This window comes from Thunnus albacares, chromosome 4, assembly GCF_914725855.1.
Source record: "Thunnus albacares chromosome 4, fThuAlb1.1, whole genome shotgun sequence".
Taxonomy (NCBI): domain Eukaryota; kingdom Metazoa; phylum Chordata; class Actinopteri; order Scombriformes; family Scombridae; genus Thunnus; species Thunnus albacares.
Window position 1 is genome coordinate 22888217 of NC_058109.1, and position 106434 is coordinate 22994650.

The 106434-nt window shown below is 38.9% G+C and overlaps 12 protein-coding genes and 1 long non-coding RNA gene across 22 annotated transcripts; 7 read left to right on the forward strand and 6 right to left on the reverse strand.

The window, feature by feature from the left end:
* Window positions 1-2624: 2624 nt before the first annotated feature.
* LOC122981028 (probable nuclear hormone receptor HR38) lies at window positions 2625-9117 on the forward strand. The gene is made up of 7 exons (XM_044349520.1): window positions 2625-2789; window positions 4617-5449; window positions 5870-5999; window positions 6267-6430; window positions 6540-6742; window positions 6848-7026; window positions 7113-9117. Exons 2-7 carry the CDS (start codon window positions 4619-4621, stop codon window positions 7373-7375), a joined length of 1770 nt encoding a protein of 589 aa, XP_044205455.1. The 5' UTR covers window positions 2625-2789; window positions 4617-4618; the 3' UTR covers window positions 7376-9117.
* A 9531-nt stretch (window positions 9118-18648) lies between these two features.
* Window positions 18649-23206, forward strand: zgc:113184 (uncharacterized protein LOC553745 homolog). 3 transcript variants are annotated; one of them, XM_044349717.1, is made up of 5 exons: window positions 18649-18757; window positions 20274-20372; window positions 21013-21147; window positions 21233-21513; window positions 21609-23206. In XM_044349717.1, the coding sequence occupies exons 3-5, from the start codon at window positions 21036-21038 to the stop codon at window positions 21783-21785; spliced, it is 570 nt and encodes a 189-aa protein (XP_044205652.1). In that variant the 5' UTR covers window positions 18649-18757; window positions 20274-20372; window positions 21013-21035; the 3' UTR covers window positions 21786-23206. The 3 variants fall into 3 exon arrangements, with proteins under 3 accessions (XP_044205652.1, XP_044205651.1, XP_044205653.1); XM_044349716.1 differs by lacking the exon at window positions 18649-18757 and adding an exon at window positions 18768-19128; XM_044349718.1 differs by lacking the exon at window positions 18649-18757 and adding an exon at window positions 19141-20155.
* Window positions 23207-24065: 859 nt separating this feature from the next.
* On the reverse strand, window positions 24066-31863 carry nab2 (NGFI-A binding protein 2 (EGR1 binding protein 2)). 4 transcript variants are annotated; one of them, XM_044349719.1, is made up of 8 exons: window positions 31527-31863; window positions 31170-31251; window positions 29988-30898; window positions 29693-29826; window positions 28720-28771; window positions 28497-28611; window positions 28141-28326; window positions 24066-25887 (listed from the first exon to the last, which is right to left on the reverse strand). In XM_044349719.1, exons 1-8 carry the CDS (start codon window positions 31638-31640, stop codon window positions 25790-25792), a joined length of 1692 nt encoding a protein of 563 aa, XP_044205654.1. In that variant the 5' UTR covers window positions 31641-31863; the 3' UTR covers window positions 24066-25789. The 4 variants fall into 4 exon arrangements, with proteins under 4 accessions (XP_044205654.1, XP_044205658.1, XP_044205656.1 ...); XM_044349723.1 differs by having other exon boundaries at window positions 31459-31611; XM_044349721.1 differs by having other exon boundaries at window positions 29988-30935; window positions 31459-31611.
* A 1787-nt stretch (window positions 31864-33650) lies between these two features.
* dnajc14 (DnaJ (Hsp40) homolog, subfamily C, member 14) lies at window positions 33651-40164 on the forward strand. Of its 2 annotated transcripts, none has more exons than XM_044348164.1 (7): window positions 33651-33769; window positions 35557-37016; window positions 37150-37256; window positions 37748-37867; window positions 38038-38198; window positions 38383-38485; window positions 39299-40164. In XM_044348164.1, the coding sequence occupies exons 2-7, from the start codon at window positions 35772-35774 to the stop codon at window positions 39591-39593; spliced, it is 2031 nt and encodes a 676-aa protein (XP_044204099.1). In that variant the 5' UTR covers window positions 33651-33769; window positions 35557-35771; the 3' UTR covers window positions 39594-40164. The 2 variants fall into 2 exon arrangements, with proteins under 2 accessions (XP_044204099.1, XP_044204100.1); XM_044348165.1 differs by lacking the exon at window positions 33651-33769 and adding an exon at window positions 33848-34240.
* Window positions 40165-42555: 2391 nt separating this feature from the next.
* Window positions 42556-50285, reverse strand: inpp1 (inositol polyphosphate-1-phosphatase). The gene is made up of 6 exons (XM_044348170.1): window positions 49984-50285; window positions 48854-49059; window positions 48701-48761; window positions 47165-47365; window positions 46879-47053; window positions 42556-45156 (listed from the first exon to the last, which is right to left on the reverse strand). Exons 2-6 carry the CDS (start codon window positions 49055-49057, stop codon window positions 44658-44660), a joined length of 1140 nt encoding a protein of 379 aa, XP_044204105.1. The 5' UTR covers window positions 49058-49059; window positions 49984-50285; the 3' UTR covers window positions 42556-44657.
* A 9408-nt stretch (window positions 50286-59693) lies between these two features.
* LOC122980299 (protein S100-B-like) lies at window positions 59694-62283 on the forward strand. Its single transcript, XM_044348171.1, has 3 exons — window positions 59694-61174; window positions 61356-61499; window positions 62131-62283. The coding sequence occupies exons 1-3, from the start codon at window positions 61169-61171 to the stop codon at window positions 62281-62283; spliced, it is 303 nt and encodes a 100-aa protein (XP_044204106.1). The 5' UTR covers window positions 59694-61168.
* A 59-nt stretch (window positions 62284-62342) lies between these two features.
* LOC122980296 (bile acid-CoA:amino acid N-acyltransferase-like) lies at window positions 62343-69573 on the reverse strand. 4 transcript variants are annotated; one of them, XM_044348168.1, is made up of 12 exons: window positions 69495-69573; window positions 68165-68292; window positions 66366-66575; window positions 65810-65909; window positions 65265-65455; window positions 64996-65171; window positions 64419-64535; window positions 64155-64240; window positions 63741-63834; window positions 63517-63597; window positions 63188-63323; window positions 62343-63032 (listed from the first exon to the last, which is right to left on the reverse strand). In XM_044348168.1, exons 2-12 carry the CDS (start codon window positions 68271-68273, stop codon window positions 62932-62934), a joined length of 1401 nt encoding a protein of 466 aa, XP_044204103.1. In that variant the 5' UTR covers window positions 68274-68292; window positions 69495-69573; the 3' UTR covers window positions 62343-62931. The 4 variants fall into 4 exon arrangements, with proteins under 4 accessions (XP_044204103.1, XP_044204102.1, XP_044204104.1 ...); XM_044348167.1 differs by having other exon boundaries at window positions 69466-69557; XM_044348169.1 differs by having other exon boundaries at window positions 69490-69549.
* A 1359-nt stretch (window positions 69574-70932) lies between these two features.
* On the forward strand, window positions 70933-78351 carry sys1 (SYS1 golgi trafficking protein). Its single transcript, XM_044349677.1, has 4 exons — window positions 70933-71072; window positions 75247-75482; window positions 75582-75649; window positions 75989-78351. Exons 2-4 carry the CDS (start codon window positions 75321-75323, stop codon window positions 76227-76229), a joined length of 471 nt encoding a protein of 156 aa, XP_044205612.1. The 5' UTR covers window positions 70933-71072; window positions 75247-75320; the 3' UTR covers window positions 76230-78351.
* Window positions 77698-83745, reverse strand: LOC122981124 (neuritin-like). Its single transcript, XM_044349676.1, has 3 exons — window positions 83474-83745; window positions 82454-82610; window positions 77698-81704 (listed from the first exon to the last, which is right to left on the reverse strand). The coding sequence occupies exons 1-3, from the start codon at window positions 83562-83564 to the stop codon at window positions 81470-81472; spliced, it is 483 nt and encodes a 160-aa protein (XP_044205611.1). The 5' UTR covers window positions 83565-83745; the 3' UTR covers window positions 77698-81469.
* A 1276-nt stretch (window positions 83746-85021) lies between these two features.
* LOC122981297 (translocon-associated protein subunit alpha-like) lies at window positions 85022-90394 on the reverse strand. Its single transcript, XM_044349954.1, has 9 exons — window positions 90235-90394; window positions 88948-89060; window positions 88766-88856; window positions 88385-88512; window positions 87823-87957; window positions 87309-87385; window positions 86448-86526; window positions 86177-86270; window positions 85022-86000 (listed from the first exon to the last, which is right to left on the reverse strand). Exons 1-9 carry the CDS (start codon window positions 90302-90304, stop codon window positions 85936-85938), a joined length of 852 nt encoding a protein of 283 aa, XP_044205889.1. The 5' UTR covers window positions 90305-90394; the 3' UTR covers window positions 85022-85935.
* Window positions 90395-90476: 82 nt separating this feature from the next.
* LOC122981298 lies at window positions 90477-91443 on the forward strand. Its single transcript, XR_006403207.1, has 2 exons — window positions 90477-91146; window positions 91235-91443. It is a non-coding gene; the product is annotated as an uncharacterized LOC122981298 (long non-coding RNA).
* Window positions 91444-94491: 3048 nt separating this feature from the next.
* On the forward strand, window positions 94492-99894 carry LOC122980002 (signaling threshold-regulating transmembrane adapter 1-like). Its single transcript, XM_044347669.1, has 6 exons — window positions 94492-94659; window positions 98125-98241; window positions 98333-98363; window positions 98483-98541; window positions 98629-98711; window positions 99271-99894. Exons 1-6 carry the CDS (start codon window positions 94626-94628, stop codon window positions 99508-99510), a joined length of 564 nt encoding a protein of 187 aa, XP_044203604.1. The 5' UTR covers window positions 94492-94625; the 3' UTR covers window positions 99511-99894.
* A 3015-nt stretch (window positions 99895-102909) lies between these two features.
* rh50 (Rh50-like protein) lies at window positions 102910-105044 on the reverse strand. The gene has a single exon (XM_044349613.1). It carries the CDS (start codon window positions 104643-104645, stop codon window positions 103200-103202), a length of 1446 nt encoding a protein of 481 aa, XP_044205548.1. The 5' UTR covers window positions 104646-105044; the 3' UTR covers window positions 102910-103199.
* Between the last annotated feature and the right edge of the window lie 1390 nt (window positions 105045-106434).

A 106434-nucleotide genomic window follows, 5' to 3' on the forward strand; every position in this document is an offset into this window, starting at 1 on the left:
TTGGTAGGGTGTGAACTTTTCTGACGCTGACAGTTTGGCATCATTTCATAGAGGTGTGTGCTGCCATACCGCAACGATGAGAGTTTATCACCACAAATGTTGCCAAAAAAAATATATTGTGTTGAAGTTTCAAATTGCTGTCTTACATTTTTCAGTAAACCTATTAACAGTGATTAGTAAAACATTCCAGAGGCTTAAATTGAAATGAACCGTATGACATTCAGTAACTTAATGTTCGATTTTTTAGCTATTTAACCGGACAGATGTGCTTAATTGATGTTGTATGTGTGCTCTTTTGCTCTTTTTACTGTGTGCTGTGTGAAAGAGACAGAAAGAGTATGTCCAGTCTATCTGTTTGTCATTTTATATGTCTCACACACAACCCAACATGATGCTCTGACCCCTTTAAATAACTCCTTTAACTCCAGGCTGGTCTAGGCAGTCGCATTGTCTTCCCTCTTCCGGGGAAATTCTCAACTTCCTCCCACGCTAAGTGATCCCTCTCACTTTCTTCATACTTAAAAAAGAAACTAGATCACACCCAGGGGTCCCCTGAGAGGGTTCAAGTGTGTGTTAGTTTTCCTAGTTGTTGGGGAGAGGTTATGACATAAGGGGTATTAGATGATGCTTAAATTGTTGCTGACAAATGGACGTTTGCAGCTGTGACTGGGACACCCATAGTGCAAATGATTCGAAGATGACGTGACGATATGAAGTGGTCTGTCGTTTCACATCTCTTGAATTCAAAGTGTGAGTTATATTGTAATTGTCATATTTCCAGGGTCAGAAGAAAGATCTTTGTTCCTGCGGCTCAGGGGATTAATTATGTTGAAAGACAGAAAGTAGACAGTCTGTCTGGATTGGGAGGACTTCAGTGTGGAAGGGATTTTCTCTTGTGATAATCATCCATTGTGCATTTTAGGCAATATAATTGAAGTGTTTAATCCATAATCATTCAAAAAGTGCAAACTATTTTAATAAAATACAGAACAGAAACACAGGATCAAACACAAGCACTTGAAGACAACATATAAATACAAATTTGAATACAAAACTTGGAGCAATGTTTAATGTTAATGTTTTAATGAAGTTTATTTTTGGTTTTGGAAACAGTAGTTGACTAAACAATCTCACCTCAAGCTCCATTTAGCAGCTGTTCTGGACCTTTCAATCAAAGCTCATGACGTAGATGTTCAAATTTACATGTTTTTTAGATCATGTATTATGATTTAATGCTTCGCAATGGCTCCTAAATTGACTGATGTGTTTCCAAGGTCAAAAACAAAATCTCAATCTCAAAATCTCTTTTAAGCTAACGTAGATGAGAAGTCCTTTACTCTTCAATGGTTTTCTCCCTTTGAGGTCAGATTTGCTTAAAAAAATTAGTTGTACTTAACCTTGTTGAATCATCTCTAGCACTCGACTAGAGTATGTTAGGACACTGTGTTTTTCAGAACCAGACTGTTTAGATGGTCTCCTTCCAGGAAGTTAGCAACAGGAAAGTCTGTCTTGCCATGTGGCATGTGGAGTTTTCAAAGGTAATCTTTGTTTTTTTTAGTTGTTTTTATTATTAGTTTAGTTTCGGGGGGCTTACTCAACAGAATGAATACAAATAACCTCCCAAAAAAGTCAGATGATTGTAATATTTTTCTAAAATCATGCTCAAGTAGTCGATTGAAATGTCTTTCTAAACTGCTGTTTTATGTCGATGATTAGTAGGGTGATACTAGAAACAACTTTTGCCCAATGGATGTGTCTACATTGAGGTGTATAGGAAATACTTACAGTAAGTAAGAAGACCACAAGATGATCCATCTCTCCAGTTAAAATGTGCTCTTGTACCATTACACAGATGAGCAGGCTAGATCAGTTCAGCAAATACTGCACTGCATTATATAACTTTTATTTGACCAACCTTTTATTTTGTTTATTAGTCTTTACAAATGTTTCATGTTGTTATATGTAAAACATTTTAGTTTAGACATTGCTTTTGTCCATAAAAAGTGACATGTAATTAAAAAAAACATCTTTTTGTTTAATGGAGACACATCTATTTCAACTGTTTAGGGGAGGCTCATTATAAAAAATAATATGTGCTCAGTTGGAAGATAATAAATCATGAAGATCATGTGATTAGAAGCTTGCATAAAAATATGAAATCATAAAAGTGTTTTAAATGTAGATGGTGAATGGATATGTGTGTTATTATCCTCCCAGAGTTTAGCTGGGAAATGCCAGATGGTTCATGTTTTGTTTCTTGTTATTTTTGTCTACATCTACTATGAAAACAAAAATCGCCTGTTTCTTTTTCCTGGTCTGTCACACCTGCCTGTTGTAAACGTCTGTAATATCTACATTTCCAGTCATAAACACCTCTGCACCTCCAAACTGCGGCTATTTTTAGCACTTTTCATCCAGTAATAGCCCCACGTGAGAGCCGCTGTCGGCTTATATTTAGAACGCACGCTCCCCCGGCTCTTGCGTCAATGGAATCCCGTGCGTGCGTCACACGGAAGAACGTCTGCGTCGAACCCGTCGCTGATTGGCCCGCGCTCCGGAACGTTCCACCGCCCTTTCACCATATATGGGCATCGGCCCGCCTTGTTGTCGACGCAGCCAAAATAAAAAGTGTGTGCAGCCGTCTGCGCGGATCTGACCCAGTGTGTGTATGTGTGAGTGTGTTTGAATGAGTGTGTATGCCGGCAGCTGCTGGCAGAGGTGACATGCATCTGTTTCATTCGTTTGGAATAAATGAAAAGCTTCAAAATCCGGATATTTACATGAACCAGGTGAGTGAAAGTGATGTTCTTTTGCATGTTTTTTGTGTTTTATTACTCAGTTTGCCATATTCATGCTTATATTAGGTATGTATGCTCCATAATAACTATTTCTATAGTAGTAGGTAATGACTGATAGGACTGCCGAGACAGCAATTCCATATTTGCAACCTTATACTGAAATTAATTTGATAGTTTAATGAAAAATAATGTTTAGAAACGCCTCTGTAGGTAGAAGTCAATGCTATACACTCAGTTACACGTGTATTAATCACACCTAGCTGAAACTAATGCAGGCTAATACAACAGCCCTGCAAATAAAACAATACTTTCATGATCAGTTTTTGTAAAAAGTGTTTCAGTGAGATGTTGATCCAACTCGTCTACCCTCACTGATATAGCCTACTGATATATGAGTTTTGGAAAAAAAATATTAGAAACACACCACAACACCATGGAAAACAGCCTCTGAGAAGACCATGAAACCATATCAACACCTCTCTAAAACAGTGTAAACAGAAACTGAATATTTATGAAGGTGTGATTTATTGCAGGGACGTTGTATCAGACTGCTTTAGGTTTGGCTAGATGTACCTAATAAACTGAGGGAAACTGTAGTTCTTGTTATGTGATGATTAAGTGTTGAAGTACATTATGTTCTGTGATTAGAGGAAATTTGCCAGTGTAATCTTTAGAGTGACTTTTGATATTAATGATATCACTGATGCAACTGTGCTATGAGTACTTTGCTGAAAATTTCACAATTACTTTACAATAAAATATGAGATTTAGGGCTAATGTCAGCAGGTTTTCACCTTTAGCACTTTAAATGTTGTGTGTTTTATGTGTAAATTCACCTTTGCTATATGAGCAAACATATACAATACAGTAGAGTATATTTATAGGACATAAAACTCCTGTTGGACACCTCAGCAGTGTTTTCCGCCCATAAATTTAAGAGAATAGTTTAACAATTTGCTGATGATCAGATATTCTCATTTTTGTAATGAAAAACCCAATAAAGAGAGGAAGTTAGCGCTTGTGGATACACGCCCCATTCACCCAGCCATACACACACACACACACACACAAACACACACACACACACACACACATGCACGCACACACATAAACAGGCTTTGCCACCTTTCCCATTTCAGCTGGCGTTCAGCCCTGCCTGAAATACAATCTGCAACACTCCCTGGTACCGTCCCTGTGAAAGATGGTTGTCCTCCACCTCCTCTAAAGGAGGTTTTCAGAGCATTAACAGCCAGTAACACAATATCTGACAGCATCTGACTGCTGCACCAGACCGGCCTCTGCGTTTTCTAAAGACGACTGATAGGACCTGAAGCTAGAGAAATGGCACGTAGAGGAAATGAGACTGTAACATCCAAGGTGTCAATGTAGGCTACTGTTTTGGATGATTACAGGGAGGATTAAAAAAATCTGACCTAAATGACTTGAGCAATATCTAATTAACCAGGACACGTGTACTTTATTGCCATGACTATAAACACTCAATTACTTATCAGCCTCAGTTATCGTCAGTGATTTAACTCACTTCTTTTTTGAAATAGTTACCATAAAAATCACACTTGTAGCTCTTAGCTATATAAAAGTGACTGTTAGGTTATATTGATTACGATACGTTATATTGATTTTAAAATACAAAATTTGTAAGTGTGACAGTAGTTTGCATACAATTTGCATATATTTAACCTTTTTTTTTGAATAATTAAGACATTTTCTTTGCTTATTTAGTACATAATGTTCATCTTACTACAAATACTGGGATTTAGTTTCACCAGATGTAATTGTTCCTGTTGTCTGTCCTAGCAATGCCCTGTGTACAAACCCAGTATGCATCCCTGCCCCATGACACCTACTTCAGCTCTGAGTTCTTGAATCCTGACCTCAGTGCCAAACTGGTGATGGACATCAGTGGCCAAAATGACCAGCTGTCTACATCTTCATTGCCCAGCATCAACACCTTGGTGGGAAATGGCTACATGGGAGAGTTTGATGCTTATTCCTGCAAGATTACCACCTCTCCTCCGGCCTCTACGGTTTCATTCAGCCATGCTGCGGTAGCCGAAAGCTCTCAGATGCAGAACCAAGCCTTCAAGCTGGATGACCTCCAGGTGTATGGCTGTTACCCGGGCTCCTTCGCTCTCAGCTGCCTTGATGAGACGCTGTCGTCATGTGGCTCTGACTACTATGGCAGCCCAGTGTATGCCACTGCTTCTCCACCAACGCCAGGCTTTCAGGCCCAGCCTGCACCTGTGTGGGATTCCCCTTTCAGCCCTTACACCTCAGCCCCCCCACCATCTGTGGCCGATAAAGCCGCTATGGCACAGCAGCTCTCTTTTTTCACCTTCAGCCCCACACCGGAGCAGCACTCTCCCCTGGGGCAGCATCAGGATGCTCAGCCAGGCCAGGACGACCCTTTCTTCCTGTCTCCTCAGCAGCACGTCTCTTCACTTCACTGTCCCCCCATGTCCCTGGAGCAAGGGCCTCTGGAGAGCCCCAGGATAGTGGATGGGGCTATGACGTCTCCTAAAACTCACAACCCGGGATCCAGTGAGGGTCGCTGTGCAGTTTGTGGTGACAACGCATCCTGCCAGCACTATGGAGTCCGCACCTGTGAGGGCTGCAAAGGTTTCTTCAAGGTAACGAGCTGAAGAGCATTTTGCAGGTTAAATCTGTGTGAGTGGAGACCGACAAATAAATCAGTGACATATAGGTTGATTTAGCACATATATATTGGTATCATAATTGGGTTTTTTAAACTCTCAAATATCAGTTTCAGCCTCAAAAATCCAGTATCGATTGGGCTATTTTACATAAGTTATTCATATTAAATAGGACATTCATATTGAGTATTTGCCTGTAATGCACTAGTGGTTATTGGCTATTGATGGATATTGATGTGTGTTTTTCTTCTGGAGAGGCCTGATAGAAACGCATGTGCAGAACAGGAGAAGCCTCATGTAAAAAAGATTATAACTGTCATATTTCTATCATTTACAAAGTCACATGTGTATGGCATTATAAAGCCATAGTAATTTAATTTTTTCCCTGTTTGACAGCGAACTGTACAGAAAAATGCAAAGTATGTGTGCCTCGCCAATAAAGACTGTCCAGTGGACAAGAGGAGGAGAAACCGGTGCCAGTTCTGTCGTTTCCAGAAATGTCTTGCAGTGGGAATGGTCAAAGAAGGTAATGCAATGTCAGACTCTCTTAAAGCTTTCAGTGACTAATATACGATGACGGGAAAACAGGGTTTGTAATGACAAACCAAAGCTAGGAATGACAGACATACAGTATGTAACCAGAGATTTACAGTGCCAGCTGCAGAAAACGGGAAACTGAAATGGATACAGCAGTTGTTTTTTAAAGTCTGGGGTGCAGCGACAGCCATGTGAGAGTCACAAACGTGTGCTTTAAGTCTTCCTCTCCCCTTTCTCTCCTCTCTCCCTGTCTTAGTTGTACGCACAGACAGCCTCAAAGGTCGCCGCGGCCGTCTGCCCTCCAAACCCAAGACTGTGGCCGAAGCCTCGTCCACAACCCCCAGCGTCAACATCATAGCCTCTCTTGTCAGGGCGCATTTAGACTCAAACCCAACAATTGAAAAGCTTGACTACTCCAAGGTAAATAGAGGCTCATTTGCACTTTGATTGGATTTGTTACACAACAGAGGATGTAAAACGAAAGCAACAGAGTCTTTCCTGTAGTGTTGACCCTCCTCTTCCTCCTTAGTATCAGGAGACGGTGGACAACCTGTCAGAGAAGGAGGATGTTGGTGATATTCAGCAGTTCTATGACCTGCTGACTGGCTCTTTAGACGTGATAAAAATCTGGGCCGAAGCCATCCCAGGATTCACAGACTTCTGCACAGAGGACCAGGAGCTGCTCCTTGAATCTGCCTTCGTTGAGCTCTTCATCCTCCGACTGGCGTACAGGTTGGCTTACTTTATGGTTAAAACATGCCATGTCAACTGTTATTTCATGAGACTTACGTGCATGTTCTAGTATGTTTATTGTACTCATGGCTTGAAACTCTGCAGGTCAAATCCAGAGAAGAGCAAGCTGATCTTCTGCAACGGCGTAGTCCTCCACCGAAAGCAGTGTGTTCGCAGTTTTGGTGACTGGATTGACTCCATTATGGATTTCTCTCAGAGCCTTCACCGCATGAAGTTAGACATCTCCTTGTTTGCCTGCCTTGCAGCGCTCGTCATCATCACCGGTGAGACCTTGTGTTTGCTGTTTACATTTGATTTTTACAGTTATTTGTAAGACAGCGTTTCTCATGGTAACACTTTTTGCACCTAGATCGCCACGGCCTCAAAGAGCCCAAACGTGTCGAGGACTTCCAGAGCCACCTCATCACTTGTTTAAGGGAACATGTGAGTGGAAACAGATCAGAACCAAGCCGGACCCAGCCCAGCTATCTTTCTCGTCTTCTGGGTAAACTCCCCGAACTGAGGACTCTCTGCACACAAGGCCTACAACGTATCTTCTACCTGAAACTGGAGGACCTGGTCCCCCCTCCACCGATTGTGGAGAAAATCTTTATGGATACCCTCCCATTCTGAAAAGAAATGAACACAAATGTGTTATTGTAAAAATGATAGACACAAAAGGAGGTGCAAAGCACCTAACGTGAGGTTTTCATCGTTGAACTCTACTGCTGAACTTGTCTGCCTCACCTCCTCCTTCTATCACATGACCTGCGTGCTGACAAATGTCTGACTGTTCAAAAGACCAGCTGACCATTATTTTTCTAACATTAAGTTTAAAAATGGAATATGGTACCTAAATGGAATATGGTACCATAAAGATTCACTTCAGCTCATTGAAACTTGTCATAGACAAAGCTGAAGTGGTATTAAAAGTTCAGGACATAGTTTATATATATTTTTTGTGTGCATTTGTAAAATGACTTTATTGCTGTGCTAGATGTGTGAATGTTGTCCTGCTATGCAACTGAAAAGACACAGAACGTTGGCTAGATCCGACGCAGTGTTACATACTCAGCTAAAATGAAAGAAACACACTAATCTCTTAAAAAGCACATTCAAAATTGCTTTTTGATCCCACTAAGAAGCTGAGATGGTAGAATAATTAGTACGCGATGACAGACAGCCTCACCTTTCCTGTTTGTTCAAAAGAACTGTGGAATCATAGTTTTCAAAAGGGAAATATTTACTGATTTCTTTATATCACAAAATGATAGTTGTAGTCCTAATCGTGCTCCTGTGGAAGGTCTTGGACCAAATTTTACTCTTGATTTTGATACTATCACTTACAAACCTTATTGCCTTAAGCTAAACAAAATGTTCTGCCATAACTCTTGTGCTGCCATTTTCAACACCTTAAAAAAAACTGATTCTGGCAGCGTTTCTGTTGACACAACTTCTAAGAACAAAAAGAGACTTGCTGAATGAAAAGTGAAATGAAGTGAAAGTGCCTTTTATCAAACCTCAATCCTTGAACCATATTAAGTGACACTAAGTGAATTTTCATTCCAAATATCACGTACAGCGAGCCCAATTTCTTACAGACATGAGGAAAAAAAAAATCAAATTCACTGTCACCATGATTTCAGGTCTGTGCCAGCTTTTGATATGAAGTGCCTGAGGCATGCGAGTGTCAGTACAGTTTGACAAAGAGCACACAATACTTGGACACACACTTCATACGGCTAAACTGAAAGGGCATCAAGTGATGACAGGTGGCCTGTTCACATGTTACTGAGGCAGGGAAATTAATACCTGCAGTACGGCCGTCCCGTTTAAGGTTAAATTAAGTCAAAACAGATTTCAGAGTCTCCTTGTATCCACAATTAGATGCTACAGTCTATACCCATTCAACAATTTGCATGAAAAATCCCAAAATGCTTGAAAAGTCACACGCATAAGCAGACATTTCATGTTTGACATGCACTCATTTCTCGCCTTCGGCTGTTACATATTCAAATACATCACCCTTCATGCGTTTTGAAGCTGTGTGCTTGTAAAAGACTCTGCTACTGTCTTCCACATTCTTCTGAACTGTGCAGTTTTTTATATGTGATTTTTTTCTTTTTTTTGTATTTTCATCTCAAAATGAACTACAGAAATATCTTAAGAAATCACAGTGGGATGTGATGACAAGATGAGCAGCTAAGAGCACTTCAGACAGTGTTCAAACCGTATGAGGAATCCTTCTTTCTCCTAGTGTACGCGTTTTGTTTGGGACGTCTGTGTGGACTTTGAACATACCGCCAGGGCTTTCGTAACATGGTGCAGAAGTATTCAAAGACAGAGAATATTTGATAATAAATTTTTTGAAAATACACCTCTGGCTGCTTTCATTTACATGTGAGGAAATGGAGTGTATATTTTCTGTAGGTTAGGAAACCATCGTCAGGAGAGTTTCCCTGTTTTTTTTTCACCCTTGCTTTGCCGTTATTACTTTTTAAAATTAACATCAAATAATGTGAGATGAAATATAACATCACATCTTTATTTCTTGGAGTCCTGGTGCAAAACCCAAATATTTTGTATTCTGTGCTTGAAACAATTGACTTACAAAAATCTTTAAAGGAAAAGTCTGGAGATAATCTATATTTTTTGTTATTTTCAACAAATCCCATGAAGGCTAATTCCTACAATAGCTGGGCACTTTAGTTACACAAACAGGAGTAAATGGTGAATCTCGTGGGGACTATTTTCAGCAGTGGATTTATTGTGCTAGTGAGTACTCAGTGCAACAGTGTGGCTCTTTGATGTGTCTGCAGGCCAGAGGCTTTAATCGGCTCTTATGATAGCAATGTTGGTCTGTCGGTCAGTTGGTTGGTAGGTCCAGACTAAAATATCTCAACAACAATTTCATGGATTGCCTCGACATTTGATACAGACACACATGATGAACTGTAATAACTTTGGTGATCCCCTGACTTTCCATGTTTTTGCCTCAAAACACCGCTGTGTGTAAACACAGCCTCACAGAACCTGATATAGAAGCGTGTTGAATCAGTTCTTTGTTGTTTTCAGATTTGTTGAAAAATATAGAATTACTTTCAAGAGATAGATAGATAGATAGATAGATAGATAGATAGATAGATAGATAGATAGATAGATAGATAGATAGATAGATAGATTTCACAAAATTTAAAACATACATGACAGGCTGCTCACAAAGAAAGACTCCATATAAGATTTTTAAAATTGTCGAGGATTAAAATACTCAAAAAAGCTCTAGGGCTTATTTTCATTGTGGTCCTCTATTGCAGTACAAGATGGCAGACTGAATTAGAGAGTGTCAAGCAAGAATGACATTAGACTTAAATAGCCCAAACAGACATCAAGCATTTGTACATCTACAAATTATTTAACAACCATCTCTTGAGATCTGATTTAAAACCTCTCTCAACTGGGTTTAGCTTGAGCGAGTTAGGCAGCTTGTTCCACTGACATGAAACTGTAGATAAAAATGTATTTTTCCCAAAACATGTTTTAAATCCATAGAAATAATATTTGTTAGACTGCTTCTAGTGTGGTGGGAGTGGTTGTTTTTTTTTACTAGAATTAAAATGGTTGAAAAGGTAGGGAGGTGCAGATTTGTACACAGTCTTGTGGGAAATACTCATCGTAATTTGCACCACCCTTTTATCCACTGGGAGAAGGTTCAATTTTATAAAGTGAACTGCATTGAGAGCTTGTTACATATTAATGATGTGATGAGTCAAGTCAATTTTATTGGTATAGCCCAAGATCACAAATCACAAATTTGCCTCAGGGGACTTTACAATCTGTACAGCAACACAACATCCTCTGTCCTTGGAGCCTTGATTCGAATATAGAAAAACTCCCTAAAAAACCCTTTAATGGGGGGGGTGAGGGAGGGTAGAAGAAACCCCAGGAAGAGCAACAGAGGAGGGATTCCTCGCCCAGGACAGACAGACGTACACTAGATGTTGTGTGTACAGAACAGAAGACAAATGACAGAATACAGCATTGAAACAGGACAACAAAAGTCCTTCGTCTCCTTTTCACTGAGTCCCTGTTGTTTTGTCACACATGGCGTTAACGCTGGCAACAACCCCCTGACCAGAGGAAGACGACACCGTGCCACTCTCAGCCACAGCAGACTGCAGCAGCGACTGCATTCAACTGCTCGACACCTGATCCTACTGTACACCACGTTCCGGTCATCTGGATTTTGGTGTTGGCACACAGAGTGGAAAAAAGGGACAAGGGTAGAAAAGAGGAGGAGGCAATACGAAAACAAGCTTGCATTGAGATGTTCATTATGTTACAAAATGGCAAGCGTGCTGCCCAAGTCAGATGTAATGTGAAAAGCAGACGAGTACCATTGCATAAGCAGGAATTAAGTGAATGCAGCAGCTCAGAGTTCCAGTGTTTGTTACTGAATGTTTTTTAATCTGATCAAAGCTGTTTCTACTGTGATAATCACTCATGACTTTCATTGTGATTTTCAGTCTTTATAGTCACATACCCACGTCAGGTCAGACACTTTGCCCTTTCACACTGCTCCAATCCAAACTCAAAATACATTCCCCCTGTCAATATATGTCATGTTTGCACTGGCGGTGTTTCCTGGCACCTTCTTTTTCCAAAAGTGGAAATGTACCATCTGGACTCGCCATTGGCCTCTTAACTTTTGACCTCGGCATTGACATGCAACACTCTGCATTCAAGAACAAACTGTAGCCTTACACCCCGAACACATGATACATTATGTTCTGACCAAGTAATATGTGGCTCATTTGTCATAATGATTTGTAGCCCAAACATGCTGATCTTCATGTTTTACACTTTGAACTACGGAACATATAGCACAGTGATATATTTGCTATGTCATTACAGTACAGCAAATTAACTCTCTCACATAAAGTGTTTCAAGATTATTGCATCTTGAGGTTATTTCGAGGTTACTTTTCTACTTTACTCCCATTGAGAGGCACATTTTGTACTTTTTTATTTTATTTATTTGACAGCTATAGTTTTTAGTTGATTTGCAGAATAACATTTTACACAAAAACAAGTGATGAGCTTTCTAAAATAAAATGCATATATAGATCAAATAGACAGGATAAGACAGCTGCAGGGAACATGAAACATACAAAAGAATAATGAAACATAGAGTAATAAAGACAGAAAAAACATACACTGATGTTAAATAGATAGAAACCTCTAGTACAGAAAAATGTACAGAAAGGTACTACAACTGGAAAACAGTCAATCATGAATAGATAAGTTAAAAAAAAATAAAGCTCTGTTGGTTTTTATACCAATTCCATCCTTATCTCATGTGCCACCATTTATAATTTTTATTGAAGTAGGGATAAAAGAGTTTTTCAATCTATTCAATCAACAGCGAGGTGCTCTAAACCTCCTCCCTGATGGCAGTAGCTGGAGCTCAGTGTAGCACCTGGGTGGGTCGGTTATTATCTTGTTGGTTTGCCTCAGAACAGCCTGGGTAGACTGCAGGGATGGATGCTGTCTTACACCTGTTCAATGCAGCATGCATGAGTCGGACTAGTTTGGACTTCAATTTCACAGAGAGTTTACCAAACTGAGCTGTGACGCCATATCTAATTAGGCTCTCAAAGACCACCTGATAAAAGACTTCCATGAACTTCTGATCAACACGTTGAACTCTGAGTCGCTGCAAGAAGTGTAGTCAGCGAACTATCAATAAAAACACCAAGGTATTTGTACGAGGGGATCTGTGAGATGGTTTCATCGGGGATGACCACCCACATGCCCGTGGTCTCCTCTAGGGTCAAACACCATCTCCTCTGTCTTTTTAACATTCAAGACCAGGTGGTTATCATTACACCATGCTCCACCATCTTTGTATTTCTAAATAATACTCTGAAATGTTGCTGGTCTTCTTCATTAAACCTAAGATGAAAGTATCATCTGAGAATTTAATGAGTTATTAGGGTTATGTCTAATAACCTAATCCTACTAACTCATAATTACAGCTACAGGGGCTTTTGTCTGCATAATGACTATTTAACTTTGGATACTTTAAGTATATTTTACTGTTTATACATGCAAACAAGTAATATTTTGAATCCAAGACTTACGCTGTGGTAATGCTACTTATACTTCAATAAAGAATCTGAGTGTATATAGTGTTGCCAGAGTGTAAGTGTGTTGCTGAAAACTGAGGCGCAACAGAGGGCGAGAGCAGCTGATTGCTGGAGAGAATATTGTTCCTAGTGAGAGGAAAGCTAATAGGTTTGTTTGTGAGGATGCTGCACCTGTCTATTATTGATGGACCGAGCTGTAAATAACTTTATGAAGCTGTTTTGTTTTGCGGGGGCTTCTGTGTTTCTTCCCCCACTCTTCCTGCTCCTCTATACCATGTTATACACACACACACACCTACACACAGGTGCACAGATATTCATCTTCTTTATTTTCCAGAGCATCTCAACACAGTGATGAATTGCTCCCTGTGCTTCAGATAAAGACAAAAGGAAGTTGGCACTATAATTTCAGGTAGAAATGATGACGTGATGAACACAGCGTATCCCATTCTCATCCAAACACACATTCATTTGTACACATAGTGTGTATCTGTACAACTGTCCCAGTGTGTGTGTGGGTGTGTTGTTGAGTGTTGAGTGTGGAAAACCCTCTGTGAGTGTATTTATAGCAGGCCATTGTTGAGCCCATAGAAACCTCTGTAATTGGATCTGGTCTCCCTCGCTAAGAGAGTCTGGTGATAAATGAGTTGGCAGACGTCACTGCCATCTCCGTGATAACTGTACGCTCCACATCACTGTCTTAAGCTCTTTTAAGTCCCCGCAGGATTAAATTCATAAGTGAATTATCATTCTCAAGTGTGTGAGAGGAAGGGACGCTAGGAACCTGTTTGCACCGTGTGGACATTAAATGGCTGTTGTTGTTGTGTCCTTGGGTAGAAACTTAATTGACTGGCCACTCAGGGCTGCATTTGAAACACTGATGTCTTGCTACAGCTGATAACCCTAAAATCATGATTATAGTCTTTTGGAAGAGAGACGTAACATAAACAGGAAAGTTTGTAATTTGGCTCTTAGTCTAATATGCTTGAACTACTCGAAAAAAAATGTATATTTTGTTATATTTTATGCAAAATAGGTGTTAAGAGTTTGGGACATTCCTAGAAGCAGCACTTCTTTTGCTTATATTTGTGCTTATCAGCCATAAAAAGAGAAAACACTGCAGTGAAAAAGAGCCCTCACAATGTACTAATACAGTTTTAATTAGAGCATGTTTGATATATTCACATTGTGCCTGTTGAATTATGATGAACATCACTTCTGCTAACCTGTTAGATATACAAAAACATGTATGGAGCAACACAGGTAAGGCAAAAAGGCTGAATCTGTGAATATAAACAGAATTGCATTTAAAAAAATATTACGAACTGTAAAAGGTGTACTATAACGCTAAAGCTTTAAAGAATTGAAGATGCTGCAAAGACAGAATCACAGTGAGCAATGAAAAAATTACATTCTGTGTTTCCGTGTGTGTCCGTCTGTCTCACTATGTTGGAAACTTCTCTCTGCTCAGCCGGAGAACATGAGAATGTTACAATTATAAAACAAGATTGACAGGACGGATAGTGTTGCACTGGCAGATGACAGTTCCTGGCTGCATGTCTGGAAGTTATTCACAGCAAAGCCCACACACACACACACACACACACACACACACACACACACACACACACACACACACACACATGCACGCACGCACACACTTCAGAAAGCCCCAACACAGGGATCAAGTGTAAAGTGATGGCCGGGAGTTGGTGGGCAGGGTGTGTGCGTGTATGTGTGTGTGTGTGTGTGTGTGTGTGTGTGTGCGTGAGGAGGGAGGGGTTCAAGGTCAGAGAAAACACATGGTGCAAACCAGCAAACACACTAGCGAAGGCGGCTGCTCAAAGGGAAAACACACATGCAAATAACTACATCAATCAAAAATTAACCCACTCAGCTAAAAATACACATGATGCAGATCTTTAACTGTTAATGTTTATTGTGTTTCCACCAGATTTGTACACCATTACAAGAAATAAAATTCTTTGAACATATGTAACATCTTAAGGGAGCTTTGGAAGTGATAAAGCATCACACGTCCTTGGAAACATGAGGAGCTGTTAAAAATAGGAATTAACGTAGAGGCTTTCACACAGTGCAGAGAAGGAGTATGAGGAGGGTTTTGAACATTTATTGATGTTTTCTGTTGTTGTCAGCTTATTTTAGCCAGAAAAAAGATGTGAGTCTGTATTATCTTAATTAGCGTCTTCCTCTTATTCTCACTCCTGGGTTGTTTTATCATTAATACAGCACACTGTACAAGAGCTAATAAAGCTAATAAATATACAGTAATGATCAACAGTGAGTGAGTATCACTAATTAAAGGTCACATTGGGCACATTTACAGGTCTTTTATTTTTGTTCTGTGGCTCTGCTGGAATATTTTTTGCATGATTTACTGTTAAAAAAAACTCCTTATTTAATTCATACTGACCCTTTACACAGCCGCTCAGTTCAAACAGGCCTTTTTAGCTCCTGTCTCTTTAAGACCCCTCCTGAGGAGCTCTCTCTGTTCTGATTGGTCAGCTTTCGGATGCTGCCCCTCAGCAGACATCTGCTAGATGCAGAGGCTACGTCTATAAATCATGAAACTATAGTAGTAGGATTTCACTACTTTTTCTCATTCTTTACTCGAAATGTCAACTTCTAAATTACATACACAATACAGTATATAAATAACAGAAAACTAGAAAAAGCATATGTCCCCTTTAAAGGAATAGTGTAACATTTTGGGAAACAAGCTAATTTGTTTTCTAGCTAAGAGTTAAATTAGAAAACGGACACCACTCTAACATCTGTATTGTAAATATAAAGCTAGAGTTAGCAGCTAGTTAGCTTAGCTTAACATAAAGACCGGAAGCAGGGGGGAATCGCCTACCAGCCGACCTCAGTATTTTACTATTTAACAAGTTATATTTTGTTTTTTTAATCTGTACACAAAATGTTAAAATTAAGTTGTGTTTTTACAAGTGTAAGGTTGCCAGGCAACCAGCAGAGACTTAAAAGTTCCTAAAATGCCAAACTATTCCGTTAATCTGCCACATAAATAGACCTTAGTTGACACGTAGAAAGATACCGCAAATATATATGGTGAAAATCTTTGCAGCTCAAACTTGACGTAACCAGGTCAGCAAGCAGACAACACAACGAAATAACAAAGCAAATATACATTAACTGCTGTTTTTCATCCATAAGACAAGGCAACAACATAAATAGATCCTCTTGGAGGGGCAACATGACAAAGACATGAGTCCCGAAGGATCAGAGAGTTGAAGGCTGCCCATATCCCTCACGCAGGGTTACATAACTTGTCTGAAGTAGAGGCCACTGGCACCCTGCTAGGATCACAAGGTGCTGGCTGTGAAGTCAGCTGTCAGGGGTTGACATGGAGGGCAAAGTATGCAGCTCCTTGTAAGTGGATGGATGGCATGGAAGGTAGTCTCCAAAACCACAGGACTCTGCTGCCTTAATGTAGGCCTATTTTTAAATCAATATCAGCCACATTCAACACATGACTGAACACCCAAAAGGCCACACACACACACACACACACACACACACACACAAACCTTAAAGTAGCTATAAACAATATTTATTATCTCCGCCAGGCGTAAGCCAGGGGGAGATCATACATTTGGTCATGTGTGTGTGCATGTGTCTGTGTGTGCATCTGTCCGCACCTAATCTCTCATACTACTGGACCCATCAGCCTAACATTTTTTGTGCACATTTATGACTGCATGCACAAGGACCTCTCATAGTTGCAGTGATTCACTATTTAAAAAAATATATATACATTTTTTTTTACCTATTTCTATTGTAAAGTTTACACGTTCGTCTTTTCAGCAGTCCTTGTCATTTTACAAAATTCATTACGCCAAAGCAAAAGGCATTTCTGGCGATCAGCTAGGCTAAAAACAAAGCTTTCCTAGTCTGTTGCAGGCCACATTTTGGCCTTTGTTGAGGCTCAAAAACTGACAGCCATAGAAAACTAATCTCATTTTGAACTGGAGCATCTACAGATTAATTCCATACCGGATATATTATAATCCATTATAGTTAGGCATGATACAAGATAAAAAAAATCCCTGTTTTTGTCATCATCGCCACCATCTTGACTGTATAGACATGGTGGAGAGCTGCACTCTTCTAGTTATTATTATTTTTTATTACATAACAATGGATCAAATATGGGAAGGAGGTCACACTTGGTAAAGAACCAACAGAGAATGACTCGGCTCTATGGAGCATTTTAGTGTCTTTCAGCTCATTGTTTCAGTTTTCCAGACCGCAGTTTTACTGTTTTGGTTCACTCTCATCAACTTCGTTTTCAGAGGCAGCAGGCAGCTGTCTTCAATAAAAAAGCTCCAAAGACCCACTGTACACTTCCTGCTAAAGACCAAACAGCAGACAGATAAAGTTAGCGATTTGATACACAGTGGAGCTTTTAGCAGCTAAAGAGACTAAAGATATTTTTTCAAGATGTGGTGAAGGACACAACAAAAGCTAAAAGGAGAGAGAATATTGAAATCCAAATACTAATTGCTAATGTTGCTCCGTATACTTGATATGACAACTGTTTAAAATGCTCACCATATTAACTTTATAATGTGATTATATGTTGATGATTGCAGCTTGTTGTGCTGCAGTTTTAACACCAAAATCCAAAAACAAGAGATTGCTTTGTCCAAAGAAAGCTGGATTCTCCAGCCATGACTGCACCACCACTCATCACAAAGACGAGGTTTAGGTGAACACAGTTTACTGATGTCTTGTTACTGTATAGATACATGAAGTTTGAGCACTGAAATCCTCTGAAATCAGCTTTTGCTGTCTGCTGGGGATGCATAATATGTAAAACATCTTAATTATTGCATAAATTGGTGCACACATGTGGCCTGTAGCTGTGCAGTTAACAGAGTCATGTGCTGCTATCTGTATATATGCATATTTCTCTGTATTTGACAGCATGACAGGCCTTACATGATAAACCAGAAGGGTTACACAGTTAATATGTCTTCAGATAGACATATATCAAACTTTATATAATAATCATTGATATAGTTTTTAATGACTATGATTGACATGGTTGCTGTATTACACATTTCTGAAAAATGCCTGCTTTTAAGCATGATAATGTTGGTAAGGAAAACTGAAGATAATTTACTTTCACTCTTAACTTTGAAATTTGTTTCATAATCTTTTATTTAATATATAATTTTTGCCTGTTTTACTGCAGTGACCAAACTGAGGTTAACACTCTACAATTGAAACTTACACATGGATTTTACAGGATGATTCCTGTATTTTTAGGTACAATATATTAAAAATTGTGAGCCATTTGGCTACACAAATAATCAAATCAAATAAAGAGTTCAGTATTTTTCAAACAGATCTTTTTCCTACCATTGTGTGTGAAAAGACATTCATACCTTCATAAAGAGAAATAACATTTCCTGAAGAGTCAATTGTATGAATAAAATTGTAAAAATCCAAATTATTAAGCAGACTTTCTTTCCAATGTCTGGCATCTTACCATTAAAAACAAACAAAAAGGCTAACTGATAATTAATTAAACAGTTTCTGGTTGTGGTGATTTATCCAGCTGTCCATACCGTACATTGTTCCGTTCGCTTAAGGTCTCTTTGAACACTTTATAAGACTTTGTGCATGTCTCAGCAAAACAGAGCCATTACTTTGAAGACAGCCCTGTTAAACAGGAAGTTTGATTTACTTGTTTGACGCAGGTGAACTCAACAGCTTGGGAGAATGACATCATGATAGTAAAAAGTGGATCTGTCCTGCCAGGAAAGGTTTCATTACACATCCGTCTGCACTTCCTGCTGGGAATGATCGATACACTTGAAATGTAAGTAAACTTAATTTGACTGTATTCACAGGAGAGAAAGTATTCTCACAAAATGCTGCCTCACAGTGGGGAAACAATGACAGAAAACCAGATGAGTTTCAGTTTGAGTTTTGCAAGTTAAAGTGACTTCATTTCCTCATTACAGAGCAGATTACACAACTGTGATCCATGTTAGGTTGGAGGAAGGCTAGTAAAGCTCAGCTTTTAGAAGCTGAAATAAAAGTCTGTTGTAGTCTTAGTGTTGTTGAAGAAGAAGCAGTTTAACACAGATCGGACAGAGATTATCCGGGATTTGATGGATGCCTTCTGGAGACATGAAATCATTTCTGTGACATGAGACTGAAAACAATCACTGCAAATTGTATCAAAATGTAAGTATTTATATGTATGTAAGTATGTATTTTGTTGCAAATCTGTTACTTTACACGGGTAGGACGGAGTTGAAGAACTCAGCATATTATGATAAACAGTCCTGTGAGGTAATCAAGTAAATTTACTCAAGTACTGTAGGCGACTTAAATATGATTTTAAGATACTTTTGCTCTACTTTTCTTTATATTTCAATTGTGTGTGACTTCAGTCTTGTACAGCACTGCATTTCAGACGGAAATAAAAGAATACAATTGAATATTAAGTAGTTAAAAATAGCTCCTCTTCAACGGACTTCTACATTAAATGCTTTGTACACAACAATGCATGAGTAATAATGAATGCAATAGTATGATGCATATTGATAAAACACTGACTGATTTCTTTCTTTTGAATGCAAGAATTTCACTTGTGTTTTTCATTATTGCTACCTCAAACACGCCTTCTGCCACTGATGATGACGCATTGGATTAATTTATCATATAACCGCCAACCCTAACAGGGTCGACATGTTAGTGCACTTCCACAGAGAACCACAGACATCCACACACAACACAGAGAGTTTGTCTTTGTCATCTCTGAATACCTTTGACACAGTTCACGGCTAATCTGAAGGCAGTAACTTCTATAGCTTTCCCGTCTGACACAGTCAGGGTCAAATGTGTTGAAGACAAATGTGTGAGCGCTCCTGCAGACACTCCTCTGGATTAATTTGGATCTATCAGAGTTGACCAAACAACAATCACCACCAGAGACGGTGGCTTAGCTGTTTTATCACGTTAAAGTCTGGCTCTTTCCTCTTTTGAGTTGATGATATTCTGCAGACTCTCTGTACTCAGACTCAGACTGTAACAGTCAAACTGAGAGATTGCGAGCTTCCCTTTTGTACTGAAGGGGTTTCACTTCCCTGTTTTTAAGAGCAACTTCCTTATCTTTAACATTTCCAAACACAGTTACTGATTTACATGAGTTAGACATAATTTCCAGTGGCACATCCGGGAAGAAACAGACTTATCATGGCTTTAGATGGTAAGGTCTCACCTGAAGAATGGACCATCACAGTCACAAATTTGTTGTTGTGGTTGTGAAGAGGCTTTGAGTCTGGATGTAAATGCTGAGACAGCCTCTGATTCCTTAACAATAACAGGAAGCCCATTTGAGATGGAGGAGGCTCGGCAGGAGAAGACCTTGAACCCAACTGATAGGAAACTAATTCTTGGAGCAGCAACGGACAAGTTTATGAGGGGTAAGTAAAACAATACTGATATACATGAAAATGTCCTGTATGTTAGAGGAAGGTATTATTTTACCACAGAGATCCAGAACAAAGAAATCAAGACCAAGAGACGACTTCTCTGCACGTATTTCCCCTTACAAGTAAAGAAATTGTAGTGTTTTGCTGCCAAAATCCCCTCTTGCAGAGACCACGCTGACACTGAGGTCATGTGGATTTATTTTTTGTTAGCAACCTTTTCCTTCTATAATAAAAAACTTACACAAACTTGCATGAATTGTATTCCAGGCAGCACTTAACCTTGCCATAAAAAAGCAATTTGCCATTTTTACACTTTAGTGTTTGAAAAAAATAAACAAAAAAGATGTAAAGTGTTCATTTGTGAGCTTTAGAGGTACCAGTTTTAGACAGACAGAGCTATGTTAGCTGTTTGCCCCTGTTTCTGGTCTTTATGTTAAGCTAAGATAATCGGCTGCTGGTCATAGCCTCATATTTAGCCAACATAAACGAGAGTGGTATCGTTCTTCTCATCTAACTCTCAGCAAGACAGCAAATAAGTGTATTTACACAAACTTCTCCTTTAAATGTGTCCCTCCTCTGTTTGGGTATATTTAAAAATGTACTGTGTAATCTCCCCTGTGATATTTACCAGCTGCAGGTCAGTGAGTTGGTGAGATGGAGGAAGCGTACAGTGAACTGTACCAGGAGTTTCTTCGCCTGAGGGCACTTTGCCTGAGACAGGCAGCCCTGTTGCATCAACTCACAAAAGCCCTGCAGAAACAGCAAGGTGCACATAAAACCTCAAACCTACTCTCATAAATAGGTGTCACTCATGATTCACCTTCAACACATTTAAAACTGTCTGTCTGCAGGTGCCACTGTTCCTAATGGAGAGTTGAGCGACTTGATGTCCATCCCTGTCCAGTGCACCCAGAAAATCCCCGTATATCCCCATGAAAAGCCAAAGATGGCACACAACCCTGCAGCAAATGTGGGGACTTTCTCTGATCTCCTCACTGAAGATATGTCCAAGCTCTGCATGAATGTGGCCCATCAGAGAAATGATGATGGGAAAGTTGAGCAAAAACACTTATCATCAAATCCAAGGCAAGCAGGGCAACCTGGTAGAAACAGGACTCTGCACTCAGCGGGGGTAGGCGCCTTAACTGGCTAAAAATCACAGTTCTCAAGTTCTTCTCTATGTTTTTTTAATGTTCTTCCTGACAAACTCCTCTCTCTTTGTGTTAGCTGCCCGTGACAGACAGTCTCTCCCTGGATGAAGCACATCAGCAGCTGTCTGGCGGGGTGCTGATGTCAGATGTGGCGCTGCAGTCTCATGTTTGTGACTTCTGCCAGGCAGTTTTTCCCGGAGACACAACCACCGGAGGAGAGTTCCTACGACATCTCTACACCCACGTCGCCTAGACTGAACTGACTCTTCTTTTTCTCCTGACACACGGGTTAATATGATGTACTGATTCAGTTCAACTAATCTCTGGAAACAGAACTGAAACGGGCCTGTTCTTCATATGGTTAACTGTTTGTCGATGGATTAACTGTGCAAATGCTGATGCTGATGCTACATCATCTTCTATGGAAACCGCAGGCTGGAAATAGACTAGAACAGACTTCCTCTGCATCCACTGTATATAAAAGCATTAAGATAGCGATTACAAAAAAAAGAATCTCTACTGCAGAAGTATCAAGCAATGCAGATAGTTTTGGTTTTATTAGATTAAGTTTTGAGATATCCGTCTCTTTTTATGCCTCGATCCTAATACGATGGACGTGAAAAGAATTTCACAGCATACTCACAGGACTGAAACATTTTCTTTGCAGAAACAGCGTCCCTGTTTCTTTAGATCATCAACCTAACATGACCCTAATCTAATGGGAAAATGAAAGCAAAGCTAGTAACTACCACTATGTTTGAAATTCAAACATTTTTTTACCAACACGTACAATAAATCTTCAAAGTGCACAGGAAAAATCTAAAATACCACCTACCAGTAATATACTGTATTTATCCATTTAATTATCTATATAATCTCTGGTTTCAATTTGGAACCACCTCATATTCCCTCATATGTTATAATCCATCCTTAATCCAAAGGCATCCTAACTTTATGGTTGTCCTCACCAGATGCTTTCAGCACTGGAAGCTTTTCTTTTCTAAAAATTGAATTTGTGATTAACTTTGTGATGAGGTAAAATTGTGCAGGTATTATACCTTTTAATCTGAAACTCAATGAATCAAAAGACTTCCATCTGTCTGTCTGTCTGTACAATCGACACCCTCTGTCCTTAGACACTAGAGTTAATGTTTGTTTGATTACCTGCAATACCAGTTAAAGAAAAAAAATTCTGTTCATGATCTTAAATTACTGTGCAAAAGCATAATGCCAAAGACAAACTGAAATCGATAATCGATAGCCCTCAGTCTGTCTCCTCCTCTTACCTTGTTGTTGTTGTTGTAATCCTGCTATAAAATGGTAGAAATCGGCTCAGTAGTGACTAATGGTGAATATTAAACCTTTATCTGATGTTACTTCAACTTCGTCTTCGTTGGATTTAGGTATAGATTTCAACATTTTTATTCTTAGTGCCCATGTGTTATAAAGAACACCATCATTAGAAGCAGAAATAAAATATGTTTGATATCTGATTTAATATACATACTGTATACAATAATATCAGTAGTAGAGTACGGAAGTAGGGGTCTTGGCTGATCTTTGCCTTTCACTGTGAGCTTAATCTGCTTTAATTATGGCACCATTTAAATTGTGTTTTTCAAGCTGACACATTAATTGAATCTGAGTCACTTTTCCTTAAGAATCTTTTTGAAATTTGCACAAATAAATATCGTCAAATATAGTGTATGTGATGTAGATATTTGAACACCCATGTGGCTAATCCTTAGAAAAACTATTTAAAATATTCAAACCCAGATAATAAGACTTCCTAATTTCATGAATGGCTGTTCGGCTGCTTTCTAAATGTTTGCAATCAAGCATTAAACCGATCAGCTGTCTGTTGCTCAGCTCTGTTACTGTGAAGAGAGCACGGGCTAAGAATAGACTTGAAGATTTAACTCCCTAATTAGTGGTGCTGACAGCTGATTGATGATGCTGTCTCCCTTCATCTGTTGCCACGCCGACTGTTGCTCTCACCGTAAGGAAAACCAAGTTGGATATAATTGCTCTTGTGTAATCAAAAAGATAATGGCATTTTTTTCACATAAACATCACCATTAACATCTCTGGAACTGCTCCAATGGTGTAACTCAATACATGATATCATGTTAATTTGAACCTTTATTTATTTATACTAACCTTTATGATTTTGTGTTGACTGTACAGTAACTGCAGTGAAATAAACTAACTACCATGTGTGTTTTTTGATTTATAAAACTGAATTCATTGAAGTTATCTGTGTCTGTCTTCATTTTCTCTGGTGTCTGTGTGTGTGTGTGTGAGTATGTGTGTGTGTGTGTGGATGAGCTCTGCTAATGACATCACTGGTACAGGTGAGTCATGCTGGCAGCGAGGCTCAGTGCAGAGCGTCAGCGCAACAAACAAGACGACAGCAGAGGTGTTGCTGGCTGTGTGACGCAGCTCCTCGTCCACACATCAGAACTGCCAAGAGAAGAAGAAGAAGAAGAAAAAAGGGGAGTCTTCATGGAAACACAATGCAACACGCTGCGGCTTTAAGCAATAAAATAACATTTATTGAGATGTAACAAAATAAATAATCTGTTTTGCAACATAATAAACTGAGGAGATTACTAATGCTCAAGAGACAGGCAGGTGTAACTGATGCACAGCAAGCTACCTCACTGACATACTCTGTGATTAAGTATACAAAAAAATCATTATCAACATGAGCCTTGTCGTTATATAAAGTCAGTTCCTCACGTCACTTGTAGGAGCTGCTGTGTCAGAGGTCAAGCACCATGAAATTTCTTTCTGTAAACCTCTGCTTGTGTTTCTTTTTTTTAAATCTGTCTAAAGCTTAGAAAGTAAAGTGACCTATTTTACTATAAAGCTTCAAAGGACAAAACACCTGTTTTCAAAATGGGAAACTGACAAACTGTAGAGTTCACCTTGTTGATATCTAAGACTACAGAATACATCCCAAAAACACACCGTCCTACTGTAGGTTTCTGCTAAAACCTAAAAAAATCATCAAAAATCTACACTAATCACCACATTTTCTGAAAATACCATTGTAAATGATTGTTTTAAACTTTTTTTTCTCAAAAAAATCTGGTTTCTTTAAATGTAATTTTGATGCAGGTTCATCAGAGGCTGTACAACGGCACCCATTAAGACACAAGACACTGAACCCTGCTGCTCTGTAGCTGACCCTGAAACCTGATTTCATGTTGAGAGAGGAGAGTAAAAAGTCATGTTTTCACTGGAAATAAATAAAACATCAGTTTTCTTATTTCATGCCACTGACTTTAGCAAATGTGCTGAGTATATTTTCACATACTGTCATTAAATTAAAGTTAGAATGACAACATAAGCCTAAAGTATCAGCCATTTGTGCAAAATATTATGTAAAAGATGTGAGAGAGAGAGGGGATGAGCCAAACCATGACTTGTTATGTAGTTAAGGACAAAAGGCCTCTGAACTTGATGGTTGAACATGCTCAAGGAAATCTGAATCAACATATGCCATACATGCTCATTTTCTTCACTAATCCATCTTCAAGGACTTTATATCTTTGGATGTTAAAGAATATCACACACCGTCTTCAAAAACCAGCACATCTGTTTGTTTCCTGAGGGTGATGAGCTGCAGAGAAAGTTACCAAACTGTTGTACTATCTTGGAGCTTGCTGAAAATGTTAATGAAAGTCTCCCTATACTTGAAACCACATTTCCTCTACACATAACTACAGCGTGTTACTCAGTCTGTAGTAAGTTAAGAGTCAATTTCCAAAGTTGCAGTGCCCCCTGCTGTGTCGAGCCTGTTTCAAATGAAACAGGTGGTATGTCTGACACACAACATTGCTCACAAAAAACGCATTAATTCAACAAAATTAAAGGTTTTTCCCGATGAAATCACTTACTTTTTACCACTATCAGCTAAAATCTGCAGGACATAAAGTCCATGTATTTTAAAAATCAAACTAAAAAGGTTGTTTCCCCTACATATTTACTGAATAAAGAACATTTTGAACTTGATTCATGACTTCGATGTTTAGAAGTCACTGCAGGTTTATGATATCAGTCGCTGGTAAATTCTGACATTTACGATATAGACTTTGATGTTGATAAGAGCGTTCTCCCCGCTGGATGCTCTTGATGTCAGTGATGCAAGCACACGTGGAAAAACCTGCTCAGTAGCAGCCTGTACAGCAGACTCTGAGCGGAGTTCAGTGGCAAGCCTGAGCACAAGTTCCCTGATACCGCTAAGCGTTCTCATTTCCCCCTCTGGTTGGAGTCTTCTTTGGTGATGCAAGGGCTACCGCTCCTGCACGCTGTTATGGAGCTCCGCCTCTCTACTTTGCTGTCATGGTCTGTGGAGAGATGGGAAAAGATGAAGATGAGACCTGGAACACAAATTTTCCTTACAGGTAGGAGTCACCAAAAGTCCCCTTAGAGTCACTTAAGAATAAATGTTAAAAAAAAAAGCACTGACTAGTTTCTCAGGAGCACTTAAGAGTAACTTGTAATACAACAATAATTGCAGTCTGACGCAAGTGGTTCTTGAAATTATGAGTGGCAACTTATAAATCTTTAACGTCCTAAAATCAAAACTGTTAATCACTGTAAGTCAGTTGGCATATTAAAGGAAAACAAGCTTTATTTTTAAAACCTCTGCTATTTTAACTCACAAATATGTAGCTTTACAATGACTGGACAGGCAGTTACGCTGAAATAAAGGCTTAATGTTTTGTTTTGAGTCACAGTAATCAGGATGCAACCAGTTTTTTAAGACCTCTGAAAAAACAGTTTGGGGAATTCGGCAAGAAACTCTCCCACATGGAGTGAAGTCATCATAGTTCATATGATCAACCCGAGCTGTTGAGTAACAGAAAGTCTTATTGCAAGGATGAGGACTTCTGGGCTGGTAATAAGGCAGTCACGAAGTCAAGATATTGAGTGAAGAGGATGGCTAAATAAATCAAATAAAAGTTGATGTTCATCGTGTATTGCAACAATCACTTGTGAGCTGCATTTATTAGCTTGCAAAGACGATTTGTGAATAAACACAACTTATAAATGACTTTTTGTATACCTGTCACCTCTGCAACATTCACTTTACAACATGATCTCAATGTTCGATGTCTAAATAACACGTGAAGTGTTTCTCCTGTGTTCATGAGTCAAGTATTATTCATTTATTAACTTATTCCTTCATTTATTTGCTCTTTTAGAGTCCCTCAGTGTCCATGTGTTTTAACAACATGCAGTAATATAATAATATATGAACAATGTTCTTTGTAACACAAGAATTTAATAGCAGATATTCAGTAAAATACATGGAAAAATACAAAGGGTTAGATTTATCAGATTGATGATTGTGTATTATATTAAAACAATGTGTGAGAGATGATATCCTGACTAGATAAACAATGGAAGATAAGTAATGTGACGTTGACAGGAAGTGAAAGAAAGAAAGCGATGATTAATGAGAGACACATAAGTAGGAAACTTGGATGAGTGAGATAGGAGACAAAGTGAGGGAGATCGACGTCAGAGATGAAACATATGTCATTTTTTGTTATTTCCGCAGTCCTTTTGGTAGAGGGAGAAGATGTATAAAAAAGACTGTGCCATTTTGCAGCCCACAGGTTTTATTTTTGTACACTGTCGCTTGGTGAGTCAATGCAACGCCCCTCCAATTACCTCCCACTCCTTCGCCCCCACGCCCCATCCATCCCGCCCTTCAGCCCACGCACCTAACACACTCTGACGTCAGTCGCTGCTGAGGGGAGGGAGAGGGGGGGGGGTCCGATTCAGCCGCCCACAGAGTACTTCCTATCTCCCCCCCCCCCCCCCCCCTCCCTCCCTCCCTCCCTCCCCGCCCCCTCATGTCTTTGCTGGCTTCCTCCTCTCCTTGCTTCATCTCTTCAACTGGCTATCACAGCCCAGAACGACTAACTTTCCCAGATCACTTGCTTTTTTTTTTTTTTTTTTTTTTTTGCTCTTTCTTGTGAGGAGCTGTGATGCATCAGGATAAAAAATGCTCCAGTAACAGGGTATAAAGGAAGTGCGATAACAGTGTAACACTCTTCTCCCCTCCTTTTCTCGCTCTTTTCCTCTCAGCATATCTCTCTCCACCCTCCTTCTGTTTCCCCTTCTAACTTCTATCCTCTCTAATTTACAGTCTGGTGAAGTTCAGCTGTGCATGGTGGGAGGCGTCACCTCAGAGAGATTGTGACTCACTAGAGTTCAAGCTGTAGAGCTATAAAATATTAATTGTCAGGAGAGTTTAGGGAATCTCTGTCTGCCATTTTCAATTCAACCCCAACATCATCTCATCTTTTATTTCTTTAAATCTCCCTTTTATTCCAACTTAAAGCAGTACTTTGACATTTTGGGCAATATGTTTATTTGCTTTCTTGCTGAGAGTTAGATGAGAAGATTGATACCGCTCTCGATTTGAGAGTGGTTATTGATCTTCTATCTCATCACTGGAAAGTGAATGAGCATATATTTCCCGAATGTTGAACTTTTCCTTTAACCTGCATAGCGATGGGCGAACACTTTAAAATTTTTATTCTGTGTCCATTATTAAGCGCATAATATTGTATCTGAAAAGTCACCTGTGGAGTGAGTTCCCTCTGACCCTAAGCTGAGCTTGCCAGCCCGATCGTGTGACACCATCCGAGCCAGTCGCAGCCCTTCGTCCATTAGCGTTTGCTGTATGAGATGGCGACTCCAGTTGGCTGGGTTGGAAGTGTCGGTGGGAGGACGGGGAGATGGAGACTGGTTGCACTGTGAGCCGATGTCTAACAGGACAGACAAATTAGGGTGTAAATGCCATCTTCAAACATGGGTAACCCTAAAGGTTCTTACAGAAACAGGAAGAATGTCTTTTAGGGTAAAAGACGTTGATCAACTGCAGACAAATTCAGAGTAAAAAAAAGTATTTTTTATTACAGAAGATTTAAGTCTTTACCATGTGATACACTATCCAGGCTTTCTGTGGATAAGCTGTCATCATCTGCCCTCTGAATTAAGCCGTCTGAGCCCTCCACTCCGAGAAGTGACGACACACTCTCGGGCACAATAACCTAAAAAACATTATACACTGTCGAGTCAGTCCAGGTGAGTCACTTCAAACATCTGACAAATGACCTGAATTTTGAATCCACACACACTGCAGGAGAGCCTGAACTCACCTCATGTCTCGCTCTCTTCTGGGACAGAACGCTGTTCTCATCTGCATTTGACCTGCAGGGAGAGAACAGTCAAGAAAATGTTCTTGTACAAGTTGCAGCAACAAGCAAAAAGTCATACTGAATACAACGTTTATTCAACTTGTCAAATTTTGCATTAAAACCATTTATTTTTTAAGAATGGGATTATCCATCAGAGTACCTTTGCACAACTTTCTTTGACTCAGCATTCACATATTTGTGAATTAGTCATTGTTTTGTACTTTCCAGTTACCTTGTAGGACTTCAGGATTAAGAAATATTTAATAACTCTGGGATTGAGACAATTTGAAATTATATTTGCCAGCAAAGGGACTTTTTAAATTAACTATACTATAGTAATGACAGTATAATAATATAATTTCAAGAGTACTTTTAAAATAATTTCCGTGCTCTTGCTGAGGGGCATTGTGTCCAGAAACACTGCTGATGTTTACGTTCATAAAAATGTATTAAAATGTTTTTTGCACATTAACAAACAGGTAGGGGATTTGTGTATTCCTGTTGGACCCCAAAGTTAAGCTCATTACACTGCCAAGGTGGAAGTTTAATTCCCACTGTGATATGAACCAAGGTCTGTCTGAAAATGAATGCGCTGGTGGGCAGATGACTAATATAAACCACCTGGTACATGTAGAATATGCTAAACACAAGGTGGTTTTTTTTAAAGATTTCATTCACAATTATTCACATGTGGCTTTTTATAACATGATGCTACTCTGCATTGAACGGCATTGAACGGCATTGCCATCATGTGCGCTGTGGAGGGTCCAGACTTTGCTTTTCTATAAAATAATGGAATATTATTTTAACAGAGATAACGCATTTTTTTCCCCTTGAGATTGAGGCATTATCAAGACTCAGCAGGTGTGACGTGTGTTGGTCATCAGTTGCTGGTTGACAAATAAACCATATTCTCTACAGGCAGCGCCCTTACCTTGCATGCTTTAGTGTGGAGGTGTAGGCACATTTTCTCGCCACCTGCCGAGCCAAAGAAAAGAGTTCCACCCGTCTCAGTAAAAGGGCATTGTCACGCATGCAGAACTGAGCTGCAGCCTCATTGATGATCAGCTGAGGAGGGAAAGCATTGAATGAAGGACAGATGGAAACTGTGAAAATGGCATGAAGACAAGAAATTGCTTATCTTTGCTTCACATGTATATTTATTTCTGATCAATGCTCCCTTCCCTTCACAAACAGGTGATTGTAGGTAGGTAACATGGTGCTTTTACCTCATGATGTGTGAGCTGCTTGCCTTCTCTCCGCTTGGAGTCAAAGCGTCCATAAATGAGACTGTATTTTCGGATCTCTTCTTCCTTGTTCACATCCTGGGATCCCATTTTGAAGATATGCCCCACAGTCTTTGCCATCTTCTTGTTCAACCTCAACAGGCTCTTTACCTCTGCAGGATCTGACCTGGGCAGGGTCCTGAGGAGTCTCTCCACGCTCTCCACCACCGCCCGAGCCGTCTCTCCGTCCAGCTGTCCTCCGGGCCAGGCTGACAGACCCGCCGGGGCAAAAGAAGCAGAGGAGCTCGGAGATGTGGAGGGACCAGGAGGACATGTTGACAGCAGAGGTGGGCTGGGCGGCTCCTCCTCTATTCCAGATGCAGAAGCCAAAGTGCAGTTCCCATCGGGCTCTGGGCTGAGCCAGTGTGGGTCCATGGGTGACAGTTTTTCCCTGTAGTGTGTGTCTGGCGGTTGCGGGGAGGCCTGGGAGCAAGGGCTTCTTGGACTCCCACTGTGCATTGGTGTAAGACACGCCCGATCTTCCTTTTCACACGGTGACCCCGGCTGGCCGTTGCTCACAGACTTCCTGGGCCCACTTGTGCCCGTCCCGTCAACTTTGAACAATGGGATGCCCCCGAGAGGAACGTTTGAGACGGGCTGGCTGAAAAGGGCAGGGTTCGCCGCCCAGTCTCGGAGGGCCTTCTGCAGCCTACGCACATGCAGTGGCTTGGTGGCCATGCCAACTAGTGCCATGATCTCCAGGAACTCCTCCTCCGCTGCCTCACAGAGCTGCTGCACGTCGTCGCCACCCTGCTGGATGAAGGTTTCATAATAGGCCAGCAGGTTGGCCCTTTGCAGCACCCGATAGAGCTGCAACTCCCCAAGTGTGCGTGGCAGAGACATGGCACACTGCACTGGAAAGTTTAGGCAGGAGAAATGAAAGACATGAACCTGCAGGTGGAGAAATTCTCTACAAGTTATTTATTTAGATGTAGACTTTTTCATCTAGATAACAATTAGTACGTCTAAATTCTTCTATATTGAGAAAAATAGGTGAATGCAGGCAGTCAATGCATACTTTAAAGCAGAAGGTGACCCCTGCATATAGAAATTACTTTCACTTTTTCAGACATATTTTTTATTGAAACCTTTGTATGACTGAATGAGTACATAAACCTCTCTTACCTTCTTCGGTCAGGTCCGGTGTGCAGAGAGGGAGACGCAAAGGTGTCTCTCCAACAATCGATGTCACCACTCGAGAGTGAAACTGATGAAAAGAAATAAAAAACTAATTTCGGTTGATTCAATTAAAACCGCGTTAGATTTAGACTACATTAAAGTAGAAACACTCGGATTACTGGCTCCGGTTCAGATAAAACAATCAACTGGAGGCAAGTGTTCCTTAGCCAGATGTTAAGAGAGAAAACACCCTGCTCAAAGACACATCGCAGTTATTTTCCTTTTTGTTTCTTACCCCGGTACCTATTACCGAAAGCCTCCCCGGCTCAGATTGGCGTAGTAAATCCCCTTTGCGTATCGTACCTCGTCTGAAATCACTGGCAGAAATCCTCCTCCGGCGCACCGTATTGGTTGCTGGCTGCCTTTTTGCTGTCTGTGTGGGCTGGAGAATGACGGGGGCGGACTGCAGCACGCCATCTGACCGAAAAAGAGCCTTCCTCTCCCGGTAGAGAGGCGGCTTTCAAATTGGAGATGTGGGTGGTGGTAGTGGGGGCTTGAAATTAACCCTGTGCGTCTTCAAGATTTTTTTTTTTTTTAAAAATGCAGAAGCTTGAAGGGGGGTTCCCACAGTTTGCTATGTCAAAGACCCCTAAACGACCAGTCAGCACACCAACACTATATAGAGAACAATAGACACAGTGTCTGATACAGATGCAGATTTTTACTCAACGGAGTTTTTATGTAGGAGGTGGGTGGTCGTAAATTATTCCGAGAGTACAGGTGAAAATTCCGTCCCCCACCCAGTACTTTTTGTGTGTTTATTAACACGTTTCTTTGCAAGTTTAAAGGGCCAATTCACCCAAATACACCATCACAAACAACACCAAACAAAATGCGTGTTCTGGCCTGGGTACATCAATTTCCCAGCACTCACTACACTTCTGTTTCAAAAATCATAGAAAATGCCACACACAGAATATTAATTGCATGTTGCAGCGTTGAAATGCAACTTAGATACTGCGCATTATGTACTGTATGTATTTTCAAGACATAAGGAAGCATTTAATACTTTAATACGTATGTATTACATGTTGTGTGTTTTGTCCACCTTCACAACCATTTTCCTGTGTAACAAAAGAATGATTGATTGATCAATTGATCGGTCAGGGCTGAGTTTACAGGATACAAGAGAAAGAGTTTCATACATGACACTGGAAAAATTGTCATGTGCCTTGGAGGAAGATTGAGGGAGTAGGAAGACTGTGATACACTACATGGCAAAAGTATGTGGACACCTGTACAATACACTCATATGGGATTAATTTGGGCATTAATATGGGGTTGCCACCTCTCTTTTACTGTTTTAATACCCTTCACTCTTGTCAGGAGACTTTCCACAAGATTTCAGGACCTGGCTGCAGGGATTTGCTCCCATTCACCCACAAAAGCATTAGTTAGTCACTGATGTTTAGTGATGGGGCCTTATCCCAAAATGTGTTAGATGGGGTTGAGGGCTGTGCTACAATTGAAACAATTAGTTGAAAAACATTTATGAAACAATTTTGAGAATCAATTATTCATTTAAGTCATTTTTTTAAAGAAAAAAAAACCCTTCACTTGTTCCAGTTTATCAGCTGTAAATATTTCCATTTTTTTCTGGACTTCTATGATATTAAACTGAATATCTTTGGCTTTTTGACTGTTGGTTAAATAAAACAAACAATCTGAGTATGACAACTTAGGCTTTTGAAGATTGTGGTAATTGTTTCAACCTCAGACCTTTAGATTAATTGAGAAAATAATCAACGCATCAATTGTCGTTGTAGTCCTTCCTCACCAAACTGGAAAAAACATTTTTGAGTGACTTCACTTTGTGCGCAAGTTATTGTCATGTTGAAATAGCAAACGGTTCCCACAAAGTTAGAAGCACACTATTGTATAAAATATCATTGTTGATAGCATTAAGAAATCCTGTGCTGGAACAAAGGTCACAAACCACGAAAGACAGCTGCAGACTGTATAGTGCACTATGTTTTGGGTATGATATTAGTGAAGTATCCTGAGGGGATCTTATTAATCTTATTGAGACAGAGAGAGAGATTTATAAAGGGTAAATGGTTGTGTTATATGAAGCTCCAAAACCAACAGACGAGACAAGATATAACTGATCACGTCCATAAATAATACTGTAGTAGAAAATTGGATGTGAACAGAAATATAAAACTTTATACTTTCTCTTTAAGCTTCAGTTAGTTGGTAAAATAAATAGTGCCACATTATATAGACTACTGTATGTTATTTAACAGGATGGTTAGACTGAAATCAATCCAGGGAAAAATCTATACAAAGTTGATGTTGATGTTGTTACTAATCAACTATGACTCCAGATCAATAGATGGCAGTAGTGCGCTTGTGTTGTTTGCTGACAGTCATTAAAACATAGAAAAAGAGGAAGCAGGAGGAGGAGGAGGAGGAGGAGGGGGAGGAAGAAGAAGAAATTGGAAGAAAGTGGGAAAAGGAGCAGGAGAAGAAGAAGTGGCTTAAAAAAAAACAACACGGACACTTGGCTGTCTGTGAACAAACAAGGTTACACAGTTATCTGACAGGTACATGTGACGTCTGGTTTGTTTGAATGCAAATGCAAAAAGAATTTGCTTAAGTTACTTATTGGACTCATCCGGTGTCCAAAACATATCTTGTGTTGCTGGTGAAACCTCACAGGAAGGTGAAACAGGCGTTAATATGAGCTCGGCACTGCTAACAGCTAACAGTTAGCTACTCGGGCGGTTAGTTAGCAGCTGTGTTGTAGTTTTTTATCTTAATCTGAGACCTTATTAACTCAAAATGTTGTCTGGTTAGCCGGCCAGAGGCAAGCTAATTTTAGCCTCTGTCTGTCATCCTGCCTGCCTGCTTCCTCATGCTAACAGCCTGGCCGTCTGCTAACATTAGCCTCCTTTACAACAGCTGGTTTTGCTGTCAGAGTTAAATTAACATGAGATTTGTCACAGGGCCAGTTCAACAGACAGGATTGACCGTGCTGTGATGGCTGGTTTTCCGTTTTTGATCGGTCTTAAAAGGTAAAAACGTTCGTTTATGCAGCCCGTCATTTCGATACTCTGTCTCTCTTTGGCTAACTGAATTAGCTTAGCCAACAACAAAACTGTGTGTTTGATATTTATTATATATTTAAACCTTCTCTTAGCTTCTTCATGCACGTGTTCAGGAAGGTTTGAATCATGTAATGAACTTCTGCCCTACAGTTAAGGTCACATAGCTGCAGCATGTGTAAGTTAAACTTTGATGAACGACATTTCCTTCAGTCGTCTTTGGTTTAATCCTTTTCTGAGGAACAACTTTAAAACCTAGAAGCATGTCTCATCTGTGAGGAAAAAAACCTTCATGTTAACTTTTAAGTTCTGGCAAAACGTCTAGCTACAAATCTGATCTGTTCATTATAGGAGTCAGTGTAAAGTAAAAACTGTTTTTTTTGTCTCCATTTATTTTCAATGTATTGAATTCACAGATTTTCTCTTGCCTTCAAAGAGCTTTGTTTGTGTTTTTAAACTGAAACCATACTATTCAAATTTAGTGTTAATTTCATATACGTGAAATGCTCTTTAGATCTGTAAATGGAAATTGTTTTCATGATTGACAAATTGATTTTCAGCTCATTGTTAAGTCTATAAAACACCAGAAAGTAGTGAAAAATGCTCGTTACAGTTTTCCACAGCCCAAGGTGACGTACTACAAAATTGAAAAGATATTCAGTGTAAAATAACACAAAACAGAAAAAAACTGCAAATCCCCATATTTCAGAAGCTGGAACCAGAGAGTGTTTGACACTTTTTTCTTGATAATTGACTGAAACAATTAAACTATCATCAAAACTGTACCTAATTAATTTTCTGTTGATTGACACATTCATTAATGAACTAATGGTTTCAGCTCTACTGCTCCTTGGTGAACAATATGTATAAAATCATCCATGATGGTAACTGTACTGTTATATCTTGTTATTGATATACTCTGTGATACGGTACACTTTCTGGAAATTTAATTGAACATTTTACAGATAAAATAATCTGATGGGAATGTCTGTTTTTAACTAATCCAGTGAATGAAATGCCTGAGGAAGCACAGTTATTCATCACATTGTTTAATGATTGATTGTATTGCTATAATTCAGTCTTGCACCCTGGATTTTTCAATCTTTCCCACAATGGTCTAGTAATCTTAGAGAAGTTAAAAGAATAGTTACCATGGTGGAAACGTTGTGGCAAAATCTCTGATCCTTGATAATGAATACATGTAATCATATTGCATATCCTCTGCTTAACTGAAGTGTGCACGTAGGCGGTCTGTCATAACTTGTAACTATTATGTTGCTTTTCAGATATCTACCAGATCCACAATGTGAGCTGCATAAAACCCTTCTGACACCCTGAAGCGGCTGCTGATATGGTGGACCTGAGACAGACCCTCAGGAGCCCCCAGCCTCACTTTTTTATGAGAGTCTGGGGAAAATGTTGCCACAGATTATGGATTTAGGATATCATCTTCCATGAGAATCCATTTTCACAGCTCTTCAACCAAGTATCAGTGAGGAACATGGAGAGAGAAGCAGCTGAGAGGGAGATGGACGGCGTTACAGACACTGACGAGGAGATCTCTGATGGTGATCCCACCTCAGTGACCAATTCTAGTCATTGGGAGGCCAGAGAGACTGAAGATGACTACAAGGATCAGGAGGATGAAACAGCCTATCTCAAATCTAACGCTCAGGACACCCCAAACCCAGCCACTCCACAAGACTCTGGAATAGGTGAAGCAGAGTACTGTGGCTCGCCAGAGGCCAAAGAGGATACCGAGGAGGTTTCAGATGGATTGGAGCATGAGGGCGCTGAAGGTCATGAGGACTCGCAGGTTATAAATCAAGAGGAGGATGAAGCTGCAAAGGAACAGCAAATGAACGGGGAGTCTCTTTGGAGGAGCGGGGGAGCTGGACGGAGGTGCAAACTGAGGAGCAGTGGATCAATTTCAGAGCAAAGCAGTCAGAGTTCATCCAGTGCTTTTTCATCTTCCTCCTTTCAAAAAGGCAATGTTGCGTCGAGCGGCGGCAGGCACAAGCAGACCCGCAGACGTAACCACCACCACCATCAGCAGAGCCGGGGCCGCCGGCGGACGGGCAACCAGCTTGTCTTAGCTTTCAAGGAAATGCTGTCAGAGTCTCTCAGCTTCTGGTGCATCTCCTGCGTCCACATGATGATTGAGATTATTGTCACATTAACTCATAATTGTGGAGTCGGTGTGGAGACTGGAGGGGTGAAACTTTACAACTTTGGGCAGCAGCTATTTGTAAAGATCACAGATATACCAGGATTGAAGGCAGATGCTAGTCGGATTTTGAAATGGACTAAATGCACTGGAGCAGACCTGGCGGATAAAACTGTTAGGTCAGTCAAGTGGGTAAAGACAGCTGCCTTATCTAGTTTCAGACTTTTCTGTGCTTTGGTTATTCTCGGGTCCCAGTGGCTAAAGGGTGCTTTAGCTCGGCTCGGTGGAGAGAGGGGTAAACGCTATTGGACAGCTTTTCAGGAATCAAGGTTTTGGAACAGGGTGGTGTTCTTTCTGGAGAGAGTTCGGAGCCGGTTCAGTAGGGATGGCCACACACAACCGTCCACCCCTGAATCACCAGGCAGAGCAGGGAGAAGCCAGCCAGGCCAGGAGCTGGAAAGACTGCTGGCGTTGGCTGAGGTCCCAGAAGATGAGCTTGACCCCTTTACAGTGCTCGGTGTGGAGGTCCACGCGACTGAGACCGAGCTGAAGAAGGCCTACAGACAGCTGGCTGTCCAGGTGTGTGTGCCGTGCATGTGTAAGAGTCAAAAGTATTGAAATATTACTATTGGATGCCTTTAATAATGACTAATAAGTTGTATGTGAGACGCCTTTACTCATGCAACCTTTTCCTCTGTCCTTTCTCTTTTAGGTCCATCCAGACAAGAATAAACACCCACGAGCTGGAGAGGCATTCAAAGTACTGAGGGCTGCCTGGGATATTGTCAGTAACCCTGAGACACGACGAGAGTATGAGTTGTGAGTGCACAGAAAGTGGTGATCACAGGACAAAAGATACATACAACTAAAAAATGATAAAGTTGTTGCAACAAAAACGTAATTATTTAGTAGCCTGTTTTAAAAAAAATCTTTCAATATTTTGCCAGTTGCACTGAAACAATGATTATTTCTTTAGCAGTTTAGTCTGGTAGAATTTATTATTCTCACTCTTTCTAAGCTCTACATTCATTTTCTTATCCTCTATTTGTAACTACTCAAAGTCCAGCTGGCCTTGTATTATAGTTATGTTCTGACTTTAAAATAAGTTTCCTTCACTTTCCATATATGCACAATAGTAACATATCTATTTACAATATCTATCCTACAAATGAATAACTTGAATATGGGTTTGTTGTTTCTTTTAAGATGATTCTTGTTAATTCACTTGAAATTGAATATTGATTTAGAGCGTGTTTAATATTTGTAATGTTATGACACATCACCAAGCACTCTGTTTCGTCCCCACACAGGAAGCGCATGGCGGCAACTGAGCTCTCCAAGTCCATGAATGAGTTTCTCACTAAACTGCAGGATGACCTGAAGGAAGCCATGAACACAATGATGTGTACCAAGTGTGAAGGCAAGCACAAGTATGTCACCGCACACCCGACTGCATCAGTGTAAAACGTTTCCTCAGCCTGAAGTTAAACATTACACAGCTGAATCGTGTCATGTGTATCGCCGCTGTCATGTTTCCTTTGTGACCTGTTGTGTGTGTGTGTGTGTGTGTGTGTGTGTGCGCGTGTGCGCGTGTGCGCAGGCGGTTCGAGATGGATCGTGAACCTACTGAGGCCCGCTTCTGTGCTGAATGCAACCGTTGCCATAGCGCTGAGGAGGGGGACCTGTGGGCGGAGTCTAGCATGTTGGGCCTACGCATCACGTACTTTGCCTGTATGGATGGCAAAGTCTACGATATTACAGGTGAACGTCAGCTTTAGTCCCGCTCATCCATGCCAAAACATGAGCTCATACATTTTTACCAGCTTCCACCCCAATCGACGTCTGTATCGACAGCTGGAAGAAAAAACTTCTGAGCACACTTTCAGATTATTTTTTAACCATAATTTATCTCTGTGTGACTTGTTGTGATGCTTGTGTGTTTCAGAGTGGGCAGGTTGCCAAAGAATAGGCATTTCTCCCGACACACACCGTGTGCCGTATCACATCTCCTTTGGTTCAAAGAACAACAGCAACGCCACACGACACAGGTAAGTCCCCTCAGGTGAACGTATCATCTGTCAGCTCTTCCTCTTGACATTTTGCCTCAGATTCATTCAGAAGCTGATTTTGGCTGATAGTTATGGAGAATTTGACTTTTTAGAACATCTGTGATGGTTTTCCTGTTTGTAAATATGAAGCAAAGACCAACAATAGACTAGAGTCTTACATTTGGGCATGTGGTAATATGAGGATTAATCAGATGATTTTTTTTATATATCAGTTGCTAAAACTGTAATGTGTAATGGTATAACAGGGCACCCAAAAATTCCCAGAACTGTTAAAAAAAAATCTGTCATTATGAATCTGTCAGTAGTATCTTTTACAATCCTCCTCAAAGTAGTCATCTCCTTGAGATGTGATACACTTGTCCCTTTGCTGGAAACATTTCCTGTAGTCATTGTTTGTCTTCCTGGATTTCTTCCACAGTGGCAATTTTTTTCCCCTTTCAGTCCCAATTAGCAGCAAATCCGATAACTACACCCTATTCCCGTGCTATTGATGGCTTCTGGGAAATTTTGGGTCCCCTCCCCCTCCCGTCTATTTCCAAGCTTCCTGCTGTGGGTGGTGTAGGAGAAACATTTGCGTTGGGATAATAATAATAATAAAAGAGATATGCTTTATGGTCAAATTGATCATTATTCCATTCCAAATGTCTTCTTTCTTGTCCCTAATTTACTGCGCTCATATGCTGCTGCCACATGACCATCCAAAGAAGCAGAATGTCAGTAGCTAAGCAGCAATAAACAGTATCATTTAACTTGAGACAAAAGCTCTCTGAACTTTCCAATGTTTACTTTCAGGACGCCCTCAGAGCACGCCACAGGTCCAACCAACCCTGCAGACTTGCAGGACTTCTTCAACCGCATCTTCAAAGGAGGACCTCCTAATGACATGGCTGCCAACGGGGGCTTCTTCCCCTCAGGTCCACCCCCTCATCACCCACCTGGTGCCGGAGCGCCCCCGTTCTCCCCTCCGCCAAGCCAGACGGGTTTCTACATGCCGGGGGGTCAACGGCCAGAGTCCAGCGAAACGTGGGCTGAAAGTGGCAAACCCCCCAGAAGGAGGAAGAAGGTCCGCAAACCCTTCCAGAGGTGAAGTCTGCTGACTTCTCAGTGCAACAACTTAGCAACACAGGGACACAATAAGTAACGGCCATGTTTGTCTTTCGCCTGCCTGTTGGCATGCCAAGAAGGCTGCGGTCAGATCGGTCAGAGGAGAGAGAGACTGGATCAAGAGGAGGAGCCGGTTCACTGAGTCTGGGTATTGAAGGAGGGTTTAAGAGGTGGCAGTGACGGTGCTTTACCTCTCAGTTCACCTTACTGTTTGTTTGTCTTTGAGACAACTGTAGCCTTGGCATTGAAATCCTCATCAGGATGCTGTAATGAAACGTTTTCCTTTCATAATTTCCTGCCAAATCCTGCGATGCATGATTTATTCACCTGCATTTTATCACTTCAGTTCTCTCACTTTTGTTGTTAATGTTTTGTGTAAGGTTAGTTTAAGACGTTGGAAGTGACAGATTTATGGAGCACCATAATCAACATGAAGAATATAATGATCCGGGCAGCTTCACTGTGTCATTGTTACTCATGTTTAGTGGCTTGTGGATCTGCTTCCAGATCCAAGAATAAATCCAAACCAGCCGACTCAGCTAAATTAACAAAAACATCAGACTTGCTGAAATGTGAAGTATTTTTTACCATCTGCAGAATCATCTCTGTACACAAAGCAGCACATTTTGAAAGGCTGCCACGGTTCTGTTGTTAAATTGGTCTGAGAGTGACCTGTTTTCCCAGGAATATCAGTGGTGTGGTTCTCTGGTAGTAGCCGTGCAGACAGCAAGAGAAGGCAAAACAACATTTCTGTATACAAACCTCAGTGGACGTCACATGCAGTCAACCTCCAGCATTAAGGATCCATTGAGACAACCTGCATTTATTTTTCCTACTACTTTGCATTCATATAAAATATAACAACTGGATTTTTCTATAGTGGAGAAATGACAAATTTGTGCTCTCAAAGAAACGGTTCATTTTCAGTGTTTAGATATTACAAAACCTTTAAAAAGGAAAAATATTCTGTTCCAGTTATTACTTCAAAATCTGGCCGTGTCACATCTGTTCTCTCAGACTCAGTTATACTAGAACTGTATTTGTGTCGTCATTACCAGAGAATCACATCTGCTTAGTGAGACGCATCACAAAAGAAGATAGTCTTTAAATGATAGGCAGGAGAAGTTTGATTTGAACATCTTGGACGAGGCGAAGGTGAACCTGTGATGTAATCGAGATGTAAAATCTGGACATGAACAAGTAAAACTAATAGAAGGGCTTTTTTTGTTGTGAGATACACTGATTCAAACGTGCTAAATATGCTTGCTGTTCATTCTTTCAGCTCCAGATTGACGATAATTACATGACAGGTTCAAGTGTAACAGCAGAGATTAGTTCAGTGGTGATCTTTAATGTTGAACCCCGGTCGAGCTGCATTGAGAAGTGATGCCTTGACATTTTGAAATGTTGCTATTTTTCTCCACCAGGGTTTAAAAGATGCAGTAGGATTGAGCCTGTACTGTCCCCTGTTGATCTACTGTATAACTACACATCTGCCTTCTGATGTTTCATTGAACATGTCACAGCTGATTGACAAAGTTTAACAGTTGAGAGCCACCTGAGTCTTAAGTTAATTGATGCTAAGTTGACATAAAAAATTGTGCTTATGTTCAAATATTTAAGCAGTTGAACTGAATTTAAACTTGCAGTGCTGTCTTTTTTTTTCTATCAGCACTGTTTCTCTTTTTTGGTCATTTTGATCATTATGTTATAGTATATAATGTTGCAGTTGCAACAGCAAATTGTTATAGTTGTTCAGGCTGAAAAAAATATAGCGTTCCAGTTGTCTACATTTTTACACCATTTTTCCTTAAGGGTGTTCTTCTGGTTTAGTGCAATTTTATGCCAGCTATGATGTGTTTGGGCATTTTAAGCCATGACTTCTACACTCATTACAAAAAACCCTTAAAAAAAAATTAATTCAGAATAGGAGCGCTTCCCCTGAACGAGTACAGCTCATCACATTTGTTTCCAGCCATCCTGCTCATTTAGACTCAAATGTATCTTTTTTCTAAGCTGTGGTCTCCTCTATTTTGGCTCCTGGCTGCCTGTAATTTAAGAAAAACTTCCACCTGGGCAGAATTCAGCTTTCAAAATGTCAATGTCACACATAAACAGAAAATCTATTTAAGGGCAAACAATTGATTTCCTCTTTCTGTTCCCTGCGTAGCAGTATGTAACAACATGAAGCAGTCTCAAAACTAATAACTGGTTATATATCGGGTTTGGTTTCTTGATATGGTTCTTGCATAGAAATGACATTGTTATTTTTCAGCGTAGGTTAATTTAAGAAAAGTTATTGTTTACACCTGATATGTGAAGATTGTGAGAGTGTAGTGAAACGGCAATTCTTGTGTGATAAGGCAATTGATAGCAGCTATTTTTTTTTATATTGACTTTTTTTTTTTTTTTGGTTCTTTTGTGTTAATTTGCACACCCACCCCAGTTATAACATCAGAGGGCTTTTGAACAGTCATCAGTGATTTATCCTGAACCAGACTCCTCCAGCTGCAGCTGAGTAGGAGGTGTAGCTCACTCGGATAACAGCACATTTGCAAATCAAGTTTGTTTTTTTTTTGTTTGTTTTTTTTTGGTAGAATTAGAAGTTTAAAAGGAGTGACAAATTTTCAAAACCATAATTTGATTTGCATGACCGGTTACCACTCTGGAGAAATGCCCAAGTATCAGAAACATTATATGGCATTGTGATGCATAAATGTGAGTTTGTGTGGTAGCTTTATAAAGGTGAGCCTTTGTTGTCCATTTAAGCAGGACGTTAAGTTTGCCATGTTCCTCTTTATGTGTCAAATTGCTTTTTTCCCTCCTGTATCTATTTGACCATTTTCCCAGACATGGATCAAGCAGTTGTGAACTAAAATTGGACTAAGAATTGATCAAATTAAGGTAAAAATATTCCTGAATTTAGGTTTTTCTGATAAAAGGAATGATAAGGACTATTTGGTAGTTTAAAGATTAAAAAGCAATGCCAGAGCCATGAGAGCTCCTCAGTGGGGTACTGGTTAAATTCAGATTTACTGGTGGCAGAATGAGATAAATCCAGAAAAATGACTTGGATTAGTATCGCTTTTTAGTACATTTATTAAAGATTTGTTTTCAATTTGTGCAATTTTTCTTCTTACATACTCATTAAGGCCTTGTTCTTATCCGCATTTTTTAGACAGTTTTTGTACCATGATATAACTGTCAAAGACTTCCTTCACTCCGTGTCTAGGAAACTGGACCCACAGCTGTAACCACGATAAGCAGAGCGCGTTGTTTTCCACACGTCCACCTTGACTTGAGAATGTACAGTGCTGTATGTTAAAAAGGTAGCAGTTCGAAGTCCAAGAAGTCAATGGAAGAGCCAACACTTCAGTTGTTTTTTGTTTTTTTTTTTGTGTTTTCATTTAAAGTTTTTTAACAGAATATGCAGAAATATTGCAAAAAATATCTGACAATCATCAGGGTTTTTCGTAGGGAGTTATGAGGCGAGTTCCCTGGCTGGCAAAACAGTTTTAAGATTTCACTGTTGGGTTTCTTTCCCCCGCTTTCTCTGGTTTTCAAAATAAAGATGATTTCCTATATGCACAAGGTTTGTTCTGTTTTGTGCTCAGTACATAAATGATTTCTCACTTACTAAACAATACAACTTATACCATATTTAAACACACACAGTGACAAAGTGAGGTTACACGAATCTACAAACAAACATCTTGATAAGAATTTCCCTCTGAGGAGCTTAAATAGGTCCAACTCCTCAAAGTGGCGCAATATTTCATTTTACTGTAAACCCAAGCTGAAAAGGGCTCCCTGTGTCATTGTTTTACCTCAAATGGCTTTTCCATTCTCTGACCTTATTAACTAATGGTGCTATAGCCACGGAAAGAGGGCAGGACATGTGTATCCCTCTGCTCCTTACAAGGAGTTGTTTCAGAGAGGTGCAGATTCCTGCACACAGCCTGATTTGAGTCTCATTCAATCACTTGACTTGTTTATAACAGATTACAGGTTAAATAGGGTTTAATTAAATGATTAAATCTTTTACTTTTCAGCTACAATTTGAATTTACATCCAGGAAACATCAGACAGAAGCAGTCTTGTGACGCCACGTTACCTTTCCTCTGGCAGTGAAGCGTTCCTCAGCTGTCCAGCAGTGAGCACTTGTTTCTTCTCACTATGATAACGTCTATTTATGTAGACACACCGTTACAAAGCTTAGCAATATTTAATAAATGCATACCAGGTCTGGGTTAAACACAATTCACAAATAAAGTTTGTTTTAGCTGCTCGGAGGAAGAGAAATGATCACTCATAGATGATTATAGTCAAACTCCAAAAAACATTTGTATGATTGTCTAAACTTTCTGCTTCCATCTCGCTGTCCAGTGTGACAAGAACCTCCCGTCCCATCAAGATGTACACCAGTTGTTCCCAGACCTTCTGTCATCTGTCATTTTGATCCCTACTTCCCAATGTGTCATTTCATTACATTGCATTAATTTATGAAAATATTGGGAACGTCAACTGCATGTTTCTTTTCCTGCACAGTTTTTCTACACACACAAAAAAAGCACATGTCTCTCTTGGTTTATTGACTATGAACTTGAGAGAAAGATGATGCTTTTGATTTGACTGATATGTTTGATAAGCATCACCTGTTTTTCTTATCTTGCACTTGTGTCGTTTTGCTTTCTGAACCTGAACCTTGATTTTTTTTTTTTTTTAAACAATCAAATGAATCAGACTCACTGAAGTCACACTTGAAGTTCTGTTTAACGTTTCTCCCCCTGCGGCCGACCTCCAGTTTGGGAACAACTGATTGAGACTAAAGAGCAAACTGTATTTGCAAATATAGTTTGGCTCAAACCTGATGTTTACTTTGTCATATATACCCTTGCATATATATCTGATTAAAAACAAGACAGTATTATTTATAATTAAAATATTTCATCCTATGCTCCCAGCTAACTTTCCTCTAATATAGAAAACATGAATATGATCATATATGCAACAATAAGTGCGTCAGCTTGTGTTGATTACATCCACTCTACAGCTTGCCTTTCAGAGCACTGATGATGCTGCAGAGCTGAGAACAGTCTCGATAAGCCACCAGGCCTCCGTGGTTCGCCCAGCGGTCTGCACCTTTAGCCTCGATGTAAGGCTGGTGATAGGTCAGTTCTGCCTGGTGATTCTGTGCTGCAGAGCTGGACTGTAAACTCCTTGTCAGGTCCGCCACTCCCCCTCCGAGGGCTCGGAGCAGGGCATGAGGAGCGCAGGAGTCCCACTTAAAGGTGCTTCCCTCTGAGAGGACGTAGACGTCAGCCAGGCCCTGAATGACACACAGGATTTTGTAGCCGGCTCCGGAGGCGTACATCAGTTTGTCAGGGCCGCACAGCGAGGTCAGGGTTTCCTTCACCACCTGCTTCTCACTGGAGCTCAGCACCGCCGACAGCCCTCGCCCGCCTGCAGGTCCGTCTTTGGGCCGAGACACTGAGCAGACATTGACGTTGCCAAAGGACACACCCCAGAAATGCTTCCCCCTCCAGCTGTGAACACAAATAATCAGTGGTGAGGTGAGAATATTTTACTTCAGGGGGAAGAGAAAGACATCCTCACAAAAGTCAGTTTCTAATTTCAAAAACATCTCAGATGCGTTTCACAAAGGTTCAGGAATTTCATTAAGTCGTGAGTGTCCTCATCATCTAAACACTCCCCACAGTCTGATGATTGATCTGACATGTAGGGTATCTGGTTGCTTCTCAGTTAATGTTTTCCAGATCATGAATCTCAAAACAAAAACTGAGCTTACAAGATGATCTCTGGCTATGTGAGGTTACGTGAAAGAGATCCAGAGACAAGTACAACAGAATAATAGGTACATACAGAACAGATACGCCAAAGACATTGATATATACAGTGTAAAGGGCTGTCCATACCAAGAAGGATAACTATAACAATAACTATAACAATAACAATGTGAGCATCTACACTTATGAATTTTCTGTAAACAGTGGTGCCAAGCATGCGCTGCATGCTCTAGCTGTGTCGGCAGCTTAGAAAAATGGATATTGATGACTTGTTACTGCTGGACGTTGCACAGAGAGAGAAAAAGAAAACCAGAAGTGTATGGGTTCACAGGCGGGTGGTGATTAAGTGTGTTACTCAGAAGTATTTCAGGACACCAGTTGCTGTGATGTTCCAGTATTTACAGAACAAACTGCACCGACTGACGGTAGCAGTGATGCGCAAAAGTGGACAGATGACGAGCTTTTGTTGCACTGTGGCAGGGACACATGGTATGAGCACCAATATGAAGCCTGAAAGGGTCGCTAACTTTGTTGTTTTTTTACCGAACAAAGTTTCAGCATCATTGTATAATAAAGCGAGACAAACCTCTGGGTTTCATTCTCCTCTAGTTTACAGTACATCAGTCCGTGGTGAGAAAGAGCAAAAACGCATTAAAATAAATAAATTTAAATAAATAAAGTCATTAGTCAGTTTCCAGAATTAAGATGATATATGGTGGTTTTGAAGTTTTACTTTACTGGTTTAGGGAATGGATTTTGATTGGCTGTCAGTGTTTCTATCGTTCATCAAATCACTCTGAAAGTGATCCCAACTATATTGTTCACCACTGTCGTTGTCGACTCCGCCATCCACTTGAGTTAGAACGATTTTTAAAACTATATATTTATACTAATCGTTGAAGTTGTCGTTCTTGGTGTGGACGGCCCTTGAGACCCTTCCCTTTCAGACATGCATGCATTTTGTGGTACATTTGTGTGTCTTTGTTAGACATTAGTAGTAGAGAGATGAGGGAAAGAGATCCTCGGCTGTATTCAAACCAAGGAAACTGCGGTTCTTAACCCCTAAAGTTAAGACACTGAAAGTTACCAATGATGGTGATTTTACATATTGGTCTCATAAAAAGAGACAGAAAGCACACAAGTCATGTTTTTGTAACAGTCACAACAACCATCTTACTAGATCAGACTTAGTAACCTTTCTTGACAACAGCACGAGGCTGAATTGAATGTCATCACACACACACAGAGAGTGAGCTTTAAAATTTGAGACTTGCAGCAAAATTTAATCTAAGACTAATGTGAGGTTGTGTATTTCTAGTACAAAGCTAAATAAAAGATAAAAGATAAATTAATAAGACAGTCTCATATGATTTTTTAAGAGGTTGTGACGTTGTACATAAATGCAGTGAAGGCTGGTTGAGTGTTTCTGGCAGCATCCACGACTTCTGTTGTTCAACTTACCCTCCACCTGCTGGATCTTTGTGGTTGAACGGCTGGTTGATGACGCCCATGACGGGCTCTCCCGTGCTCCGGAGGTAAACCCCGATCAGAACCAAAGCACAGTGCAGACCTGAAGGAGATAGGTGGCCCTCCTCCAGCACCTCCTCTCGGCCCTCTATGTACTGGCTGGTGGCATCTTCATTAAAAACAAAGAGACAAACAGACATTTAATGTACAGCTCTGCTCTCTGCAGTGTGCTGCTAGAATGAGGTCATTGCAGAAGAAAGGAAAACGCCGAGCCTTTCACCTATGGGGTCGATCCAGATGCCGAGCTCGGAGGGGCTGAGGGGCACCGACAGACCATCTGTGTTTGCATCAATCGTTGCCGGGTCTTGGTGGATGGCGCGTGCCAGGAGAGACGCCGCTGTGTGGTTGCCGTCCAGCACAGTGGCCAGCAGTGTGGCAGTCTCCTCCTCTGTGCCGCACACTGTGACCGTCACACTCTCTCCTGCGTAACACAGAGTCAATGAGGTTTCATGTGATTACTTAACAGCAGAGCACAGATGATGATATTTACACAGTGAAATGCTACTTAAATATTAGCACAGTGACACACTGATGTGTCTGCTGTAAGTTCTGATTATTCTGGATGAAAGAACTCAGTCACAGTGAGGATCCAACGCAGATCATTAAGTCAAGTCTGTATGGAGGCCTTCTAGTATTGGTGGACTGATTATTATACAGCACTTGTTAATCTTGTGTGGTCATATTTTCAAACCGATAAAAACTGTCACCAGATTATTTTAGTTATTGTCAGTTTGTCTATTTCAGTTCATCACTCTGAGCAGTCAGCTGTATCTTTGCATCTAAATGCCTAAAATTTGCTATGAACCACTTCCTTTAGTTAAATGGGAAGTAAGTAAAGGCACAGTGAAAACAAAGAGCTTTGTTTTCAGTGAAACTATACTGATTAAAATAAAGTCTAAAAGAACAAAAATCAGGGGCCCTTGTTGCATGTCATTCCCCATTTCTCTCTCCCCTTATTTCCTGTTTTCTCCCTAATGTCGACTATCAAATAAAGTCATAAAATGCTCTAAAATGCCTGATGCGCCAGATGGTTTGTTACACAGAACCATTTGAGAAGTCATTCATGGAAACTGTTTGAAAAAAGGCAGGAACTTTAAAAACATACTTGGCAGGTGATTGGATGAACCATCTGTCTAACACCATCTTACCTTGTGATGCAGCCGGATTTGCACAACTTGAAGCCTGACAAGATGGATTCTGGTGTGATCTTAAGAATCCAGGTGCCTCACAAGGTAAAAAATTGCCCCCAAAAAAGAACAATTAAAGTCGATAAACAACTAATGTTTTGAACCTGAATGTCAGCCTTTGTAGAGAGCTTTTGCTCAAAGCTACATTCATAATGTTCCCACAAATTATCCTAACTGACCCTGCATATATGAGTAGTGGCTTTGGGGAAAAAAAATGATCCAGTTTGTGCCCAGAATATCCCAGAACAACATCAGCTTTGACTTTAAAGTCATTCACATCCAAAATAAACAAAATGTAATGTAGTGTTTATCACTGCAATACCGCACCTGCAAATCACTGTGTAATATATATTTGTATACATTTTAATTCGTCTCTCTCTTATCTTTCTCTTCTCTCTCTCCTGTTTTTTTTAAATAATTGTTAATATTTTATTATATACTATCACTGGAACTAGAGCTCGAAGAAGCCAAATTTCACTGCCTTCACTGTTGCCATCTGCTGTGTTGATGTGCGTGTGACAATAAAAGCTCTTGAATCTCTTGTGTGAAGTGCAATACTAAATAATTACCAAGCCCATTTTCAAACTTGTTGGACTCCTCTCCATGGATGAAGCCGACCATCTCAGGGAACTGGACAAAGAAACAGGAAACAGGACTTTAATAAAATGCCAACACTCAGTCCACTCACAGTTCATTTCACACGTGACACTGATTCCTCGTACCTGAGCGCCAACATCATGTCGGATCACCTCCTGGATCACAACATCCGCAAGTGTCTTGAAGTCCTGGACGAACTTCTTGTTCTTGTCATCTCCAGTTTTTTCTTGAACGAGGAGCTGAAAAAGGGGAGCCTCCTGCCTGCAGACCCGAGCCACGTCAGCCGCTTTCTCAGCCACCCGGAGCAGCAGCCTCAGCAGATCAGCCATGCCTGAACAGAGGGGAGGAAGAGAGGAGTTTTTGTCAGATCAGGGATGGAAACTTTATGTGTTTGTGTTTGTGTGTGTGGTCCAGGTATTCCTCATATTTGTGGTGACATAAATCTGTTTACACAGTCATGTTGTGGGGACTCGCCTCGCTTATGGGCACAAAAAGCAAGTCTCCTTGACGTTAAATCATTAATTTTAGGGTGAAAACTTTAAAAGTTAAAGTTAGGGTTATTTTAAGGTTATGTGAAGGTTAGGGTTAGGCATGTGGCGGTTATGGTAAACGCAAGTCAATGTAATGTCCTCTGAAGTGATGGAAACATGACAGTGTGTGCGCGGAAACATGACAGTGTGAATGTGTGGGTGTGTGTGTGTGTGTGTGTGTGAGGCAGGTCACACTTGCACACACAGAGCTAAATATAGCCTCGAAATGAAATGAAAACAGGGCATTTCTGAAAAAAGATGAGCATGTGAGGGAAGGATGTGGTCTTTGCAGCTCTGAACCAACACAGTATCTCTTGCTTTAAGTCAAATGTCTGATGGACCAGCAGCTTAAAATCATTCTCCAAAAACACATCAATAATCCAAAATTTCAAATAAATATTTCAGGAAGTATGCAAAACTTCTAAAAAGTGACATAGTGGGAGAAAAAGCACACTAAGATCTGTGGAAAGTGATGACTGAGTGCCACCTACACACTGATGAGGGCTGTTAAAGTAGCTATATGTTCTCCAGGGGTGGAAACACGGGCGTATATGAAACTTAAATAATGCCAAATTTAGTTATTTTGAATTGCAGCTGCACTCAGCTTTACTTTAGTCAGCGATATTACTGCTCATAACGTCCCAGTTCAGAGGTTAATTAGATAATGCAGCAAAGGAATTTAAACGCCAGGGAGCAAAAGTGCCGTGAAATGACTGAAATCTTACCAAAAAACCAGGTTACACTCTGCTTATTTCGCTCCCGTCTGTCTCTCTCGGTGTAGCTGTGTTCTCCAGTCCGACCTGCAGCCACCAAACACGGATAGTTCAGTGTGACGGGACCGTGAGAGGACGTCGAGTTTCAGATGTGCAGTAAAACAGTGGTATCAAGCTGTTCATTAACACAGATCTGCCTGCTCTGGTTTCTTGACGTCACTGCGAGTTTCCTAAGGAAGGGCGGACGCCCCTCTCTCTCTAGGCCGACAGCCACAAGGTCCAGACAGGCGCGCACCCGCACAGAGCTCGGTAACCATGTTGTTCAAGGTAAAGACAACAGGAAACGTAGCCGCGGTGCGTTCAAGTGCAGCTTTCCACGTCAGAAATATCACAATCGGGGATTTTACTACACGCTAAAAAAAAAATTGGTGCTGAATAGCATTAAAGGTGGTTCTTTGGCTCGTAATAATAGGGGAACCGTTTTTGGTGCTATATAGCTCCTATCTTTAAAGGTGCTATAAAGCACTTTTGCCAAATGGTGCTATGTAGAACCATTAGAGGTGACATACAGCACTGTGTTGTTTTTACATTTTTAAGCTAACAGGGCCTTTAAATCACATTTACCATATTTATTTAATTAAATCATACTACCATTGATGAGTCAGTATGCTTCTAAATGACACTTTTACTTAAAACATGAATGATAATTAATCATTTCTTACCAAATGGCGAATTAAAAGATTAAGAATCCTGTACAAAATGCTTACTGAGAAACAATATATTATCCTTTCAAATCTTTTATATTTCTTTCTTTCAGCAAATACATTCAATGCTAACAAGTCAGGGAAAAAATAAATATATAAAACACACACACACACACACACACACACACACACACACACACACACACACACACACACACACACACACACACCACAATATATTGCCCTTAAAAAAATAGAAGATAGAAACACAAAATATTGCAACAAATATAAAAATACAAAATATTGCAAAAAATACAATATAGAAATACAAATATTGCAACAAGCTTAAAATATGTTAAATTTTGTGGAAGAGAGAGTCCTGGTTTACAAAAATTCTAGCCCATAGCCATTTACTGCAGCCCTGTAAGCAGGTCTCCTTTTGGCCTACAGGCTTAGTCCTACATTAGACTTTCTGAACAAAATAAAGAACTAGTCAAGAGTTTTTAACATTAGAATGAGTGTGAGTGAGTGAGTAAGTGAAACTGAGTAACACATACGCTCGCAAACTGAGTTGTCTCCTACAGTCTATTCACAGATTGAGTTGTACACTCTTTTTACTGTGACAGGAAGTTCGGCTGCATCCTTCAGTTTCAAAATAACACACTCCAAAAAGGTCAGTCTTTTTCAGTCCTTTAGGATACTGGATTCCAAACACGAGATATACGCACGCACAGGAGGAGGCCCAGTGCCATCGAGATGTCCTCACTCTCTTCTGTGATCAACTGACCATCTAATGTGAGCACAATGAGGTCATACTGCATAGGGTGACCCTCCCTGCAGCTTTTAAGCACCATCTTCAGTGTTGAGATGCCAAGAGTGCTAGTCTGAGCATGGCCCTGGGGGAGAGGGAATAATAGCATTAACCATCTTCTCTCACATTTATTTGAAAGGCAAATCTTATGAGTTAACATTAAAATTTTACTACTTTCATACAACTGCTCAAATACTTTTGCCATTAAATGTAAATTAATGTAATTTTCTTTCCACTTTGATAAAATATTTTGTGTAGACCAACAAAAAAAAACATGCTTGCATGTGAAATCATTTTATACATAACAAAATGTGCAAGAAGTGTAGTGCTTTGATTAGACTGTGCTTCACACACCATAGTCAACTGTTCATGGCTCACCTCAACTTCAAACAATAACCCTGGGTCCTCTTTGAACGGTGCAGGCAAGAGCAGAATGGCTGCTTCCAACTGTAGGCCTTTATACAAAATAACTTCATTAATTTAATATAACATGGTGGACGCTTTTACCCAAAGTGCATTACAGTACATACGTTTTTTAAAGTCTGTGTAAAGGAAAATCAGATATTTCTTTCTAAACACATTATACATGTTAAGAAAATAATTGCTAAAACGTGCTTTGGGCAGAAACCTTGTATCTCCATATTTTGTCATTTTTATTTTTTTTCATAAATCACTGCTATTGGTCACCCGTTTCATCTGTCTGTGGGTTTTACAAATATTTGCCCAATGAAAAGTATTAAAAAAGAGCTTGTGACTAAATCTCATTACTCCATTGGATCCTCAAACTGTTGGTAAGACCTCATATCTTGAAAGAAGTGATGCACATAGAAGAGCGGCAGAGTGATGAGGCGATTTCGTCTTTCTTCATCTGAGGTAAATAGCTCAATAAAATGTTTTCAAATTAGCCCTAGGTTGTTGTAAACTCAGTTAAAACTATGCAGTGTACCTGTTTATCAAATGTAGCTCTTAACACTCATTAGAAAACTCAGTTAAAACTCTGTCCACTGTTGAAAGCCACTAGCTTGCTGAGTCTACATAGCAAGCTAATATTATATGATTAATGTTACAGCCTATCGTTAATCAATCAATCGCTACTTAAGATTGTCATCAGTAGATGTAACGTTCTGTAACATCAGTGTTGTATAGCACAGATTACAGATTATGTGTCGTCTAGTTTGCTAGATAACAAACTTTTTGCTTCAACATGATGCTGATATAATGTGTTGTCTATATGGATATGCAAGCCCCTCTCCTCTGCCTGAGATTGAAAGTGTCAGCTCTGTACTACAAGACAAAACTCGCCGTCCACAATTTCACAATTTATGACATGTCTATACACATTGCCACTTGCTATTTCTGGCATGAGGATGAGGGAGCGCTGTCTGCCAGTGAGTTTGCATCCTGTGTCACTGATATCCTCTCTGAGCATAAGGAGCATGAGGAGTACATTTTGTGGAGTGATGGTTATGGGTACCAAAACCGCAATTCTGTGCTCAGCAATGCTCTTTTGAGATTTTCCACAGAGATGAAGAAGGTAGTCACCCAGAAGTTCCTGGAGAAGGGGCACACACAGTGTGCTGAGTGTGACTCAGTGCACAGTGTCATTGAGAGGCGTCTGAGAAACCAGGAAATCTATGTCCCGGCTGAATTTGTTGCCCTGATGGAGAGCACGTGGTCCAAGCCCAGCCCGTATCAAGTCAGATATGTAGACCATAACCACTTCCAAGACTTCACCAAACTGAGGCTCTGCAAGTCTATCTGCCCAGGGATCAAACCCGGTGACCCCACTGTCCGTGATGTCCGAGCCATCGAGTAACTATCAAACTAAAACCACGTCTCTCTCATCAGTCCAGGTCAAAAGTCATGATGTTGCACATTTACTTGCTGTTCAATCTGTTATGTGATATTATACATTGTACTGTATATAAACTGATGATGCTGTGTAAACGGTGGTGTTCAAACTCTGTCACTTTTTCTTTTTGTATGTTATGAGGTACAACCTCAATGGTACGATGGACTTCAATATCCAACAACTGGACTCCATTTCCAAAGCACCAGACACACTTGCGGTGACACCACTATACACAGAAAGCCAGAAGATCAAGGAGATGAAATACAAACACCTCAAAGACCTCAAGGAGGTCATACCGAAAGACTTCCACAGCTTTTATGACCACCTGAAACACTAGGAAACACAATACACACACACTCAGTCACTCACATGCAGTTATCTTCACACACGAACACACAAAGTGAAACACTGTTAATAACTGTTGATGATTGTTGATACATTTTTGATACATTGTTGTGGATAGATAAATTGTTGTAGGAAGTTGTAGATAAACTGTTAATGTTCATTGTGTGTTTGTTATTGTTAGTGCAGCGTCACTTAATTTTATGATGGGCTACCTGTTTTTTATCTATTGAACATGAATTTATTTATTTATTTATTTTTTATTTATTTGTTGTTGGTGTGCCAGTTATATTAAATGCACATTTTCAAAAAAAAAAAAAAAAAAAGATTGTGTCTGTCTAATGCATGTAATCAACTGTCTAACAAGGCTGTACTACATTACCTGTGAGTATTGTGTTAGAAAATAACTAGTATTATTCATAATAGTCTTGCATTCAGTTAGCCCTATTGCTGTTTTATACACCCTCCAGTAATTTCATTCAACTGTAGAAGAATACACAGCATTAGTAGGAAGTCTCTGGTTGTTTGCTATGCAAGAGCTGCAATGCACAGCTAAATAAAGAACTGGTTGAGGAAGTACAGTGTTTTCTATATGCAAGAAACACCAAGTCTGCAAAGGCTAATGTTTTATGTATTTGAGGCTTGAGACATGGGAGCAGAGAAGAATGCAGGCAAACCACGGTAGGTTGGAGTGCAGTTTAGTCTAGCATTTGCCGTCTAGTCATACTGTCTTCAAAAGCCTTAATCTTTTACAACTAGAGTTTTTGTCCAACTGTATTCCACAACAGGATAAACTGAGCGCACACATAGCTACAATAAACTTTATAACAAGTAAATTGATGATAACGTAATGTGATAAACTTACTGCCTGAGATGCGGCTGTTCTATTCAATGATGGACAAAACACGCATCTCCACATTCACTGGTCCAAAAGCTGGTAACTCCATTTGAGCTTGCTTTTGGTAAAATATTAATTATATAATTAATAACAATAATAATATAATCTGAACTTCTCCTTCAGGGGACTCCGTGAAACTTGAAGGACTCGAGGTGCCGTTACAGAGAGCTGTGTGAGAATTTGTTGTTCCACATCAACGTTGGTGTGGTCTCTCAGACCCCAAAGTAGCTTATGTTAAGATGAAGGCAAAGTAGAAAAGACAAGTATTAAAATATAGTCATAACTCATACAATTAAATAATAATTCAACAGAGGCCTATACTATGAACCACCATTGCAAAGGCACAATCACCATTAGTTTTCAGCGGAGAGCATGGGACGATACATACCATTATATACAATCAATCATAAATTTAGCATGAAAACAACAAAATACAAAAACAAACAAACACAAATGAAAACTTACCTATCCTGACCCAATACTTTCCCTGAGGAATGGATGGTCCATTATCACAACTGACAGAAGTTCAATATACTGAAGATGATTTGGGTACCCTAAAATGGAAATCAGGAGGAGAAATGCTTACTAGTGTTGGTGAAGTGCTTATTGTGTGGCCATCAGTCTGTATCCCCAGTCATGTGGTTGCAACTCGGCAATAAAGCTTTCATGGACAGTCATTACGGCTTCTGCCGGTCATGAGTCATTGTGTCTGGATTTGTGCTGTGTAGCAACAATACAGACCTAACTAATGTTGGTGTTAGGCTGTCAGACTGAACGGCAATTTTTTTTTATAGTTTACATTTTTTGGCACCTCAATATAATAATCTGGTTCCTCATGACTGCTTCAACACAGAAGGTACATCCATTATCAAGCCCTTTAGCATGAGTTAGTCATGTGCATGCACACGTCGTTTTACCTGTGTTGGTATTGGTGAGGTGCCTGAAACTATACAAGAAACTCATCATTATTTTGACACTCCAAACTCTGATAGTGACATCCTGAGTAGTTAACTCAACTTTTCTACAAATACAGAGTGGAATTCCCCTTTAATAATCTTTGGCAATCTCCATGTTTGTTTTGATCATAGATACCCATCTGAACACTAAAGTAACTGGTGATCACCAACCAAGATTTGCACTGACTGCAGACCTTCACACAGAAGTAAGATGGCCTGCCTGAGTCCAGAGTAGCTAACCAATCACAATGCTTATGGGCATATCTTACCAAGGTTTTCTTTCGTTAAAGACAGCCCTCATACAAACTTTCATAGAATTACTTAGGACAGATTTCCTGAGTGTGCCATCTGAAAGTATTCCAATAAGTATTTTCACTGCACCATCTTGCTACTTGTCACCAGAGAAACTATAGACACATTCTTTTTTGTAGGAAAATACTTATTAGAATACTTTCAGGGGACAAATAAAGAATCTGCGGTAAGTAACATCATTAAAGTCTTTACATTTAGAATAGATATACAATAGATTCAGCCATTGTTAAGGAAATCTTGATTGCTGAATGAATGGACCCTGCTGTAATTGAGATTGTTCAGTTATGATTTGACCTTTGCTCTTAAGTGAAGAAAATATCTTCACTCACTATTTGTTATATTCCATATGTATGAGGAAAGATCCATCTTGGTCATTTGATGTGGATACTTTAATCACTAAAGAGGTATCTGGACTGGACTGTGCTTGGTTGGAGTGATCGCTGCTTATCGGAGGGGGCTCTCTACAGAGGAAAAATGGGAAAAAGAGAGTCAATAGAAAGATGACCATCAAAACTGACCTCAGAATGGAATAAAAATTAAATTAGCAAATAATTGGTGAACAACAATTTAGAAAACAGAGTCGGCACAGTGCTGTGATTTGACATATGGTATACAGTTCTGATTACCTGCTCGTTGGTGTGCTTTTAAGTTTCTTCAGCTGGGCCAGAAACAGACTCTGTTTGCGAATAACTGGAATGAGCCTCTCGGACATCCTCTCTGAGATGACAGCAAGAGTGACTCCATCTACCTCATGTTCTGAGAATGAGAAAGCATTTAATGAAGAAGAATGAGATATTCAATAAATCATAAATGGCAAGCATTGTTATGAATCTATAATTTGTTCAGACCATAACCACACAACAACATGACAAAATGGTGCTATCCACTAGAAACACCCTGCAGATATTAGCTCTCCAGCTAATGAAACAGCTAGCTGCCACCATCAACCACTACACATTTCACAACAAAACACCCCCACAATGAGAAGTTGCCCACTCCTGAGCACACACAGCTAAAACAATATTATTTCCTCAACAAAGGAGCAGTAAACAAGCTCCAAAGCGATAGCAAAACATAGCTTACCCTTTTTGTTTTTCCTGTTGATATTCCAAAGGTCATAATAAGCACACATCTCACAACAAAACCGCAGCCTGTTGCTCCCCAGCCGCAGTGCGTTGATCCCCAGCCACAGCTCAATGAGCCTACCAGTGTTTAGTAAACATGGTTGGTAAAAAAAAGTCGGTTTGCATTTTGGGTCAGGTTCAGGTGGTTGATTAACACATATTTGCATGAGTTGGGCAGTGTGGTTTTGCTCTCACTGGTCAGCAGCCACAGTGCAGCAGAAGCATCTGTGTGTGTGTCTGTGTGAGCGAGCAAGCGTACATACACAGCTTTGCTGAAACACGATGCAAAACACAATGTTAGAGATCTTTTATGTAATTATGAGAAGTGCAAGCAAGGAAAAAGACATCACCTGCAATAGTCTCACGCCGCAAGCATGCCATCGTGAACACCAGGATGTTGACTGTACCACATTTAATGACCACAGATGTCACTAATGAGAAGGAATTTCTGATTTCTACATACAGAACCTTTAATGGACTCCCCGTCATCCACTAATCCCTGATAATGGACACCTTGTCCCTTACATATTTGCACAGCCCTATCATGTTCCATTGACATCAAAGCAAATCCCTAGCGCACTTCTTTCTGTTCATCACTGCAATCAAACAGATTATTAATTTTGAATCAATATGAAGTTGCAAATAACTTAGTATATCTCATAGGCCGATGAAGCAGTGTGATGTACAGGTTGTTCTCTTGATCCATGTATGCATCAAGGGCATGGAAGTCAGTTTCCTTCCCAGGTGTAATGGCCAACCACTGAGTTGTTGATTGGACACTGTAAGCATACAGTTGCTCAGAGAAGCACCAAGTTTTGTAGTCTTCTATACAATTTCCACTGACTGCAGTACTTCACAATATGTATAACTGTGATTTCCTCAGCATGCACAAGGCAAAGGATTAAGAAGTCTCCAGTGGTGTATTTGACTCTGTCGTACAGCAGTTGTGTAGTTTTCCAAAGTGTTTCACTCAATTCAGCAGTGTCCTCTGCAATAATCTCTCTAAGCTCAGAGGGTAGTGCACACAAAGGTATCTCTATTAAAGAGTATGGGACATCTTCCGAACCAAGGTTTCCAGCTGATTGTGCTTACCAGCACAGGCGCATTTGATAGCGCCTTGCCAGAGTCTTTGCAATATTCTGGTAATTGTTTACAACTGATGAAAGGCGTTTAAAGTACAGGAGTTTGGCCTTGTATCTGAGACACCGATGTGCTCTCAGTGGACTGTGCTGATTGATTAATCGAGGATAGTGAACCAGAAAGTGAATCTTCGGAGTGAAGTTGTCAGGGAAAAGCTTCTGAAAACTCTTCAGAAATTCTGTGATGAGAGCAGACAGTGGACTCAGCCAACTTGTTTTGATCACAGGTGCAAGAACTATGTCACATATGGATCTAAATAGCAAATAGAGACCCCAGTAAGTGTTTTCCTGAAGGACGAAGCTTCCAATCAAAAAAGGTAAGAGTCGAAAAAGGGTCAGTTTTTCAACTGCTTTTCCTGGGATTACACCTTGTTGCAGAGCAGATGGCCTCAGCAAAACAGGCCTGTGAGTGACATCATTTTGTCCAAAGGGGAACTGTTGTAGCTGGTCAGTGTTGCAGTGTTACCAGTCTTTCATGGCTAAGCTTTAGCAAGACTAATTTCAGGACCTTTGGGATGACTGTTTCCGCATCCAAGCAGTAGTGCTTTAAACATGTGATTGATGGTTTGGGTTTCCTTTGCTAACCAGAAATGCATGTAAGTAAAAAAGGAAGAACTGAGGGGACGCAGAATGAATATATACAAAAATAAAATTATAGTAAACTATACAATAGCATTCAGCTGCCATATTACCATCGGTTTTTACAATGGATTCTCTCATCCTCTTAAGTGTCACATCTTGTAGCACGAAGTCACTAATCAGCAAATAGACTCTTCCTCTCTTTTTGAAACATATAAACATGGCCTGCCTTAATCTTTTTCGAGCTTTGGGTGAGAATTTTTGCTTTGGGGGCATCCTCTCCAAAACCAATTATATCACAATAAGTGCATAATTAATGTACAGAATGTATTCTGTTATATTGTGATATAGGAACAATATCCTATATCTATCTACCCCCGCAACTGTTGTGGTTTTTGGTCATATTGTCAGAATCACTCACTAAATCCAACATAATGAACATAAAATGAGTAAAATGAGCATCATTAATATGGATTGTTGTGGTTTATTTATTACTTATCTGTTGCTTTTCAAAAGGTGCAAATACAAACTCCAAAACTAAAAAAAAGAATCATTTTACATTTTTTAACAACCCTAGTCCTACCCCTCTCCATTAAATACATTTTCTCCCAAGTTTACCACTTGAATAATTTCTCCCTACAGTATGTCCTGACGACTTGTCTTAACAGGAAATGCTGTATATAAAACCAAGGAAATAACATGCTGTCAAACTGCCAGTTTCATTGTGACATTTTATGACTTATCGTGACATCACGATCCCCTCCTTACCCATTTTCAAGTCAAGTCAATTTTATTTGTATAGCCCAATATCATTCATAAAAAATTGCCTCATCGGGCTGCACAGCAATATCCATTTATCAAGTAAGAATAAAAAGTAATCAAGTAAGTCAAAGCCCACACCCCCACCCCCTGCCAACATACCCATTAACAGATTGTTAAGGATGACACAAACCTCTTTTTAGAAACTGGTTTTATTTCATACTTTGAACCTTGCAATTCAAAAGTGCTGCAGTTAATGTATTTCTGTCTATATGAAAACTGTATAACATGAATATGGCAAACAGGATGCCATTTACATGTGAGAGGTTGCTATGACTCTCCTCTGTGTGTGATTTAGAGTCTCTGCAGTTATAAGGAACGAGAATGGTGGTGGCCTATTGTTAGACTTTCCCAAATCATATTGCCTACAAATGCAATAACTAAGGGAATCATTTAAGTCCCAGTAATTATATTTCTAAATAACAAGAGAGAAGAAAAGGGAAACAGTCTCCTCTCTGTCTGCCTCTGTAGAGAACACTGTTATATAGATGTACATGTATGTACAAAGTGTATATGGGCAGACATTTAAGGCTGGCATTCTGTTCATGTTTAAGAGTGCATCCAGCTTTGGTTGTTTCTATACTCACATTTTACTGTGATGGTCTTTTGAGTTCCTGGAGCTACAGCTCAGTGACAGCTATCCTTAGTCTCTGTTTCTGTAAGACCCTAAACTCACTGTTAAGTGCTAATTGCATTATTAGAGGAATATTACAGAAGCTATATGATTTCTCGGGATGGAAAAACAGGGAAACCTGAAAGCTTTTACAGCCAAAATCAGGAGGAAAGCAAAGGTCCAACTGCTACAATCAGGGGTGAAACAAATCATATTTGTAACTTCAGTTTGTGTGTGCATGTGTATCTTAAGTGTCACACATGTGTGAGTGCTTTGCTGAGTTTAACAGTTTTCTGCTTCAAATCTCTACTCAGATATTCATAAAGGCATTTCTTTTTTTCTCTCTATGTGTAATGCTAACGTCCATATGAGTGCACAATTGTTTTTTCACAACAGCTACAAATCTTATCCACACATTCAAAAACTAATTTCTCATTTTTATCTCACAGATTTACAAAGGATGATATGCAAACAAAGAAAGCCAAAAACCAAAGATCTGAACATAATTTCACAAGCTCAAGATGTTATTTGAGTGCATAAAAGCACTGTTAATGAAAAACCATCAGAAGCATACGATGCAGTCTATAGGCATTGTGCAGTTTTTATTTGTCTGTTGAGTATGCAAGATATTATCTAGAAATAATTAGGAAACCACTGAAGTTTACAGGACTCAAAGCACTGTGTGTGGACCCCACTTAAGGGGTGGCCGCAAAACAAAACAACCACGACTGCACACACACACATGCACACCCACACACACACACATGTGCACAGACACATGCAGACACACACGCACTCACTAAGTGAAATGGAGAAACTTGATCATAGTCAAATGATGCATTTTAGGAGTCAATAGTTTTCACTCTGTGGCTCTGACCACTGATACCCATTAGTTGTGCATTACACAGTACATTGCAGATAAGAAGCCTTCATGAGGGTGATCAATACAGTTTAGTGTCCACAGTAAACTGGGCGAGGCAGTCAACACACTGCTGGGTGAGCCATCAGTTGCACTTAGGATCCTTACAAGACAGAGGAGTTTCTTCAGATGGAGGTAAGACAGGCTAAATGTTTTATACATTTATGATCTATTCATAGATGATAATAATATTAACATAAGTTACAAATGCTTGCATATATTACAGTGTATTTTATGTCTGAAAACATACAAGAAAAGAAGTATCTCTATCACATCTTCATGAGGGAGTAAAACACATTTCAATTGTTTGTTGCAGGCCTCAAAGAAGAATATGTCAGACCTGGAGAGCAGCATGGTCACCATCATCCAAGTGTTTCACAAATACTCGGGTCATAAATGCAAGCTGAAGAAAGCAGAGCTTAAAGCGCTCATCGACAACGAGATGAGTCATTTCATACTGGTAAGTTATGGACCTGAAAGTGTGCAAATTGGCATGTTTCTGGCAGCACTTTACAGTATAATTCCTCATAAAAACAACCTTTTACCAAGCATGTGTCATTTTCATGTCTGCTTAGAGACAGCCGTGTGCCACAGTTAATATGTGTGTTGTTGTAAATTAGATCCTTGGATATGTTGACAAAAACTGCACTAATGCTTTGATACTGTTGGTTGTTGGTCCAACACTAACCTAGAGTGAAATATCATGACAGTACTGGATGCTTCATGACAAGATACATCGAAATCTAATGACCAGCCAAAGATACTTTTGGCTTAATACTGAAATAGCGCACTAATGTGACATTTTAGCACACACGTTCAACTGTTAAATTACAGCTTGCTTGTGTTCAGCAATTATTCTGTGCTGACCAGCGGAGTCTGAGATATCACAAAATGGCAAGAGATAAACTAACAACATTCTTCTGTCACCACCTTCAGTATCCAATCATTTTGTTTCCTGGTATTTAATGAGATTTTCAACATTATGGTGTTGCAAGTATGGCCACAGACTTTTGTTAAAAGTTAGTAAGTTATGTTAAATTATAGTTAGTCACTGGCAATGTTTCATGTCTTATTTGCTCTTTAATGAACAGAAAATCCAAGAGAACGAAACCCTGGATGAGCTCTTTGCAGACCTCGACCAGAACGGAGACCTGGAGATTGACTTCCAAGAGTTCATTACCCTCATCGCCATGGTCACCTCAGCATGCCATGAACTCTTCATCCCAAACTACCAAAAGAAATAGTTAGCATATGTGCCTTATTATTATTACCCATTAAATTATTACCCATTAAAAATCCGAGGAACACAGAAACAGTGTGTATTTTATTTTTGGTGGGACTGACTACTGGCTATCTGAGAAGATTTTGACCCACATCAGCTAAATTGATTGTGCCACATATAAAATGTATACATGACAGAAACACATAAAGAATCATTCATTCACTATAACATTTGCATACTGCAGAGCTGCAGCGCCAGCTGCTTCAGACCTGTATTTCTGGACCTGCGTTTCCTGTCTGATGCCAGCGAGAAAAGTAACAGCAACAGCATGGTGTAGACATGTGATGTTACCAGTCAAAAGACAAAGATAATAATCACTTTTTTTTGTTGCATGTAAACTACTTGTTGAGTGTCACAACTGCAGGTGCCAGTAGCAACTATATGTAAAATGTTTGGGACTAACAAACTGCTGAGCTGACTTTTCCCTCCTGTATGTGGTATATGTTAATGGACCTGTTCTGACAGCGGCTGAACGTCTCCCCCTTGTGGAGGAGCAGCTTGTTAAATGTGAGTGAGTGAGATTGTGAGTTTTTGAAGTGGTTACAAGCCAGTTGCAGGAGGTGCTTGCATCTAAAAACCAAAACATGCAGTCCTCAAATAAAACAAGACCTCATCCCCTCAGATTAGTTTCCATACAATCCAGGATTTTCTTCCAGGCATCTTCCTGGGCAGCAGCGTGGGGTGCGAGGTGACCTCCCCACAGAGTGATGACTGCAGGAGAAACAAAACAGGCGGCATTTTAGTTATTTTTACTTCACACAACAGTAGATACTTAATATTACAATCAAGGGTCTCACAGTTAAAATGTAATAAATATACAGTGGGATCTTGGCAGGCTCAAAATGTAATTCTGGGATAAAGCTCACGTTTTTTTGGTTTAACGCTCCACAGCGATGATCTTGAGTTTGGTGAGTACGGCGGTTCGATCAGGTGACCAGCACCGGGATATGACAGACGGGTAAACAGGTGGGATTTACCTGCAACTCTCAGAGTCTCCTCGATCTGATGACCAGAAAAATTGTGACTTAACAACTGTAACTGTACAACAAGCCCTAAAACAACTGCGTACAAGAGCAATGAAGTGTATTTAACAGCTAAAAGTGTGTGTTCTTGTCTAACTAGTATTACACAATAAATGCTCTCTTACATCAATGATGTGTTATGTTGGAAATAAAAGGAAAATAAGACAATCTACCATGTTTGCGTTCTCAATGCTTGAAGCACTCAGGTCATCTTCACCCACTATGTACATTAATGGACAAGCAACATTCTCGATCTACAAAAACACAGGAGATCATTCTGAAGCAGACATTTCATTGATATAAAATATCTATATGCACATTATTTTGACCTTTATGTAATGCATGTGTGTGTATGTGTGTGTGTCTCAGTGGTGGTTTGTTGAGTCTTTCACATCACCTTCACTTTGGTCTCAGGTAAAATGTTTGTAGGCAGGGAGATATCTCTAAAACTGACATGGCCTTGGTCATCATATGTCCAATATTTATCGTCACTAAAAAGATAATTTAACAGAAAAAAACACAAATCATATAATTTTTTTCAGTCTCTGGTGAAAGATCAGTCCTAAAATTGTTGAAAATAACCTCAATGATACTAATTTCCTGCTGGACACACAACTAAACAGTGTTACTAGATAGCAAATTTACAAAATCCAGGCTATATTCCAGAAAAGTTTATTTTTACACAATCTCAACCAATAAGACATTTAGAATAACAATTAGTTAACAGTTAGCGTCTAAGATTAAAATTAGTACTTGAGTCTGAAGTAACACACATCATAATAGATAAATTCAATCTTAAATTACAATTTACCTTTCAAATTGTTCAAACCTGCCATCTGAGTCTGAGAGCCTGATGGTACTTCCAATTGGTCCGTTGATACAAATCACACAGGAAGGCTGGAGAGGAGAATATAAATTGTGAACTTCAAAACTTAATAAAATGTACAGTTAATTTTCTATTTCCAGACATTCAGTTATGTTGTTTTCATACCTACATATTCTAAATGGAAATATGTGGGCTATGTGTTGATCAGACTGTAAAATTTAGAAACAGACATTGAACTCTCTGACGTACTTTGACACCGTACTCAGTGGCAATTCGAAGAGTCAAGTAGACTCCGAAGGAGAGACCAATGATCCCAATTCTGTTGGCACAGACCTGATGATGATCTTGAAGTAGTTGGAAAGCTGACTGTCCAAACAGAGCAAACAAGATATTTTAAGGGAATGAGAAAACAATTAAGGGAAATATGAGCTTTTATTAAAGGGGCACTCCGCCAATTTTACACACAAAGCTCAGTTTACACATCATGAGGATTACTGCTCAGCTTGTGAAAACCAGATTGGGCTTGAAGCTTTACATTTTTAATGAAAAGATTTACAAACTGAAGTTTTTGGAGTTAGAGAGAAGTGGGCATTAAGGGAGAGAGAGTATAATGAAAGGAAGCTATTGAGGGAAATGTATGAGCCAGTGTTTTTGGAGCTTGAGCCTTACTAGCGACTAGAATCAGGATATCTCAGCCTCTGTTGCTTCAACTTTGACTGTTCTTTTTAAAAATCTGTGTCTAACAAGTCCACCAACATTATGGAAGTGCAATAGTAAATCGCTGGTGAAAACAATGAACAGAGCATAAAATAACATAAAGCCTTACCTTGAAATATGCATCACCAACATTGATGCTATTCTGTGGGGCAGGTAAGTCTATGTGCCCAAAGTAGGCGAGGGAAAGGCTAGCATAACCCCTGGATGCAAACAGGGCGGAGCGGTACTCTACTAGTCCTCCACCCATTCCCCACAGGTCCAGCATGGCTGGAAACGGGCCTGGACCTGCCGGGAATAAGTGCAAGAGGTCAGAGAGGACACTACTTTTTCAAGCAAATCTTAAAATTTGTGAGTGAATGCTTAAAATCGTGCGCTCACCGGGCGGTAAGAATAAGGTTCCTACAACTCCATTTTGGCGAACATCTATTCTCTTTACGCCTGGTGCCACATACCAGCGCTCAGTAGTCACAGCAGCCAGCTCAGTGCTCTGTCGCTCACTGGGTGACACGTGGCCCTCCAGTAAGGACATGTGCACCACGTATGGAGTCTCTACGTTTTTTTTCCTCAGCCTGTGTGAAAAAAGCACAATTATGTCAAGAAACTCTCATCAACCATTAACTATTTCTAGCAACAATAACAAGCATTTGAGTTTGGTAGCGTGCTTCCACTCTGGTATTGTTCAAGACCAAATCTGTGTGAGCAAATCCTGGGATTCACAACAATTAAATGAACATGATCTTGTCATGATTTGACAAACATGCTGTATTCAAATGAACCTAAATTCTATTACAGGTGGTGGCTGGAGGGATAGAGGGAAAGAGTGATTGTAGTAGCAAGGTTTCAGTGCTAAACACTCATAAATCTGAAAGTTAATTTCAAAATAATCTTGTTCAGCTCTCAGTGAGCCTTTTTTCTTCACCTGCCTCAAACCTTCTCGTCCCCCCAGAGCTGGCTGTAGTGCCCAGAAGAGTCCCATTGGCTCACAGCCCAAATACGAACCCCCGACTGATTGATCTTTGGCCACTGTTGGAGAGAAAAGGACACAGAGGGAGAAGAGACTAAATCAACATCCTACATAAAAGTCCAACTGGTTAATATAATTTGATTTCTAAAAGGTGCCTGCACAATGAACTGATTACTTAATTAACTCATAACTTTCATCAGTCATTATTTAAAACTATAATTAAGTCACAACTGCAAACACTTTGTTCATCTTCTGCTCTTTTCAAATAATTTAGTATTCAGTAACTATATGTTATTCAATAATTAAATAAAATCCTGTTTTAATACTTGTTTTCTGTTATTCTGTTTTCCAATATTTATTGGAACCAGCATTTTAACTGTATATAATTTGACAATAGTGTCTTTTTTCAGTAATTGTAACATGTTAATATATTACATTTTTGGTCTTTAAATGATCACAAAAGCATTATAATCCATCAGTGAATATACTGTAGTACAAAACTCAGTGTGACTCACAGTTGATAGTACCATCTGCATTTGTATTATAGTGGGCAAATGACTCCCACAGGTCCCCATCTTCACTGTGCATTTGTGCACAGACTGTAACTGGACAGTGTGGTGTCAGGAAACGTCCTTTAACGCTGATGTGTTCATCTATGAGGGCACGAGCAGGTGTGGCTGTCAATACGGGGGCTTGTCTATAGCTGCTCCTCCATCGAACTGCACCTAAAGGAAGAATGAAAATATACTTGTAATGTTTAGCTCTATGAAGATTCACAGAGGACACAATGTTGTAAAAGCTCTTATGTCAAGGTGTCAGATTTTGTATCAAAAGTAGGATAAAATCCAACAGTATCAAGGTGCTTTGCTGCCACAGTGTTATTCTTGATATTCTTACCAAATGGTGCCAAAGCAAGAAATTTTATAGTGTCATAATTAGAGCTGCGATGATTACTTGATTAATCGATTAGTTTCCAACTATGAAATTAATTGCCATCTATTTTGATGATCAATTCATTGTTTGGAGTCATTTTTGAAGAAAAAATGTTCAAATTCATTAATTCCGGCTTCTTAAATGTGAATATTTTCTGGTTTCTTTAGTCTTCTATGACACTAAACTGAATATATCTGATTGTGGACCTTTGTGGATGAAACAAGACATTTGAGGACATGACCTTGGGCTATGGGAACAGTGATTTTTCACCATTTTTTGATATTTTATGGACCAAACAACTAATTGATTAATTGAGAAAGTAATCAACAGAATAATTGATAATGAAAATAAATGTTAGATGCAGTGCTAATCATAATAAGTGCCATATTTATAAGGAAATCCTTTTAAAGAATCAAAGGTCAGAGCCGCTGTTTCTTGGACTATGACCTAACTGTACAGTAAAACCTTACTAACTAATAGCGTAGATTAACAGAAGACTTAGTGATGCCAAATACATCAGCTCTCAACATATTTCCTGTCCCCTCTCCAGCCTTTGCTTTATAGCAAGTTTAATTATTGTCACTGAAAAGCTGAAACATGTTCCTGGGGTTTTCTGACCATATTCTAAAATATATGGTTATCTGTCCTGGATGGTCATATTTAAACAGCCTGTCATATCAACGAAGATAAAACATCCAGCATAAGATGCATCTATATCCTATGAACAGACTAAAAATGAAAATCTCACTTCTGTATTATATGATCCATATTAAATGTAGTGCAATTCTTTTTGCTGCAATGATGACACAAAATGGAAAAAATTCAAGTGGGGGTTCACTTGATCTGAAGTTTCCATGTATGAGGAAGGGCTGACATAGTGAGAGTATTGGGGACAACAGACCATCGTCACAGGACTCAACACCTTTCATTTATTAGGTTCAGGGCATAAAACAATATGTGACAGCAGTTCAAACACCTTTTTTACAACATGGCAGTCCCAATTCCTATTGTATGTAATGATTTGATGAAGCTAAACTTCAAAATGCTCCAAATTGTGTACAATTTCACTGAATAGAACATGTGTCTTAGTTTGACAATCCTCAACAGGTGTTATAAAGCATTTTGTAACATTTCATTCATTAATCATTTGTTTCAGTGAGCAGCTGAGAGTCTGAGGATCTGGGAGTTCTTCCAGAAGCAGCATGTCAGACAGTCAGGGGAAACTCCATGAACAAATACTACAACCTTCATGCATGAACAGTAGTTGTAGAGATGCAGAATCATGTGAGCAGATTTACTCAGGGTCAAAGTCAATTTCACTGCAACACAGACCCGGCTCTTCAAATAACCCATTTAAAAACACACAAAACAATATTCTTACCTGCTGCATGATGCAAACATGTCAGCCTCTTGTGTAGAGTGATGCACGGGATCATCTTCATGTCTATGAGCTGCCGTAGTGTTACCATACTCAGGGTTGCCCTCACCATTATGTTGTCACTGTCGGCCCTAGAGATTGAAATAACTAAAGATCAAATACCAACATGCATAAAACAATGCTGTGCTATGTCTATCTAGTGAAATAAGGTAGTTCTGCCCACAGAGGTGCAGAGTTGAATATTAAACCTTACAGCTGATCCCAGGGTGAAATGTACACTCTGCTGCCAGGATTTGCCTGACTGAGAACTTCTCTTCTGTTAGAAATTAACCTCGGACCTTTGTCCTGCATAACTCCGCAGCCTATAGTTACATAAGAAAACACGTGCTGCCTGGCAACCAGTCAAGTCCTGAAAAATGGAGATTTTTCCAGTTTGCTTGCAGGTTTGAGCCTGTTTTTTTATGCCAGTTTAATAAAAAACATTTTACGACTTATGACTACTAGATTCATAACTCAAACAATAAACATTACATTCTGCTTTGACTCGCCCTTCAGCAATTTGTATCTGAATTTGAATGTAAATGGCTTGTTATGAATGAATGTAGTTTTATTATTTAGTTCAGCTACAACTACACACAGTTGATGCCTTTTACACAACTTTATGATGGTTCAAATCCTTTACTTAAAAACCCTCCAAACATGTTTTAAGACATAAAAATACTTGGGTTTGGATAATTATTTATATCTGATTTGGTTTTTCCACCAAAATGTTCTGTTTGAATTTAAAAAAAAAATACATCTACTCCTTCTCCAACATTGACAAATCCAGAGTCTATAAATATGTAAATAGTATTAATTTCAAAAGTTTAACTGCTGAAAACAAGATGTCTCCTACTTCACTGTAAAGTTAATTCTCACTGTTTGTGCACTGTAGGCTTCAAGTTTCCACATCACATTTGTGTAAGTTGAACACTGGACCACGATTGGTTCCAAATTAGTTGTGATTTCATAAACCATGCTGGTAGGTAAAGTGGTAAAGTGAGATTTAAGGTAAGCACGGAGGTATAGATGAATGTGTGAACATGCACAGATCTGCTGAACTCTCCACCAAAAGCAAAACATGACAAAACATGTTGAGAACAACTCTGTCGACTGGCCCGACGCTTTCGACAGTATTAGCATTTATTGGACACAATGTCTAAAGAATTTAATAAATTCTTTGGGAAATTGCTGGAGCAGACAGCAGACTAACCCTAACCCCTAAATTTACAGTGAATCTTTTTCGGGCTGCATTCATGAAATACCTTAACTTAGCATTTATAGTCCACCTAACTGTTAGAGAAAGTTCGTGCTGAAAACTCAAACTCCAGGCTGGATCCAAACCTAGCCTAAATCTTTTTAAATTCTAGGATGGCGAAGTCATGACCCGCCCTACTCTGCCTCTGATTGGCTAGTACTCGTTACCTTCGTTGGTTGGGTTGGTTAGAATCATAGACTGTATTAGGGTAAGAATATGAGGATAAGCCAATCAGAGGCAGAGTAGGGCGAGTCGTAACCTCGCCATCCTAGGAAAAACAAAATCGCTTATGTACCGTGACGTGTTCACCGTCATCTCTTCAAGTCTGAGAGGCTCTGGACTGCGAGGGGACAAGGATGCGCTCTGAGACGGGACTGAAGACCTGCAGTGTTTCCATTGAGATAAATTGAAATCCCAGATCCTGTCACTCATTTCAACGTGTTTTTCTGTACGGTTCTAAAGATTTTGATATATACACGTCTGCTGCTTTAAACAGTTCGGTGAGATTTCCCCTTTGGCCTACATGAACAGCTAAACACCGCTAATATACTCATTACATTATTATTATTATTATTATTATTATTATTATTATTATTATTATTATTATTATTATTATTATTATTATTATTATCATTATTATTATGTGAATGTGTGTGTGTGTGTGTGTGTGTGTGTGTGTGTGTGTGTGCGTGTGTGTATTTCTATATTTTTAAACTTTGCTTTAACCCTTTACCAGGCACCCCATTTTTGTGCACAAGTCTGGTAATAACGTACCCAAAATAAAAAGGTTACTGATGATTACAGTCATAACCCTGGTCTCATTTTAAATCTTTAAATTTTACAACAAAAAAGTTAGAATGAGTATAAGTGACCCTGAAAATAATGCCACCAAGGCTAAAGTGTTCCATGGGGGGGACAGTGTTGCTTAACAGGTTTAAACGATTTTATCACGTCGATCAATTGCTTTTATGCTGATATTAAGCACCTTGAACTGCCATTGTGTATGAAAAGTGCTACACAAATAAAACTGACTTGACTTAGACACATCTCACTCACACATACCATACACGTTCACATATAGCATAATACTATCTTCAATAGTACAAAGACAACATGAGTATGTGTGAGAAAGAATGAGTATGTCATTATCATTTGTATTTTCTTCTTCAGTATGTTTGATTCTCATTTCATGAATTACTTTGATTAAATCTTATTTTGAAAAGGCGATTTATTGCAACCGCCGGAAATGGGGAAATAACTTCAAAATAAATGTCCCTCTTGCGTAGTAAGAAAAAAAACAGCATATTTAGTTCAGAATTAGAATAAAATCAAATGCAACGTGGACTCCGAGAATATAGACATTATTCAATAGCGTGTTAGACATTTTCTCCATCAGTTGTGCTGCAGAGAACTAATTCAGCAGCATTTCTCATGTATTTAACACTGAAAATAATTCTTTAGCTGGTAAGTTTTACTTCTGGGTTCACCACAATGACTTCCGTGTTTTCAACCAAGGTTTGGCCAGTCCATCACAAGGCCCGGTTTAGCGGAGTTGTAAACACAGTAAGCAACCGACGGAATTATCGTTGAAACGGCTCATTCTTTATGGTTCAGGTCTGTATCTGTGTTTCTGAGTTTCTGAAACTGCTGCTCGTAAAGAAACCCGCCATGTTATAGCTAACATGATGTAACTAGTCGCTAATCCTCCGTGTTGATGTGCCGTTAGTCGGTAGAAGAGACCTCATAGTTACTGCCAGTCGGTTAGTTAGGTTAAATGTCTGAGCTGCCTTGGCTTTTATTAGTATTTTGACTGAATGTCATAACGGGCTTTGTGTTATTTAGCCAACCACGAAACAGCGTTAACACCGTGTTGCCGCTTAACGTTAATAGTTGAGTGTGTGTTGGTGGGCAGTTAACTAGCTGCGGTTATTAGCCTGCTCCTGACGTTAAATATGAAGTAATCCTATGTAACACAGTCAGAGATAGTTACATCAGGGTAAGACTCACTCCACATTTAGGACACTTTCCTTCTCTATGACGTCGTGTCATCCACTGGTACTGAACTGGCTCAATATTTATCTAACATTACAGCACTCCCAGCCCAGTTTGTGCCTCCCATGTATCTGTTACCACCATGAATTCAGCCTAAAAGATCATTAACCGATTATGTTTAAACAATATTGAAATTGTGAAAATATTGTAGGGATGACTATTGGTACTTTCACAAAATATTTACACAATGAGAGGTTTGATTAATAATCATCAGCAATGTGGATATAATGACTAAGTCGGTAACAGACGGTCTGCAGATGACACTTTCTATGATCAACTCACAGAAGTCTTGAAAGAGTGCAATCTCAACAAAGAATTATTACTTATGGGTGATTTTAATGTGAACTGGGAGGATAAAACTAAGAGGAAAAATGATCACAGAGAAATTCCAACTAGAACAACTAGTAAAAGGCCTAACTAGGATTGCAAAATGCTCCAGTACACAAATTGATCTGATATTTACCAACAAACCAGAAAGAATAACTAAAAGTTATAATTTAATCACTGGCTTATCAGATCATACCCTAACCCTATGTGCAAGAAAACTGACTAAAAGTAGATTTAAGACTACAGCAACTAAGACAATGATCCTTCAATGCATACCCAGAGCTAAGCAAGAAGAATTTACCAATGAAATTAACAGCTTGATGGATGGGATGATGTACTGTCCTCTGATGATCTGGACTATGGCTGTGATACTTTTACTCACAGAATCAACTCTGTGAGGGAAAGATTTAATGTGAGGATACAGATAAAATCTAAAAATAAAAACAATTTACTGTGGTTTAATGAAAAAATGTGGAAATCTAGAGATGCTGCACTAAGGAAGGCAATTAAAACTAGAAGAGACACTGACTTGCTGATTTATAAAGGTTTAAGGAACAAAGTTATCCAAGAGCTAAGAGAAGCAAAATCTCATTTTTATCTCAATATTTTGAATGAGGCAAAAGGCAACTGTAAATTGATCTGGAAAAACATTGATAATCTCACAAGGAGGGACCCAAAATTTTAAACTCAAAGTCCAGTGAAAGTTAATTGAAGATCATCTTACTGTTGCTTCTGTCTTAAATAATTTTTCCTTGAGTCTGTAAATGAGTTAGGAAAAAAAATTATGAAAAGGAAACTGGATATTGTTCCTATGGATGCTACACGCCAGGTTTTCGAGCTGGTAGAAACTAATGAGTTACAAGTAAACAAAATCATCAGCTGTAAGAGATGCTTTCCAATTTGAAACCATGTTTGTCAAATCACACAAAAATATTTTAACTCTCCCTATTGCTCATTTAATTAACTTGTCTTTTAAACACAGCTCCTTTCCTGATGACTGGAAATGTGCCATTTTCACACCTATTTTTAAATCTGGAGACCGCATTGAAGCCAGTAACTACAGACCAATAAGTATACTGCCAGTACTCTCCAAGGTTGCTGAGAAAGTTGTCATTAAACAACTGACAACATTTCTTAATATAAGCAATTTTGGTCTACATTGTACGCAATTTGGCTTTATTCCACTGAAACAGCTACCTTGCACTTAATAGAGCAAATTAAATCAAGACTTTACAAAGGAGGAGTAGTTGGTGCTGTGTTTTTAGATCTGCTTAAAGCATTCGACACAGTCAATCATGATCTTTTAATATCGAAACTCTCTAAATTTAACTTCTAGAGCATTGGCATGGATGTCTTCATATTTATCTAATAGGAGACAATGTGTTAAAGTTGGTGACACACTGTCCAGTGCCATGAAGTGCACAATTGGGGTTCCACAAGGGTCAGTGTTATTTATTATTATTTAGCCTATATATTAACGATCTCCCTCAACAGTGTCATGTTGCAGAGCTACAAATGTATGCAGATGACACCGTTGTGTATACACATGCAAAAACAGCTGAGTTAGCTGCTGCAAAGCTAACAATTGCATTGGAGATGATCACACATTGGCTTGATCAATCATGTCTGAGTCTAAATGTAAACAAGACAAAGGGTATGTTTTTCTCTAAGACTATGGTACAACCTCCTAACACCGATATCATCAAGGGTGAAAAAATTGACATAGTTACTGATTTTAAATATCTTGGTGTGACACTGGATCCAAATTTGAACTTAAAGAAACATGTTAAAAAAAATGGTTAAAACCATAAAGTACAACTTAGCAAATTTTAGACATATTAGAAACTGTCTCTCTTTGGACACAGCCAAGATATTTATGCATGCTATGATTCTTTCCCATATGTCTTATTGCATCACATGTTGGGGGCAGGCTAGAGAAACCGCCATAAGACCTCTTGAGTCCTTATATAAACAAACTCTAAAAACTCTGGACAAAAAGCCAATGCATTTCCATCACTGTAGGGTACTGGAGAAATACAATTTACTGAGCTTTGAGGATTTTAGATAATTCTCAAATTTGTGCCTAGTTTATAAAATTTTAAATGATTTGGCCCCTCCTCCACTATGTGACTTTGTGTCCACTCGCTCAGTAAGTTCTATTAGATCCTCCAGAATATCCTCTATACAAGATTGTACCATTTCGTCGCACTGCATATGGGCAATCAGCTTTCTCTGTGAAAGCCACAACTCAGTGGAACGCCCTACCTGATGATATGAAGAACTGTAGTTCAATCAATACATTCAAGGCCAAATTAAAAAAATCCACTAAAGACCAATCAGCTGTGTAACCATTGAGTCTAAACTCCATCTATGGTCTTGATTTAAATTTGACAAGTTCTAATTGGCATTGTGGGTGTATGTGATGTGCTGTGTGTAGTTTTGTATTTTGTATTTTGTATGGTGTGTTCTGTGTGTGTGTGTGTTTTTTTTTTTTTTTTGTTTTTGTTTTTTTGCTTTGTACTGTTTGTTGTTGTGCTGTTGTATGTTTTTTGTTGGGGACTACAGATGCAAACTAGCTTCAAGCTAACTCTGGTGCAGTGCATCTTCAATGTTTCAAACTGCACCCTGTCCCAGTCAATAAATAAATAAATCAATCAAACAAGACAAATAATAGAACAGCTAGAATGGTCTATCACGATAGTACAATAACCAAAATCTAAGACGATATCTAGTCTCATATCATGATATCAATATAATATTGATATACTGCCCAGCCCTATTCTGAAGGTATTTCCACAATCCCCAAATACTCTTCTAGCCATCTGGATGAAAAAATATTTCACCTGCTGAATCATGAGAAAGATTTTTATTTAAAAATCTTCTTTATTTTGTGGCTGACTGATTTTTTTTCTTTTTTTAATCCAGATGGTTAGTCTGTCTGTCTTTATCCTTTTCTTAAGAGAACATTGCAAAGCTCTACCCTTGATTTCAATGTATTGATTACATTCCTGGCCTGTTGATAATGACTAGTAATTGACTCCGGGGGTGGGGGTAAAAAATGACTGTCTGCACTGCTAAACTAATCACATGCCTTTCACTCACCAAATGCTTCAAGAACAAAATACCTTCATAATTTTAAGTGTCAAGCAATCATTACAAGCTAACAGAGGTTAGCGCCCCTTTCGAAGTATCCTTGCTCCATCTGTGAAGATGAGAAAATGACTGTTGATAAATTACTTTACAGCAATGCAGTAGGCTTAATAGTTTCAAAAAAACTGCTGTAATCTGATGTTTTTTGTCCTATTTCTGTGTAATAAATCTGGTGCATGAAGGTTTTAAACCCAAGAAATGAAATGTGATAATGCTTTTTATTAAACTTAACTGTCTTTTGTCTGTATTTTTGTTTCAGATTTTTTGAGCTCACACTCTGAATGGGCCAGCTGGTAACATCCTTTGGGCCTCTACGTGTAATATCAGTCCACGATGACCGGTAACTTCCGTAGCTACATTTGGGACCCAGTCCTCATTGTGAGTCAGATTGTGCTGATGCAGTGCATCTACTACAGCTTCCTGGGCCTGTGGTTGGCAGGAGTGGACAGTCTGGTGCAAACTAGTCGGTCACTGGACCAGATCTTTAGCTATGAAGTAAGTTATGGGATCCATTTTGTCTGTGTAACCTGTTTTTTTTGTGCCAAATTTGTGTGCTCCTGAAATGGTATTCAAATCTTTGCTGTGCTTTGGCAGGCTCTTGGTTTTGCAACAATACAGGGCAGGCTCTCAATGATGGCGTTCATATTGAATTCACTTACCTGGTAAGAGACGTCTTCAGTCTTTTCTCTGCACATCAAAGAGATGCTGTTTGTTTAAGTATCTTATGAGACAACCCTTATTAAAGGGTGTTAAGTATTTATTCACTCCTGCACAAGTGAAGGATTTCCACCAGTAGAACTAAACACTGTTGTAAAAGGTCTTAATTTAGATTAAGTAAAAAATATTGTAGTCATTTATTTTAATTTCTATAGATCTGGTGTGTAGCAAGACCTGAACTTTAACAACTCTGAAGGTGGATCTTTGTATCTACAGGAATCTTATCTGAAAGCAGAGGACAGCGTTGTTGATAACATAGTTTTTATGTCTCGTTCTTCCTGCAGCGCACTTGGTCTGTGGTTCTTCGTCCGTCGAGGGAAACAGTGCCTGGACTTCACAGTCACTGTGCACTTCTTCCACATGATTGGCTGCTGGATCTATAATGCTCATCTTCCAGGTGCCCTGTCCTGGTGGCTCGTCAATGTGGCCTGCATGGCATTGATGGCTGTAATTGGAGAGTACCTGTGCATGCGGACTGAGCTCAGGGCTATTCCAGTCAATAGTGGACCCAAATCTAACCTTTGAATTTTTGTTGACGCCACGCTGAAAATTGGTGGACGCTTAACCCTCGAGGAACTTGCTCAGAGAAGGTTTTTCGCTGCTGGCAAAAGAAATGGAACATGAACCACCATCAGCATATATATATATATATATATATATATATATATATATATACATATATATATATATATATATATATATATATATATATATATATTGGATTGAACGTCAAGTGATTCACCAGATGAACTGACCTATTTATTCATAACTGTCCATTAAATGTTGGACAGTATTAACTGTGTAGCATATTAAGATACAGATTTTAAGGCTTATCAAAAGAGACGTCAGTTTACACCCTTCTCTCAACCGGATGACTATAGCTTTTTGTTAGTAATTCTTATTTTGTGAGTGTTAATATTCAGTACATTAGCATGAACATCCTATTGCCTCATCTAAAGACATTTTAAGATTGATGATATTTGTTCTCTTTTTACACCCATAGGAAATCTTCAGAGCAAATATGGGAGAGCAAATGTCAACAACAGACAGTGTTGCTCTCTCTTTGCATTGGTATAATTACAAGGTGGCCACGTTGGCAAACAAACATCATGGTTGCTATGTTATGTAAAGGATACTTTGGTTTTAAAATTAAAATCTTCCACTTACACCTCACTGCAATTTAGAGATGCCAACGTGCAGATTTACCGAGTGAAGCTTTTAATCATTTTTCTCATAGCTGCATCTAAGAGTGAAATGTTGAATTATGAGCTCAGTTTTCCAACAGGTATATTATAGTTTTCTGATATCATACATAATCAAACAGACGTAAGTCAAAGTAAAATCAGGCTTATTTTTACATTTCTTGATAATGTTTGTATATTCAGTCTAATAAGAGCTCGTTAAACGCCTTCCCTGTCAAGCTTGTACAGCATTTTGCACCACTAGGGCTGTTTGTTTCCATCTCTTTGTGTCATGATGTATTATGCAGACAAGGTGGCCACTTAGGGGACCGTTTGTCAGACACCAGCTGTGTTCTGACAGCAGGCTGTGTCTGTGTTCCCGAAAAAACTATCACCAACGTGCAACGCCAATGCTTTCTGGAACAATTTTAGCCTCCCTATTTCGTGATGGCTTTTAAAATCTTGTCTAAAATAACAACTTCTTATTATTATTACAGTTACTCATCTTCACATTCTGTGCAGTGACTGTCAGATGAAACCTTTGCAGCTTTGATAGTAGATATGTGATGTGTTTCGAAATTCAGTTTCTAAAATGTACATCATTCTGCTGCAAGGGATTTAAAGGAATAGTTTGACACATTAGGGGATAAACTTATTCGCTGTCCTGACAGGAGTTAGAAGAGAAGCTCGACTTTATGTCTGTCTATTAAATATAGCTGGTTAGCTTAGCTTAGCAGGTAAAACCAAGTAGGTAGCACCTCTAAAGCTCACTAATTACCATGTTATATCTTATTTGTTTTTTTGTGTTAACAAAGTGTAAAATCAGTAAGTTGTGTTGGTCTCCTGCTGACGCTGAAGACTCTTGGAGGTCACTGCGCTCCACCAAAATAAACAGCATATAACGTGTTATTCAGTGATCTTTAGAGGTGCTGGTGGGTGGATTTTGTTGTCTTTGAACAGAGCCAGGCAAGCTTTTTCTCTCTCTGTTTCCAGTCTTTATGCTAAGCTAAGCTAACTGACTGCTGACTTTAGTTTCATATTTACTGTACAGACTTGACAGTGGTATCAACTTTCCTATCTAACCCTCAGTAAGGAAGTAAACAAGCGTTGAACTATTCCTTTAACTTATGTTCAAACTCATGACTACTCTTTCTGAGGCAGGGTAAGCTAATATTTGAGTATTTCTAGCAATGGCTGCTCTGCAAGTTTTCACATGCAATGTCACCTTTATATTCCTTAACATAACTTTGTTTTTTTTATAATGGATTTAAATAAAAATGGAGAGATGGACCTATTCATGTGATTAAATTCTCGGACCTGTTTCCAGTGCTGAAACATCACAGATGGGGTGTATGTTTTTTTTTTCCACTTTTTTTTTTTCTTTTTTAAATGTAGATGTTGAAGGACTTATTGTACAATTTAAGGACTGTCATGCAAATGCTGTTTAATAAAACACCACCAGTGCATATTGATTGAAATAAATCTTTGTCAGGAAACTGTAGGTGAAAAAATAATTGGCCATTATGCTTCAGATGTTAAAGATAGGTCTTCTAATGAGTGCCACAGCACAAGCGTGTCTTTGGTTCTCTGAAGGTTTTCCACCCTGGGCCTTGATCCCTCATTTTCTCCCATTGCTGCCTCTGCTGGAAGTGTCCAGGTGGAAAGAAGCAGATGGGAGAGCACTAACGAGTTGGAAAAACACTAGTTGCGATCCTCATTACCAAGACTTTTCTTGAGGGAAGACTAAAAACAGAAACTCGGTTGTAAATGAGTCGTACAGCAGTGGACTCGCTGCTTTCTCTGAACCATTTCTGGGTCATTGATTAAACGCTCCACTGTTCCACCACTTCTGCTTTCACTTTCTAGATCTGTGCTTTCCATTAGTTTGCTAAAGGTGATGAACACAAGAGCTGTACATTTTAAACATGGTGCTTTATTATTACAAACACAATACTTTGCCATATATTGCTTTATACAGTCTTGTAAATAGTGTGCTTTTCTATCAGTAAACTGAAAAAAACCACATGGATACTGAACTTGTTTTTACATTCAGAAGTTCTTTCCATGTTGAAACTGTCGTTAGGGTTCATTTCTTATGGTATAATGCTCATGATAACACAATCATTTTCATGCTTTCTTCAACAGCATATGAAGGGATAAGAGTCCTCTCTAAAGTGATCATACATATTGCTCATGCTTTGAGGACGTTTTGTATTCTCACCACCAGACACACGATGGATGACGTTATGCTACCACATGAGAAACATGAAATAATTAGAAACAACTACAACAAACATGCTGATGGAGGTAAGGCGGGTGAGGGCGGGAAGGTAATGAATCTGCATAAGAAAGGATGCTGATACACCGGGAGAAATAGCCGATAACTTCATGCACAGATCAATACCACTGTACACTTTGTGTAAGGTAAAATCAACAGACTGGCCATTTTTCTCTGAAGCACTGTCACAAAAATTATCATGCATCTGTGATAAAAGAGATGATGGAAAATATTCACGACCACAGTCAGGAGTCGCCGACGTTTTGATGATGCCTGTCAGGATTGTCAGTGTTAAAGGAGATATGCAAATGTTGACAGTTTTGGGGAAACAAAATATACAAAAAATCTGATTGACTCTTGCTTTTTAATTCTTAATTTGTTCTGAATTTTATTTGACTGTCGCAGTAACTGACAAAGTCTTGAGGGAAATTTAACCTAATTACTTAAAATACTATTACAATTAGTGATATCTCACATGGTTTATTGGCTAAATATGTCAAATGAGTTGGGATGATACCATGATAACTGTAGCACTCATGAACTGATGTACATGAATATATGCTCATTCTTCTCTCTGCTCAATGTGATTTTTGTGTAAAATCAAGTCTGTTTCTCCAAATTAAACCAACTAAATGCATGAAATAGGTACTATAAGCATCATAATTATGCAATGCATTAATAGATAGATCTTTAACTGAAGTATTATTGATGCAATAGCAGTTGTATTTTCAAAAAAAAATGCTGTTTCATTACACAGCAGCTATTACTTTTTCTATTGCATATTATTGGACTTAATTTAAGACTAATTGTTGGAGTTGAACTAATAAATGCTCGTGCCTGTTAACTGCAGGTGATGTAACAGACATTTGTGAAAAAATAATGAACAGTCACACTTGAGATTTTCTTTTACACAAACATCAACAGGTCAGAGGTTTAAGAGTAAGAGTTAACCAAAGCATGGGGCGAGGCTCTGAGAGAGCGAGAGAGGAGCTGGAAAAGTGAACGTGTGATGGCATGTCGGATGTCTCTTTTTGGTGTCTTTGTAGCAGCCGTGCAACATCAGCCCCACAGGGCTGAAGTGTTGAGGGGGAAGAGGGGTCAAAAGCTTTATACAAGTGGCTTGATTGTCACTTACACAAACATTTACTACACTTTGAAACAATGGGCCTTTTCACCTTTTTGTACATGTGAACATTGGTTAGGTTCTACCTTTGGTGCAGTTAATTCTCTCAGATTAATTTCTGGTTTGAACTTTATGTTTGTCCTTTGAACACATTAAAATAAGTGACTCCTAATAACTCAAATTAAACAAAATTGTTTCCAATGACTCAGATTTGCTAAGATATTGCTGTTAAGTGCATCTTTAAAAGGTTTCTTGTAACGTGTTAGCTAATTACATCATTATGGCTTGGCTGTATTGATATAAACTAGAGATTTAAATTTGTTTGGTGCTAAAATACACTGTAGCTCTTAATTAAAGGAATAGTTTGACATTTTGAGAGACGCACTTATTCGCTTTCTTTGCCAAGAGTTAGATGTCGACACTGCTCTCATGTCTGTATGCTTAATATGGAGGAGAGTGGTGTCAATCTTCTTGTCTAACTCCCAAAATGTTGAACCATTTCTTTAACAATTGTGATAAAACCATACAATACATAGTACAGGGAGTGGACACAATACCAGGAACACCTTACTGTCTTAAATATGAAACTAGTACAACACCTCCACAAATACTGCTTTAAAAATCACCTCAGGGTTGAATCCACAAAAACAGACCATGATAATCTTCACAAATGTAGTATTTATTGCAGGGCGGATGTCTTGGATTGTATCAGGTTTTACTGGTTTCATGATATTGTGTCCACCCCTTATATATTTATATATTGGGCATCTTGGGCAACAAGAGCCACAGGTGTCTGTCTGACTGTAGATTGTGCTGATCAGACTCTGTTCAGATTGTATCTGAAATCCCTAAAATACATGTGAGTACATGATTGTTTGCTTTAGCCTGCCTGGACTGATAAATTGGCATGAATATAATTTTTCTCAACAACTGTGCCAGCTTTTAGACATAAGGGAAGATCAAGCTGAAATATTTGAGGGGATTTCAAATATTATTCATCACAGCAAATATTGATTGACTTGCCACAGACATCCGTGGCTCTGTGTCAAAATAATCCTTATTAAAATATTTGTCCCTCTTAAATCCGTGGCTTTAGGTTTCAGCTGTGCTCAGGAGGGAATTTTAGGCCCTCCTCACCCTTCCCATCTCCTCACCGCCGCCCCCACTCCCCTTCAGTCCCCACCTATACTGAGGACCAACAGGGCCCAGTCGTGATCAGCATGCCTATCAGTGGCAGGGTAAGTGCAGCAAGAGGTGAACCTATGCTGGGAGAGGAGCTGGGGCTGCACAGGTCGAACAGACTTCCCTGGAAGCGCATCTTCCTGGAGTCCTGCCTCAGCGTCTCCCAGATGGAGCTGACTTCCTCCTGACAGTCGGACAGCGCTGTGAGGGCACATGTGTGGAAAGCTTCCCAGTGGCTGTGGCAAACAAAGGATCATCAGATCAACACATGCGTCTGCCATTTTCCCTCAGAATTTCATCCCCTGCTACAGCATGCAGACGTGTGCACATACTGGCTGTTGCGGATTAATTTGCTTGCCAATAATCTATCACTCAGATGGCTACGGTGGCTTCAACTAAGTCAAACTGAGCTTTAATTACCATGGCAACTGAATCAGAGAGTGAAACAATATCACAGATGATATTGCAAGTGGGCAATTTTCAACAGAAGGCTTATGTGTAAATCTTTGTCTTCAATACACTGTGTTGGGGTTGTAGAGTACGTGCAGTAACAATGACAAAAAAACGTCCCCGGAATTTCATTACTGCTGCAGCAAAGTCATAAATTATTTAGTACAATGGCTCAGTGTCTCAGCACCATTCATTTCTGTATTCTCCCTCTGAGATTGTGGCAGCGGCTCTTTTCCTCTTCAGTATTTTGTCATGATGCATATGTCATACTTTACATGTCTGTATTATTCTACTCAATCATGCATGATTTCATACAAATACAATATGACCTTATGCACAGTGTCTGTAGATCAATGGAGGTTTGAAGTTTCTCTTTGCCCTCTGTGGTCGAAAGTGAACTAATCTGCAGTCTTTTTCTGATTTCCAATAAAATCAAGCTCATAAAAAAATATGTTGGTATTAACGCATATGTCCAGTGCTCACAACAAATGGCTGCCGCATGCATACTTTCTCTTACTGATAAAGGTATTATCACCTGCACACAGCCGCAACTCCCCTCTCGCTGGTCACGTTCTCCTGATAGTTGTCCATGCTTTCTCCCAGCTCCAGGACACAATCAGAAAAGTCCTTATAAATGTTCTCACACTTCACATCTGCATCTGAGTCTCCTGACACAGTGAAGGACAGGAATACTGAACAAACAAAAAAAAAAAAAGACACAGGTGAGGTGCTTAATTTTACCAAGCTTTACCAGTGTGTGATGTTTGGCCTGAAACTGTTTCTTTCAAATGAACAAGTTTGAAAGATAAAGCAGTAGCAACATCCCTGATAAATACAAAGTTATCAGATTCCTTTGTGGTTTTTCAGTTTTATAAAAGGTGCATCAGTCCTGTTTAGGACTACAGGCCATTTGGTAGATTCAGTCTGATTCCTCTTCCTCTATATCTCCACACTCTGAGCTTTAAACACTGCTTATGCTCATGCAACTTCTGCACAATAATCCCATTCAGTGTCTGATTTGGTCTGTCATTTCCTAAACTTGTGTAATCAGCAATGCAATGTAGAGATTTTGCAGTCCTGCTATCTGAACTTCACTTAATACAGATGTCAGTGGGTGGAAAGCTGTGAAGCAGATGTTACCACTAGTGCTCCTGACCACTGCAGCCCTCACAGATATATCTTTCTACACAGGCTCTGTTTAGCTGTTTGCAATTCAAATTGTAAAACTTGTTCTGTAAGAGAACTCAAATAAGAAAAGGATCTAATTTTTTATTTTTAAATATTGCATGTCAAGCTTGCACTCCATCCCCTTACTGTAACACCCAGTATCTCTCGTCGATGGGTGTACTCCAAGCTGTGGCCACAGTACAGGTCTCTTATCCATGCAACATCACTAATAACCATGATGAAACAGTGATGGAGATATATAAAGATGACAACAATCATAGCTGTAACATCTCTGATGCAGGTAGATAACACCATACAAGGCTGACAAAACCATCCCGAGTAGTCTGCAGCCTTAAAGGAAACCACGGAGGAGCGTGAGATGTCTTACCCAAGGCAAACGCAAGAATCCCTCCGATCTTCGTCGACATGAAAAATCCCATATCATCCCATTTCAAGCCAAGCGGAGCGCACGGGATCATGCAACCGAGGTAGATCGGGAATAAAGGCGGTGCGCTGACTCACGCGGGGCTGATTAGCTGCCCATTATTAATGTGTGTCGGTGTGTATCAGCGATTAAGCGGCGAAACACACACACATACACACACACACACTTGGTGGGTGTGTATGTACAGTCTTTTCTTTGCTCCGGCCGACTGCTGACGTTACCTGCCTCCCGGCGCGCGCTGAGCTCATCTTCCCCTCTCAGCACCGGACAGCTCTCACCTCCCCGAGGAGGAGGAACCACCACGCAACCCTGCTGCAACCTTCATACAACACAAGGAGCACTCTCAGGATGTCTTTTTTATCTCTCATGTCATCTCAGTAGGATCTCTACTTAATCCTACTATTCACGTGGTTGATGCAGTGCTGCACAAAGCAAAGGTTAGAAAACTTTTAACAATCACAAACTGACTTATTGGTTGGTTAAACTTTTTTTCTAATAGTTTCCTATAAAAAGCTATAATTTGGCACTAATCATAAGGGAGAAAGAGACACACTGTTGTGTGAAGTTAAAAAGTCATATGAGCATAAGGAGGATTGTTGGAAAAGTTGCATGGGGGAAATAGGCAATAGATAAATGATTAAATGTGTTCCAATAAATAAATAACTAAAAAGGAGGAGCTGAAAAATAAAATGAAGAACTACTGAAAGATACAGTAGGGTCTAAGTGACCCTAACCAAAAGTCTAAGTGGTCTTAGACTTTTGGATCCCACTGTAAAGAGAAGAGTAAAAATAATTTTTAATTTATCTACTGACTGGAGGTAAATTGGAAAAGTGTAGCGCTCTATATTTCTCTTTACACTCCATTTTTATTATCTAACTAACTGCATTATTTATTGATGTTTTCACGTGTATATATATACTGTATTTGCCTCATCTGATAAGCTTTTACTGGCTTTTATCAGCTTTGAGGCTCCACACAAAAGCAGTTGTCGATTTACAGAGGAATTTTCTTTTAATAACTGCTCCATTTAAACCCACATTTATTCATCATTTATGTTGCATCGTATGCTTGCCTTTAGATGAATTGCACATTTTTGCATGCAGACCTGCTGTGCACTGACTGAGAGGCTCTAGGTTACACTAGCTCAGCATTTATTTGGAATAAATTAATTGAGGTGTACCAATTGAAGACGGTCTCTTTTACTTAGTTGTATTTCTGTCAATAAGTGTCAAATACTTCCCAAATTTTCTTTGGAAATTATTAGGGATTTACAGACCTGTAGAATTAAGTGTTAACAAAAGTTTTGAAAAATCTGTGGCTAAAAACATAATTTCCTCAAGTGGCATCATCCATCGTTGTCATGTTATTGAAAATGTGTTCAGTAAATTACAACATCACTGCATGAAGCACAAACTGTTGAGACAATGACGAGATGAGAACTAGATAATATGATTAAGTTTCCAAGAGAACAACTAACAACATACACAAACTTTGTTCACCCTTTTATTTTTTTTTTCCAAAAGGTGTTTTATCACAAATAATGGCAAACAATCCCAAAGACTGCACCATTTGCACCCATTAAAGAGTCTGAAATGCTCCACTGAGACTCAAAAACAGATTAATTAACCTGCAGAAACCTCCAGAGAACACTGTTTTAATGTTTGTTTAATGACTGCAGCTGCCATTGCCCCACTGCAATGATACCAAACCTTTAAGAAACCTCAGAACACTGAATGGTAGAAACATACTGTAATCAGTGGGAAACATTTTAATGGATTTCATCTATTTTTTGGTAACATAAGGTCTTTGCATGGTCCCTCACATACGGTACAGATAAGGCACAATGGTGTTTACATGACAGAGAGGAGGAGGAGGATTTATCTCATTCAGCAGATGACATATGAATGTTTTGAAGTCCTAAAATCCATTTTATCCTAATAATGCAGATAACAAATAAAGTTATTTAATCTCAAATGCAATTATTATGACTTCACAGCATTCATATGGGCAGAACTGATGTATTAATTTCTCCTTTTTGGGGTCAGTTTGTACCACATTCCCATGTTGATTTCAAACACTTGGGTTTATCTTTAATTAACTTTCACACACGCAAACACACATACTGACAAAAAAATCCCTTTAAAAATGAACTCAGTTATTCAGTTATTTTAGTGTCTAAATGGTCCCTCTGATCAGAGCAGTAGAGTCCAGGATGCTCTATGGTAGTGATACGAGCGGAGCAGCAGGCTGAGATCCATACAAACATCTTTAACACTTTGCTTGGGCTGAAGATTGGACTCCAGAAATGTTGATCCATTGTGAATGGGGAACTGTGTTACTGTGGTGAGGAAATGGGCTTTGAAAGCCTGACGTACAGTATGATGATGGATGGAAACCGACAGTTTTATTGATCTACTCCAGCTGTCCTCTTGGTTCGCTTCCGTGGAGATGTTTTAGGGGACGCCTTGTCTGTAAGACAGGATGTAACGATCAGCTGTTTGTACAGTTTGTGTCACAGTAATATGAGCAAAAGATCACCTTTCACATTATGGAAAAAGAAATGAATGAAAAGAATGTTGAGGCAAAGAGGATATAGGATTCTCTGTGTTATTACTTGTGAAAGTCGGGGATAAAAATGAACATACTCATGACATTGAGAGTCTCCTGAGGGATCCAGCTGATGTCCACATCGTTTACCCCAACAGTGCCCTTCTCTATTTTCACTGAGAGTCTCTTTTTCTGCAAAACACAAGTTAAACACATCTCATGTTTAATCCAATATCCTGCCTCAATCTCAATCTATCCCTTTTTAATGTTATCGGCTTTACATGTAAAATATATTTTGTTACATTTGCATTGGTAATAACTAAACAAAATTATTAAAAATACAACATCTGATTGAAGGTAAACACGTACCGTCCTTGAATCCAGGACCTGATACATTCCAAAGAGCATCAGGACCACCAGTCCAACCAGGAAGACGTACATGAACATCCTGCAGATAAAAGAAAATCAATTCTTTAATCAGTGAATAGAAATCACTAAAACAGTTCTACAGTTCCTTATTTTTGGCTTTACAATTTATTTAAATATCTCTAGCAACCAAGAATAGTTTTTAATCACTTGACTAGTTTTAAGGGAGTGGTATGAAAACATTCTGCATTTAACTTACTAAATAATGTGAGCACATTATTGATTTTAGAGCACAAACAAACCATCAAAAACAGTCCTATTCAAGCAAATAGCTCATTTCATCAAATGCACATTTTTAGCAAGAACTGTAAGTATAAAGACTAATGAAACATAACTGGTCCTTGATTTGAGATTTCTGGGTGGAAAACACTTTCTCTTGCTGGACTAATTTGCTGTTGACAGTTTCTGTGCCTCACACAAGCAGCAGCACAATTCTGACAACTAATCTCTTTGTGCCAATTTCACACCTCCTGTTACAGGCTCTTACATGTGCTACAATAGTTTGGGAAAGCTGGCATTGTGAGAGAGTTGGATTCTGGTATTATGTGGGAAAAATACTGAAATTTAAGCATTATTTAAATAGAGCTGAGATGCAGAAATAGGTTTACTTTTTGACTCATGTCATTAAGTATGTTTTCCACCTGCTGCCTACAGTTAGCGTTCGGATTTAGTCATTTTGCTGCTTTAGCACTTAGCATGCACTCTCAAAACTAACTGCAGTAAAGTAATATAAATAGCAACATTTTCATTAACAGATATTTACATGATAGGATAAAACATAAACCCAGCAGTAGAAAGCCTTACGTTTCTCCATCCAGTCCTTCATCTTTCTCAGTGATGGTGACAGTCTGGTTGTAAATGGCAGTCTGGAACACGTTGCCCTGAAAAAAAGTTGAAAACAACCAGTAAGTAATTACCTTACATAAACCAGGTCCTTAAAACTTTCAAGAACTTTCTTTGCTCCTCAAAATCAGAGGACTCAGCATTCTTCACATCCTTCGTTATCAGCATGAAAACAACAATCAAAGCTCAGCAGGCAGAATGACTGGAAGGTGCCAGTAGTAGTCCCAATTATACAAAAATGTAAAAAAAAAATACAGCTGTGAAGGCTTACATGGAGGCCAACTGCTTTGCTGAAAATGGCCTCTTCATGCATTAATTTTCATGAATCATCCAAAACTGTGGTGGGGTGTGAAAAACCTTCCCGTGGTGCATCTTGACAGTTACCGTCTAACATCATCACACTACATTTTATCTCTAAAAAGTCACCCTGAACAGACAACCAGCACCAACCACAAATAATGAAAAACTTTCTTACCTCTGTGTCAAGATAGTTGAGGAGGATAACAAGACCGAAGGGACGACCAGCCATGGGTTGAGCTGGGATGAAAGAGTACTCGAAGGAAGCCTGAGCCTGAGGCTGAACTACAGTGCTCAGGGGCAAAGCTGTGAACTACACAAACACATACATTGTTAAAATTAGACTTCTTAAACTAGGACATAGTTTATATTCTCCAGTTGTATTTTTTGTGTTAGGTGGCAGGACAGGCGGCAAAACTAACTCTGGTCTAGATCAATGCTAAAAATCTAAGAGATTATATAAAATTGTAACAAAACATTACATTATTAGGCCTTAATTGTTTGAATATACCACAAGTTAATATTTTAAAAGCCTCTATTTCATTCAGAGGGACATTAAAGCAAAAATATTATACAACCACATCATTAACTTTGAGACAGTTTGTGAAGAAATTTTTGATAAACTCAACAAATTCAACAAATTATTGCATTTTTAAATGACTTTGCTTTGCATCCAGCTACAGATGAGTTGAGAAGGTGAAGTGATGTTTGATGGTGGTTTTATTTCAGATCCCACTTACGTTCTGAATGTAAAACTGGAAGTCTTGGGGGTAACGGAAGGACGCCTCCAACGACTGAACGGTGAAATCCTGACTCCCCTTGTTGGTGAAACCCACCAGGAACCTCACGATTTCATTGGCAGGGAACTCTAAATTTATGATGGATGTGAATAAATATTAAATATAGTAAAAAAAATAATGCATGAGTTCTGAGATGCACCAACAAAACCACAGAGTTTTCTCATATTTCACCCCATAAAACAGAAGCAGCTCAGGATCTTGTATTCAATTTCATGCTTCCATTTTTGACGCATTTTTTTCTTCCGTCAACAAATGTTATGAGTATTAATGCTGTAAAAGCGCAATGATTGAAAAAACAAAGCAAAAAGAAGCCAGACAAACCTTCTCCTGTCATGAAGATGATGGTTGTGTCGGCATCAGGGTGAGAAGTCATCAGTTTATCGGCAGCTTCGGAGTCATCGTCGTCTCCTTCCTGAAGATGAACATCACTTTGTAACTTAACTGTCTGTGTATATAATATATGGTTTTGCTTTGTGCACTGCTGTATGATAAAATATATATACCGAGGTTTGTATCTGATCCTCCTCAACAAGCACCTCTTCTTCATCTTCCTCTTCATCTACTGCAACATCCGGGTCAGTGTCCTCAGCAGAGTCTGGCTCTGCAGAGACGTGGCCTGTGAGGAGGCAAGAGAGCAGAGGTTGAAAGCTGTATCATGATATTGTGTTATATGATTAGATTATCGAGGATTGTGGGTATCATGACGGTGATGGAAAGTGTTTTTCTGGTCTTAAAAACTGTTTTTAAAGTGTATTTTCACAGCTAACAATCTTTGGACTGTTCTCAGTGAATGAAACAGACAATAAATGCCCATATTTGTTCACCAAATCCAGATTACTAATAATTTTACTTCTTGAAATTGTTTTGTGTAAATATTTGGACAAATACCAATAATCATCCCTTAAATAATTCCACATCGTATCAATATATGTCAGTATCAAGATATTTAATCAAAAATATGTATTTATTTTCTTGATATCACACTGCCCTAGGTGGTTATTTGAGGGGAAAGCCTCCTGTAGCAGTAAAAAAGTGTTATAACAATATGATTTAGCCTACTTTTTTATGTATACTGTATGTCTTTTGTTTCTGTTAGAAGTTTTATACATCAATCGTAACTTATCATTCAGAAAATAACTAATGCAAAAAGCAGAGAAAAAACAATGAGTGATGTAATTTAATCATGCAAAAGCTTTAAATTGATTTACCTGCTAGTACTTTTCACAGTCATTCAAATTCAGCTTAAAATGAATGGTTAGATTAAGTTTCTCCACACATTGTTGTTGTTGATTAATGTTTATTGTAGCCAGTCTGCAGCCTGAACAATATATCCCCCCTGTTGATGTGTGTAAGAAAAGCGGCCAAAGAGAAACACAAGTTACCATCTTATCTATGGTGACGTGTCCCAGCAAGAGGGAGCCGTTAACTGTTGTGCTGCTGCATCCAAAATGTATATAATGTTTGGCCTAAAACTCCCCTCTGAACCCCAGAAAAGTGAATCTTAACTTCACGTTAATTTACAAGTTATTTTTTTAGCGGCAGAAGCTGGAATTGACGATCGTTTTCATTCATTTCAGAGTATCGAGTCTGTCCCATATTTATGAATAAATCATGAATAAAACGTTTTTACATTCATGCTAGTAAAGCAGCCGTGAAGACAGACAACAGACTGAGTATAGCTCTATGACTATATGCCACGTCAATATGTTAGGCTGTCTTCTTTTTTAACTTTTTAACTTTGTAGAGGCGGAAGGATAAACCGAGTCAAACGCAGCATAAATGTGACTTACCGATGGATATCAATCCACAGGGGAAGGCCAAGAGGAACAGAAGCAGCAATTTTGATCCGAAATTGAACATTTTTGCAGACTTGAAGGCTGAACTTAGTAACACATCAGCGTTCAGGAGCAGAGAGGACAGCAGTCGAGCAGGGGGCGGGATAAGAGGAGGTTAGACCCGCCTGTCGGATAAGGGTCCCGGCTGCGGCCTGTAGGAGAGGGGGCGCAACGTGAGCATCCAGTTAAACCCTCGGGTGTAATACCACCTCTGACCACAGTGTGTATTTCAATAGCAGAATGGCGCTGTCCGCATTTCCTCTCGTTGACTCCACGGGAAGTAAAGAGTGAAGAAGCAGCAAGTCAACGTTTACAACTGATTTCACTGAAAACCTCAGCCAAAATCTGAGCTATTCGTGTCTTTTTATGTTTGTAGTGAACGAAACTCACAAGACTTTTCATTTTTCGAGCTGATATTTATCTGCTGGTCTTAAGTAAGTTTGTTCCAGACATTTAATTCAGCTGTTTTTCCGCTGTGGAACCGAGACAATGTTTTATCTCTGAATGCGATAACATTGGTAATATTAATCGGTAGTAACAACAATGAACAAAAACAAATGGACATACTGCTTTCTCCTGCATTTGTGAGTGACAGTCAACCACTGTAGCATTGTTGTCTCTAATCTTGTCAGACAGATAAACTGATTCAGATAAACAAAGCCACGCCAGACTTTGTCAGATAAACAGCACGTTAGACACAGATGTGCACGATGTAACTCAGTGAATAAATTAAAATGTCACTCAGTAATATTTGAAGTGCGAGTTATATGAATGACTTGTGTGGAAATTCTGCACCTTGTTGTCTGAGCTGTCTCCTTGAACTGGTCTCATCTTCAGTCCTTCAGTGCATCGGTGTAACATGGTGAGGTATGAAACTTTTACTGCTGCTGGTTCATAAACAGACAGTTTATGTTCATTATGTCACATTCAGTCGTACTGACTTCTGTCCCTCCAGAGTCCGCCCAGACTCTTCAGGTTCATCTCTCCTCTGGTCAGACTACGACCAGCTAGACTTTTTGTTTGCCATGTCTGTATTAACTTTGTGTATTCATCAGCATCATCAACATGTGCATAAGCCTTCATAAACCAATCATATTGGCTGTGTTATGTATGATTTGATTAAATGAATTGAATTATAAGCCCAATAAATGTCCTGAATCTATCTGTTGTCTGCCTTGATTAGTTGTGTGAATAACATTCAGTGATCTTTACACAGACTATATAGTGTTCATCAAAAATGACAAAGTTAAAAGAATTTTTTGTATGAAAAGAAGAGAGCCTAATAATATTTAATTATGATCATTGTCACTCTGGGCCAGGACATTGCTGAAACGAATTGTCAGTGTCATCTCAATGAGGCTTTCCAGGTTAAATAAAAGTTAAGTAAAAACAAATTAATTATAACAACAACAATAATATTAATATTAATGTCTTAAATGGTAAATGTCATAACTCTTTCATGGTCAGATGGCCTTTTATTCAAGTCAGAGCAGTACTCTACATTTTGCAGAACATAATTTTACTGTGTGAGTGTTTGAAACATTGGGAATGATCTGAAAAAGGGTCATTTGGATAAATTTTTCATTAATTTTTTTCTATGGTGACTGTTATCAAAATTATATTTACACAGAACGCAGCGATGATGGTAAATTAAAATAAATCAACAACTACAGGAGTAAATATTTACATATTTACTGTACTGTAAATATGTAGCCTACTTCATTATTTTTCTTAAGTAATATGTTGAATACTTTACTCTAATGTTTTCTTTACACTGTGACAAAGGATCTGATTACTTCTTCCACTACTGATCATTTTGCAACAGGAAATACCCAACATCAGCCTCACGTTAATAACATTAATAGACACCATTTCTTTCTGCCTCAGAAATAATGGTTCAGTCTCTGATTTGCTCTATCAGAGTTTAGAGAGTAGCTGAAACCATGAATAAGAAAATTAGGAAAGCAAAGGATGTTGATAAAGCAAAAGACCTCAAGATGTTGCTGTAGCTCATTTAGAGGAAATATATAATATATATGTATATAAAGTCAGATGAACATTGCAAGGAGCTGCACAGAACTGAACAAATGTTTGAGTCATCAGCTGAATATGGTTGAACCCCATGATTGCTGCTGGGAAATTTACTGGAACATTACCAATGCACAGTGGTTTGTGGAGCTTCACAATGGTTTTTGGTGAATGCACCAAACACTACTAATAGTGCCACACGGTACAATTTCTCTGCTGCTTCTGCTAAACTCACCACATTTAAATAAAATTATCGGACTGCTGCGTCCTTTGTGCACTGTCTCCTTTGATATTCCTTAAAAAAACTCACACATCCTGACTGCCTACTTGTAAAGAGTCATCTCTTTAAATAATTTTTGTTCCATCATCATACAAAGGTGGATGTGGTTTGATCTATATAGCTTTGTCTCCTTGCAGGAAACCACTCACCCAGAGTCAGTGTGTGGGATGTGTGAAAACAGACTTGAGAAATGGCTGGAAGACGTCAGATCTGAATTCACAATTATCTCAAATATGAGAAAAGTGTATATGTATAAGAAAAAAAAAATCTTATTTAAAGGGATAAAACATTTTTCTGGTATTATCTTTTGTCAGTTGTTATACAAACTACACAATTTCAACTTTGTCCCTCTTTGTTGTCACAATGACTGCCCAGTACAACCAAATACAACTCTAATCTTTAAATATCCTTTACTAAAAGTGAGTATTGTGGCCTTATAGAAAAATAGTGATGAATAATAATGTTCTGCACCTGGATTAGAAGACAAGAAGAATTGGAAATCATGCAGGTCAATACTGCAGGAAAATCCAAATGATTGCTGAACTTGGCAGACAGAATGCCGAAAGTGTGTGTAGCATATTTGAACAATGGCTTATTACACTCCACATTCATTGATTACCTCTGAGTGTGTTTACATTTGCACCAGCATCCCAGTTATGATCAGGTTTTTGAATACTGGGATACTGTGGCATGTAAAAATATATATTAAATTGATTTGACTTGATACGGTGAACTGGAAGTGAATGTTTGACTCTGCTAATGTGAAGGAAGACTGTATTGTTGCTCCCATTTTCTAATGCTGGTGACAGATATATGGCTGGTGATCAGATGGAGAAGATAAATCCAGCAGAGCGGAAACAGAGCACAGTCCAGAAAACAAACTGAGTTCATCCTCAAATATTGAGAGGACTCAGAAATTAAAGAGATTTCATGGATGTGGAAAAGCCAAACATGTGGCTGCACTAACACATGATGAGAAACCTGGTTAATTAATTTAATTTGAGTAAAAGCCATGTTTTAATACGGTCCATGTAAACATTAAGCATCATGTCCTGAATATCATCAAAACCAAGGGCCTGTTTCACAAAAGCAATTTGCGAGTACTGCTTACAAAATCATGCCAGTGCACCATTTCATAAATGTTTGTCACCTGCAAATTGCTGATGAATTTGTATGTGCTACACTGCTCTTGCATCATTGTGCATGGGTCGTAAATATGGTGTTTTCTTTTGATTAGTTCAGTGTGTCAAAATTAATGCGAGAGGAAATGATCTCATTTTGCAAGTTGCAGCTTGCATGTTGCAAATTTGGTAAAAAAGGGGCCCTGGATAGTGTGCATGCAAAACAGTCATAAACAACAGTATAATCTGGTCAAGCTAGTTCAATTATAGAGAAAAGGTTTGCTTCAGTTTTATGAGTTTTATGAAAAAAAAAATCAACACACTTGCTCCTGAGGTGAAGGTGTTATACTGATGATGGAATTTTTCTTCATATTTACTGGTTAGTCTCAATTTTACAGCTGTCTGGACTGGTGTATAAAGAGTTTTGGCTAATGAGTTCATGCTTCATTTTTATTGACATATGAATGTACCTGTTTCCCATTTGCACAAAAGTGTTGATTTTGTTTTTCTTAGAAAAAAAATATGAAAAAATATGACAAATTAAGTAGATACTAATAACAGTCAAGTGTGACTATTACTCTTATAGATAACCACACAGATTTTATTGATAATTTAAGAAACAACTATTTGTTTTATCTTAATTAAAACTTTTTTCAGTGCCCATGTTCCTTAATATTGTCAGAAGAGGTTCAGTCTCATTTGTGTTATCTTAACATGATTCTCAGTCAAAAAGTTTGTGGTTTTCTGCAAAAGCACACATCCTGTGACATCTAACACTGCCTTGAAGGAACAGTTGCTCCTCCTGAATAGCTGCACACTAAACAAGACAACAGATGCTGTCGTCGTGTTTATCGCAGATATAGTAAAAGAGACAGAAACAGATAGAGAGAAGTGTCCTCGGTCAAACCTTCATTGTCATGGAAGGCTGTTGCAATAGGACATTGACAAATGGTAAGTCTTGAAATAAGAAAATGTCATGTAAATGGGAGCTGTAAATGATGATTTTTGATGTGATTTGAGATTGAAAAGGCATTTATGAGATTTTCTGCTCAAATGTCAGTGACAAAGATGTTCAGTATTCACAGTTAAGAACAACACCATCAGGTCAACACAGGCATTTAGCAGTAATCACATTTAATATTAAGTGCAAGAGGTGCAAGTGGAACAGCTTGGAACTCGTTCTCTACACCTGATTTACATGAAATAATACAGGGGAATCAATAATACCCTTTAGACTGAAGAAAAAAGTTGTTATTTGTTAGGTGGTGTGTGAAGGAGAAATACCGCAGGTCCTTCCTTCCTGCTGCTGGCAGACTTTGCAATCATCGCTGCTCCCAGTAGACCACACGCACCAAAACAAGACAAAAAAGACAAATTCACTCATGTACAATATCAGTGTATACTCAAGTGTGCAATATCAATATTTCCTATGTGCAATCAAGTGATTTCAACTGTTGAGTCTGTTTTGCTTTTTTACTTATGCTTCTTGCTATTGCGTCATCCCCTTTGCTGCTGTAACGCTGCAAATTTCCCCACTATGGGATTAATAAAGGATTATTTGATCTCTTATCTTACAGAATACAACATACAGTAGATATGTGGTCACTACAAGTAAGTTAGGGAACATTCTATGTTGAGATTGAGCAGAAGTCTGGATTCTTTCTGAAGAGACGAGTCTTATGTTCTACCAGGAGATCGGTCTATCACTGGGGTGTCAGATATGTAAATGGAAAAATTTGAGGACACAGTTTTAAAAGGTAAATACATAAATTCATTGCATAAAAGAGAATTTACAATAGCTTCTATCACTTTGTTCTTTGGTTACCAGTCAGTTGCCCATTTACTTTTTCAACTCTGACAACTCAGAGTCACAACAGGGCACTTGGCTCCTTTGTGATGACAAATCGGAAACCAACAGTAACCAAGTGAGTGGTGTAATTCTACAGTAAAGAAGGGTTCATGTCTAACTAATCCATTGTACAAGCTTTGAATAATTGAGTTTGAAATTTGCACACTTTGCACTTTTATTAATTCTTTTTTTTTTTATGGTCCAACTAAATCTAAATTAACTTCTCTGTAGAAGCTGTTGATGTTCTGTTAGGGGGGTCAAGAATCAAGCAACACTTGTAATATAAAGAACAACTTTATTATGAGACCAACGTGTTTGTTGCCCCCTTCAGGGTCAGTATACAACACACCACAAAGAAAAACATTTGAAGTGAAATGTTCTTTATACAAGTGTTGCAGGGGTCTTGACCCCTTCAGACTTCTTTCCTTCTCCATGCACCTTGGAAGTAGATGAAGTTGTGCTAGAAATCCCTACTCTAATTCAAACACATAGACATCTTGAAAATTACCCAGCACCATACACTAAACTGATGCTATAACGGTAACAATGTGATGTAATTAATAATATCCTTCAGAAACTCTCTGATGAAAATGCAACTAAATGAAAGGAGTCAGTGTAAACCACTTAAAGGCATGTTTGAGTATTACTTGGTGGGTTAATTAGGTTGATGATTTCTTTGCCCAGAGGTAACATGCACGCAGTGTTTCACACATCAACACAATATGAAAAATAATATTCATATTATGTTATTTATATTCATCACAGAGGCCCTGTGCATCAGATAATATTCAGTGATAACGCGCTCTGTTTGTATTTTAAGTGCGTTTCCTCTTTCTGAGCTGCTGTTTAAGCACTTCAACAAAACCAGACGTACTGATGGGTCCATTATTAAAACAAGCACTGGGTGGCCACACAACAAACACCACAATTCACCAAATTTCCTAGATTTTCAAACATAATTTGTCTGAAATTTGATGTAGTGGTGTGGCCAAAGAAATTGTGTATTGATTTGCACATTTGACTTAATTCAAGCATGATCCAGGTTCAGTGAAACGTTAGAGTAATCTTCCGCAGTAAATTGGATTGACGTGCATTTGCAAATGTTGTTTGAGGTAGGAAACACATTCAACATGTTTTGCTGAGCATGTACTTTTGCAACAAAATGTATGTGTACAGTGCAATCGCACAGTTTGCATTTCATGCTTGCAAGCATCTCAGTAAAACCGCATATTTTCTTGCTGATTACTGAGCAGATTTACCAAAGAAAGTGGAGATCAAATCTCTTGCTTAAGAGCACCACAGCTGTACGCTCATGATTTATTTTATGACCTGTGTTTTTTTACAGGTTTTTTCAGCAGAGATTTAAACTGTCCACTGACTACAAGTTTACATACCTGTCAGTCATGCAATTTGGAAACTTATTTCGCTACATAAATTCATCATTCATTCATCTAACCCAAACCCTAAAATGTCAAAGAGAAATGTTCAGTACTTAAGTGTTTATTTTGGCACTGATTATAACACTAATATTATACAGCTTATATTTATATACATACATAAGTGTGTTATCACACTTCTCATCTAAACTCTCGACAAGAAAGTGAATCGCATATTTCTCACCATGTTGAACTATCCTTTTAACAACCCCAGATCCCTCCATCCCTGTCTGACTTTCAGTGATGAATCAAGCAGCAGCTACCAATGCAGTAGACAAAACCAATCAAAGCAATTTGTGAACAATAAAAAACAGTGTCGGCTGACCTGTATCCCAGATTTGAAACACTGAAATCATTACTAAAGAAAAATTTTCCTACAGCTCTCTCCAGTTAAGTGCACAACTTACCTGCCCTGATCATGAGGTCAAGGATTGCATCAGTAAATCGCAGCAGTTGTAGAAAAATTGAATGACATTTTCCAGTGATGTATGTATTCCTGACAGCATACTGACGGTGACAGTGGACACAAATGAATCCCCTTCTTCCTACATTAATGTATTTTCCTGTTGTTTTGTCCTTGCTGTATAATGTCCTTAATGAATTATTATTATGGACTTTTAATTGCCTCTGCATGTATGAAATGTATATTTCAAACATTTAAGATGTGCAAAAGCCAGTGAGTGGGGTGTTCCTGCAGGAAGTTTGCACGTTGTCCCCATGTCTGTGATGGTTGCTGGGTACTTTGATTTTTTTCCCTACTATTCAATTTGCTTTGTGTGTGTGTTCAGGATGTTACCTGGTTCCCACTTATGTGAGTAGGAATACAATCATGCACAGGATAGATAATCGATGGATGGATAAGTTTGGGAGCCAATCGTGGTCTAGTACAAACCTACAGCACACATAGACTAAGAATGGTGACTACAGCGATGTAGGAAGAGTTAAACTTTACATATTCACAGATTCTTGATTTTTCAATGACTGAAGGAGTAGATGTAATTTTAAGAATTTCTAACCAGGTGATTATTAGACACAAATAATTATTTATGTTTTATATGTGTTAAAACATATCTGGTGGGGATATAATTATTCTCTCTCTCTTTCTTTCTTTCTTTCTTTCTTTCTTTTTAGGCTGGAGCTTTTCATGTATGTCATTTCAACTACAGATACTATTTGGGGTCATCAGTGCAATACTGGTCTTCTCACTGTCTTGGAATATTTTTTTCTGTGTCTCAAAATGTTGCTCAGGTAATCAAATTATTTTCTTTTACAAATTCAGTGAAAACAAGTTATTTTTCTATATCTGAGGGCAAACATGTTCTTCTGTGTACTGTAACAGGAAGGACATGTCGACCAAGGATCAGACAAAGGTATGTATATATTCACTGATTCTCTTAAATTTCCTCTTAAATAGCAGAATTTTAGTACTCCATGCATGCCAAACTGAAAACTAAAAAGTGTTTTCCCCTCTCTGTATGTCCAATTTAAGGAGCACACGGCAGATGGAAGAAAATCCTATTTATGGAAACCTAAGCTACATGCAAACAAGTAGGTGAACTGTATGTGTGTGTATCTCTCTCTCACTTTGCCTTTATACATTTGTGTCTGTTTACAGTTTGATGTTTATGTCCACAGGCTTTACAGAAGTTGAGCATCCACATTCGTCACTCACCTCGTCATCCATGACTTATGAGCAGAGAGTCAATTCTGACTCACAGGTAATGTTTTACACCCCTGTGCTAAGACAGAGGTCTTTACCGTAGGTTCACATCATGCTGTGCATCTGCTATTGATTCACATGCATCACTAACCTTCACAGAAAATGTTGCCATAAAGGATAAAGCAAAGTGGTAGTAAAATAAAAAAGAAACAGAAGCAGCAACATGAAAACAAAAAACAAGGATTGTAGGAAAGGCTGAGCTCAACAGTGTATGAGAAAACATAAATGTGTAATCAGAAAAATGAAACTATTGGTCTCTACGGTATTAAAAAATGAATGCATAAAGTTATTTATAATGATTTTTATCTTATTCCTTTCACTCTAACTGCCATCAGACTGAAAGAGTCTCATTAGGATGTGTTTATACAAACTTTTGGTTCGCCTTCATAAGGTCAGGACAGGACATGGTTGTGTTGGATTGTATCAGTGGTGGAAAGTAACTGTGAACATTTACTCAAGTACAGTACTTGAGTAAATGACAACTTTGCTGATATTGTCACCATAAACCTGCCCCTGTGTAAAGACATTACATTTTAATTTTTTGTTTCTCCTTCCAGTCCAAAACTCAGGACTGCTATGCCAACCTCACCCTGAAGCCTCCCCGGCTGCAGTCTGGCTGCAGCTCTCCACAGATCCAGTACTCAGATGTGGTTCATTTAGAGGAGCCAGATAAGGAAGATGAAGGCAATGCAGACACCGTCTCCACCATGTCTGATCTGTATGCTTCTGTGCAAAATCAGCGCACCAAAACCATCAACAATGCAGACAGCAGAGAGGATTACGCCAACCATCTCTGAGGACGGCACTGTTGCTGATGCTGAGCTGCCAAAAATTGCCTTTTTGCAACTTGACTGGCTGCCACAGGATGGCACTGTTTGTCATTATATCCAAAATAACCACCCTTTAGTGTAGTGATGTGCTGTAAGTCATACTTCTCATGCAAACTAACTGAGTGGTACACGTATTACTAAAGAATGTACATTTTTGTGAAGATTCAATGCATTATTTTGACATATCTTGCTTTTTGTTTAACTTAAATGAAAACAAACACAGCTAATATCTCTGTAAGAGCAAAGCATTTTATCAAAAATTCCCATTGTTTGTACTATACTAAACATGCATATGATATGAAAGATTATAACTTGTTTTAAGACATTAAAATACTCTGCTTTCAATAAAAATTTGTGTCTGACATAATTTTTTCACTAAAAAGTTCAAGTACCAAGTTAAACATTTTTAAAATGCAGAATTTAGGAATTTGCAAATATTGTTTTTTTTCATGTCAAAAGTTTAACTGCTGGACACAAGATGTTTTCTACTTCACTGTAAAGTTAATTCTCAGTGTTTGTTCACTGGAGGCGTCACGTTTCCACATCACATTTCTGTAAGTTGCATACTGGACCATGATTGGCTCCGAACTAGTTGTCACTAATCATGGTCGTACTGTATGTTCAGTTAAGACCACAGATAAGCTTTTCCCCTTCAGCAGATAAATGCGAAAACATGTCTCTAGAGTCAAACTCTGCACAATGACAGTCAAACATACAAGTGAGGTAACAATAAGCAAAGCACCTTTTTGAGTGGAGGGGGACTTTAAAATACATTTCAAGCATCCATAGATAAGTATCTGACCAGTCAAATTTAGCTGATTTCTAATTTCCCACTGATTAAGTCATTGGTGTTGTAATGGCCAGTATATCTCCCCAACATTAAATTAATGCCACTTAATGTCACTTATTAAACCTGTCAAATCAATGATTCACTTGATCAGATCAGACAAAAAGGCAACTCAGAATTAAACTGAATGTAAAAAACACATTCTGTTTTAAGTTAGTCTTTATCATATATTTATCATTTATAGTATATACAGTATATGTCCTATATACATAGAGCAAAATATGTTAAATGTCTGTTTTACACGTTCACTACACCTCACTCATTGCTTCAAGCCATAACATCTACTGTATTGTTATACAGACATTCAATTAGGCTTTTTTGAAGAAAGGTCATACTAGTCTGTACTTTGTATTTTCTATCGTGCAGCCTTATTTATGATGGCAGTAATAACAGTTAAGGAAGCAATAATCAGCATGAAAAATACTATGCTTTTATAATCATTAATGGCTAATTGCAGGACAGTTGTAAGTGTCCTTGAGCAGAACAAGGTAATACACCTGGGAAGACAAGGGCATTCTGTTGTCCACTTGTTTTTGTAATCATTATTTTTAATATTGTAAGTAGTATGGAAATTAATGCAAAATCTGATGCTGTCACCATCAGTGATTTGTAATCAATAATCCTCCTTGAATCTCTAGAGTTTGAAAAGCCAAGGAGTACTAATTGACCTCTGACAAAGAAGAATCATACAATTTTGATTAATGATGACACTTCCACTGCTGAAATTTGTGTATCATGTCAAAATGTCACAAAGCTGAAAAACACATTGATTACTGTACATACATGTCTTTTTAGTGATATGTATCACCATTACTTTTATTTTAAATATAGTTATTGAATGTTAAAAAGAAAAGGCTGGGCAATTCAGATAAACAGAGGCAAGAAACCAACACCGATAATCTGAATATGAACTGAAATCTTTGTGCAGCAGAGGTCATGATCGGCCATTGTACTTTCACTGATCATACAGTCCACTGTAGCTTTTTATTAGAGGTCAAATATCAAGTGGTCACAGTGGGGTCTTGTTCTTGATAAGGATGATGAAACTAAAGACGAAAAAATGTAATATATGTGCTATATGCACGTGAAAATGTGATGCTTGTGCTTATTTAGCACCTCAAATCATTCTTTGTCATTTGTAAACGTTTTCAGAGGAGGAACCTAAACTTATGTATCAGCACTCTGCAAGTTATAAACTTTGAAGGCTGCTTTCCAATTAACATGGAAACTTTCCTACTGTCCATGATTACATAAGACACTTATCCCTATTAGATAATAACAGACACTGCATTGATAGAGGAACCTTTGTAACTAATACCAATCACTCTCCTGGCTGACCAAACCAACACCTGTTATCTGTTATTTATCAGCATTGTACAGCACATAATAAGTATTTTATTGACTCAAACACATTCCTTATTTTAGAAAAATAGAAAGCTTGTATTAAGAATGTGAGACATAGACAAGAAATTTGTCAAACTAATTAATTGATTAAGTGTAGTAAATAACATAGATGAAAAATGATAATAATTTTGCTTGCAATATAAAATACCCTTAAAGTGTAAATCAATAAACTTTCTAATCATGGAATCGAGTGCAGAAGAGTTTGCTCTGCAATTAAACTGGGGTTTATTGGTAACTGAGATAACAATATTGCAAAGTTTGATGTTTTACATTCTTTGGCTAGCATGAGCAGGACATACTGTATTATTGGGGCTATTTATGGAATACAATAAAACTGTGTCTGTAGCACCAGGTATTGAAAACTATCAAATACTATAAAATACTCGGTCAGACTGTGAGTGTGGTTTACGTGTTAATTGATCAGATGTTGCCTTATTTATAAAAAAAATCTCAATTTATGTATTTGACATGTTTAACATTGGCCGCCATCAGGTAAGGTCCACAACCCCACATAAAAATAGAGTAAAACGTCTGATGATGAGCAAAGTGATGTTTATGTGTAAAATCGGTTGAGTAGCCTGCACAATAAAACACAGTGTGCCTTTAAAGGCTACTTATTTGAATTTACACATGAGTCTACAGACTGTAATTTCAGATTTTACAATTGAAAGTATTGAAAAATAAAATGTCATTTCATTAAAAATGTGGTGTTTGATGTTTTGATTGTGAGTTTGCAGGTTATTTGGAGTCACTCCTGCCCAGTAATTAATTATACACAGGAACACACAGGAGATGAGGCAAATGGAGAATATACATAGTTGCACACTAAATACCTTCTCAAAGCACATGATGACCATTTCACTGAGGATTACTCTCATGCAATAAGCACTGAGTAATCATTAATTATAAATGTATGATAAAATGGAAAAATGAAATGAAGGTAATGATGCTATTAAATCAACCAGTGAGAGCATGAGCTGAATATGTTACCTGGAAAATGTGCTACAACACATTATCAGCAGCAGTAAAATAGATACATCAGGATCTTCATAAAATCAGTTTATTTCAAATGGAATTCATAAAATACAATATAATACATCATGTGTCATATTTTACACTTTTAATTCTCTTTTGCCATTTTACATACAAAACAACAACTGTAAAATTCATATAAATAGTATTAACAGCTTATATTAATTTTTAAGAACCCTTCATCTTAGATTCCAAATATATTTTATCCCTTCAACAGGTATAGTAATCAATCTCACCTCTGCTGGACACCAAGGTGAAAAATATCTACATTTTGAAATAGTTGTGATGACAATAATTCTCAGGTGATGACATACATTTACATCAACATTGATTGTCAGTGAAATGCTTAAAATGCCTGCCTTGGTGTGGCGGCTCAGACCTTGCTGTTCATAGAGGTGATTTGTCCTTTTTCATCACAGCTTATGGGGTTCTTGAGCACTTCTACACTGTCAAAGTCAGAGGGCATGTCGAAGAAAAGTTCATCATCAAAGCAGTCCTCGTCATATGGGGATGCCATGAAGGGCAGCTTCATGACCAAACCAGTGAGAACCCCACCAACAGCAGACACTCCGATGGTGCAGAAGATAGCTGCCAGCTGGTAGAGAGCTTGCTCCTGCGCGGTACGACCCAAGCCCGGCTTCAACCCGGGAATCAGCTGCTGCAGCTCCAGGAGCTTTGGATCTCCCTCAGGTGGAGCACGATGGGCAAAGATCTGGTACATGCTGGGCCCATAGGTTTCCTCGGTGGCTAGGAGGATAGCACAGATTCCTGCTGTTGATGATATGAGGCCAGTGAGTCCATGGAGATTGTGAATGCCACACTGGTCTTGGATCCTCAAGCGTCGTGCTAAAAAGGGGGTCAGGTACCTATAGCCAAAGAAACAGGCAGTACAGCCCATGATGCCCAGACCGTATGCAGCTGCAGGGGAAATCATCATGTCCACTGAAGCCCCGACAGTCACACCACCCGCCAAAGTCACATTCTGAATATCAGCCATTGTGAGCTTGCCTCTCTTATTGAACACTGCTGAGAGGGCAAAAGCAGTGATAGTGGATGAGCTCAGACCTATAAAAGTGTGGAGGATTGCTCTGTGTTGATCGTCACCCTTAAACGTAAGAGCAGAGTTGAATGAAGGCCAGAACACCCATAGGAACAGGGTTCCCAACACACACAGGATGTCAGAATTATAACTAGTGATCTCTTTCGCATGTCCCTGATTCAGGCTCGGCCGGTACAGAACAAATGTCACCCCTAAACCAAAGTAGCAGGCAAACAGGTGAATAAGAATGGTACCACCTGCATCATTTATCTTAATGTATTTCAACACAGCCCACTCTGTCACAGAAAAGACAGGGATCTCCAGCAAAGCCATCACTAGGAGCTGCACAGGACTGGTCTTCCCAATCACGGCTCCAAAGGAGATGAGCACCACGGCACAGGCGAACTCTGCATTCAGCAGGTTGATCACTCCCAGGTGAATTTTACCATCATAGTAAAACTGGAAGTAACCTTGGACTAGGATCGCCCACTGGATCGCAAATGTAGCTGTGAGAAAGTTGAAGACCATCCCGCTGAAGCCGTAGAATCGGAAGAAGGCCAGCAGGCAGCCGAAGCCAACGAAGATCATCACCTGAACGTCGGCAAAGTAGGGGTAGTCGCGATACAGTGAGTTCTCCATCGGGTTGGTCTCATTGTTTTGCAGTTTAGCGTTGGCGTTGTCATCATAAGTGACAAACATAGAATAAAGAACTAGAATGACGACCTGCAGCACTAACACTAGCACTGGCAGACGCACCTTCAAACTTGTAGACGGATTCATGATGATAAACAACTCACAGTCGAGTGAATGGCTCCCCCTGCACACAAACACCCCTTTTATACCTCTGTTTTATCAGATAAGAACCGGTGATAGTATTGGGTAAAGAGCACACCCCCACACAGGCATATAGTTATCTAACAGTGCATCACCTTGAGTGAGGACTGCACTTTAGTCAAAATGACTTTCTCTCCTGTCTCTCATTACAGTCCTGTCTACAGTTAAATCTTTAAAAATCATAAAGATACTGTACAGCAATGGCGTGAGTTAATATTTACATTTAACTTGACTTTTCTCATGTTAGATGTTTGGTATATAAAACTTAAATTGCAACAGCTATGAGAGCTATTATTGCTGGTTGTTGTATTGCTCAATTCTAGGCATTCATCTTTTTAGTCAAGCTTTTTATTAACAGAGTTTTTGCTTGTTTTCTGTATGTAAAGTGTCCTTTGGTTACGTGAAAGGCACTTAAAATTTAAATTAACAATAATAATAATAATAAATTTTAAAGATTCTTGATTTTTTATTGTTCTGATATGTTCCCAATGACAGTCTGATGACAGAAACATAGACAATACTTTTACCAATACAAGGGCTAAATGTGATGTTTTCAAACTTTTTTTTGCCTGTCCACCAGTCATTCTAGTGTGGAAAGTGTGTGATTGATTAATTGACTGAGAATTTCAAAACTTTCAACTTTGTCTAGACCTGTCCTGTTTTGTTTGTTCTATACATTTGTGTCACATCTTATCTTTTACGTGTTTTGAGAGACCCTTGTCTGTCAAATTGGCCTCATTATAATTACATATGAGCAATCAGGGAATTGCTTATATATAGATGCCATTTTACGGATTTTAACAAGATCATGGGACTTCTTTTGTGGTAAACCATATTAAACACAAATTATTATTCAAAGTAGAGTATTTTATATACACCTTAAAGGACCAGTGTGTATGATTTAGTGGCATCTAGTGGTGAGGTTGCAGATTGCAACCAAATGAATACTACTCCTCCATGGATGTATTATAAGAACTGCATACTGGACTGAAAATGGCGCTATTCAGTCCAATAAGAATTGCTCGGTTGGTGCATACGTCAAAAAATGTTTCTAGTTTCTGAGTTCGCTTCTGCGTTGTTCAGCCCACTGAATATGCGTAGTAGTGTTTCTCCAGCTGGCCCATAGACTTTACATTGTGATAATGTCATTGATTTTTAAATTGCTTTCTTGGCTCACAGAAAGGCCCCCTCTAGAGCCAGTGTTTGGTTTGTCTGTTCTGGGCTATTGTGGAAACAAAGCAGTGCAAGATGGTGGCCTCTATGGAAGAGGACCTGCTCCTTATGTAGATATAAAGGGCTCATTCTGAGCTAACAAAAACACTTTTTTTCATGGGATTATATACTAATAAAAACATACTTATGACTATTATATTCCATTTCTGCCAAGTCTGTTCCACTAGATGCCACTAAATTCTACACACTGCACCTTTAAAGCATGTCTGTAGGGGGTCTTGAAAAGGTTTTTTTTTATTTTTATTTTTTATTTTTTATTGAGCTAAAGGAAAATGTACAGAACTAGACTGGGAATAGCTATACAAAATGAAGGATGGAATTAAATCAACGATGGTTGAAGTGGTGTTACAAAACATTTGAGTAATCATAACACACAAAGAGGTACCATTGTACCGAAAATCAAGAGAAATATTTCTTCACAAACAAACCATATTAAAACAAAGTAAGAAAAAAGCAAAAAAAACTGGTAAACTTTTAAGAGCACAAGATAGCAAGGAAGAGA

Coding starts and splice junctions, on each gene's coding strand:
- LOC122981028 (XM_044349520.1), top strand. CDS start 4,619: ATGCCCTGTGTACAAACCCAGTATGCATCCCTGCCCCATGACACCTAC. Junction 5,450..5,869: donor GCTGCAAAGGTTTCTTCAAG/GTAACGAGCTGA, acceptor CCTGTTTGACAG/CGAACTGTACAGAAAAATGC. Junction 6,000..6,266: donor AGTGGGAATGGTCAAAGAAG/GTAATGCAATGT, acceptor TCCCTGTCTTAG/TTGTACGCACAGACAGCCTC.
- zgc:113184 (XM_044349717.1), top strand. CDS start 21,036: ATGGAGGAAGCGTACAGTGAACTGTACCAGGAGTTTCTTCGCCTGAGG. Junction 21,148..21,232: donor AGCCCTGCAGAAACAGCAAG/GTGCACATAAAA, acceptor GTCTGTCTGCAG/GTGCCACTGTTCCTAATGGA. Junction 21,514..21,608: donor GGACTCTGCACTCAGCGGGG/GTAGGCGCCTTA, acceptor TCTTTGTGTTAG/CTGCCCGTGACAGACAGTCT.
- nab2 (XM_044349719.1), bottom strand. CDS start 31,640: ATGGCGTGCTGCAGTCCGCCCCCGTCATTCTCCAGCCCACACAGACAG. Junction 28,772..29,692: donor TCCACACTAAAGCATGCAAG/GTAAGGGCGCTG, acceptor CTCTCCCTGCAG/GTCAAATGCAGATGAGAACA. Junction 28,612..28,719: donor AGAAGAGAGCGAGACATGAG/GTGAGTTCAGGC, acceptor AATGTTTTTTAG/GTTATTGTGCCCGAGAGTGT.
- dnajc14 (XM_044348164.1), top strand. CDS start 35,772: ATGGAGAGAGAAGCAGCTGAGAGGGAGATGGACGGCGTTACAGACACT. Junction 37,868..38,037: donor AAGTGTGAAGGCAAGCACAA/GTATGTCACCGC, acceptor GCGTGTGCGCAG/GCGGTTCGAGATGGATCGTG. Junction 38,199..38,382: donor CAAAGTCTACGATATTACAG/GTGAACGTCAGC, acceptor TGTGTGTTTCAG/AGTGGGCAGGTTGCCAAAGA.
- inpp1 (XM_044348170.1), bottom strand. CDS start 49,057: ATGGCTGATCTGCTGAGGCTGCTGCTCCGGGTGGCTGAGAAAGCGGCT. Junction 47,366..48,700: donor CAAGTTTGAAAATGGGCTTG/GTAATTATTTAG, acceptor TGTGTTACGCAG/GAGAGAGTGTGACGGTCACA. Junction 47,054..47,164: donor CATCTGGATCGACCCCATAG/GTGAAAGGCTCG, acceptor TTTTTAATGAAG/ATGCCACCAGCCAGTACATA.
- LOC122980299 (XM_044348171.1), top strand. Junction 61,500..62,130: donor AGATGAGTCATTTCATACTG/GTAAGTTATGGA, acceptor TTTAATGAACAG/AAAATCCAAGAGAACGAAAC.
- LOC122980296 (XM_044348166.1), bottom strand. CDS start 68,512: ATGCAGGACAAAGGTCCGAGGTTAATTTCTAACAGAAGAGAAGTTCTC. Junction 65,910..66,365: donor TGCAGATGGTACTATCAACT/GTGAGTCACACT, acceptor TCTCTCCAACAG/TGGCCAAAGATCAATCAGTC. Junction 64,241..64,418: donor CCACTGAGTACGGTGTCAAA/GTACGTCAGAGA, acceptor TCTCCTCTCCAG/CCTTCCTGTGTGATTTGTAT.
- sys1 (XM_044349677.1), top strand. CDS start 75,321: ATGACCGGTAACTTCCGTAGCTACATTTGGGACCCAGTCCTCATTGTG. Junction 75,483..75,581: donor ACCAGATCTTTAGCTATGAA/GTAAGTTATGGG, acceptor GTGCTTTGGCAG/GCTCTTGGTTTTGCAACAAT. Junction 75,650..75,988: donor ATATTGAATTCACTTACCTG/GTAAGAGACGTC, acceptor TTCTTCCTGCAG/CGCACTTGGTCTGTGGTTCT.
- LOC122981124 (XM_044349676.1), bottom strand. CDS start 83,564: ATGATCCCGTGCGCTCCGCTTGGCTTGAAATGGGATGATATGGGATTT. Junction 82,611..83,473: donor GATTCTTGCGTTTGCCTTGG/GTAAGACATCTC, acceptor TTGTTTGTTCAG/TATTCCTGTCCTTCACTGTG. Junction 81,705..82,453: donor GGAGTTGCGGCTGTGTGCAG/GTGATAATACCT, acceptor TGTTTGCCACAG/CCACTGGGAAGCTTTCCACA.
- LOC122981297 (XM_044349954.1), bottom strand. CDS start 90,304: ATGTTCAATTTCGGATCAAAATTGCTGCTTCTGTTCCTCTTGGCCTTC. Junction 88,857..88,947: donor AGGATCAGATACAAACCTCG/GTATATATATTT, acceptor GTTCATCTTCAG/GAAGGAGACGACGATGACTC. Junction 88,513..88,765: donor CATCTTCATGACAGGAGAAG/GTTTGTCTGGCT, acceptor TCATAAATTTAG/AGTTCCCTGCCAATGAAATC.
- LOC122980002 (XM_044347669.1), top strand. CDS start 94,626: ATGGAAGGCTGTTGCAATAGGACATTGACAAATG. Junction 98,364..98,482: donor CGACCAAGGATCAGACAAAG/GTATGTATATAT, acceptor GTCCAATTTAAG/GAGCACACGGCAGATGGAAG. Junction 98,542..98,628: donor CCTAAGCTACATGCAAACAA/GTAGGTGAACTG, acceptor TTATGTCCACAG/GCTTTACAGAAGTTGAGCAT.
- rh50 (XM_044349613.1), bottom strand. CDS start 104,645: ATGAATCCGTCTACAAGTTTGAAGGTGCGTCTGCCAGTGCTAGTGTTA.